General features: G+C 41.8%; 1 non-coding gene across 1 annotated transcript; it reads left to right on the top strand.

Moving 5' to 3' along the window:
* The first annotated feature begins 61,594 nt into the window (after window positions 1-61,594).
* Window positions 61,595-61,701, top strand: LOC139185288 (U6 spliceosomal RNA). Its single transcript, XR_011568905.1, has one exon. It is a non-coding gene; the product is annotated as a U6 spliceosomal RNA (small nuclear RNA).
* The last annotated feature ends 82,478 nt before the right edge of the window (window positions 61,702-144,179 follow it).

Below are 144,179 nucleotides of genomic sequence, written 5' to 3'. Positions count from 1 at the left end.
TAATCAAAAATACAGAGGTTAAATATGCAAATTTTAAAGTTAAAATTATAGTCATTAGTTAAACCAACTTTTGACTGAAAAAGCATATCAAGCATGTTATTCACAGTACAAGCTGACCCTTAAAGACTCTTTCCAAATCTGAAATTCTATGACTCTATATATCTATTAAACTCATTTCAGCAAATGTTTGAGAGACTACTACTCTAGATACTAGCTATTTCTAATGGAAGGGGGAAAAAATAAAGATTGAAGAAGAAAGCAAAGTAATTGCTCTCAAGAATCATAGTTACAATGTACAAAAATATAACCTAATTAACCTAATATTTAAAATAAAATATAGAGATGTATAGTATTATTAAAAATTCCATCCTAGAAATATATATACTCTATAAATGTTATTATAGGGCAAGTAAACCAAAAATAGAGTATCAAACAGTACACATATCTTGATATTAAATTTTTTTAAAACAGAAGTGTCATAAAAGCAACCAGAGAAGTCTAAAAGATAAGCCAAAATGTTAATACTACATTTTTATATATTTTAAATATTTTAATGTTGAATTCATTCTTTAATAAATTGTTAAAAGTTAATGTCTTAATTTTAATAAAATATGTTAGGTAGTTAGAATAGGAAAAAGGAGTCCAGAATGGCAGTGGCTAAATGACAAGGAAGGGAAAAGCCTGCAAAAATAGAACAAAGGAAGGTCTGATGACCAGAGTGAGGACCTCAGGTAGAACAAACAGCATTCCTGACTGGCCCAGTTTACATAGGGCAGGCCCAGGGGGAGGAAAAGACACATAAAAAGAGGAGCCAAAGGCCCAGGGTCTCTCTCTCCCATGTGCGTGTCTCACTCTTTCTCTCTCTTCACGTCTTTTGGGTCAGCATGCCCTCATGCCTCAAGGATGTATTTTCCTTTATTTTCTAAATAAAACTGATCTGTCTGAGAACTACAACACGGACTGTCCAAGAGCTGTGATGCACTGAGGGCTTTAATGTCCATCACTTCAAATCTTTGTTGTGACAAGACAGAATCGAGGAAATTACACTCCCCTGACAAATATATTTAAATGTATAAAAATAAATACATAAATATTAAAAGTAAAAAACTATGAATTCTAATACAATATATTTAAATATATCACATGTTCCACACGAGAACTTTCATTTGAACATTTATAGCAACATAATGCATGATAGTCAAAAAGTGCAAACAACTTAAATATCCATCAACTGATGAATGGTAAATGGATGTCTCAATGCCAAAGAATGTTATTCCATAATAAAAACAATGAAATACTAATACGCATTACAACATAATGAACAGATGCAGAGTGACTGCTATTGGGTACTGGGTTTCTTTGTGGGTGATAAAAATGTTCTGGAATTAGTGGTGGTCACACAACTTTACGCAAATACTAAAAACCATTTAAATGTACACTGAATTATATTCAGTGAATTATCTCTCTATTAATAATGAAAAGATATATATATATCATATTTCCTGTGAGGAGCAAATAATTCGTTCAATAAATGTGTAGCTTTAATAGAAAGTCAAAGTGTAAGTCTCAGTCTGGTCTGACTCTTTGCAACCCCATGAACTATACAATCCATGGAATTCTCCAGTCCAGAACACTGGACTGGGAAGCCTTTCCCTTCTCCAAGAGATCTTCCCAACCCAGGGACTGAACAGAGGTCTCCCACATTGCAGGCAGATTCTTTACCAGATGAGTCACAAGGGAAGCCCAAGAATACTGGAGTGGGAATCCTATCCCTTCTCCAACAGATCTTCCCAACCCAGGAATCGAACCGGGGTCTCCAGCATTGCGGGTGGATTCTTTACCAACTGAGCTATCAGGGAAGCTTTTATAGAGATCTCTGCAAGTGAGAAGCTGAGAGGAATCAGGAAAGTCTACAGAGAAAGTAGCATTTGTGAGGGGTCTTAGATATGAAAGCATGGCTGCTGCTGCTGCTAAGTCGCTTCAGTGGTGTCCGACTCTGTGCAACCCCATAGACGGAAGCCCACCAGGCTCCCCCGTCCCTGGGATTCTCTAGGCAAGAACACTGGAGTGGGTTGCCATTTCCTTCTCCAATGCATGAAAGCGAAAAGTGAAAGGGAAATTACTCAGTCGTGTCCGACTCTTAGCGACCCCATGGACTGCAGCCTACCAGGCTTCTCCATCCATGGGATTTTCCAGGCAAGAGTACTGGAGTGGGGTGCCATTGCAACATCTGCCAAAATTTTCTCAAGCATGGCAAATTATTGAAGTAAATGTCATCATAGCGATAAGGGCTTGGCTAATACAATTTGTAACATTTTTAACCTAACAAGTCTTCTTTATTTTTAAGCCAACAATTGGAGACTAAAAATTTCTGCTAAGTAGCAGGTATTGATAAGCCCCCCCCCCAAAAAAATGAGGAATTTTGTGGATTGTACATGTTTCTTAACCCAAATCTCTGATTCTCCTTCCAGATTTCCACTGCACAAAATATTGAAATGACATCCATGCATGCCAAAGCCTGCCAAGGGTAAACATTTTTATCTTTTAGAAATCACATTTTGTATTAGCAGAACGTGCAGAAAAGCCTGTCTTATTTATCATATAAAGCACTGAAAGTGCTCATCAGTCCAGCTGGTTTACATAATGGAACTTGCCTTGAGCATGGCAGCCACATGTTTGCAATCTCATCCATCTCGGATGCTCATGTATCAATCACTTTTCATACGCTGTCAGAAAGAATGAAGAAAAGCTTCCAATTTTGTATCTTTTAAATACTACTTGGCTCAATTAAAACTCAACATGGATTTTTCACTTCTTTATTTACCCAGTCAAAAGTGAACTGTTTTTTGAAATATTTTCAGGAAGTGTGCCCATTTAAAGATTGACTTAGGATCCTAGAGGTAGTAAATGGTGTAACAAAACATTAAATTGTTACCAAAATTACAACTATCCAGCTATTGTGATGCAGTTACAAATGCATTTCCAAAGGCATATTTTTGAGAAAATGAATCACTTTTGTAACCATCAGCCTGGTCAACAATTTCTTGAGCAATTTCATTCCTTAAGCACATTGGACCTTTCTACCAGGTATGCTCTGTGGTTCATTTTGTGTCCAAACTCCAAAGTTTTCTGTGACCTAATTTCAGGAATGTCTTAGGTCAACGTGCCGCCATATTGTTTAATTAGCATAGGCATCATCCTTGAATGCTCTAAGTAATACTATTAGAAAACAACAATGGAAAGTACAGGAGATTTTGTAACATGGCAGTAAAATTCATCCACATTACATGCTCTTCTTAAAATTCTCCAGAGCCTCCTTTCATCATTGCTGGTTAAAGTCTTAAATGTTAGCGTGGTCCAAACCAGCCAGCCTCTGGCCACTGTTTAGCTTTCCTGTCCTCTTGACACACAGAACGTAGCTGTACTTGAATTTCTCAAATATTTAATCTCGATTTTTTTTTCTTTAATATTCTCTCTGCTGGGACATCTATCTCTTCCCAGTTCTCTGAGTAATTCCTTCTTATTCAAGACTTAACATTGGGAAAATTCATTCATCTTTCTCTTCCTAACAAGTGAGTCTGAGTCAGATATGAAGGTCAACACCATGCCTTTTTATCTTATCTTTCCTTTTGCCAAGATACTGCCTGTGAGTAATATTTTTTCTAATTGAAAAAATAATATGATAACAAACATATATTTGGAAGCATATGCAGTTTAGAGATGGCACTCAGTTCAGTTGCTCAGTCATGTCCAACTCTTTGCGACCCCATGAACCGCAACACGCCAGGCCTCCCTGTCCATCACCAGCTCCTGCAGTTTACCCAAGCTTATGTCCATTGAGTCACTGATGCCATCTATCTCATGCTCTGTCGTCCCCTTCTCCTCCTGCCCTCAATCTTTCCCAACATCAGAGTCTTTTCAAATGAGTCAGCTCTTCACATAAGGTAGCCAAAACATTGGTGTTTCAGCTTCAACATCAGTCCTTCCAATGAACACCCAGGACTGATTTCCTTTAGGATGGACTAGTTGGATCTCCTTGCAGTCCAAGGGACTCTCAAGAGTCTTCTCCAACACCACAGTTCAAAAGCATCAATTCTTCAGTGCTCAGTTTTCTTCACAGTCCAACTCTCACATCCATACATGACTACTGGAAAAACCATAGCCTTGACTAGATGGACCTTTGTTGGCAAAGTAATGTCTCTGCTTTTCAATATGCTATCTAGGTTGGTCATTACTTTCCTTCCAAGGAGTAGTGTCTTTTAATTTCATGGCTGCAATCACCATCTACAGTGATTTTGGAGCCCAAAAAAATAAAGTCTGACACTGTTTCCACTGTTTCCCCATCTATTTGCCATGTAGTGATGGACCGGATGCCATGATCTTAGTTTTCTGAATGTTGAGCTTTGAGCCAACATTTTCACTCTCCTCTTTCACTTTCATTAAGAGGCTCTTTAGTTCTTCTTCACTTTCTGCCATAAGGGTGGTGTCATCTGCATATCTGAGGTGATTGGTATTTCTCCTAGCAATCTTGATTCCAGCTTGTGCTTCCTCCAGCCCAGCGTTTCTCATGATGTACTCTGCATATAAGTAAATAAGCAGGGTGACAATATACAGCCTTGACGTACTCCTTTTCCTATTTGGAACCAGTCTGTTGTTCCATGTCCAGTTCTAGCTGTTGCTTCCTGACCTGCATACAGGTTTCTCAAGAGGCAGGTCAGGTGGTCTGGTATTCCCATCTCTTTCAGAATTTTTCACAGTTTATTGTGATCCACACAGTCAAAGACTTTGGCATAGTCAATAAAGCAGAAATAGATGTTTTTCTGGAACTTTCTTGCTTTTACGATGATCCAGTGAATGTTGGCAATTTGATCTTTGGTTCCTCTGAGTGGTAAAGAACTTGCCTGCCAATGCAGGAGACTTAAGAGATGCAGCTTCCATCCCTGGATTGGGAAGGTCCCCTGGAGGAGGGCACAGCTACCCACTTCAGTATTCTTGCCTGTAGAATCCTGGACTGAGGAACCTGGCAAGCTGCAACCCATAGGGTCCTACAATGTCAGACATGACTGTGTGTGCTAACACACACACATGCAGTTTAGAGGCAGGAACCAACTGAACTTAATTACTTATTAGCTGTGCTGTTAGAACAGATTTCTTGGACTTTTCATGGACACTTTTCTTGGTACAGTGGATGAGAATCTGCCTGTCAGTGCCAGGGACACCAGTTAGATCCCTGGTCTCCAGGAAGATTTCACATGCTACAGAGCAGCTGAGGCCATGCACTACAGTTACTGAGCCCACTGCTGCAACCACTGAAGCCTGATGCCTAGAGCCTGTGTTCCACAAGAAGAGAAGCCACTGCAATGAGAAGCCCTCACACCATAAATAGGGAGTAGTTCCCACTCGCTGCAACTAGCGAAAGCCTGCGCATAGCAACAAAGACCGAGTGCAACCAAAAATAAAAATTAATTAAAGAAAACAGATTTCTTCAACTCAATTGAACTCTGTTTTCACATTTATAAACTGGAAATAGTTTAAACTGACTACCTCATAACTTTAAATAAGTTTGAGAAATTGGTTAAAATTATGCTGAGCACATTATAAGTAATTCATGTATGTTAGTGCTTATTTTGTATTATAATTATAATTACTAGTATTACAGAGTGCATGCCAGGAATATGAAGACTTGGTTTCATCTCCTCAAGGAACTTGAAATTCTTGTAGAAAAAGGAAAACAACAACAAAAACAAATGTGGAATGACTATAAAATGCTCTAATACAGGAAATGAACCAAAAGCTGTAAATAAGATCCAAAAAATGCAAGCTCACAAAAGTTAAAATTGAATTATTGCAAAGTTAATGAAAACCAATTTTTTTTCCACTCTATCTTCTAGTAACTATTGGAACAAAAATATTTTTTACTTTATTAGATGGCTCATAAATAAACCAATTATTTTTTAATGCACTGAATCTTACTTACCCCAACCAAACTCTACCAGCTTTGAGAGGTCCTAGTCAAAACTTATTATGAGAGGCCAGAAGGAGAGGCTCTAGCCAAAACTTATTATCTCATGGTTTTGCTGTATTCTTTATAAAATCAACCAAAATGTAAGTACCCAAGTGGTTTTTTTTTTTCCAATTGGGTTTTTTTTTTTGCCTGAAATGTTCACCTCCTAACATTAGGCATATATTTTAATCCAAACAACCATTGCTCAAAATATTATTAGAATTCACTTTTCAAAAATGGTTTGCAATATAACTTCATGAACAACAGAATAAAGTTTAAAATTTTGAACTATTTAATAAGATACCAAATGATAGATACATCCTATACTCTTGAAAAGTTAAAACTTGATAAATAATTAAAGCTTGACTAACAGACAAATACCAAATGTCACAAGGGCTGTTAAGAACTTTAAGGTAAATTACAGATTGACCAGAACTGAGTACTAGGCATTTCCAAACTTCAAACTCCTGCTCAAAGGATTGAGACTATACAACTAATGTTCACAGGACTTTGAACAATGTTGGAGAAATTTAAATACTTTGTTGAAGAGACATATTACTCAGAAATCAAAAATTGAGATAAGAATATTTTAAAGAAAATTGTGCTTATTACTCTATATCCACACTATTTGTATATGTTTATTTGTGTATATATGTAAAGAGATAGTAAAAAGATATTAACATTGAATTAATTTTGCTAAATATGTGCTTCTCCTTCATCCAGTTCCTTCCTACTTGGCTCCTCCCTTTTGGCCCCCTCTTTGGCAAGGACTACACCACTCATTCCAAGCTTAGCTGTGTGATTTGCAATGGCCAATGAAATATGAGAGGAAGTAACATGGTCAACTTCTGAACAAATCCTTTAAAAGCCATTGTGTGGTTCTGCTATTAGTCTATGCCTCCTGCTCCTTCAAAATAAAGAAGACATAAGACAGAGCTATAACAAAGCTACATCCAATATGTCAAACAAATGAGGAATACCTATTTGTTACTGTAAGCCTCTGAGATTTTAAGTTTGTTTGTTATTGCTGCATAACTTGGTCTAAACTGATTGATCAAAACGCTACTTTTTGAACTGGGAAAAAAAGAATTAAAATAAATGAAAAATTTTAAAGTGAAACCAATTCATTATAGTTTTAATATTTAGAATTCATGCCATTCCTCTCTCTCTGACCCCAGGGAACATTATTCTTATGATTTAAACAGGACATGTTATCTCTATATGGCAGAAGATGCATTAGTCTTCTCATTGAATAAGCAAGTAACTAAGAGCAGACGATATATCATCACTGTTGTAACCTGATATGATAGGGAGTGAAAGTAAAAACAAACACCCAACTCTATCAGGATTAGTGATGCAATTGTGCTATGAAGCATTTGTGATCTAAATGGAAGAGTGAATCAACAGATCTCAAATAAATCTAATTCAAGAAAGTATTCACAAGGAGTACGCCTACTCTAGAGCTGGAAATACTCTTAAAAATCATTTATCAAAGCTGAAAGAAACTTAGGACCTCAAAGTCAATGAGTGTTTATCTGAAACACAGTGAAACAAAAACAGATTATGATGGCTGTAAATCACCCTACAATTGTCTTTAGAAAAAAAAGAAAGAAATACATGAAATTTGCCTAAAGAAGATTCTGAAGGTAATCTGGCCGGAATTTACAGCTAAGTGGGTCAACCTGCTGAGTTTGAATTTTTTTAGGATTTATTTGTGCCAAACAAAAACAAGAAAAGTGAAGTGAAGTGAAGTTGCTCAGTCATGTCCGAGTCTTTGCGACCCCATGGACACTAGGCTCCTTCGTCCATGAGGTTGTCTAGGCAAGAGTACTGGAGTGGGTTGCATTTCCTTCTCCAGGGAACTTCCCGACCCAGGGATCAAACCCAGGTCTCCCACATTGTAGACAGACACTTTACCATCTGAGCCACCAGGGAAGTCCACAAGAAAAGGATGCGTGCTTAAGTTCCATTAACATTTTGAGGTTTGAGAAAGGTAAAAACAAAATTGCATACACTGAACTTTAGTCCTGTTTCAAGTCTTATCAAATTTCAGAGAAATTTGTCTGCCAAGAAGATATCATCCATAAAAGGATGGAGAAGCAAGGCCAGACATAGAAGTTTCTCATTAAATGTATTTAAGGAAAAGGTGTGCAAGCACAAACGTGTCTGTCCTCTTTTCAAGTCTGAGATTGCCCTGGCTGGGCAGGAACATAGAGGTCAGCTAAGGGTTGTCATGTCTGGTGAAACAGGAACTGTGAACACTCCGTTCATGTGCCAGGGGGCCTCATTCAAATCAATTTTCTAGGGTCTTCCTGTTACACCCCTAAAATACTAAACAAGCTCTCCATGTTATTTAGATGTACTTGGTGGCTCAGTGGCAAAGAATCCACCTGCCAATGCAAGAGATGTGGGCTCCATCCCTAAGTCGGGAAGATTCCCCTGGAGGAAGACGTGGCATCCCTCTCCATATTCTTGCCTGGGAAATCTCATGGACAGAGGAACGTGGTGGGCTACAATCCATGGGGTCGCAAAAGAGTCAGACATGACTTAGCAACTAAACAACAATGATAATAGGTTCATACCAATTTTCTTTCCCCCAAGGGAGCTAAATGCTAAAGAAACCAACCACTGATCCTGAAAATGAGAAAGAAAGAAGTGATACCACCAGCTGCCAGCCACTAAAGTGGAGGAGAAGGCTGTTTCTGTCAGCAGCCCTTTGCCATCTCCTCCCACCAGGAGACCAGTGTCACCTCAGGAGCCTAGCTTTCCCTGACCTAGCTTTCCCTTGCCCCTGACTTTGTTCTCTCAACTCTACCTCTGTTAAGACAACCATCCTCATTACAATCGATAGTGTTTGAAATGTTGATTATATTAGGTTTTCTCAAAAAAAAAAAAAAAAAACAGTGCAGGTGGGAGGAACTTCCTAAAGACTCTGGTTGAATAGAGGAAGGGCTTAAGGGAAGGTATAAAATAAGCATTATCACACTTGCTTCCTAGATTAAGGCTAAAGGGAGAGGAAAGTCCAGCTTATTAAGTACCAGTGTGTCAGGTACTACAGTGGACGTCTTGCTTCCTTTTTCTAATACAGACTTTATATTTTTCACTGTTTGTGTATTTGTGGCTGTGCTGGATCTTCGTGGTTGCATGAGGCTTTCTCTAGCTGCAGTGCTCAGGCTTCTCCCTGTGATGGCTAGTTTGTGCCCGCCCAGGGTGGAGTCTCTGCTTCCCCCATGCCTGTGGAAGTCCTGCAGTCCAATGCCACTGGCCTTCAAAGTCATATTCCCTGGGGATTCCCAGTCCCTTGGCCTGATCCCCAGGCTGGGGAGCCTGATGTGGGGCCTAGAACCTTCACAACAGTGGGAGATCCTCTTCGATATTATTGTTCCCCAGTTTGTGGGTGGCCCACCTGGTGAGTATAGGATTTGACTTTATCATGATTGTGCCCCTCCTACTGCTTGGTTGCATATTCTCCTTTGTCCTTGGATGCAGGGTATCTTTTTTTTGGTGGGTTTCAGTGTCTTCCTGTCAATGGTTGTTCAACAACTAGTTGTGATTTGCGGGGCTCTGGCAGAAGATGAGCGTACGTTCTTCTCCACCATCTTGAACAAATCCCTTCTTGTTATGGCTTCTTGTTTGTCTTTGGAAGTAAAATATCTTCTTTTAGCAGATTCCGGTCTTTTCTGTCAATGGTTCTTCAGCAGTCAGTTGTGATTTCCGTGTTTTCCTGAGATGAGGTGAGCTCAGATCCCTGTGGTGGCTTCTCTTACTGCAGAACATAGGTTCTAGGGCACGTGTTCAGGCTTAGCAGTTATGGCACTCGGGCTCAGTTGCCCTGCAGTGCATGAAATCCTCCAAGACTGGGCATCGAACCCATTTCCCCCGCATTGGCAGGCGGATTCTTAACCACTGGGCTACCTGGGAGGCCTCTCTAATATGGTCCTTACAGTAACATTAGGTTGACACCGTGTTACAGAAGAAGCAGCCCAGGGTGGAATTAAGTACCTTGCCCATCCTTCAGCTAGGAATGAAGACAGGCCAACATCCAAGCCTCCTGACTTCCATTTTCTTGCTCTGGCCAAGGATGGAAGCTACAGGCAGCACTTCCCTGTGGCAGTTGCCACTACATCCTACTATTTACGTTCCCCATCCCCAGCACTTTAATTAGCATCCTCCTGCACAGGAAGGATTATGGTTTTCAGAGAAGTACATTCACTCTGTGTGAGACTTATTGGAATCTCTGATTCAGAGTTAGTTGCGTAAAAAGTCACAGTGAAATAACATTCTATTTAATGAGGTCTTACATTTTTTCCATCCCTCCCTTTGTATTTCAGACATTATTCTCCTAGATCAGAACACCAGCATTTTACCCCGTGTTCATGGGTCAGCAGCTTATTTGGTCATCACTTCACTTCAGTTGCTCAGTCGTGTCCGACTCTTTGCAACCCCATGGACTGCAGCACACCAGGCCTCCCTGTCCATCGCCAGCTCCTGGAGTTTACTCAGATTCATGTCCATTGAGTCTGTGATGCCATCCAACCATCTCATCCTCGGTCATCCCCTTCTCCTCCTGCCTTCAATCTTTCCCAGCTTCAGGGTCTTTTGGTCATTACCATGATGCTAATGGTAATTAACATCATGAACCTATGAAACAGTGTATGCCAATGCCATCTTACAGCTAAAATACTGCCGAAGTATTATTTGGTACTTTAAGGAGCAGAAGAAAAAGAACCCTCTGGGTGCAAAAAGCAGCTGGAGGATTGAGTTCATGGAAGCTTCTCCTGCCTTGGAAATTAAGCTAATGGAATCTTCCTAGACAAGTAGAAGGAAGCCAGAATGGGGCTAAAATGATGACTTTCTATGAGCTAAACCTACTTGGGGAGTATAATTCAGATCCCATAGAAGTTCTTTCCCTTCCCATTCTGGTTCTTTGTCAGCCCTCCAAATTCGTCCCTCTTGCAACTAAACCTCCTTATACTCAAGAGGCAGTTTCTAAGTGCCCTGAGAATTCAAATACAATGTGTATCTTCTTAAAGGTTTGCTTTCCATGTCTCCTCATAGAAATTTACATTGCGTCTGGGACACCATGTGGTGACTTTTTTTAACTTTTTATTTTATATTGAAGTATAGTTGATTAGCAATGTTGTGATAGTTTTGGGTGTACTGCAAAGTGATTCAATGATAAAGTAGCTGTAAACTCCTTGCTCAGCAATTTTACCACACGTTATATATTCCTTTTACTATGATATTCAGCATGTTCTGGGAACTTTGGACAATTATTTCTTCTCACTAAGATTATGAAGTGCAGGTAGGTTTTAAATGGACACAGTGGAGAAAAGTGGTCCAAAAAATTGAATTCTTTCAGGTAAGCCTAATTCCCCCTTGATTTCTAGCTGTAATCTCCTACGAAAACTCTTGGTTCTAAGTTAATTACTTACCCTTAAGTAGTTTAATTCCATTCATTTAAAATAAATGATTTGTTGTTGTTCACTTATTCAGCCGTATCCAACTCTTTGCGACCCCAACTACTGCAGCACACCAGACTTGTTTGTCCTTCACTATCTCCCTGAGTTTGCTCAGATTCATGTCCATCGAGTCAGTGATGCCATCCAACCACTTCATCCTCTGTCGCCCCCTTCTCCTCCTGCCCTCAATCTTTCCCAGCATCAGGGTCTTTTCCAATGAGTCAGCTAAATGACTGACTAAATAAAAATCAATGACAAAGTGTACAAAGTTTCAAAATAAAAATGCTAAATGTAAACGTTGCCTCAATCCCCATACCAGGTGCAACATGTAAAGGCAGTAAGCAGTGATGTTTTCATATCTTGGCAAGCTTCTTGGTTGGCTTCAAACTGCACTGGGACTTCTAATTTTATATCCAGAGTCAATGTCATATTCCCTTTTCACTGCTGCTACCATTTATACATTCCGGTCTTCCCCTAGGCATATTTGGCCCTAAGTCAACAGAATTGTGTGAAGGTGAAGAAAAAGAAACAGTTCTTCTCTCTCCAAGCAGCTTTGGAAATTGCTGTTTCTGTTCTTTTTTCTTGTCCCACCTTGACTTTTTCTCCACCACCATCCTACTGTTGAGCCAAAGATTTAAAATTAATGAAAACTTTTTAGCACTTCTTTAGATCTATTCTCCTCTTTAAACTATTTTTTTACTAAAATATAGTTGATTATGCCAAAGCCTTTGACTGTGTGAATCACAATAAACTGTGGAAAATTCTGAAAGAGATGGGAATACCAGATCACCTGACCTGCCTCTTGAGAAACCTGTATGCAGGTCAGGAAGCAACAGCTAGAACTGGACATGGAACGATACACTGGTTCCAAGTAGGCAAAGGAGTACGTCAAGGTTGTATATTGTCACCCTGTTTATTTAACTTATATGCAGAGTACATCATGAGAAATGCTGGGCTGGAAGAAGCACAAGCTGGAATCAAGATTGCTGGGAGAAATATCAATCACCTCAGATATGCAGATGACACCACCCTTATGGCAGAAAGTGAAGAAGAACTAAAGAGCCTCTTGACAAACCCTTATAGCAGAAAGTGAAGAAGAACTAAAGAGCCTCTTGACAAAAGTGAAAGAAGAGAGTGAAAAAGTTGGCTTAAAGCTCAACATTCAGAAAAGTAAGATCATGGCATCTGGTCCCATCACTTCATGGGAAATAGATGGAGAAACAGTGGAAACAGTGGCTGACTTTATTTTGGGGGGCTCCATAATCACTGCAGATGGTGATTATACCCATGAAATTAAAAGACGCTTACTCCTTGGAAGGAAAGTTATGACCAACCTAGGCAGCATATTAAAAAGAAGACACATTACTTTGTCAACAAAGGTCCGTCTAGCCAAGGTTATGGTTTTTTCAGTAGTCATGTATGGATGTGAGAGTTGGACTATAAATAAAGCTGAGCACTGAAGAATTGATGGTTTTGAACTATGTATGGTGTTGGAGAAGACTCTTGAGAGTCCCTTGGACTGCAAGGAGATCCAACCAGTCCATCCTAAAGGAGATCAGTCCTGGGTGTTCATTGGAAGGACTGATGTTGAAGCTGAAACTCCAATACTTTAACCACCTGATGTGAAGAGCTGACTCATTTGAAAAGACCCTGATACTGGGGAAGATTGAGGACAGGAGGAGAAGGGGGCGACAGAGGATGAGACAGTTGGATGGCATCACTGACTCGATGGACGTGGGTTTGGGTGGACTCCGGGAGTTGGTGGTGGACAGGGAGGCCTGGCATGCTGCGGTTCATGGGGTCACAAAGAGTCGGACACAACTGAGCGACTGAACGGAACTGATACTGATAGTCGATTTACAATGTTGTGCAAATTTCAGGTATGCAGCAAAGTGATTCAGTTATATATGTACTATATTATTTTTCAGATTTTTTTCCACTGTAGGTTATTACTAGGTGTTGAATATAGTTCCTTGTGCTATACAGTAGATCCTTGTTGTTTATCTATTATATCTATATCTACATATGAGTGTGTATCTGTTAGTCCCAAACTCGTAATTTATGCCTCCCCTTTTTCCTTTGGTAACCATAATTTTGGTTTCTAAGTCTGTGAGTTTATTTCTGTTTTGTAAATAAGTTCATTTACATCCTTTTAGATTTCACATATAAGTGATGTCATATAATATTTTTCTTTGTCCGACTTACTTCACTTAGTGTGATAATCTCCAGGTCCATCCGTGTCACTGCAAATGGCATTATTTCATTCTTTTCATGGCTAAGTAACATTCCATTGTGTGTGTGTGTGTGTGTGTGTGTGTATACATATATATATTTACCACATCGTCTTAATCCATTCATCTGCTGATGGACATTTAAGTTGCTTCCATGTCTTAACCATTGTGAATAGCACTGCAAAGAACATGGGGTGCATGTATCTTTTCAAATTAGAGTTTTCATCTTTTCTTATTAAATACCTAAGAGTGGGATTGCTGGATCATATAGTAATTCTGTCTTTTATAATCTAAAGTTTATATATCTCACAATCTTAAATCACTACAATAAATTGTTTAGTGGACTTAAGTGATTTTTAAGACTCTTCTCTTCTCTTTCCCCACCAAAAGAAAAGGCAAGAATTTAGAATTATTTCCACATAAGACTGACTTTCCACATCACTCTCCCCAATATCAATACTTAGAAATGGGTTCTGAAAGGGTATTCATTAAAGAAATAGAAAAGCAACACGTGCCGCATTGACTTCCTATCTGATCTGAACGTGGATTTAGATGCAATATTATGCCCAGACCATAGTGCACTTGAAGAGAAAATAACGAGCTAAGGGGTTGGGTTATCCATTTCAACCTAGCTATGTTTATTTTCTACTGCAAAAACTACCATAAAGTTAGGTTTAAAGCAACACAAATCTAGCATTTCTTAGATTAGAGTTCCAATCAAGGTCTCATGAGGACAAAATCAAGATGTCTGCCAGCCTGCATTTCCTTCTGGAGACTGTAGGAGTAAATCCACTCCTTGCCTTTTCCTGCTCCTGGAGGCCACCCATATCCCACCACTCATGGTCCTTCCCTCCATCTTGAAAGCCAGTAATACCACTTCTCTAATCATTCTTCTGCACCCACATCTTCCTTGCTCTGACCAGAGTCCAGAAAGAGTGTCTACTTTTAGAAACCTGGGTGAGTCTAGCCACTGTGGAAAATAGTATTGAAGTCCCTTTAAAAAACCTAAAAATAAAGCTACCATATTATCCTGGAGAAGGAAATGGCAGCCCACTCCAGCATTCTTGCCTGGAAAATCCCACGGATGGAGGAGCCTAGTAGGCTACAGTCCATGGGGTCACATAGAGTCAGATATGACCGAGTGACTTCACTTTCACCTTTTTCTTTCACCATATTATCCAGCTCCTGGGTATATCTCTGAAGATAACAAAAGTGCTACTTTGAAAAGATACATGTATCACAATATTCAGAGGAACATTATTTACAATGTCCAAGATATGGAAGCAACGTAGCTAGTATCTATCAGCAGATGAATGGACAAAGAAGATGTGGTGTATATGTGTGTGTGTGTATAATTAAATTATATATATAATATATATACAATACATATATAATGAAATACTAGTCAGCCATAAAAAAGAATACAATTTTCCCATTTGCAAGAATATGGACAGATCAGGATATTATTCTTAGTAGGGTAAGTCAGATAGAGAACGACAAATACTGTACATTATCACTTACATGTGGAATCAAAAAGAATAAAACAATGAATGAATGCAAAAAACAAAAACAGACTTGCAGATATAGACAGCAAACTAATGGTTCCCACCATGGACGGGGAAAAGGGAAAAAGCCAGACAGAGGCGTGGTATCAAGAGTTACAAACTGCTATATATACAATAAATAATCTACAAAGCATATTGTATAGCACAGGGAATAGAGCCAATATTATATAATAACTTTATTTTTTATTTTATTTGTTTTTGGCAGCACTGGGTCTTTGTTGCTTCACAGAGGCTTTCTCTAAGTTGTGGCAAGTGGAGACTACTTTTGTTGTGGTCATGCAAAGAGTTGACTCATTGGAAAAGACTCTGATGCTGGGAGGGATTGGAGGCAAGAGGAGAAGGGGAGAAAGAGGATGAGATGGCTGGATGGCATCACTGAGTCGATGGACGTGAGTCTGAGTGAACTCCGGGAGTTGGTGATGGACAGGGAGGCCTGGCATGCTGCAATTCATGGGGTCGCAAAGAGTCGGACACGACTGAGCGACTGATCTGATCTGATGGGCTTCTTATTGCGGTGGCTTCTCTTGTTGCAGAGTATGGGCTCTGGATGCTCAGGCTGAGTAGTTGTGGTGCATGTTGTTCCATAGCGTGGGGAATCTTCCTGAACCAGGGATCAAGCCCATGTCCCCTGCATTAGCAAGAAGATGCTTAACCACTGGACTACAAGGGAAGTCTCTATAATAATTTTAAATGGAGTGTAATCCATGAAAATTTTGAATAACTATGTTGAAACTAATATTGTAGATATACTAATATATGTCATTAGCAAAAAAAATGGATAAAAACATTAATTAAATAATTTTGTAAAAACATTAACTTTGGCCCACTTGGATAGCCCAAGATATATTCCCCATGTCAAAATCCTTAATAATCGCATCTACAAAGCTTTTTTGTTTTTTGTTTCATTTATTTTTTGTCATGTAAGGTAACATATTCACAGGTACTGGAAACTAGAACAGAAACGTATTTGGGAGGCTATTATTCTGCTTACCACACTAGCTAACAATACTTCATTCCCTACAGGCAAAATCATAGGTTAATTATTTCACTTAGGGGTACATCTAACTTTTCACTATTGTTGTCGTTCAGTTGCTAAGTTATGTCTGACTCTTTGCAACCCCGTGGACTGTAGCATGCCAAGTTTCCCTGTCCTTTGCCACCTCCTGGAGTTTGCTCAAATTCACGTCCTTTGAGTCGGTGATGCCATCCAACCATCTCATCTTCTGTCGTCCCCTCCTCCTCCTCCTGCTTTCAATCTTTCCCAGCATAAGGATCTTTTCCAATGAGTTGGATCTTTGCATCAGGTGGCCAAAGTATTGGAGTCATGTAACTCTTCATAGGAAATCTCAAATCTGTCTCTAAATCCTATCTATTTTCACATAGAAGTGTTCCTTGTTGTATATCTTTGAGCAATCAAAAGCAGCCAATTGCTTACACAATAACATTTCATCTGTTCTGCAGTGTTTGGTTGCCACCTGAAAAACATCTAAAGACTCTACAGCATCTAGTTGTGTCTTCTGAGAAATTGTGGTCCTCACTAGGTGTCAATCACGCACTATTCATGTTTTATTGCACTCATCACTTGAAGAGGGGTGCATGTAATATGGATATTAGGTAGCTCCACTGGTGTCAACTTGACTCATCCTGCAAGCAGAAAAATCTTAGCTAGTCTCATCAAAGTTTATTTCTTACATTATTAAATTTTCTTAAAAATGTTGAGGTCTCTTATCCATCTTTGAAACTTCAGAATTTTATAAAACTTTTAAAAAGTTAGATGATTTTCCCAGACATCACCCTGTTTTGTTTTGGTTTTTTTTTCATGGCCTTTACCACCACAGAGAAAGAAAACCTTAAAATGTTAAGATAAGTAGCCTAGTTTAGAAAAGTATTATTTGAAGGCTAAATACTGGGGTTTTGATACTTACTGTGAACCACAAAAAGTAAAATTGACCTTAGTCTTTGTCTACACTATGTTCTTGCCGTTATATGTTCCCTATTCTACTTTGGACCTATCAGACCAGAAGAAATTAATCTATGCTCTAAAATAAATCTAAGTATCCTGGTGAATAAAGGGAATATGACAGGAGCCTCGGAAGAAGTGAGCAGCCATGTGCATCAGAGTGTGGGCATGACATCTGGATCCCACAAAGTCCAGTGTTTCTCAAACAGCTTTGGCTTCAGCATCCCTTTACACTCTCAAAAATTATTGAGAATCTCAAAGACTTTTCTTTACATGGGTTATAACAGCTGATATTTCTTATATTAGAAACTTAAGTTGAGAATTTTTAATACTTACTGATTTATTTAAAAATAATAATAAACCCATTAAATGCTGCTATATTCAATTTGCTGCAGTCTGTCATTTTGGTTAAAATATGCAAAGAAAACTCAGCCTCACAGAGATTGAATTCATCCCCTACAGAGATGTAATTGAAAAAGGGAGAACTATTTTAGTATCCTTTTCAGATAATTATGGATACTACACTTTGATACTACACCAAAACTCAACAAGTGTATTTTTCAAAGGTTAGTTGCAATGAACTTTGCAAACTTGGTACACTTTTGAGAGAATGCAAACCAAAAAAGGTAAATTATGTCTCAGTGTTATTATGAAAATATTTTTGACCTCCCAGACCCTCTGAATTTCTCTTTAGAACCCCTGGAGTTTCCATACCACCCTTTAAACCCCACTTCTATAGTCTATTAGCTGCACTGGCTTGATAAGCAAGCTCAACCTTGCATTATGTGACTCTTCCTTAAGTCAAAATAAGTCAGGACAGAGTGAAGGAAAACCACTCCTTGTAACTAAAATTTGCTTCTTATATTAAGTCTATTTTCTCTTTTCAATAAAAGGCTCTACCAAGTAATAAGAAACTACATGTGAAGTTAAAGATCACTTATGGAAAATCAAATTTTACTTTTTTTTGTTTGTTTGTTTAATTTTATTTTATTTAACTTTACAATATTGTATTGGTTTTGTGATATATCAAAATGAATCCGCCACAGGTATACATGTGTTCCCCATCCTGAACCCTCCTCCCTCCCCATGCCATCCCTCTGGGTCATCCCAGTGCACCAGCCCCCAGCATCCAGTATCATGCATCGAACCTGGACTGGCGACTCGTTTCATATATGATATTATACATGTTTCAATGCCATTCTCCCAAATCATCCCACCCTCTCCCTCTCCCACAGAGTCCAAAAGACTGTTCTATACTTTTATTGGTTCCTCCTACTATAAATGGGTTTCCCTAGAAGCTCAGACAGTAAAGAATCTACCTATAATGCAGGAGTCCCATCTTCAATCCCTGAGTCAGGAAGATCTGTTGGGAGCCGGCATGAGGCACTCCGCCCGTGGCAAAGGTCATGAGGAAGGAGGTTCGACATATGCAAAGGCAGGATCGAGCCTCGGGAGTCCCCCTGGAAATCCTCGAGCATCTACCCCCATAACCAGAGCCTGCCTACTTTACTACTTTGTGCTCTCACCTACACCTCTGACTTTATGGGGGGCTGTCCCCCACCACCTCTTTCAGAGAAGGAGTTAACTTAGAGCTCCAGTTAATAAAAACTCCTGGGCATGACAAGGGTGTTTTAACCTACAAACTCCTCTGAAGGTTCTCTAGCCTGCCTGACAGGCTTGTCCGGCCACATGTGATTGCTCACAGCCTCCCAACCATGAGAGGCACGAGATGCTTTAAACCTTCTAAAAACAGGTTCCTTAGAAAAGTTAGGAAACCATTAGTATAAGTATAATGGGCTGATTAGAAATTGTATTGGTGAAGGGTTTTTCATTTGTTGAGCCAATGTTTGTTGCTAAGTCTCCACATCCCCTGCCCTTACACACATTACATTAATGAATATATAGAAGAAATAAGTATTAACCTTTGATATAAATCACGTTAGACCTTAGGCTAAGTAAATTCTTTCCTTAACTAAAACCCACTATACCCTCACCCTATAGGAATGTAACTTTATTTGAGTGGAGTCTGTTTTAAGAATAATCACCCCTGGAGAAATAAGTGTCCTGGTTGACTGACCGCTGTCACAAGGAGAGGGTCATAAATTGTCAGCAGGCCCCCTGGCCAGAAGATGATGTAACACCCCTAAGACCTCTGTATACGTTTGTATGAAGCACCTGACTTTGATAAAAGTCAGGACTGCTGACCCCGCGTGACTTTTGCATAACATCTCAGTGTATAAAAGTAGACCAATGGAAAATAAAGAATTGGGATCAGTTCCTTGAAAGACTGGTCTCCCCATGTCTCTCTCTCTCTCAAACTCTGGCTAAGTCTCCATCTGGAGCATGGAACCCACCATGCTTACTAATTTTGCCTGGGCTTCTAAGATCCGACCGGGGAGGCCTCCTCTCCTTCAGGAGAATGGAAGGACGCTTGCGGCCTATGTAAGTGGTGCAAGCTTCTTGTCTTGAAGTTTTATTGGTCTCCCGCATAAACCAAGCTACTCAGCCTCTTTTCTCCACTGAATTTTCCTACTGAGCTATCCTCATTCTATTACTCTTTACATCTTTAATTAATATCTAATTGAAGCTATTGTATCCTGATCCTCACCCATGCCATCCCTGCTTCGAATACCCTGGATCAGCCAGGGCTGGACCCCGGCAAAGATCCCCTGAAGAAGGAAGTGGCAACCCACTCCAGTATTCTTGCCTGGGAAATCCCATGGACAGAGAAGCCTCCTGGGCCACAGTCCACGGGATCACAAAGAGTTGAATACAACTTAGCAACAGACTTTCACTGTTTTTTTTTTTTTTTTTTTTACCTACTATAAATGCTTTCATCTTCCTCTCAAAGAGTGCCTTCTTCCACCAATTATGTTATTCATGCTTATATAATCTATAATTATAATTAATCTTGGGGTTTCTATCATCATGTTTTGTTATAATCCCCAAATTTATTATCTCCAGAATCTGGAGAAAAGTAGCAAGTAATAGTTTATGGGAGTAAAGATTGATTGGAGCAGCAATTAATTTAAACTGTATTTCCAGGAAGATAGTTATGATAGTCTCAAAAGTGGTTATGACCAAGAAAAATTAAGTGTTTTTTGAAGATATTGGTCCTTTGAACAATTGCAGACACATAGGTCTGGGTTATGGGCTTTCAATTTTATTCTAAGTGCAGTGTGAAGCCACAGGGGATAGGATGTAATATGATCTGATTTTCATGGTGTGGTCTTACCCTCCCGCCCAGAAAGCAAAGGAACACAAGGAAACTTTTGGAGGTGATGAGTATGCTTATTTCCTTGATTTTGGTGATGGTCTCATGGGTATATGCATACATCCAACTCATCAAATTGTACACACTAAGTATGTGCAGTTCGTTTTATATTGATTATATCTCAATAAATCTGAAAAATAAAATTTACAAAACAGAGAAGAGTTACAGAATAAATTTGATATAACCCATAAAAATAAAGATATTAGTCCTTTGAGAAGTTTTGACAACAAAAGTAATTCTGGGATGATCAAAAAAAAATGGATGCTAAAAGTACATAAGGGCAAGTATGTATGTCATTTCTCATGCAAAACTGGCTCATACACCTGGAATACTGTGAGCAGTTTACTACCCTATAAAAAGGGATCTAGCTTTACCTAGTCTGTCTCCCTCTTTTCAGCCCTCCGAGGAGCTCTCACTTTTGCTAGACTTATTCTTTAGGGCTTTTTTAGGCAGAATCAAGTGAATGACAAGGGAGAAAATTATGGGAAATTGGAGGGCTGGGGCTAGGGCAGAAGTTTTACCAGGTGAAGGATATCTGAAAAATAAAAACTGATGCATCATAGATGGGAGAGGGATAGGAAGAGGAATTTTTAAAAGCATTGGTTTCGAGAGATGTAAGGGATTTAAGTTACTTTGAAGCAAATTTTGGTTTCAGTGCTGTGTTCTTTTGACCACAGTATGCTCCAGACATAACCAACCATATTTTACAAACATTCTCCATGTGAGCTCATCCAACAATGACATTTGGGGTTCCTTATTAAACATCGGAGAAGGCAATGGCACCCCTAGAATTCTTAGTTAATATTCCTGCTCTATCTACCACATGACACTTTTCGGTATAAGGTAGTTAAATTAAACTCTTTGGAGGGCCTCATAAGTTAGATAATGGGAGCACAAGGAAGGATCTATCATCAGACTCCTTTCACTAAGTTAATTATAGATAAAACCAACATGAAGTGGTTAGAAACAGAGGTTAAAATTTCACTCACTTGGACTTTGCATAATAATAAACTAAACTGCTGGACTGGATTGGCAATCTGCTGGTAATATGATCTGGAAACAGAAAAACTAGCCAATGAGTGATCTATTCTGTTTCTTGAAAGTAATTTCAAGTAACACAAGGCTTTAACCTCCCTTTGCTTTTAAAACGTTATTTGTGATAGGAAGCATGCAAACAAATAAGACATTCTACATACATTTTCTCCCTATGTGTATGGACAACAAATCACCTAAATACTTTATAACCCAGACACTGTGACTACAATTCTCGATTGATTCATTTCTTGAAAAAATTAATGCATTCTACAAATCCCAAAATCCCCTTAAAAAGCAGTCAGTACCAGGGAAGGGATGGGGTTTCCCAGGTGGCTCAGAGGTAAAGAATCTACCTATCAATGTAGGAGACATGCAGGATACGTGGGTTTGTTCCCTGAGTCAGGAAGATCCTCTGGAGGAGGAAATGGCAACCCATTCTAGTATTCTTGCCTGGGAAATCCCTTGGACAGAGGATCCTGGTGGGCTACAGTTCACAGGGTGACAAAGAATCAGACACAACTGAACACACAGACACGACTGGGCACAGACACACCACACACACACACACACACACACACACACACACACACCAGGGAAGAAGAATAAGAGTAGAAATAAAGAGATTACAATTAGAAAAGAATCAGAAGACAGTGAGTGCCATAAACATACGGGACGTGGAATGAGGAAAACCAGTTTTCGTTTTCCTACTGGGAAGAATCTAATCGGTTTGCTTCCCTGTATGCGTTCCACATAAAATACATTTGCTATTTTTTTTTAAAACTTCAGGTAACACACCCCTAAACTGAAGACTAAAGCCATATCCAATTTCCAAGTTCTTCATTAAACAGGTTTCATATTACCTTGTCTGTGACAAAATTCTCCTTTTTTAAGCCATGTGGTTAATGCTTCCCATATCTCATGATAAGGTTTTATAACCCCTTCCCTGGCCTGGTGACACTTAAACACTAAAAAGAGTCAGACTCCAGAGCCTTGTTACTTTCCACTTTCCTTCTACAGCCATTATAAACTCTAGACTCTAATTCTCAATATGTTCACCATTAAAATATATTAGCTAAAAATTCTAGGTACATTTAATTTAAAAAAAAAAAGGTCCCTAACACAACTCCCTTCTGGTAATACACTCTTTTACTCCTCAGATAAACTTCCTCTTAATTGTTTCAGAAAGGGGAGAAGCTTTCCCTGTTGCATGAGACCTAAAGTAAGAAAATATTCTATGAATATACAGACAGCATTGCAGGCATCAGTGCCTTCAGCACTTGCTTGTCCCTATTCACCAACTGCAAGTATCTGCAGCTTCTGCATGAGCTGCCCCCTGGCTGCTGGGTGTTTTTGTCCCAGAAGCAGAGCAGGCCAGAGCAGAAGCCCTGGGAGTCGAGGCCCATTTCAGCAGCTCTCAATCAGCCCTGATTAACTGACATTAGACAACAATCTCTCCAGCATCCTTGCCTTCAGGTGCACCAGCCCTAAGTCATGTTCTACACAGCTTGTAGGAGGCCCCATGGGGATGGAGCCCTGGGTGCCTGCAGGGTTACCTCTTCAGTAACTCACCTCCCACCAGTGTCCTTCCCTTCCCTGTCTCCATTCCCCACTCCCTGAAAGATACTTCCTGGGATCGCCCCCAAAAAAGAGGTGACTTGTACTCAGATCCTCATCTCAAGATCTGCATCTAAGGGAACCCAACTTAAGTCAGAGAGAATCATCAAAAAATTTTATAAACTATTGACTTAAAGGAGGAGACTGATGGGAACAACTTCACTTTAATGCAAGTCTGCCTGTGGGTCTTCCCTGGTGGCTCAGAGAGTTAAGAATCTGCCTGCAATGCAGGAGACCTGGGTTCGATCCCTGTGTCAGGAAGATCCCCAGAAGCAGGGAATGAAACCCACTCCCAGTGTTCTTCCCTGGAACATCTCTTGGACTGAGGCACCTAGCAGGCTATAGTCCATAGCGTCACAAAGAGTCGGACGTGACTAAGCGACTAACACTTTCAAAGATGCATACATTCTATGAGATAAACTCACACCAGAAAGAAGTAAATTAGAAACACTACAACATTCTGAAGGCTGTCTTTTCACCTTGCTTATAGTTTCCTTTGTTGTGCAGAAGCTTTTAAGTTTAATTAGGTCCCATTTGTTTATTTTTGCTTTTATTTCCAATATTCTGGGAGGTGGGTCATAGAGGACTGTGTGTATGTATCGCCTGCTGTGATGTATGTCGGAGAGTGTTTTGCCTATGTTCTCCTCTAGGAGTTCTATAGTTTCTGGTCTTACGTTTAGATCTTTAATCCATTTTGAGTTTATTTTTGTGTAAGGTGTTAGAAAGTGTTCTACTTTCATTCTTTTACAAGTGGTTGACCAGTTTTCCCAGCACCGCTTGTTAAAGAGATTGGCTTTAATCCATTATATATTCTTGCCTCCTTTGTCAAAGATAAGGTGTCCATAGGTGCGTGGATTTATCTCTGGGCTTTCTATTTTGTTCCATTAATCTATATTTCTGTCTTTGTGCCAGTACCATACTGTCTTGATGACTGTGGCTTTGTAGTAGAGCCTGAAGTCAGACAGGTTGATTCCTCCAGTTCCATTCTTCTTTCTCAAAATAGCTTTGGCTATTTGAGGTTTTTTGTATTTCCATACAAATTGTGAAATTATTTGTTCTAACTCTGTGAAGAATACCGTTGGTAGCTTGATAGGGATTGCATTGAATCTATAAATTGCTTTGGGTAATATACTCATTTTCACTATATTGATTCTTCCAATCCATGAACATGGTATATTTCTCCATCTATTAGTGTCCTCTTTGATTTCTTTCACCAGTGTTTTATAGTTTTCTATATATAGGTCTTTAGTTTCTTTAGATAGATATATTCCTAAGTATTTTATTCTTTTTGTTGCAATGGTGAATGGAATTGTTTCCTTAATTTCTCTTTCTGTTTTCTCATTATTAGTGTATAGGAATGCAAGGGATTTTTGTGTGTTGATTTTATATCCTGCAACTTTTCTATACCCACTGCTGGGCATACACACTGAGGAAACCAGAATTGAAAGAGACACGTGTACCCCAATGTTCATCGCAGCACTGTTTATAATAGCCAGGACATGGAAGCAACCTAGATGTCCATCAGCAGATGAATGGATAAGAAAGCTATGGTACATATACACAATGGAGTATTACTCAGCCATTAAAAAGAATACATTTGAATCAGTTCTAATGAGGTGGATGAAACTGGAGCCTATTATACAGAGTGAAGTAAGCCAGAAAGAAAAACACCAATACAGTATACTAACACATATATATGGAATTTAGAAAGATGGTAACAATAACCCTGTATATGAGACAGCAAAAGAGACACTGACGTATAGAACAATCTTTTGGACTCTGTAGGAGAGGGAGAGGGTGAGATGATTTGGAAGAATGGCATTGAAATATGTATAATATCATATATGAAATGAGTCGCCAGTCCAGATTTGATGCACGATACTGGATGCTGGGGGCTGGTGCACTGGAACGACCCAGAGGGATGGTATGGGGAGGGAGGAGGGAGGAGGGTTCAGGATGGGGAACACATGTATGCCTGTGGAGGATTCATTTCTATATATGGCAGAACCAATACAATATTGTAAAGTTTAAAAATAAAATTAAAAAAAAAAAACACTACAACAGGGATCCAGAAAAATTTCAGAAGGAAGGTAACAACTCAAAGAGGCCTTGAAGGATGAATACGAGTTCAGTTTTAAGTGCTTAAAGGACACTTGAGGCAGAAAGACCAACAGAATAAAGTCAAGCAAAAAAAAAAAAATTGTAATACATTCAGGATGAAAAGGGAAATGATGAAGATGAAGCAGGAAAGCAGTTCAGAGCCATGAACACGATGCTAAGTCCTCAGAACATCAATTTCCCTCTCTGAGGAGAAAATAAGTGATCAGGGAATTGATACATTACACTTGTTTAAAAACATGAGCAGGGACATCCCTGGAGGCACAGTGAATAAGAATCTGCCTACCAATGCTGGGGACACAAGTTCAGTTCCCGGTCAGAGAAGATTCTACATACTGCAGACAGACTAAACCTAAGAGATGAGACTACTGAGCCTGTGAACCGCAACTACTGAAGCCCATACGCCTAGAGCCCATGCTTCACAGCAAGAGAGACCACAGCAATGAGAAGCCTTCGCCCTGCAATGAAGAGTAGCCCCCGCTTGCCACAGCTAGAGAAAGTCCATGCAAAGCAACGAAGACCCAGTGCAGCCAAAAATAAAAACAAAAAAAGACACCTAACAGCAGTGCATAAGACAAATTGTCAGAAGTATAATAATATAGATAGTATAAAAAATTTTGAATTTCTTAAGTTTGTGTGTGTGTGTGTGTGTGTGCGTGTGCTCAGTTGTGTCCACCTCTTTGCAACTCCGTGGACTGCCAGGCTCCTCTGTCCGTGGGATTTCCCAGGCAGGAGTACTGGAGAGGGTAGCCATTTCCTCCTCCAGGGGACCTTCCCAATGCAGGGACTGAACCACTGTCTCCTGTGTCTCCTGCATGGCAGGCAGATTCGATACCACTGCTGCCACCTGCGCTAGTACAGACCTATCATAGCACACCTATTATTTTTGTGTATGTGTGTTTGCAGAGATATATGCATATGAATCTTAGTGCTCTTTCATGAATAAAAGTAAGTTGTTAGGCAAAATGTACACTGTGGTTTCAGATTTGTGAGCTATATCTGCGTGTAATGAGCGTAAGTTACTCTATAGAGCTGGTACTGCCTGGTGTTATGCGTTGCAATGAACGGCACCATCACCTGCGCAGTTTTCAACCGGGAAACCAGGACTTATCCTTAACAGGTTCCCCTTCTGCGGTGGCCACACCCAGTCCATCAAAGTTGCATCAGTGTTACCTCCCAGATAATTCCTGCTGCTGCTGCTAAGTCGCATCAGTCATGTCCGACTCTATGCGACCCCATAGACAGCAGCCCACCAGGCTCCCCCCTCCCTGGGATTCTCCAGGCAAGAACACTGGAGTGGGTTGCCATTTCCTTCTCCAATGCATGAAAGTGAAAAGGGAAAGTGAAGTTGCTCAGTCATGTCCGACTCTTAGTAGACCCCATGGACTACAGCCCACCAGGCTCCTCCGTCCATTGGATTTTCCAGGCAAGAGTACTGGAGTGGGGTGCCATTGCCTTCTCTGAGATAATTCCTGCATCTCTCCATTTTTCTTAGTTGTCTGTGTCACCATTCAGTTGAGCCACCATTAATCAGCTCTCACTGTGATGAGAGCAAGAGCAAGCATTCATCCTCTCCCACATTCAGTCTCTCCTCACAGCCCATCACGTCCCTCCCCAGTGTACAGTCCTGCATTGGCTCATCGCTGCCCTGAGGATACAGGCCCAGCTTGATGTGGCCTCTGCCCACCTATTCAGGCTCATCTCTCAAAATGCCATCAAGCCACACTGGCCACCATTTAATGCCCCCGAAAAGCCCGTGATCCCAAGTACATCAGGGGTTTACATGTATTGATGCATCAGGTTCCATTGAAGATGACACGTGTCATTGTCAAGTTATAACTATGGACCTAATGATGGCCCATATCAAGGTGGTGTATTCTTGTCGACCGTTCATCTTCTGCAGACTACCCCTTCGAACCACCAATGGCTGCATTTACAGTAAGAATGTATCATCCAAATATTAACAATAATGGCAGCATCTGTCTTGTTAGTCTAAGATCACAGTGATCCTCTGCTTTAACTATTTCTGAAGTTCTTATATTCATTCCTTCACTGTGCTGTAATCCAAACCCAATTTACCCCCTAGTGCCAGAGATCACACAGATCTACAAAACAGAGAGAAATGCAACAGAAATCACCAGAATGAACTCAGAAAATTGCCATGTGATGCTACCTTAAAATCAGATTAACCTGCATTAGATCTGGAACAAACTTTAAGTTATTGTTGATATATACATTTGACACACAGGTTCGATCCCTGGGTCAGGAAGATCCCCTGCAGAAGGAAATGGCAACCCACTCCAGTATTCTTGCCTGGAAAATCCATGGACAGAGGAGTGTGGTGGGCTACAGTACAGGGTGCCACAGAGTCGTACACAGCTTAGTGACTAAACAACAACAACATCGCACACAACCCTCCATTTTTACCTGTTTAATTCCCATTTCTCCTCTACCTCTCAGCCCAACACCGCTTTCTCAGGAAACCATCCCTGGCCTCCAGACAAAGCCAGATTTCTGTCTGTTGCTCTCCTAACCTTATGTCTCCTTCCTTCTCCATCTGCCATCACCTACGTCTGCGCCCACTTAATTATCTACCTTCCTCTCGTCTTGACCATAAGGTCTATGAAGATGGCACATAGCAAAGGCTTAAGAAATATGTGTTTAAAGAAATTATTCTAAGTTAACCTCACTCAGGTATCTCATTAATCATTTCAGATGTTATCTATTTATGACCATGTATAGCTAAGAAAACTAAAGTGCTGAGAGACTTAAAAAGACTTAAAAGCTTAAAGACTTAAAGAGACTTTAGTCCCAAAGTCATGTTCAACTCTTTGCAACCCGATGGACTGTAGCCCACCAGGCTCCTCTGTCCATGGGATTTTCCAGGCAAGAATGCTGGAGTGGGTTGTCATTTCCTTTTCCATGTATGCACACTACTGTATATAAAATGGATAACCAACAAGAATCTACTATATAGCATACAGAACCATATTCAACATTTTGCAATAATCTACAAGGGGAGAGAATCGAAAAAGAATATATATACATATATGTGAATACACATACACACGTATAAAAAGTGAAAAAAGTGCAAGTGTTAGTTCCGTCATATCCAACTCTTTGCAACCCCGTGGACTTTAGTTCACCAAACTCCTCTGTCCACAGAATTCTCCAGGCAAAAGTACTGGAGTGGGTAGCCATTCCCTTCTCCAGGAGATCTTTCCAACCTGGGATTAAACTTGGGTCTCTCATGTTACAGACAGATTCTTTACCATCTGAGCCACCAGGGAAGCCCATATATACGTATGGGCTACGTATATTTGTATAACTGAATCACTTAGCTGAACACTTGAAATTAATACAACATTGTAAATCAGCTACATTCAATTTGAAAAATAAAGATGAGTAATAGGCAACATTTACTAAGTTGTGTCTGTATTAATAGTTATAAGACCCTTTTCCTATTTCTCAGAATTTTTTGTTATATCATTGTCCTGATACTTCAACAAAAATTTCTTCTACATGATGTCTGAATTTTTCTAAATTTCATCGTATCCAAACTCTAGTTTGTTGATTCATTGCTTAACCTCATTTCCAGCTTGGCAATTTGGCCTCCCTTTGTACCACATTATATCATTCCACATGTATTTTTCCTGCTCTTTGCCTATGTGATGCCCTAATTTTTGCAAATCCACAATAATGTAGGAAAATACACCCACTAGGGTTTGTCAATTTTGTTCACAATGTATTTTCCTGGACAGGTAGGGGTGGAGAGTGTTTTGGAGTAAGGGCAGGAAGAGATGATGAGATGAGACTGAATTGTGTGTAGAATATAGAGTAGGAAAAATCAGTTCCAGTTTGGAAACAATGAAACCAGATAATATTCCTAGTTAAAAGAACACACGTAGTTAAAGAATGTCTAGTGTGACACAGAATTGAGTAATACACAGGAGGCTAAACACAATCTTTATCTTAAAAAAGAAAATAAAATATTAGAGAAGATTTAACCGAAGGAGACTTCATGTAACGATAAACGTGTATAATAACAGAGTTACCACATATTTTAATATGCTGCTATTTTCCTGATAAAAGCAGAGTCTCTTAGAATGTAGATATATATTTTGTTTGCTTCAAACGAAAGATGGTTTAAAGGAACAAAGGGTGAGGGCCCAGTGAACTATGAAAATCAGGTCATCTTGATTAAAGATGAGACAAAAAAGCACGTGGAAATGCCAACGATTCTTACATAATCTGTCACTGACTGTGTACAGTAAGCTTAGAAGTGAGCAAGGGACCTGTCCCCAGCCACAGCCCTGTGCCTTCCTCCCAGAGGAGCTGCTTCTGCCACACACAGCTGGTTCCCCCAAAAAAGGCAATTCTGAACACTGCATCCCTACTCACCCGAGACTCCTGGCCTTTTCATCTCACTTCCTCTATAGGCTCCTCCTCAGTTATTTTGCCTCCCAGCCCTGCCCCCACGTTGCCTTTGAGGATCACTAGGTTTGGAGTTTCTCTCCTTTCACCTTTCTCCAAGGTACAGCAACCCTGCTCATTCTCTGGCTCTCTTTGCTTGGAGTTGACTCTGCCCACCCAAGTCCCAGGGTGCCCGCCCCCTACTTAGCTGCTTCATTCCCCAGGAGGGGCAGTTCACCATGCCTGAGCCATCATCCATGTGAAGAGGTTTGAAGGAACCTTGTAGCTTCCCAACTGCCCACTGGTATCCACTAGAAGCATCTCTGAAAATGCAAATACTGTCCAAAAAGGAATACAGCCAATCCCCATTATTCCTAGGTTTGCCTATGTGCTGCATTATTAAAAGACGCTTGCTCCTTGGAAGGAAAGCTATGACAAACCAAGACACCGTATTAAAAAGCAGAGACACCACTTTGCTGACAAAGGTCCATATAGTCAAAGCTACGATTTTTCCAGTAATCATGTGTGGATGTGAGAGTTGGACCATAAAGAAGGCTGAGCACTGAAGAATTCATGCCTTCATGGTGCAGGAGAAGACTCTGGGAGTCCCTTGGACTGCAAGGAGATCAAGCCAGTCAATCCTGAAGGATATCAGCCCTGAATATTCATTGGAAGGACTGATGCTGAAGCTGAAACTCCAATACTTTGGCCACCTGATGCAAAGAGTTGACTCATTTGAAAAGACCCTGATGCTGGGAAAGATTGAAGGTGGGAGGAGAAGGGAGTGATGGAGGATGACATGGTTGGATGGCATCTTTGGCCTAATGGACATGAGTTTGAGCAAATTCCAGGAAATGGTGAAAGACAGGGAAGATTGGCGTGCTACAGTCCATGGGTTTGCTGAGTTGGACACAACTGAGCGACTGAACAACAAAGGTTTGTCATAGCTTTCCTTCCAAAGAGCAGGCGTCTTTTGATTTCATGGCCGCAGTCACCATCCACAGTGATCTTAGAGCCCAAGAAAATAAAAATCAGCTGTAGTTCAATATAAAATATATTTTTAAAAAAGAAGATGGAGATAATCATGCTCACCTCACAAGACAGATAAAACAATAGAATAAGGTATAACACTGTGCCTAGTAAGAGCCAAAAAGTGATTTTTTTTAAACAGTAGATGATACTAAACCTTCTTTCCAGCTCAGAAAGTCTATGGATATAAGCAGCCAGCACTGCCTTCCATGCTGTTTTTTTTTTTCCTGACCCATGTCTGTTCCTTATTAAAACACTGCAATGTTGCAGTGAAGGAAGAACTTATTCAGTAACCCTGTGCATCAAAAAAAGTAAACGAACTGACACCAATGCCTCAGAGATGATTCTAAGGGTCACTAGAGACCTCCATCTTTTCTGCTTGAGATCACAAAAAAAACCATGCAACAGAGTTTTGAAACCCTGGACCCCTCCAAGTCCTCTGGCTCTACCTGTTAATAACATAAATTTATTAACATGCTTATTATTTTCTCTAATTTTGGTTTTCTCCACTGGAGTTATAAGCATGTGTCCCTGCTCAAAGTTCATGGCCAAATGCAGAGTAAAACTATATATTCTCATGCCAGAAGGCTCTGTTTTAAAAACTCTAAAAAATAAAGCCTGTTTATAAGCTTTAGACCATGGCTGCAAAAAAAAAAGTAATATGCAAATTAGACATTTTATAACTTTACTGCTAAATAATAAAGGCAGCACTCCAAACCTCAGCCAGACATTTGCATAATTGCATTACCAGCATTCATATGAGCCACAATGGAAGTGAAGGGGGGAAATCTTGCTTATTTCCTGTCCACTCCATAATAGAACATGACTCTCATTTGCCCTTACAAATAAAGCTTAATTGTAGTTTTAAACCAGACACCATATTTGGGTTCTTTCATGGTTCCTGGTCACCATGAGGGAGCAGCAACAAATATCATAAGGAAGGAAAATATTTAATAAAAAACTGTGGTTATTCCAAAAGAAGTGCACTAAATATTCAATTTTTATTACACCTCTGCATTTGCTTTCTCTGCATTTCTCTGCATTTTGGCAGAGCAATTTCTTATTACACATATCGTCTCTTTTCAAGATTAATTTCTTCGGGGTCAGTTTTTCCCAAATCTCTTTATGTACACTCAGTACAGAGAACTGGCTGATACTCCTAACAACTCCCTTCTAATTAATTAATAATTCCTGGGTGTCCCCTAGAGACAACTTAGAATGCACCCAATCAATGCTTGATGATTGAGTTGAAGTTAAATTTATTCCATTTAAGAAAGTTACTTATGGCACATATCTTGGTATGGGCACCCACAAATGCAGATCCTGAAATAGAGCTTGGGTGCAAGCAGTTTAGGGGCTCCCCAAGTGGTTCAGTGGTAAAGAATTCGCCTGTCAATATAGGAGATGTGGGTTTGATCCCTGGGTCAGGAAGATCTCCTGCAGGAGGAAACAGCAACCTACTCCAGTATACTCGCCTGGAGAATCCCATGGACAGAAGAGCCTGGCAGGCCACAGTCCGTGGAGTTGCAAAGAGTCAGATAAGACTTAGGGACTGGGCACAGACCCACGCAGATAGTGTGTTTGGAAGGTGATCTCAGGAAGCACAAGTGAGGCAGTGGGGAAAGTGAGACAGGGAAGGGAGGTAAGCTAAACAGGTACGTCAATGAGACAGGTAAATGCTGGAGGGCAACTGGGTTCCAGACCCAGAAGGGACTCGAGGAAGAACCATATGAATGGAACTTCATAAACCCCACGTGTTCCCCCTACGCAGCCATCTCTGCTGCCGCTGCTGCCGCAAAGTCGCTTCAGTCATGTCCAACTCTGTGCTACCCCATAGACGGCAGCCCATCAGGTTCCCCTGTCCCTGGGATTCTCCAGGCAAGAACACTGGAGTGGGTTGCCATTTCCTTCTCCAATGCATGAAAGTGAAAAGGGAAAGTGAAGTCGCTCAGTCGTGTCCAACCCTCAGCGACGCCATGGACTGCAGCCTACCAGGCTCCTCCATCCATGGGATTCTCCAGGCAAGAGTACTGGAGTGGGGTGCCATTGCCTTCTCCGACGCAGCCATCTCTACTCTCCTATTACCCACTCATCCCTGGCTCCCCAGGGATGCAGTCTAGAGTAAGGACTTAGGTTCTGCCAGTTCTCAGGTTGGACACCATGCATTCCATCATCCTCTGACCCCACACCCACCTACTGTCAGAGGCAAATCCATGCACTGTCACTCTTCAAAGCAATGGTCTCTGTCACCCTAGACTTAAAGGTTATTAATCTCATTGGAAACCTTGTTTTTAAATCATTATGAATGATTCTTAGAATCTGGCCTTCAATCGTTTTGGCTCATCTTTTCCATGAAATGATTTTAAGACTTTATATTCACTGCAACATATTTTTAAGTTATCTACACGATTTTTATCAAATGTTTAAGTGGTGGCTAGATGTGAGGCTGCAGTCCATGGGATCGCTAAGAGTCGGACACGACTGAGAGACTTCACTTTCATTTTTCACTTTCCTGCACTGGAGAAGGAAATGGCAACCCACTCCAGGGTTCTTGCCTGGAGAATCCCAGGGACAGGGGAGCCTGGTGAGCTGCCGTCTATAGGGTCGCACAGAGTCAGACACGACTGAAGCAACTTAGCAGCAGCAGCAGCAGATGTGACTTTCAGTGAAATATAGACATTGAAAATCCAAAGTAAAATCGCTATTCTACTCTTTTCAATGTTCCCAATGGAAGGAATCTAAATTCCAAAAGAATTTGATTCTCACCATTGTCCATTTAAAAATATAAATGTATGTGTCTCTTGTTTTATGATGTTCCTTTAAGTCTTATTCCTGTTATATTTTCCCCACAGAATTAATTCTAATACAGCAACATATACTTGAAATAATTTTGGTAAATAAACTTATGATAATTCCTTTCAAAATGTAAATAAATTGACATTTTAAAAAATTTCCTGTGACCTTACAGTTCAATTTTTTTTAACTTTTCTTCTGAGGCGTTCACATACACTTCTCATTTAGTACATAATTAAACAGAATAATTCAAATATCTTTTAAACATTGATAAATATATAGCAATTCAAATGCTAGCAGAAATGCATCTTTTAATAAAATAAGACTGTTCTGTTTTTCTGAATTTGTTCATCTCTTCATGAAGGGATATTATTTTGTTACTAGAATAAGACAGAGGCCAGCATTAGTGTTATTTTAATAAATATCACTGAGAGGACTTGTCAAAAAAAAAGGTAGCTGGGAATAGAATAGATTTTGTTATAGCAAGGTCCTTCAATTCTTTAAACTTTTCCAGAGTTACATCCTGAATATAACATAACATAGTAGTCTATCATCAAAGATTATTATGAATAATCTTGGGTAAGTCTCAGGATAATTTCAGAGCAATTTAGTTTAAAGAATTAGAAACTGTCTGAGTTGAAAGGAAGTTTTTGTCAGTCATTAGAGCGCTTTGCTTTCTCAGTATCAGTATTTCACAGGGTGCCTTGGTTTGGCCCTCAGGAGTTTTTCCATCACAGCAAGAATAGGGGTGAATAAGGAGGGAGATGGGGAAAAGGGGGGTGTGAAAAGTAAGCATGAACCCCTCCAGATGGTAAGAATGTCTGCAGACAGATCAGCTTGACTAGAGCCTGCAGGGAGTTCAGAATCTGGAAGCTGATTGGTTGAAGCCACACATGTACTTGCATATTACCTTGGGAAGTCTGCGAACCCCAAGGGTACACACATGTACACACACACACCGGTTTACAGTTCACTGGCTTAGGAACCAACTTTCTGACCCCCGAGTCCTTTTGATCCTTGCCTTGTGAAATTCAAAGACCAAGTTTTTGAAACCCCCAAACTGAAAACAAACTCTTTTGGTTTGGCTGTTTCACCCTCTGGGAAAGTTAATAAAACTTTAATGCCCTGGCAGCTGCCTCAAAAGAAGGGAAGGGACAGGGGGGCAAACAGTTACCAGAAAAAAAAAAATACATTAGTTAGCAATTCATAGTTGTGCCTTGCCACAAATAAAAAGAGCTTGCTTAAGATTACAAGTAAGCAGGGTACATCCTGGGTGCTACAGGTGTCAGCAAGTCAAAATAATTTGATTTGTTGGTAGATTTGTTGGTAGATTTAAGGTTAGTGGATAAGAAAAGAGGAGCGTCTCCTAGCAGAGGGCAGTAAGATAATAAAAGATAGGGATGCCGGAAATCACCAAGGATGTTAAGGGAAAAGTGGAAAGAAGGGTTTTGGTGATGTTCATATGAAAGATCAGAGGGAGACAATATAGGAAAAGTTAAAGGAGGCAGCGAGGAATCAGTGGAGATTTCTGGGTCAGGGGACAACATGAAATGGCCATCTTTAATGATATATAACTTCAGCATTTTATTCCACTTGCCATGTGTCATGAAATGAAATAAACAAATGAAATAAAATCCACAGGTAGAAAAAAAAATTTTTTTAACATGTCAGGTCATGCCTTTGTATAAACTTTTCAGCGATTGGTTTAGATTTGTGTGAATGTTAAATGTGACTTTGTTTTATATGTAATGTGTATGTATATATACATATACCATCATACAACCATCTGATGGTTCATATAACCATCTGAAATATTCTGCAACTATTTAATGATAACAGTACATGTAGAGTTTCAGGCAGTCTGGGCCAATTGGGTCCTAAACTAATGACTTCTTTACTGAATGTTTTATTTATTGAATTCAGGGTGATTCCTCCCAATGTAGGGCGAAAGGTCTCAGTTAGTGCTGAATTACCAAAGTTTTGCCTGGGAATTCAAAAAAAGAATAGCACTAAAATTTGTATATTTTTTAAACAATTGCAATAATAATGATAAAGACTGGGCTTCCCTGGTGGTCCAGTGGTTAAAAATCTGCCTTCAAATGCAGGGGACACAGGTTCGATCTCTGGAAGATTCTGCATGCCCTGGAGCGACTAAGCCTGTGGGCCACAACTGATAAGCCTGCACTCTAGAGCCCATTCTCCCCAACAAAAGAAGCCACCACAATGAGAAACCCGGGCACCACAACTAGAGAATCCTCCCCCTCACTGCAACTAGAGAAAGCCCAAATGCAGCAATGAAGACCCAGCACAGCCAAAAATAAGTAAGTTAAAATTTTTCAAAAATAATACTGATAATAAAGACTGTACTTTTGTCTCATCCTGGCCTTGATACCAAGAGACAGGGACAGTCTGGGATCCTCTTCTATCATGGCATGGGAGTAAGTATTCTCCTGAAAGTTCCTGCTGCTAAGCTGATAAGTCTCTGCAGTCGTGTCCGACTCTGTGCGACCCATAGACGGCAGCCCACCAGGCTCCCCCATCCCTGGGACTCTCCAGGCAAGAACACTGGAGTGGGTTGCCATTTCCTTCTCCAATGCAAGAAAGTGAAAAGTGAGAGGGAAGTCGGTCAGTAGTGTCCAACTCTTAGTGACCCCATGGACTGCAGCCTACCAGGCTCCTCCATCCATGGAGTTCTCCAGGCAAGAGTATGGAGTGGGGTGCCATTGCCTTCAGAAAATATTGACCCCTTTTCATTGAAAGGGGTTCAGTGAAAAAGTTACTTTATAGGGCAAGAGAGACTTCCCAATTGTAACCAAGTCCAGGACCTTGAGATTGGGACATTTTCTTGGATTATCTGAATGAACCCAATGTAATCACAAAAGGTCCTTAAAAGTGAAAGAAGGAGGTTTAAGGGTCAGAGGCAAGGGAGATGTGATGACAGAAACAGTTCGGAGTGATGCAAGGCTGTCATCCGGGGGATACACACAGCCTGGGAAGCTGGGGAAGGCGAGAAAACAGATTCCCCCTAGAGAGTTCAGAAGAAAGCCAGCCCCACTGACCCCTTCAGCCCAGTGAGACCCATTCCAGACTTCTAAGCTTCAGAATTGTATGATTAAATATGTGTGTTGTTTTAAACACTAAGTTTGTGGTCATTTGTTTCAGTAGAAATAGGAAACTAATATAGTGCCCTAGTGAAATGACAGGAATCTTTAAAAATTAACTATGTAGGCATATCTCATATTAACTACACATTAGAATTACATAATGTCTTCTAAAAATATCCTTTGGGGGAACCCATGTACATTGTTGGGCATCCCCTGTGGCTCAGCTGGTAAAAAAAAAAAAAAAAAAACCGCCTGCAATGTGGAAGACCTGGATTCAATCCCTGGGTTGGGAAGGTTCCCTGGAGAAGGGGAAGGCTATGCACCCAGTATTCTGGCCTAGAGAATTTCATTGACTGTATAGTCCATGGGGTCGCAAAGAGTCAGACATGACTGAGCAACATTTTCACTTTCACATGTACATTGTTTGTGGGAATGTGATTGCTGCAGCCCTCTGGAAATTGCAAATCTCAGCCTTACAAATAGCTGAGAAAAGAGAAGTGAAAGGCAAAGGAGAAAAGGAAAGATATACCCATTTGAATGCAGAGTTCCAAAGAATAGCAGAGAGATTAAAAAGGCTTCCTCAGTGATCAATGCAAATAAAGAGAGGAAAAAAATAGAATGAGAATGACTAGAGATCTCTTCAAGAAAATTAGAAATACCAAGGGAACATTTCATGCAAAGAAATTGGCACAATAAAAGACAGAAATGGTATGGATCTAACAGAAGCAGAAGATATTAAGAAGAGGTGGCAAGAATACACAGAAAAACTAAACAAAAAACATCTTCATGACCCAGATAACTATGATGGTTTGATCACTCACCTAAAGCCAGACATCCTGGAATGTGAAGTCAAGTGGGCTTTAGGAAGCACCACTACAAACAAAGCTAGTGGAGGTGATGGAATTCCAGTTGAGCTATTTCAAATCCTAAAGGATGATGCTGTGAAAGTGCTGCACTCAATATGACAGTAAATTTGGAAAAGTCAGCAGTGGCAACAGGACTGGAAAAGATCAGTTTTCATTCCAATCCCAAAGAAGGGCAATGCCAAAGAATGCTCAAACTACCACACCATTGCACTCATCTCACACGCTAGTAAAGTGATGCTCAAAATTCTCCAAACCAGCCTTCAGCAGTACATGAACCATGAACTTCCAGATGCTCAAACTGGATTTAGAAAAGGCAAAGGAACCAGAGATCAAATTGCCAACATCCACTAGATCATAGAAAAAGTGCAAGAGAGTTCCAGAAAAATATCTGCTTATGTTTTAATGATTATGTCAAAGTCTTTGACTGTGTAAATCACAACAAACTGTGAAAAATTCTTCAAGAGATGGGAATACCAGACCACCTTACCTGCCTCCTGAGAAATCTGTACACAGGTCAAGAAGCAACAGTTGGAACCAGACACCAGATGTGGAACAACAGACTGGTTCTAAATTGGGAAAGGAGTACATTAAGGCTGTATATTGTCACCCTGCTTATTTAAAGTATATTCAGAGTACATCATGCGAAATGCCAGGCTGTATGAAGCACAAGCTGGAATCAAGATTGCCGGGAGAAACATCAGTAACCTCAAATATGCAAATGACACCACCCTTATGGCAGAAAGCAAAGAACTAAAGAGTCTCTTGATGAAAGTGAAAGAGGAGAGTGAAAAAGGTGGCTGAAAACTCAACATTCAGAAAACTAAGATCACAGCATCTGGTCCCATTACTTCATGGCAAATAGATGGGGAAACAATAGAAACAGTGACACACTTTATTTTCTTGGGCTCCAAAATCACTGCAGATGGTGACTGTAGCTATGGAATTAAAAGATACTTGCTCCTTGGAAGAAAAGTTATGACCAACCTAGGCAGCATATTAAAAAGCAGAGACATTACTTTGCCAACAAAAGTCCGCCTAGTCAAAGCTATGGTTTTTCCAGTAGTCATGTATGGATGTGAGAGTTGGACTATAAAGAAAGCTGAGCTCCAAAGAATTGATGCTTTTGAACTATGGTGTTAGAGAAGACTCTTGAGAGTCCCTTGGACTGCAAGGAGATCCAACCAGTCCATCCTAAAGGAGATCAGTCCTGAATGTTCATTGGAGGGACTGATGTTGAAGCTGAAGCTCCAGTACTTTGGCCACCTGATGTGAAGAACTGACTCATTTGAAAAGACCCTGATTCTGGGAAAGATTTAAGGCAGGAGGACAAGGGGACAACAGAGGATGAGATGGCTGGATGGCATCACCGACTTGATGAGCATGAGTTTGAGTAGGCTCCGGGAGTTGGTGATGGACAGGGAAGCCTGGCGTGCAGCAGTCCACGAGGTCACAAAGAGTTGGATGCAACTGAGCTACTGAACTGACTAACTGATATCTGTCTCTACTGCTTCACAAATAGGTTCATCTGTACCATTTCTCACTCTTGCTATCATTCTGTCACAGGACGCCTACTAGCACACTTTGAGCAAGCTTCTAGAGTTGGTGATAGACAGGGAAGCCTGGCGTGATGCAGGCCATGGGGTCACAAAGAGTCAGACATGACTGAGTGACTGAACTGAACTCTGGAAAAGAGCACAGAGCTTCTCGGGAAAAAAAAAAATAGAACTACCACTGCCTGCGTGTTTAGTCACTCAGGCGTGTCTGAATCTTGGTGACCCCATGGACTGTATCCTGCCAGGCTCATATGTTCATGGGATTTCTCAGGCAAGAATACTGGAGTGGGTTGCCATTTCCTTCTCCAGGGGATCTTGCCCACCCAGGGGTTGAACCCACGTCTCCTGCATTGTAGGCAGATTCTTTACCATCTGAGCCACCACGGATTACCAAAGAACTATCATATTACCTAACAATTCTACTCCTCAATGTATATCTGAAAAAACACTAATTCAAAAAGATACATGCACCCCAATGTTCATAGCAGCATTATTCACTGCCAAGGTATGGAAGCAACCTAAGTATCCATCAATAGATGGATGGATAAAGAATCTGTGAGACATTGTATTTAAGTGCATTGAGCAGCTTCAGCTGCATGCAACAAATTCTGGTAAATTCTCTTTTCATTTTTATTCTATTACAAATATTTTCTAATTTTCCTTGTTATGGCTTCTTAGATACACCCATCGTTTATATGTGGACATTTAATTTCCAAATACATAGTATTTTCCTTAAAGTATCTTTAATATTATTTAATCTCTCATTTTACACTAATTTCTCATTTAAATGCTTTCTCCTCTGCAATCACCCTCTGTGTTTTTTTCAGTCTAACTGTATTGAGGCTTCCGATGGTTAAGTCGAAGATCTCTCTTGGTAAGTGTCAAATTGCACTTGAAAATACGTGGGTTTATTTTCAAATATCTTTTGATGTTGATTTCTAACATAATTCTGCAGTGATAAGAGAACAGACTCTGTTTGATTTCAGTACCTTTATACCATGAAATTTTTGCACTTTGTTTTATGTCCCTGGATATGTTCCATTGTCTCCTGGTTTAGTCTACAGGAATTTGAATAGAATTTGTATCCTACAGTTGTGTGAAAATTATATAAATCTTAATTATGTTCAATTGGTGCAGTGCTTTTCAGGTCTACTATATCCTTTTCAGTTCAGTTCAGTTCAGTTGCTCAGTCGTGTCTGACTCTCTACAACCCCATGAATCACAGCACACCAGGCCTCCCTGTCCATCACCAACTCCCACAGTTCACTCAAACTCATGTCCATCAAGTCAGTGATGCCATCCAGCCATCTCATCCTCTGTCGTCCCCTTCTCCTCCTGCCCCCAATCCCCCCCAGCATCAGAGTCTTTTCCGATGAGTCAACTCTTCACGTGAGGTAGCCAAAGTATTGGAGTTTCAGCTTTAGCATCAGTCCTTCCAATGAACACCCAGGACTGATCTCCTCTAGGATGGACTGGTTGGATCTCCTTGCAGTCCCAGGAACTCCCAAGAGTCTTCTCCAACACCACAGTTCAAAAGCATCAATTGTTCAGTGCTCAGCTTTCTTCATAGTCCAACTCTCACATCCATACATGACCACTGAAAAACCATAGCCTTGACTAGATGGACCTTTGTTGGCAAAATAATGTCTCTGCTTTTGAATATGCTATCTAAGCTGGTCATAATTTTCCTTCTATATCCTTTTACTTCTCTGTATATTCATTCCATTAATTTTTGAGAGTTGGATATTGAAACTCCAACTAAAAATTTTGATTTATCTACTTAAAAGAATTATACAGTGGAACTATATGTAACCTTGTTCTGTTTCCCAAGTCTCCTGTAAATGTGTTATCATGCTTTCATAATTTAAAAAAATTAAAATTATGAAAAGAAGCAGTGAGGTATATACATATATGTATATGAAGATTCCCCTGGAGGAGAGCATGGCAACCCACTCCTGTATCGTTGCCTTAGAGAATCCCATAGGCAGATGAGCCTGGCTGGCTACAGTCTGTAAGGTTGCAAAGAGTCAGACATGACTGAGACAACTTAGCGTGCATGCACACACACACACACACACACACACACGTGTGTGTGTGTGTGTGTGTGTGTGTGTGTGTAAAATGTAATACTACTCCACCGCAAAAAAAGAATAACATTTTCCCATTTGCAGCAACATGGATGAACTTACAGGACATTGTGCTAAGTGAAATAAGTCAGACAGAGACAAATACTGAATGGAATCACTTATATGTGAAATCTGAAAAATACAACCACTTAGTGAATATAACAAAAAGAAGCAGACTCATGTATAAAGAACAAATGAGTGGTTGTCAGTGGGGAGAGGGGAGGGGTCATATGGGGTGGAACAGTGGGAGGTAGAAACTACTAAGTGTAAGGCAGGCTTAAAGATGCATTATGCAACCCTGGGAATATAGCCAACATTTTATAATAATTGTAAATGGAAAATAACACTTTAAATTACATTAATTTTTTTAATAAATAAAACAAAATTCTTTTTTTTTTTTTTTTTGGGCTATACAGTGTGTGGGTTTTTAATTCCAAAACCAGGTCCAAACCCACAACCCCTGCAGTGGAAGTGCAGAGTCTTAACCACTGGATCACCAGTGTGCATGCATGCTCAGTCACATCTGACTCTTTGTGACCCCATGGATTGTAGTCCCCGCCAGGTTCCTCTGTCCATGGGATTTTCCAGGCAAGAATACTAGAGTGGGTTGCCATTTCCTCCTCCAGGGGATCTGCCCAACCCAGGAATCAAACCCAAGTCTCCTGTGTCTCCTACATTAGCTGGCAGATTCTTTACCACTGTACTACCTGGGAAGCCCCTAAAATTCTTAAATGATTATCATCTATAACATTTGATTGTTCTTGGTAATCTAATGCAGATATAAAAGAGTATGTTTATCACCACGGTAGGCACAAAGGAAATTGAAGTGGGGAACAGAAATTGAGGGTTATTAAATATCATAGGGCCTTCCTAAAAGGGCAGGAAATTTATCAGCTGTGCTTCTCTTCTCTACTCAAGCAGTCCTGTTTGCCCAGAAACCAATGAACATGAAACAACTCATGTATCTTCAGTGGACAAACACATGTGTGTTTTCCTAATTCATGATGTAGAGAGCAGGATGAAAGGCCAGAGACCACTGGGGGTGGAAGCGTATTAGATTTACAAAATGGATTGCACCCAAATGTCATGGGCATGAATTCTGGGGAGCCTAATGATTTTTGAAAAATATCTGTTAGGACTGCTGCTCATGCCACGCTCCAGGGTAAAACCACAAGTAGGAATTGATCTGTTGTATTTTATAAAATCCAAATGCTGCTTTCCTGTTTTTAAATAGTTTTTTAAAAAAAAATAACAGAATCTGAAATAGAACACAAGGGAAGAAATCGAGACAGCACATTTGAACCTTCTCAAGCTGCCAGGTCACGTATCTCTCCCTCTTCCCCTCCAGAGAGGCCCAGGCGTGCCCACTCTCTGTCTGCCAGGGATCTGGGACTCAGTAAGAGGTTATTCACACCGTGTCCAGTCCTAGACCATGCTTTTAAAATATCCAGGAGTGGCCAAAGCTTTGGCATTATGTGTGAATGTGAAGTCACTCAGTGGTGTCCAACTCTTTGCAACCCCATGGACTGTAGCCCACCAGGCTCCTCCATCCATAGGATTTTCCAGGAAAAAGTATTGGAGTGGGTTGCCATTTCCTTCTCCAGGGCATCTTCCTGACCCATGGATCGAACTCGGGTCTCCCACCTTGCAAGCAGACTCTACCTTCTGAGCCACAAGGGATTATGCATACAAGTCTTTGCTGCTGCTAAGTCGCTTCAGTCGTGTCCAACTCTGTGCGACCCCATAGACGGCAGCCCACCAGGCTCCCCCGTCCCTGGGATTCTCCAGGCAAGAACACTGGAGTGGGTTGCCATTTCCTCCTCCAATGCATGAAAGTGAAAAGTGAAAGTGAAGTCGCTCAGTCGTGTCCGACTCTAGCGACCCCATGGACTGCAGCCTACCAGGCTCCTCCATCCATGGGATTTTCTAGGCAAAAGTACTGGAGTGGGGTGCCATTGCCTTCTCCGTGGCAAGTCTTTATTTGATGATAATTTCAGTCTCTCCCTCTGCTTCTCCCCCATGTAACATGAGCCACAAAGATCAGGAGGAAGAAGCCTGTCCTTCCCCCCTGAAGCGATCTCAAAGCTGAGCAGCTGCTTAAACCTCCAGATGCCTCCTAGACTGGCTTAACCATGAACTTGAGATTTCTGCTCTTTAAGATTTAGGCTTCAGTGGGAATGTTCTTGATGACCCTAAATGACAAGGCCAAGACAGAGGCCATGCAAAAGAATGGGGTTTGGAAATGAAGGGACTTCAAATTACAAAAGCCTCTGTCAAGTCCAGGAGCAGTTCCTAGAAAGAACACCTGCATTTTTATTGATAAAGTGCTATTGATGGGCTTCCCAGGTGGCACAGTGGTCAAGAACCCGCCTGCCAATGTGGAAGATGCAGGAGACGCAAGTTTGATCCCTAAGTTGGGAAGATCCCCTGGAGGAGGAAATGGCAACCCACTCCAGTATTCTTGCCTGGGAAATCCCATGGAGAGAGGAGACTGACAGGCTACAGTCCATGGGGTTGCAAAGAGTCACGCACGCAAGTTTTTATTGATATCGTTAGGAATGTGTTATCTCAGGCAAAGCTGAATACCTTACACTTCACTTGCTTTGGCTGAATACCTCACACGTCACTTGCAGCAAACTCTATGTCAATTCTCTCTCTTTTAAAATATTCTTTTATTTATTTACTTATTCATTTATTTATCTGTGGCTGCACTGGGTCTTCATTACTATATGAGGGCTTTCTCTAGTTGTGGTGATCAGGGGCTATTCTCCAGTTACAATGCTCAGGCTTCTCATTGTGGTGGCTTCAGCACAGCTTCAGGCGTGTGGGCTTCAGTGGTTGCAGTTCCTGAGCTCTAGACGGCAGGCTCAGTGGTTGTGGCACACAGGTTTAGTTACCCAATGCACGTGGAACCTTCCTGGACCAGAGATCGAACCTGTGTCTCCTGCATTGCAAGGCAGATTCTTTTTTTTTTTTTTTTTTTGGCTTCTTCCCCACCCTTTCCCCACTAAACCACCTCCTTCAATTCCTAGGAAGTGGTTCTGCAAGGCAGATTCTTAACCACTGGACCACTAGAGAAGCTCTACAGCAGTTCTTGAAGGCAAGTGACATCTACGGAGAGCCTTCATGTTCAGGTTTTTAGAGGTGGATTTGACAAGTGATAAATAGCACACTTCTCCTTGGTCCAGGTTTCTAACTAGCAACTGAGAAACAAGACAAAAAGGAAAATGTAGATGGGGACCAAACCATCATCTCTATGACCAGTACAGGCTAAGCTAGAGAATATGCTTACCTCTGAGGGACAAAGGGCGCCCTAAAACTGAACACAAGAATTAACCAGACCTGTCCGGCTGTGTTGGTTACCTATTGTTGTGTAACAAGCAACACCCAAACTTTGTAGCTGTAAATAGCAGACATTTATTATCTTGAGCTTCCCCAGTGGCTCAGTGGTAAAGAATCCACCCGTAATGCAGGAGACACAAGAGATATGGGTTCAGTCCCTGGGTCAAGAAGATCCCCTGGAGTAGAAAATGGCAACTCACTCAAGTATTCTTGCCTGGAGAATTCCATGGACAGAGGAGGAGCCTGGGGGTCTATAGTCCATGGGGTCACAAAGAGTCAGACACAGCTGAAGTGACTGAACACACATACACATTTATAATCTCACAGTTTATGTGGATCAGGAATCTGGGTGCAGCACAGCTGGGTTGTCGGACTCAGTATCTCTCGCAAGGCTATAATCACGGTGTCAGGTAGGGCTATGGTCCTGAAAAGGCTCAACTGGGAAAGGGTTGGCTTCCAGATTCCTTGGCTGCTGGCAAGAGTTAGTTCCTCACAGGCTACTGGACTGAGAGCCTCAGTTCCTTGCTGGCTGCTGACCAGAGATATTAGTCCCTTGCTCTGTGGTCCTCTCCATACGGCTATGTATAACATGAGTGAGTGAGTGAAAGTCGCTCAATCATGTCTGACTCTTTGCAACCTCATGTACTGTAGCCTGCCAGGCTCCTCTGTCCATAGGATTCTCCAGGCAAGAATCCTGGAGTGAGTTGCCATCTCCCTTTCCAGGGGATCTTCCCCACCCAGGGACTTAACCCACATCTGCTGCATTGCAGGTGCAGTGTTAACTGTCTGAGCCACCAGGTAAGCCCAAGATAATAGATGTTTGCTATTTAAAGCTACTGAGTTTGCAGAATTGTTTGTTACACAGAAATTGGTAATTAACACATCTAGACAGATCTGGCTAATTCTTGTGTTCAGTTTTAGGAAACCCTTTGTCCCTTATAACCTAAGGAATAACTTTTAACTTATAGCAGCCTACTTCTCTCCAGAGCAAGGACTCCACCAGAGAGAAAGAGAAGGCCAGCAAGACAGAGGTCATGATCTTTGTGTAACCTCATCTCAGAAATGCTATCCCATAATTTTTCCATATTTTGTTTCTTAGAAGCACATCACTAGGTTCAACCCACCCTCAAGGGGGAGAGGTTCCAGTAGGGCATAAGTACAATGAGACAGAGATGGTAGGGGACTTTTCAGAAGCAGTCCACCTTGACAGACATGTCAGATAGCACTGAGGGTGGGCAGGAGGGCTCCCTCCACTTCCCCAGAAGGAAAAACACCTGCTCCCTATAAGCAGCTTGCCTCCAGGAGAAATGATAGAGGATGGGGTGAATGTGATGAATACTATTCATTATCTTTTATACCCAGCCATCTATCATATCAATAAACTCTGAACAAGGGAGTAGTGGAAAGAGGCTTTAAGACTTGGGCTAGGAACTTCCCTAGTGGCCCAGTGTTTAAGAATCACCCTTGCAAAATGTAAAGTATGCAGGTTGGATCCTTGGTTGGGGCACTAAGATCCCACAGGCTGCAGGACAACTAAGCCTGCACATCACAACTACTGAGTCTGTGAACCACAGAGACCCACAGCAGCCAATAAATAAACACTTAAAAGCGGGGGGAGAGTGATCACAATCCTTTTTCAACATTCTTCCTGCCACCTAATGCCCTCCACTTTAACACACACATACACAAAAAAAGACTTGGGCTAATCATAGGACTCAAACTACCACACAATTGCACTCATCTCACACACTAGTAAAGTAATGCTCAAAATTCTCCAAGGCAGCCTTCAGCAATATGTGAACCATGAACTTCCAGATGTTCAAGCTGGTTTTAGAAAAGGTAGAGGAACCAGAGATCAAATTGCCAACATCCACTGGATCATCGAAAAAGCAAGAGAGTTCCAGAAAAATATCTATTTCTGCTTCATTGACTACGCCAAAGCCTTTGACTGTGTGGATCACAATAAACTGGAAAATTCTAAAAGAGATGGGAATACTAGACCACCTGACCTGCCTCTTGAGAAATCTGTATGTGGGTCAGGAAGCAACAGTTAGAACTGGACATAGAACAACAGACTGGTTCCAAATAGGAAAAGGAGTACGTCAAGGCTGTAAATTGTCACCCTGTTTATTTAACTTATATGCAGAGTATATCATGAGAAACATGGGCTGGAGGAAGCATAAACTGGAATCAAGATTGCTAGGAGAAATATCAATAAGCTCAGATATGCAAATGACACCACCCTTATGGCAGAAAGTGAAGAAGAACTAAAGAGCCTCTTGATGAAAGTGAAAGAGGAGAGTGAAAAAGTTGGCTTAAAGCTCAACATTCAGAAAACTAAGATCATGGCATCTGGTCCCATCACTTCATGGCAAATAGATGGGGAAACAGTGGAAACAGTGACTGACTTTATTTTGGGGGGGGCTCCAAAATCACTGCAGGTGGTGATTGCAGCCATGAAATTAAAAGACGCTTACTCCTTGGAAGGAAAGTTATGACCAACCTAGACAGCATATTAAAAAGCAGAGACATTACTTTGTCAACAAAGGTCTGTCTAGTCAAGGCTATGGTTTTTCCAGTAGTCATGTATGGATGTGAGAGTTGGACTGTGAAGAAAGCTGAGCACCGAAGAATTGATGCTTTTGAACTGTGGTATTGGAGAAGACTCTTGAAAATCCTTTGGACTGCAAGGAGATCCAACAAGTCCATCCTAAAGGAAATCAGTCCTGAATATTCATTGCAAGGACTGATGCTGAAGCTAAAACTCCAATCCTTTGGCCACCTGATGTGAAGAGCTGACTCATTGGAAAAGACCCTGATGCTGGGAGGGATTGGAGGCAGGAGGAGAAGGGGACAACAGAGGATGAGCTGGTTGGATGGCATCACCGACTCAATGGACATGGGTTTGGGTGGACTCTGGGAGTTGGTGATGGACAGGGAGGCCTGGCATGCTGCGGTTCATGGGGTCACAAAGAGTCGGACATGACTGAGCAACTGAACTGAACTGAATCATAGGGCAGGCTTCCCAGGGGGTGCTAGTGGTAAAGAACCAGTCTACCAATGCAGGAGATGCATGAGACTCGGGTCCAATCTTTGGGTCGGGAAGATCCCCTGGAGGAGGGCACTGCAACCTGCTCCAGTGTTCTTGCTTGGGAAATCCTATGGACAGAGGAGCCTGGAGGGTGACAGTCCATGGGGTCACAAGGAGTCAGACAGGACTGAAGCAACTTAGCACGCATGCAATCATAGAGACAGGAGAATGGGGACATGGCCTGGGGAGGGTCCTTCCAAATAGCAAGAAACTTCAGAAGGAAGGAAGAAGCAGCTCCAAACACTCACAATACCCTGTTTACATTATGATGTCCATTTTACATACAAAGAAACTGAATCTTAAAAAGACTGAGTAACCCAAGGTCACATAGATACCGACATGATGGAGCCAGAATCTATAAATACCCAATCCCTGAAAAAAAGTGCCTAACTCCGTGTTATAATTATATGTCCCCATATTCAGAATCTTCTTGGAAGTAACTATTTGATGAAACTATTTATATTTGCCAGTGAAAATATCTCACTTCAGGAATGAAACGCAATTTTTCTTTCCGTGTCCTGAAATGTCCCCTGAATCTGAAGTTTTATGACAGTGATGAAACAATAACTCTGCCAGAAAATAAAATACACACCTGGCTTAGGAGCCAGCAGTTCCTGGCATCAGCCACTGGCTGCCCAGGAAGGCAAAACACCTCAGGACCGTGCAGCTGGCGCATCCAGCCCAAGACTCGCCAAGAGTTTGCAGCCCAGACAAAGGTGGTGACATCCAAAAGGTTTGTCCAGAGTGCACATGGGGGATATGTCACTCCTGATAGCATAACAGGTCGCAAGAGCTCTGCTTGAACTTGAAACAAGATATTGCTTTCATCAGCTACCCAGTCTCCCCTGCTCTTTTGTTCTTTGATACAGGCTATACATCAAAGGTGGTGAGACTTAGCTTCCTGCTGCCTTTGAAGTAGCGGGTCTGACAATACCTATTTCTAACCTAACAGGAGGCACAGAAATATAATCTATGCAGACCTTTTTCTCTGCAAGATTTCACATCCTAAGGTAATGGACCCCAAAAAAATGTGTTTTGTTTTTCATTTTTATTGGAGTATACTTGTTTTACACTATTGTGTTAGTTTCCACTGTACAGCAAAGTGAATCAGCCACACGCATACATACTTTCCCTCTTTTTGTGGATTTCCTTCCCATTTAGGTCACCACAGAGTATGGAGTAGAGTTCCCAGAGCTAGAGAGTAGGTTCTCATTCAGTTCAGTTCAGTTCAGTCTCTCAGTCATGTCCCACTCTTTGCGACCCCATGAACCACAGCATGCCAGGCCTCCCTGTCCATCACCAACTCCCAGAGTTCACTCAGACTCACATCCATCGAGTCAGTGATACCATCCAGCCATCTCATCCTCTGTCATCTCCTTCTCCTCCTGCCTCCCAGCATCAGAGACTTTTCCAATGAGTCAACTCTTCACATGAGGTGGCCAAAGTACTGGAGTTTCAGCTTTAGCATCATTCCTTCCAAAGAAATCCCAGGGCTGATCTCCTTCAGAATGGACTGGTTGGATCTCCTTGCAGTCCAAGGGACTCTCAAGAGTCTTCTCCAACACCACAGTTTAAAAACATCAATTCTTCGGCGCTCAGCCTTCTTCACAATCCAACTCTCACATCCATACATGACCACAGGAAAAACCATAGCCTTGACTAGACGGACCTTTGTTGGCAAAGTAATGTCTCTGCTTTTGAATATGCTATCTAGGTTGGTCATAACTTTCCTTCCAAGGAGTAAGCGTCTTTTAATTTCATGGCTGAAGTCACCATCTGCAGTGATTTTGGAGCCCAGAAAAATAAAGTCTGACACTGTTTCCACTGTTTCCCCATCTATTTCCCATGAAGTGATGGGACTGGATGCCATGATCTTCGTTTTCTGAATGTTGAGCTTTAAGCCAACTTTTTCACTCTCCTCTTTCACTTTCATCAAGAGGCTTTTTAGTTCCTCTTCACTTTCTGCCATAAAGGTTCTCATTAGTTACCTATTTTATACATAGCCTCAAGAGTGTATATATGTCAATCCCAATCTCTCCATTCATTCCCTCCCACCACCCTTTTCCCTCTTGGTGTCCACATGTTTGTTCTCTATGTCTGTGTCTCTGTTTCTGCTTTGTAAGTAAGATCATTATATTGGCCAAAAAAAAAAAAAAATCAAAGTATGGTCACATGTGTAATCCCATATTTCATCTCATTTATTCAATGGATATTTGAGTACTCATTGTATGCCAGGCACCATGATGTGTGCTGAGAGTAGGACATAAATAAAACACAGCCCAATGTTAGGGGAAACTGATGGGTTCCCCAAAACAATGCAAAGAGTGCTATTGTGAAGGGATGTCTCAGATTCCTATGGGGTCTCCCAGGAGGGGCTGTACATGTGAAGGGGACTCACAGAGGGAGAAGACTCAGAGACACACACATATCTGTGCATCTGTCTCTGGGACCCAGCTCACTAAGCTGCACTTCCCTTGCCCAGAGCAAAAGAAGATTGCAAACATGAGGGCTGGGATGTGGGAATGGACCAGATAAAGGAGTTCATGTGAATAATGTTTCCCAGAGATGTGGGAATGGACCAGATAAAGGAGTTCATGTGAATAATGTTTCCCAGAGAGACCAGTGGAATGGATAACCATCAACGTGCCTATACATGCAAGTCCTCTGAGATTCTCCATACTCCAAAGTATACAGTACCTAGACGTCCTAATCATTATCCCCCTCTTCCAAATGTCCTATGGAAACATATCTCTCCCTCGAGATTAAAGGTTGCTTCTTGGCAATACTCAGATTTTTCTAGAATAGGGTCTATGCAAGATGGAGGCTTTGCTGGGGGTCAGTGTGCCCCCTGCTCGTTATTTCCTCCTTGACTAACACAAACAGTTCAAGTGGGCAGCGAAGCGCTGGTACATATCCATGTCTTCATTTACCTGGATGTAGCAGAATTCCTCTTGGGTAACAGTGACTCTTTCTCAACAAAGCCTCCACAACAGTCTCTATTTGAACATGCTATCGCACACGAGGCACCCAGCAGATAGCTTTCCCTGGGGCACACCTGCGGGTCCCAGTACCAGTGAAACCAGTGATGCAGTCAGCCTCTCTGCCACGGAACTTGAACTTAAACACATATGCTCTATCTCATCTTACATTTTGCTCTCCGCTATGAGTCACTGATATTTTGCAGAAGTTCCCTGCCCACTCCCCCACCCCCAGTTTTCTCACACAGAGATATTTTTCCCTGTCCAACCTTTTAATAACCTGCTTACTGTAGTTCCCAAGCCACTATTTACCCTTCCTCGTCCCCACACACTCTCCACCCAACTCCCCAGCAGAGGCAGGCCTATTACTGATCCGCGTCCTCTTTTGCATTTGTCTGACAGCAGCCTCCATCCACACATGGCTGTCCTCTCATTTCTTCGTTCATTTGGGGGTTTAAGTGAGCCATCATTATACTTCCTTGATGGAGACTGTAGCATTAGGCGCTGTAGAAGTCTTCCTGTTGCTGAACTACTACAGAAATGGTCATTTCTAAACCCAAGATTCCTCATATCTATGTCAGGAATTCAAAATGAAATTGAACAACCCACATCCTTGTTTCACAGGCTTCCTTATTCACCTAGGGAACACAAAACAGGCTGTGTCCTGCTGAAGGAGACTCCTGAATGCGCAAAAACAGCCTGCTTGAGTTTACTGAGGATAATTCTGACTCACGCACAGAGACACTGCAATTATTTATAAATATCTGCACAACTCTAATCTTCAACAACATGAGTGCACCATGAAAATCTTTTCATCTCACCTTTTACCTTTTTTTACATTTTTGCATTGTTGGCACAGCCTGTCTGCTTTTGACCATAGTCAGAAATTTATTAATAGCAAGGTGATTTTGTTTTATTTTTATATATTTACAATTTGCAATCATATTTACAGTTGTAGAAAATTCAGTTGTTAGAATCATGTACCCTGCGTCCCTGATCATAACAAATGCTTATAAATTGATCATATATCTACCGTAAATTAGACAGGCAATGAGAAATTTTGACACAGGCTGTGAAATAATCTTGGTCAAAATCACACCACTGTTTTCATCTGCTCTAAGATGTTGCTTGAAGAGCTCACTGAAATGAGGTCTCATCACCACATAGAAAAAAGCTTCATATCTTCAGCGCAACAGCACTCCATCCTTTCTAAGTGTAATAATATCCATGTTAGTGTTGCTGCTGCTGCTGCTGCTAAGTCACTTCAGTCGTGTCCAACTCTGTGTGACCCCATAGAGGGCAGCCTACCAGGCTCCCCCGTCCCTGGGATTCTCCAGGCAAGAACACTGGAGTGGGTTGCCATTTCCTTCTCCAATGCATGAAAGTGAAAAGTGAAAGGGAAGTCTCTCAGTCGTGTCTGACTCTTCGCGACCCCATGGACTGCAGCCCGCCAGGCTCCTCCACCCATGGGATTTTCCAGGCAAGAGTACTGGAGTGGGGTGCCATTGCCTTCTCCACATGTTAGTGTTAAGTACAGACATTAGTACCTGTTGAGACTTCCATGGAGGTCCAGTGGTTAAGACTCCATGATTCCACTGCAGGGGGTATGGATTAGATCCCTGGTCAGGAAAATAAGATCTCACATGCCAGGCAGTGCACCCTAAAAAAAAAAAAAGTATACTCCCTATTCATGAGAGTAGCCAATGTATCAATTAGACATCACTGTGTACACACCATATCCCAAAATACAACGACCCAAACAATAATCATTCATACAGTTCATTGTCTTAGTCCATTCGGGCTGCTCTAACATAATTCCACAGACTAGGCAGCTTATAAACAATCAGCATTTATTTTTCACAGTTTAGGATTTTGGAAAATCCAAGATTTCAGCTGGCTGATTTGCTATTTGCTAAGGACCTGGTTCATAGATGGCCATCTTTTCATTGTAACCTCATATGGTAGGAGGGCTAAGGGATCTCTCTGAAGCCTCCTTAATAAGAGCACTAATTCCATTCTTGAGGGTTTCTCCCCCATGCTCTATTCACATCCCAAAGACCCCACTTCCTGGGGTTAGGACTTAAACACGTGACTCTGGGGTGGTCATTGACATCAGACCACAGCACTCATGAGTCTCCAGGACAGAGACCTAAACTAGGATAAGCTGAAGGTTTTCACTCTGGCTGAGCGTCCTCAGGTACCTGGGATCAACTATGAGTTGGTTATATGGCTCTGCTTCTAGAAGTTGGCCAGCTGTCAGCAGGGGCTCCTCAGCTCTGCTCCAGGTAGCCGCCCATTCTCCAGCAAGCTAGTCCAGGCATGGTCTCATGAACTTGGCAAGCTTCCAGCAGAGACTAGAACTGAGCCTGTTGAGACTCAGTTTTCTATTGCTTCATAATAATTACCACAAACTGAGCACCTTAACACAATCATTTGTTGCCTCGTGGTTCTGTAAATCAGAAGTTCAGCACAACATAACTGTTAGCTCTGGGCGTCACAAGGCTGAAAACTAACCAGGAGACTCTGGGGGGGAAAAAGGATGCTTCCAAACTCATCCTTTTTTTTTTTTTTTTTTTTTTTTATTTTCAAACTCATCCTTGATGTTAGTAGAACTCAGATCCTTATGGTTGTCAGACTGCGGTCTCTGTGTCCTCGATGGCCATCAGGCAGAGTTTGCTCTCAACAAGTAGAAGCTACTCACACTCCTTACTACAAGGTTCACTCTACCCAGCAAGGGCATTCAAATCCTTCTCGTGCCTCAGATCTCTTACTTCCTCTATCTCTGACCTCTAGACCCCGATTTTGGGTGCTACTGTGATTATTAGATCAGGACTAGCTGGATAATATCCCTCTTGAGGACAACTGTTTTTGGAAAGTCAATTGTATCTGCAAAATCTCTCTGCTATAACATAATCACACTCACTGGTACCCAAAGCAGTCAAAGCAAAAGGATCACACAAGAGGAGTGATCTGCAGATCACCTGGCAATCCTGCCCCTAGGCAGAGGCTTAGACTCCACTGGCTCATCCTCACATCGACCATATACTAAAGATCAAGGCAGGTCAACCCAAATGTGGACAGTGGGGAAATAGATGCTACTTTTCAATGGGAAGCACTGCAACATCACATTGCAAGGAGGCAAAGACACAAGGAGAGGTGAAAGGTTGAGATCATCTCTTGCAAGCTATGCCAGACAGCATACATGAAACTTGCTTAAAGAGTCCAGCAGCAACACCTCCATCTGTCTTGCTGTAATGAGGGGGCCCAGGAAGCAGGTCCATATCCAATTCTGAGGATGAGAATATGGACAGGCAGGAAGTAAATGTGAGGCCTGCCCTGCCCGTAGAAGGAGATCAGCCATATTTATTTTCCGGCTACTCCACTCCACATAGACCAATCTATCTTTGCCTCTTGTTCTCTCATCGGTGCAATAAAACACCAGGAGGCTTTCACACCTCACTTCAGGGGGGACCTGGGGGGAAACTGCTGTTCCCAAACCGGAAACCTGAGTATGCTAATATCCTTTCTAGAAACACTGCTGACTGTGTTTGCTCCCAAAGAAAAGGATGAGAGAGGCAGGTGCAGAGGAAATAAAAGCCACAACCAGTCCAGATGGGAAAGTCAAACCTGGCAGATAGATTTCCTTTCACTTACTGATGTTTCAAGATTCACGAAGCTTTAAATCATATCTTTATAAAAAAAAATCTTCTAAATGTTAATCTCCCTTCCATACGCAAAATTGAGGAGTTGAGAATGTTTCGAAGAAGCTACCCATAATCTCAGAAGTAGAGAGAGACAAGAGTCCCAACTAACACAAAACTAAGACAAAACAAAGTGTTTAGGAGGGAAAAAAGATTTTCTGTCCTCAGTGGAGTTATATCTATTTATTATTAAATGTTTCTGGGCTTTAGGGGCAGGGCCAGAGAAAACAAGATTTCAAATATCAACCTCTTTTTAATTTCTTTTTTTTTTTTTTCATTTTTTGAGAGTTTGAAACCATGGCCTACTTGCATTTAAATGGTTTTTCAGAATTTAATTAGTTCAGAGAATGTTAAGGAAAAAATAGACGAGCTACTGTGTGATTCCCAGGCCACCTTGGAAATCTGCACCAACTTTAGAATAAAAGCTTATAGGGAACATATTTTTATTTTAAGAACTTTCACCAGCTATTGAGAATTCTGTCTTTCTGTACATACATCACTTTACGACTCTCACAACTCAGCTCAGTGGCGAAATGTCCCACGTTCTGCATCACTTCTTAAACCAGGTCTGCCAAAACACTCTGAAATCTCCATTGTGGACTGGAGTCTAGCCAGTAATATACACCCAGCAACCAAGAAGAGTCAGAGGGAAGTTCAAAGTAAAGAATCATTCTCAGGGAGAAATAGTTAAGAGCAGGCTGGAGAAGCATGGATGGACCTGGAGATTGTCATACTGAGTGAAGCAAGTCAGACAGAGAAGCAGAGACACAGTATGACATCCCTTAAGTGCCGAATCTAAAAAGTCATGACACAAGTTAACTTATTAACAAAACAGTAACAGTCACAGACTTAGATAACAACATGTTTGCTGGGGGAGGGGCTCAGGGGGAGGATAGGGGGATGGGATAGTTAGGGAGTTTGGGAAGAACAGGTACACACTGCTATATTTAAAATGGATAGCCAACAAGAACCCACTGAATACCAGAAGGAACTCTGCTCAATGTTATGTGGCAGCCTTGATGAAAGGGGAGTTTGGGGGAGAATGGATACATGTGTATGTATGGCTGAGTCCCTTCACGGTCCACCTGAAACCATCGCAGCATTGTTAATCAGCTGGGTTGGGAAGAGCCTCTGAAGAAGGAAATGGCAACCCACTCCAGTATACTCGCCTGGAGAATCCCACGGACAGAGGAGTCCATGGGCTACAGTAGCCCCATGGGCTACAGTCCATGGGGTTGCAAAGAGTCAGACATGACTTAGCAACTGAACCACCACTACTCCAATAAAAAATAAAATTTTTCAGTTTTAAAAAAAAGAGAAAGAGCAGGCTGGAGAAAGACACAGAAAAGTGAACTGCACTGTGCTTTCATTTATTTGGAGATAGGAGAAGGCAATGGCACCCCACTCCAGTACTCTTGCCTGGAAAATCCCATGGACGGAGAGGGTCACTAGGAGTCGGACACGACTGAGCGACTTCACTTTCACTTTTCACTGTCATGCATTGGAGAAGGAAATGGAAACACACTCCAGTGTTCTTGCCTGGAGAATCCCAGGGACAGGGGAGCCTGGTGGGCTGCCGTCTGTGGGGTTGCACAGAGTCGGACACGACTGAAGTGACTTAGCAGCAGCAGCAGCATTATTACAGGGTTTGCAGATTGCTTTGTAGCTTCTTCAGATCATTGTTATTTATGAGTGGAGAGCTCCGAGTAGCAATGATTTGCCAGCAAATCGGGGTCCCTTTTTACGCATGAATCCATTTTGTCACCTTTCATTTATGTGCGTGTTCAACTTTCTCAAAAAACTATTAGCTTAGCTGGTGGTCTGTATTATTTCCATATTTAAGCAATAAAGCAGTGTTTCTTTTTAAAAATTTGACTTCTTTTTTAGTTAGATTTGTTGCCAGGGCTCCCAAAATAGACAGTTGAAGTCTATGAAGTATGTTGATCACTATTATTTGGGAAAGGTGTTGGCAATCTTTTAGTGGGGAGATTCCCCGGTAGCTCAGCTAGTAAAGTGTCTGCCTACAATGCAGGAGACCCGGGTTCAGTCCCTAGGTCGGGAAGATCCCCTGGAGAAGGAAATGGCAACCCACTCCAGGGTTCGTGCCTAGAGAATCCCATGGACAGAGGAACCTGGCGGGCTACAGTCCGTGGGGTCACAAAGCATCAGACACGACTGATCGAAGTCAGCAAGCGAAGCAAATGTTTCTGACATATTTTTCTGACAGTGCAAGGATGACACAAAATAGGGAAAGAAGGGGAAATTGGTGGTTGATATAAAGCTAGGGAAGACTCCCCTCTCACTCTCATCCTATTTCACATCCATCAGAAAGATGAGCACTCTTCCATGTCATATATGAAAGTCATTAAGACAGTAAATCCTAAGAGTTTTCACCACACAGAATAAATTGTTCTCTTTCTTTAATTTTGTATCTGTATAAGATGATGGATGTTCACTAAACTTGTGGTGATCATCGCTTTATGATGTATCTGATTCAAATCGTTTTGCTGGACATCTTAAACTGATACAGCACTGTATGTGAATCATAGCTCAATAAATCTGAAATGAAAACAAAATTGAGTATAAAATGTAAGTGCCAGTTGGTGCAGTTAAGTCTGTCTGTCTCTGACATTGGGTCTGCCTTCAAGAAACCCTTCTCTGACAGAGGAAGCAGTTACATGGAGACACCAGGAGTCTGGGCTACTCACCCCAAGTTGCTGCCTTGTCCCCAAAACAGGAGGGCTTAGGACCTAGACAAATCACTCAGCAATAACCCTGATCCCCAACATTCAGCAGTTCTTACCCTGCTGTTGACGTTTGGTCATTAAGTCGTGTCCAGCTCTTTGTGACCCCATGGACTACAGTCCCCGCCAGGCTCCTCTGTCCATGAGATTTCCCAGGCAAGCATACTGGAGTGGGCACCCATTTCCCCCTCCAGGGGATCTTCCCGACTCAGGGATGGACCCCGTGTCTCCAGCATTGGCAGGCAGATTCTTTACCACTGAGCTACCTGGGAAACACTTCTTACCCAATAACAGTACACAAGCTGACTCTCACATTTAAGGGGCATAGAAGCCCCCAACAGCACAAGCACAGGGAGGCGGGGGGGCGGGGGGCGCACCTGGGTTTACCCTGGGGACAAAACATACAAGATTGGTGCCCTCAAGGATCTTGGATCTTAGTAATTTTAATGTATCTTGATTTCCATTCATTTTTGTTGATAACAATATCAGAAAATGACCATTTTGCTGGTATATGACCTTTTTGAGAACATCAGCTACATTCTGAAATATGACACATTAGGTTGTAAACCATGAGTAAAAAATAAAATCTCTTTTTCCTGAGGCTAATGTGTACTTAAAGTGAGACACCAACCCCCCCCCCAAAAAAAAAGCCTAAATTAGGTATTCACAGATACTCTTTGGAGAAATTAGGAAGAGGAGCAAGGTAAGTTGACATACATGTTTTGTTACTCCATTTTAAAGACCTAAGAAGCTTCCTCCCACTTAATCATCCACTGCTAAACCACAGCGTTTTCCTGTTTGGCGTGAATGAAGAAAACAGGTCTTTCTCTTTTTCATTTTTCCCACTGGGAATAGGGAATGGTTCTCTCAGTTATTACAGGAAGGATCCATGAGGACATTTCAAGTACAACTAATTAAAGAAGTGTTTCCTGAAATTGGTATATTTGTATTTAGCTACATTAGAAAGAACTAAATATAAAATGCTACATACAGGAATAAACAGAATTACTCAGAATGGGAGAGCGGGAGGAAGAGGTTTGAGCAAATGTTAAGAAGGTTTTAACAAAACCTTAAGAGTTAAGTTGTCTTCTCCATAGCATTCTTTTTTAAACTTTGCCAGTTGGTAGAAAACAAAGTCTTCAATATGAAAAACAATTTCATGCACAAAAAAATTGACCTGTCACACTCTAGAACTGTGCACGGTCTAAGGAGAATGTTCTGCAATGATGGAAATGTTCTTTATCTGTGATGTCGTAATAAGATGACCAACAGCCACACGTTGAAATTCAGTAGAAGTAACTAGAGTTCAATAGAATTAACAATTGAGTTCCTTAGTCTCAGTGGCCCTATTTCAAGTGCTTAATAGAAACCTGGGCTAGTGGCTACCATATTGAACAGCACAGTCCAAGAATCTAAGAGGTTTAGGTATGCACTGAATACACATATTCAAAGCTTGCCAAATCAGGGTGGAGGTGGAAAATATTTCGAAGAAAATTCTGTGGAGCATGAAGGAAAAAGGTCTACTTTGTATCACCTGCAGGATTTTTTTCTCTTTCCATCAAGTTTCAGCCAATAATTAAAACAAGTTTAGCAGAACTTTTGATCCCAATGCCTTGAACAAATTCTCATGTCTTCCCCTAAAGACTTTCCTTGACACGGTTTTATACAGGCTGTCTATAGAAAGCACAGTCTCCAAGCACCCAATGTATGTTTTTCATGTGGATTCACTTCTCTGGTCCTTTGAGTATATTTATCGTGGAAATTCCCCCCACCTAAATGCCTATCTGTATCCCAGTAACCACACTTCCCAAGGCTGTTCCATGAAGCAGGTTGCTCTATGTAGTTTGGTCTATTTCTGCAGCTCAGCCCATGTAATAAGTTTTCCAAACTGGCAAGAAAGACAAAAATAAACAAAGTCCTTTATTGTACAGGTAAGCCTCTGGAATGTCTTTACTTTCCTATGAGAGCTGACACAAAGCAGGAATTCAAGTGACTCCAGGTCAAGATGTGAAGGCCAACCACAGATTCCCGCCCACTCTTCAGCCCACAAGTACCATAGTCCACATGTGAATGATGGAGTTTACTCTTAAATTAATCCATACAAAGTGTATCAAGGGTGGTGTGAGTGGACTTTATGTGACAGAATAGATATCTTTGGCCAGTTTCAGCTTCACGTTCAAGGTCATCACTTCTGTAATGCTCTTATAAGCTTAGAATTAAAATGAGGCCAGAAGCTATCAAAAACATCCTTCATATGTACCTGCCCCAGAAAAAGTTCCTGGAAATGACTTGCTTTACTCTGCTGGGGTCTGCTGCAGCCTGGACATATGGGAAACAGCCTAGCAGACCAATCCCCTTTAAGAGAATCCTTTCAAGAAGGAGAACAGTCTGGGGCCAATCAGGGGTCAGGTCTGCCTTAAGGTAGCCTTTAGGAGATCATGTTTGCTGATTCCCACAGACTCATCACCATTATCGGCATTTGGACCATCTTCCACCAGAGTTTAGACTTTGAGTGAATGACGTGTGGATTCAGCATCTGTGGAAACTGACTGTTGATAAAATGGAAGTAAAAGTCACTAGTCATGTCTGACTCTTTGCCACCCCATGGACTATACAATCCTTGGAATTCTCCAGGCCAGAATTCTGGAGTGGGTGGCCTTTCCCTTCTCCAGGGGATCTTCCCAACCCAAGGATTGAACCCAGGTCTCCCACATTGCAGGTGGATTCTTTATCAGCTAAGCTACCAGTGAAGCCCAAGAATACTGGAGTGGGTAGCCTATCCCTTCTCCAGTGAATCTTACCCACCCAGGAATAGAACTGGGGTCCCCTGCCTTGCAGGCAGATTCTTTACCAACTGAGCTATAAAGGACTGTTAATAAGCATATTAATAAACACATCACCTTTTTGAAAATTGCTTAATGCATTTTGTTATGTCCAGGGCGCTCTTCATAAGCATGTTTATTTACATTGGTAAATAACATGGTCACATGGCTACCGAAGCTGATTGTCTACCTACTGGGCACACGCATTACCTCAGGGGACATGAATAGCATTTGCCCCATTACCTTCATCCTTACTGGGCCAGTTTCAAAACAAGCACGGTCCCAAATCCAAACCCTTATTCCTAAGATGGAACTCAGGCCACATGGACCTCATGGGAAGAAATGAGAAAGAACGAAACATAGTCAGGCTAACACTGTGATTGAACATGTCTCCAATGTCAAGCTCAACATTTTACCTCCAAAAAAAAAAAAGATACAGGTCATTCTTGAAATACATGTGAATCATAGCAGCCTTTAAGTGAGAAGACAAAAAAACAAAAAACAGGAGGGAGGGTAAAATGTCCACAAGAGTTCAAACAACACAGGGAGGCCTCCTCAGCGGATCCGCAAGCCCAGGTTTAGAGCAGACGTTGGCAAGCTACCTAGAGCCAAATCTGCCTGCCTGCTTTTATAAATAAAGTTTTATAGGAACAGGGCCACAGCAGATGGTAGACACACTGCCTGTGGCTGCCCTTGGGTACAAGGCAGAGTTGTGATGGAGGCCATGTGGCCCAAAGAGCTGGAAATATTTACTGCCTGAACCTGAAGAGAATACATTTGCTGACCTGGTGTTTAGAGTTTTAGAGATTTTGCTGAAAACAGACATCCCTGGAGTTCCCAAAGCACTCATTTTTTCTGGTTAAAAATGAATGGGGGGAAACTGAAGCATGTCTGCATGTCTGTTACAGAGCAGCATGTGTGGGTCAGTCTAAGAGGCGGCTCTCACATAGCGTTGGTGCCCTAGGTTCTGAGAATAATTATTTCTTTGTTAACATTGGGTAAACATCTTTAGGAACTTGAGAGAAGGTTGGGTACATCTCTGAAGTTTAATTTCAAAATAGGTTGAAATCTAACCTTGGGATTCTCCGAGTGGGGAGCTAGATAAAGCCTGGAGGCTTTTCAAGGGGATGTTGCTGACTGGTACGTTGCCGTTGCAGGCCATGGAAGTGAACTTGAAAAACAGGCATAATTGCCTGTCCAAGTTTTCACCATAAATAATCATATTTTAAAAGGTTCCAGTAACTTACCCACTAGGAAAAAAAAAAGGAAAGTGGGACAATGACGCTGCGACTTTGCTCCAGAATCATCATGTGTAATGCCATGCTGCCATCTGCAGTACTTTACTTCAATATTTTCACCCAAACACGGAATTTTAACGAGCTCTGTAGACACATGGCCGTTCTCTTGACGGAGAAACGTTTTGCCTGCAACAGCAGTGAAAGAAAGGTTTCGACCAACTTTCTCTCTTTAGTCAGTCCCCAGTTCCTCCCCACCCACATGCCACCATTTCTAAGAGTGTTTCAATTTTCGATGATGCTTTTGGACTCATGGTGATGTTAAATATGAAAGTGAATGAACGTGCTGTACCACGTGGGGGCAGGGCCCTGAAACTGCTCAGAAATGCTGTGATGCGGGGTCTCCTCACACTCATCAAATGCCAAGCGGGCAGCAACGTTGGGATGTGGCAACAGAAGGCATAAGACCCGAACTCCAGGAAAGCTCAGGTTTTAAAGCTTTGGTAAATTAGGGGGTTAAGAAATCCATGCTGAGGGCTAGCCTTGGTAGCACGTCTGCTAAAATTAGATTGATACAGAGAGGATTAGCATGGTTCCTGAGCAAGAATGAGGCACAAATTCCAGAACTATTCTGTTATTTACACATATTCTAAGGGGATGAATTCCTGCCAGGGCTGCTGTAACAAAATACCACAGACTAGAGCCTCGTATACCACAGAAAATCATTGTCCTACAGTTCTGGAGGCTGGAACCCCAAGATCAAAATGCCAGCAAGTTTGGTTTTCTCTGAGGCCTCTCTCCTTAGCTTGTGGACGGCCACCTCCATTTCTCCACGTGATCTCTGCCCTGTGTGTCTGCATCTTAATGTCTCCTGATAAGGACACCAAGCATTAGATTAGGGCCACCTTGATGATCTCATTTAACCTTAGTTAATCCCCTGGAGAAAGAAAGGGCAATCCACTCCGGTATTCTTGCCTCGAAAATCCTATGGACAGAGCAGCCTGGCGGGTGATAGTCCATGGGGTTGCAAAGAGTCGGACACCACTGAGCAACGAACATAACATAAATAATCTGTTGAAAGAACTCACTCCAGTATTCTTGCCTGGAGAATCCCATGGGCAGAGGACCCTGGCGGACTATAGTCCATGGGGTCGCAAAGAGTCAGACACGACTGAAGCGACTGAGCCCTCACTCACCTCTTGAGAGACCTATCTCCAAATACAGTTACATTCTGAGTTACTGCAGGCAAGGACTTCAACATCTATGTCAAATTCAGTCTGTAACAGGAAATATGTTAAATAAAACACTTGCTTCTAATGTCTGGATCGAAAATGAAGAGACTACAATAAGTAACAAGGCATTAGGATGCTTGGAAGGAAGACAGGGAGGGAAGGAGCAAGATGAGGAAGCACGTAGGGAAGGGAGGAAGGAAGAGAAAAGCTTGAAAATGGCCAGAGTCTAAACTGGTCCAAACAAGAGACCTTACTTAAGGAATTGGCCCCACGTACACCTATTGGGGGAAGAAGTCTAAAACAAGAGGAGATGAGGAAAATTGAATGACCCCAGGCATTAAGGCCACTCATCTTTGCCTGTTACATATGCCCTGTAGGGCCCAATAGTGTCTCGAAGCTGTAATGTCACTATGGTTTAGTCACTAAGTCATGTCCGACTCTTGCAACACCACGGACTGCAGCCCTCCAGGCTCCTCTGTCCATGGGGTTTTCCAGGCAAGAATACTGGAGTGGGTTGCCATTTCCTTCTCCAGGGGATCTTCCCAAGCCACAAAAAGAACCCAGGTCTCCTGCATTGAAAGCGGAGCATTGCAGGCAGATTCTTTACCAACTGAGCCACAAGGGAAGCCCCCAATGTCACTATGTCTACCAAATGTTCTATCACTCTGAAGCTGTCCAAGAAACCAGACACTCAGCAGATCCCAGCAAAAACTGCCCCAGAAGTATGCTTTTAACTTTGCCCGGGAGATTTAAATCCAAATCCAGCAACGAGAAAAATATGGATCTGCTATTCTCGAAAGGTGTTAATGGTTCCTTGCTAAACACTGTGGTCTGCAGTGTCTCTTGAAGATAGGAAGTTTTGCTCTTTTTCCTGCACTGATATAGTGATCTGGGGATGCCTAGCAGACAGCTCACCCTGTCATGCATCTCCGAAAGCATCAGCAGGGTGTGTCACTGTTTGGCTGCTTCTGTACCACCCTAGCCAAGGCCTGTTGTAGCTGTCCCCTAATCGCTCATATCTCTTCATTAACGGAGCAGCAGCCTCTGTGTCTTTACGATCTCTGCTGTGTGTAAGGCTTGGACCAGGTTGTCTCCATGTACTATCTTGTTTGATAATTGCCTTTGCAAACTCTCAACCACCAAATGCATTAATACAAAAATGGCTTTGAATGTGTAAACCATATGAACTATATGTTGCAACCATTTTGCTTTATCCTACTAGGAAAAAGCCATAGATGCAAATCAGGAAGAGTAAATTACCAACTGAACAAGTTCTATGTTGTTTTGTCTTGCAATCAACAGCAGTTGGTATATTCTGGCTAGGAGGGTTTCATACGTCAATTCACATGCTGCTTAGTTTTTTTTTTTTAACTGACAGTTTTGAATCAAAATGCCTGGAGTCACAGACAATACCACCTTTAGGTGCTCATCTAATAATCTCAGATAATAACTGAAGTATATCTAAAGCAGTCAGTATTAGCAACAACAGCAACAACAACAAAAAAAGTATTTGTTATTTATGGGAAAAACACAAATAAAGAATAAATTGCTCCTTATAGTAGTAGTAGTTTAGCTGCTCAGTCGTGTCTGACTCTTGCAACTCCTCAGACTGTAGCTTGACAGGCTCCTCTGTCCATGGAATTCTCCAGGCAAGAATACTGGAGTGGGTTGCCATTTCCTTCTCCAGGGGATCTTCCCGACCCAGGAATCGAACCCGGGTCTCCTGCATTGCAGGCAGAATTGCTGCTTATAAGCAAATTTCAATTACTGATACAAATGGGAAACACGTGTTTGTTGTAGACGGTCCGCTTAGCTTGCAAGAGGGAACCTTGGGGTGTAAACATTTGGTGGGGTAATACTGCCCTCTGGTGGTAGATACGAAATACTTCACATTTAATTTCAGAGAGTCACTCTGAACCCTTGACAGTATTCCTGGCCTCTTTTTATCCATTTTATTGCTAACCTGATCCCTAGAAGATACTGAGAATCTATTCTGTACATATAGACATTTTTGAATCTACATTTATTTAAACTTGATGGATGATGATGTTCCAAGGGCTCAAACCTTAGACCCAGACAGGAGAGGACTGCTCTGGCCCCACCATTTAAATGGTTTAGCTCGGGATTTCCCTGGCTGTGCTCCTCCCTGCAGATCAAGGTGTCCTGGGGCGCGCCCAAACCCACGCCCTTTTCTTCCTGCCCCAATCTCACCTCCACCGCCAGGTCCACTTCATTCCGTCCTGTTGATACACAGGTGCTCTCATTTTTGCCTGAGGTTTTGATGAATAATAGCAAGCTCCCTGTTCCAGGATATCATTTGCATTTAGAGAAGCTTCCTGCAATACCACGACACATCCCTTCCCAGCAGTGATAATGAAAGGGAATTTTAAGATACAAGAAGAGACCCATGGGATAACCTTTCTCACCCCTTCAAATCACATAGGGCGTCTGCAAGGACGCTGTCTGACTTTGTAACCCCATGGACTGCAGCCCACCAGGCTCCTCTGTCCATGGAATTCTCCAGGCAAGAATATGGAGGGGGGTTACCATTCCCTTCTCCAGGGGATCTTCCCGACCCAGGAATCGAATCCCCGTCTCCTGCGTTACAGGCAGAGATTCTTTACAGATTTTTTTTTTTTTTTTTTTTCAAACCTTTTTCCAAACTTCAGTCCTCTGCTGCCACCTTCAGGACATTTGTCGTAGCTGCATTCTGCAGCTGCTGTTTACTTCATCAAAACTTAGTCCATAAAAATAACTCATCTGTCATACAAGATGAGTAAGTTCTAGATGTTCACTGTACAACGAGGTGCCTGTAGTTAACCCTGCTGTGTTGTGCACTTCAATAAACGTTAAGTGGGTAGATCTCATGTTGGGGGTTCTTACTATAAATAAATAAAAGCTACTGGAAACAGAGAGAGGCACGGAGAGAGGGAAGGGAGAAGGGAGGGAAATAGGGAGCGCGCGAGGGCGCCAGGAGTGATCCATCTGAATGTTGTATGAGAGCCGGCTGAGAAAAGAGAGGCTGGCATCTGCATTTATGGTATGTCACACATCATGTAACACTTTCTATTCGCTACTTTATCAAACAATAGAATAATTTTTTTAAAATAGCTAACACTACATCTATAATGTAGATGTATATACTAAGCAATAAAAGCATATAAATGTAATGGTTTTTTATATATAACAAAACTATTCGACCTAAATAATGTATATACTCATCCTACAGTAAGAATAGCTGGCACCGATAGGGTGCTTACAATGTGGCAGGCCGGGTACTCTGTATTTTATCATTGTTACCGTGTTTCCATGTTTAATTGTCTCAGTTTCATTGTCTCCACCATGAGGCGGACACAACTATTAGCTTTATGTTACAGAGGCGGACACTGAGGAACTCCCTCGTCTGAAACTCCCCAGCTAGTGAGTAACCGAGCCTGGCGCTGAGCTGTGTTTATCTCTCGCCCTTCAGAGTCTGCATTCCTCACCGTGGGGTGAACGCCTGTCGTTTCAGCAAGCGGGACGATAACGAGAAAGCACGATGTTACGAAATAGGAAAAAAACGAGACCTAACATCACCCCTGCGTTCATTCACGAGCGTTGCTGGGTACTGAGAATGCAGAAAAGGGCAAGATAAGCAAGGCTTGCTCACTACCATACGTGCTAATATGAAGAAGCTAGGGTTTTTGTTTTTTTGTTTAAGTATTTTTATATACGTTATACAATACTTTATAAAAAGTATACTTTATACGAGTATTTTTATATTAAATAAGGATGGCTTATAAAATAGATAGGCTGTGTTTATTAGGAATGCGAATAGGATACTGTGATAGAAAGTGTCTGAAAACCTGGTTTATTTGGGGCAGTCTGAAAAGAGGTGATCTTTTAGATTGGCTAGTGTGTTAGTCACTCGGTCGTGTCCAACTCTTTGTGACCCCATAGACTGTAGCCCACCAGGCTCCTCTGCCCGTCGAATTTTCCAGGCAAGACTGCTGGAGTGAGTAGCCATTCCCTTTCCCAGGGGATCTTCTCGACCAGGGATCGAACCCAGGTCTCCCATATTGTGGGCAGATTCTTTACCATCTGAGCCACCAGGGAAGCTTCCTTGCAGGGAAGATTGGCTAGAGCTAATCTCAAGATTTAATCTAGCTCTTGGAAAAGACCCTGATGCTGGGAGGGATTGGGGGCAGGAGGAGAAGGGGACGACAGAGGATGAGATGGCTGGATGGCATCACTGACTCATGGACGTGAATCTCAGTGAACTCCGGGAGTTGGTGATGGACAGGGAGGCCTGGCGTGCTGCGATTCATGGGGTCGCAAAGAGTCGGACACGACTGAGCGACTGATCTGATCTGATCTGATGAAGTTCTATGGAGTTAGAGAATTCCAGAAGGATGAAAGAGCAGGTACAAAAACCCCTGAGGGAGGGCAGCTTCTCAACAACCCTGAGGAGCAGGAATGAGTCCCATTGTCAGGAGTTAAGAAGGGCAGGGAGGACAGAGGTCTGAGCGCCAGGCACGGCTGCAGTAGTCCACACCTGGGGGTATTAGAGTCAGTGGGAAGAGAAGCCACTGGAAGGCTTCAAGCCCATTAAAATGATCGCCGTGGCTGCTCCATGCAGAAAAGGTTCAAAAGGAGTACAGAATAGAAGGCGGCAGGGTATAGTCAAAAATCACTTGTAGCAGTGCTTCCAGATGAGGCGAATTCCCTGGCCCTCCAGTGGTTAAGATTCTGCCCTTCCAATGCAGGGGGCATGGGTTCAATCCCTGATCAGGGAACAAGGATCCCACATGCTCCCCTAGGTGCAGCCCCCATGCCTTTAACCTGTAGTAAGGGGGTTGGACAGACACTTCTAGAAGGATCTGTCTGGTGTGTTGTGGCCGTGGAGCCTACAGGTGTGGCGGAGGCTTTCAGAACGGAAGAGGAGGCGGAGGAGATGAATTGGAAGTAATGCTCAGATACAGGGAGTTGCTGCAGCCTGGGGAGGAAAGCCTTCTGGGGAAGCGGAGTCCAGTCCTAAGCTGCGAGACCCAGACAGGGAAGCCCAGTCAGTCTTTCTGACCCTGTGACTGTGGTCGCCTTACTGAGCCTCGCTGAGCCCCACTGTCCACACGGGTAACCATGCTGGCGCAGACCCCGCTGCAAGGCTTCTCCGAGTCTATGTGGGAGTTGCTGCAGTTTGCACAGATCAGCTTTCAAATCTCCCAGACCATGAGTAATGGTGAAGATACACATTAGCTTACTTTGGGTGACCCTGGGTAAATGCGAGGCTTCACGGATGGCACATTGGTAAAGAATTATTGCCTGCCAACGTAAGTGACACAGGAGATGCAGGTTCCTTCCCTGGGTCGGGAAGATCCCCTGGAGAAGGAAATGGCAACCCACTCCAGTATTCTTGCCTGGAGAGTCCCACGGACAGAGGAGCCTGGTGGGCTACAGTCCACGGGGTTGCAAAGAGTCAGACTCAACTGAGCGACTGAGCACACACACGCATGTAAACACACACACATGATTGTATTTAACCGTCAAAGGAAATGTCCAAAAATAACAAAATTTCTTTCCGCAGTCACGGTACTGCTACAATACTGGTTTAAAATGAATTTTCATGTTCTGTAATTCTGAAAACTTTGGAGAGAAAATTCCTCTAGACAAGGAAAGCAGAAGGATACTCTGCTTCTGGAAGAAAGCGTGTGTGTGTTCAGTTGCTTCAGTCGTGTCTGACTCTTTCCAACCCCATGGACTGTAGTCTGTCAGCCTCCTCTGTCCATGGGATTCTCCGGGCAAGAATACTGGAGTGGGCTGCCATTTCCTTCTCCAGGGGATCTTCCCGACCCAGGGATCAAATCCACATCTCCTGTGTGGCAGGTGAATTCTTTACCTCTGAGCCACCAGGGAAGCCCCACTTATAAGCAGAATCTTTAAAAATGATACAAATGAACTTACAAAACAGAAACAGACTCCAGTTACCAAAGGAAAGGATAGGTGAAGGGGTAAACTAGGAGCTTGGGAGTAACATGTACACACTACCATGTAGAAAATAAACAATGAAGCCCTACTGCATAATACCAGGAACTATATTCAATACTTTGTGATAACCCAGAATGGAAAAGAATCTGAAGAAGAATATGCATACACTGAATCACTTTGCAGTATACCAGAAACTATCACATTGTAAATCGACTGTACTTCAATTTAAATAAACAAAATTTGGTCCCTTTTCCCGCTGTCAGGGGAGGGTAAGAATATTCCTGCCCTGTTCCTTAGAACTTTATTTTTTAATTGGAGTATAATTGCTTTACAATAGTGTATTAATTTCTGCTGTACAACAAAGTAGTCAGCTATAAGTGTGTGTGTGTATATATATGTATATATATACATCCTTCCCAGGTGGCTCAGTGGATAAAGAATCTGCCTGCAGTGTAGAGGCAGGAGACAAGGGTTCGATTCCTGGGTCAGGAAGATCCCCTGGAGGAGGGCATGACAACCCATTGTAGCGCTGCAATGAGTTGGACATGACTGAAGCAGCTGAGCACATATTGTGTTTTATACATGCCAAGCACTGTTCCACACACATACTCTCACAAGAGCTTATAAAGAAGATACAGTTATTGTCCCATTTTCCAAAAGAGGAAGAATTGAGGCGAAGGAAGTTGAACTAACTTTCTCAAGGTCAGAGGTGCCTGCCTCCAGAGTCTTTTTCAAGAAACTTGAGAGCACAAACCTGTTTCTTGGCATGAAGGACACTCAGCCGAAATTGTTCTTGGAAATTTCTGACAGCCACGTCACCTTTTGAAAAGTCTAATAGTCTAGGATAGCCACACTCTGAAACACTGATAACTCCAAGTGCTGCCAAGGACATGAAACAGGAGGAACTCTCATACATTGCTCGTGGGAATGCAAAATTTGGAAGACAGTTTGGTGGGTTCTCACAAAGCTAAACATACTCTTACTGTTGCTGTTGTTCATTCACTAGGTTGTATATGACTCATTGAGACCCCATGGACTGCAGCACACCAAGCTTCCTTTACCATCTCCCGGAACTTGCTCAAACTCATGTCCATCAAGTCAGTGATGCCATCCAACCATCTCATCCTCTGTCATCCCCTTCTCCTTCTCCCATCAGTCTTTCCCAGTATCAGGGTCTCTTCCAGTAAGTCAGTTCTTTGCATCAGGTGGCCAAAGTATTGGAGCTTCAGCTTCCGCATCAGTCTTTCCAATGAATATTCAGGGTTGATCTCCTTTAGGATTGACCGTTTTGATCTCCTCGCTGTCCAAAGGACTCTCAGGAGTCTTCTCCAGTAATCATGCTTCTTGATGTTTATGCAAAGGAGACGAAGATTTATGTCCACACAAAAACATGTTCATGAATATTTATAACAACTTTATTCATATTTGCCAAAGTTTGGAAGCAACCAAGATGTCCTTTGAAGGTTGACTAATAAACTGTGATACAGCCAGATAATGTAGTATTATTCAGCACTAAAAAGAAATGGGCCATTAAGCCATGAAAAGGTACAGAAGAAGCTTAGACGCATATTACCATGGGAAAGAAGCCAATCTGAAAAGGCTATATACAGTGTGATCCCAACTGTAGGACTTTCTGGAAAAGGCATAACTACGAAGACACTAAAAAAGTTCAGTGATCACCAGGGGTTGGAGGCTTGGATTAGGGGATGAAGAAGTGGAACACAGATGATTTCTAGGGCAGTGATAATCCTCTGGATTGGACTTCCCTGTGGTCCAGTGTGATTGGGAATCTGCTTGCCAACACTGGGGACACTGGTTCGATCCCTGGTCCAGGAGGATTCCACATGCCACAAGGGAGCTAAGCTCACATGTCACAACTACGGAAGCCCATGCTCCTAGATCCTGAGCTCCACAAGAGAAGCCACCACGGTGAGAAGCCCGTGCGTCAAATTTATTGCCACTTGCCACAACTAGGGAAATCCAGCTCGCAGCAACAAAGACCCAGCACAGCAAAAAATAAATATATACTCTGGCTAAAATTCTAATGATGGATACACATCATTATACATTTGTCCAAACCCACAGGCTATACCACACAAAGAGTTGAACCCTATGGATAATTGCATTCATGAGTGCTCAGTCGTGTCCGACTCTTTGCAACCCCATGGGCTGCAGCCTGCCAGGCTCCTCTGTCCATGGGATTTCCCAGGCAAGAATACTGGAGTGGGTTGCCATTTCCTCCTCCTGGGGGATCTCTCTGATCCAGGGATCCAACTCACATCTCCTACATTGCAGGCGGATTCTTTACCAACTATGCCACCTGAGAAGCCCCTTCGATAATTATGATTGCTCCATATAGGATTATCAATTGTAACAAACATATGACTCTGGTGGAGAAACCTGGTCACAGATGTATGGATGTGTGGGATGCAAATATACAGGAAGTCTCTTTTTTCTCTATCAGTTTTGCTATGAACCTAAAACCACTCTAAAAAAATTTTTTTTTAAGTTTAAGATTCCAGTCAAGAGGTGTGAAGCACTTGGTAACCTTGAACTTGATGTTCAGAGTGTTACTCTTTAAGACACAACCTTGCTTTGACAACATGGTCTCTGCTCAAAGTACAAAGAAGATGGTATTTTTAGAAGCAAGATGAGTAACATGGGGCATGGCTAAAAGCATGGGCTCTCAGCCAATTTCACTGATCAGTCTATCAAGAAATCAGAAAGGGTGCAACCAGACAGAGATTATGCAACCTTTATAAGAACATCATAGGTGTTTTTATGGCTTCGTAACACTGGCATTTTCTGCCAAAAATGGGCATAATCTCTAACAAAAGAGCAAGCTGTGTGTTTACACATCAAAACAACTAGTTGAGAAATAAAAATAATTGGTAAGTCAGTCATTTTATCATTGCTATTTTAACTAACCTGGTTGAATGGGCCATTGTTTTGCCAAGAAGTGGAGAAAGCAATGGCACCCCACTCCAGTACTCTTGCCTGGAAAATCCCATGGACAGAGGAGCCTGGTGGGCTGCAGTCCATGGGGTCGTTAAGAGTCAGACACGACTGAGCGACTTCACTTTCACTTTTCACTTTCATGCATTGGAGAAGGAAATGGCAACCCACTCCAGTGTTCTTGCCTGGAGAATCCCAGGGAGGGGAAGCCTGGTGGGCTGCCATTTTTGGGGTCGCACAGAGTTGGACACAACTGAAGCGACTTAGCAGCAGTAGCAGCAGCAGATAATCTATGCTCACATTGAAGGTAGATAGGATCAATGGCCAAGTAAATATTTCTGAAATAGGCAGTGTATGAACTTACAGTATTCATAACCCAGTAAAGAAAAACAATAATGTATGAAGGTATTCAGGAATATAGCTAGATTAATTTAAGAAAAAGAAAAGCACATGAAAACCTTATTATAGGATGAGCTTTAGGGGGAAAAAATGTTTTTTTCTAAGTAAGTATGAAATTAGGTTGATTTTTAATCTCTAACTGTAAGGTTCTCACTTTGTGTTGCCCTGCTGTGTAGAATATCACAGTACAGGATGTGAAAGTATAACACATTTTCTTAATAACTGTGGAAATAACCGTTGGTATCTACTAGGCCAAACCCATTCTACAGATTGGAAAATAAAGTCCTAGAGAAGTTAATTAACTTTCTGGGTCATTACCACTCACTGGTACCAGGGCTCAGACTAGAACCTGGTTCTGTCTCTCTCATAAAAAATTAAAGACTTTTGGACAACTTAAATATAGCCAACCTTTAGCTGTTAGTTACACCACTTTCAGCCAGCTCTTCCAAACTTGCCATGTTTGGAAACTTCATAGAGTTAAGATGCATTAATTCACTAACTTGACACAGGGAAATCCTGAGACATTCCTCACCTAGTACTTTTATGGGCTGTTGGCCTCTTAGCAGATGTATGAATTCTTAAATGATATTGAAAAGAACCAGCCCTTATTTCGGATGATGCCTGTAAACATATCTGCTGTTCAAAGGGACTTCGTTGACCTTAGCATGACTGAAAGAGGAGGGTTATTATAGCTACCAAGTGCCAGTTAAAAACTCCACCGTGGATTATTCTAGAAGGAGTAGACTAAAAATATCTTTCTTTTCCTTTACCTTTTGAAATCATGTGACTAAAACCAGCCATCAGTTAAGGGCAGAGAGATGTTACAACGAAGTTTCTTTTAAAGACTTTTTTTTTTTTTTTTAATGTGGACCATGTTTTAAAGCTTTTATTGAATTTGTTGGGCTTCCCTAGTGGCTCAGAGGGTAAAGAGCCTGCCTGTAATGCAGGAGGCCTGGGTTCATTCCCTGGGTCAGGACGATCCCCTGAAGAAGGAAATGGCAGCCCACTCTAGTACTCTTGCCTGGAGAATTCCATGGACAAAGGAGCCTGATAGGAATACAGTCCATGGGATTGCAAAGAGTCCCACGTGACTGAGCAACTTCACTTCATTGAGTTTGTTACAATATTGTTTCTGTTTTAAGTCTTGGTTTTTTGGCCATGAGACACATGGGATCTTAGCTCACGACCCAGGGATCGAACCCACACCTCCTGCATGGAATGCAAAGTCCTAACCACGAGACCCCAAGGGAGTCCCACAATTAAGATTTAAACAGAAAAATTAAAAAAAAACAATTTTCAACACCTATGTTCTGTTTATAACCACTGGGAGCAAAAGTTTTGTTAAAAAAAAAAAAAAACCTTTAGTACACAGACATGATATGGGAAAATAATAAATAGAACAGAACATACATTTTTTAAAGTCTAAAAACAGTTGGATAAGTCTGATTTTTTTTGTAAAATGACTGTATCCCACTTAATTTTTCTAATCACTAACATTAAGTTGTTGTATTTAAGTCCTGAAACCAATTTCTAAATCTCCATTTTCTCAGCTCCTCTTTGCCAGTAAATAGGCTGCTGCTACAGCTAAGTCGATTCAGTCATGTCCAACTCTGTGCAACCCCATAGACAGCAACCCACTAGGCTCCCCCATCCCTGGGATTCTCCAGGCAAGAACACTGGAGTGGGTTGCCATTTCATTCTCCAAGTAAATAGGCTAAGCAAAAATAATTCGTTCTTACAGAGCTGAAACAAATAGAATTCGAAATAACTGAAAATAGCTTCACTGGTCTGGTTACCTAACAACCAGGAATGAATCCTCTGATCCTCATGACAACTAAAAGTACCAAAAACACTGCAGCTTTTTCAGTAAATAACCCCTCCCCAGGCTGTGCATGACCTCTGACACCACCAAGTCTTTAGAAGAGGGTTTCAAACTTGTGCGACTGAGTTCCAATTATAACTTGGACATAGTAATAATCTTGAAGCTTCTAAAAAGGAGAGAAAACATATACATAAAGGACATAATAGGCAATGTAGACTAAGATTGACATGTAAAGATGCTCTTAATAGCATTATGATCATAATAGTTAAAAAACAGAAGTAATCTAAGTGGTCAATAAAAATCATCTCCGTCATCATCACCATCACCATCACCATCACACCATCATCAACGTCTTGAAGCTTCTTCCCAAAGTATGCCTGGACAATTATTATTCTTGGCAATGTAGAGACAGGTTTTCTTCTTCTGTCATAAAAAAAGCAAGTGTTCCAGTTAGACACGCATATGCTCCATGACCTTGCATGCATCTACTCCTTCTAAAGACAGAGCCCCCCTGGCTGTGACACCACACAATGGTAGCAAAGTCCTGGAGTAGCCGTTGGGTCAATGAGATGCCACGCAACTGGGTCCTCCTCCAGACTAGTGTCCATGGGCAGGTCTCTGCACCAAGTCCTCCTTCAACGGGGTGAAAAAGGGAGATGAAAGTTATAAAGCCAGTTCCAAGTTGTTTTTTATGGTTATAAAGTAACTTTTTAAAATTAATTTTTGGGGGGAGTATAATTGCTTTACAATGTTTCATTAGTTTCAACTGTACAGCAAAGTGAATGAGTTATAGGTATAACTGTATAACTGTAGCCCCTCTTTTTTAGATTTCCTTCCCATTTAGGTCACCACAGAGCTCCCTATGCTATATAGTAGGTTCTCATTAGTTATCTATCTTATATATAGTATCAGTAGTATATGGGGCTTCCCTGGTGGCTCAATGGTAAAGAACCTGCCTGCCAATCCAGGAGACATGGGTTCAATCCTTGGGTCAGGAAGATCCCCTGGATAAGGAAATGGCAACCCACTCCACAGTTCTTGCCTGGGACATCCCATGGACAGAGGAGTCTTGTGAGCTACAGTCCATGGGGTCACAAGAATCGGATACAACTTAACAACTAAACAACAGCATTTTTTCAGAAGGGAGAGAGTAGGCCTCTTGGACTTTTATCTGGAAGCTTCAAAGATCATCCAAGATGTGTTTGGAGTGGAGCACCATTCACTTTCATTTCTATGAATCCTGCACCAGAGGTTGTACAACAGCTCAAGCCCTAAGTGTACCTTCTGTCAGCACCTATGCTAGAGCAGCCCGGGGCCCCATCACACAACTGGACCGGTAACCTTGTGAATCCCAAACTCACAGCACACCTGACCCTTGTACGCAAATGGTATTTCCTGGAGTGAAGAAATGAATGGAAATTCACTTGGTACCCAGAAGCCTGTCCATCCTTCCAGTAGCAAAGACTAAATGCATCTGAGGAAGTTCTGGTGAACCAATCACAGGGTCAGGGGAGTGAGAAGGGGATTTTGTTTCTGAACTTGGCTGAGCCCATCTCATGCCTTGTAAATGTCAGTGTGTATACGTGTGAATGTCTGACATTACTCAGTAGCACATACCAAAGGCCAAGAATTTGGCAGAGCCTGGCTGATTAGCATGCCTAAAAATATTCCGTTTTATCAAAATCCATCCTGATTGCCTTTTTGCATGTGGGCAGAATGCTAGAGCAGCAGGATCTTCAGGAAGCATAAATTCTGAGAGGCTTTCCAAACATCCAAAAGGACACAGCCTCGTTGTGTAAGACGCAACCCTCCCACTTAACTTCTTGTTTGGCTATTTTTATCCCAACAGATTTTTTTGTAAGCCATGTAAGGCAATGCTCTCTCATTCACAAACATTCATAAAATGCAATCTAATTTAAGTCAACAAATAGCTTTTGAGAACCTATTAAACCCAAGATACTCGGTTGGGCTCCAGGGGGAATATAAGGTCAAACAGGTAATTGTCCTCACTGTGACTTGGCCTGCAATGCAGCAAGAATTGAGACCTTTCCTGGGAATGAGCTTTTCTTGAGCCAGGCAAGTCATGATCCACACTTTAGAAGAGGCACAAAGCAAGAGCTAGAAGAGGCAAGGAAGAGATCGGTTTTGCTGGCGAGGGTTGACAAAGGCTTCTTGAGGACCATGGTGTTTGGATCTGTGCCTTTAAGAGTAGGGAAAGTTAGCCAGATGGAGCTGGGGAAGTGTTCTGGGCAGAAGGTGCAACTTGAATATAGAAAGCATATATCATCAGAGAAATTAGTGTGAAGTCTTCCAGCTTCTTCCTTATCACAGGGGATAAGGTTTTCCGGAATGAGAAGGCTAGAGACACCAGGATCACAGCTTCCACGTCACTACAATCCAGGAAATGAACTACAATGGAACAGTCTCTAATCAAGAGGGAAAATGCCACTTCTGCAAAATGGCCAGAACCACAAGGGTGATGATTTACACTGGAGGTAAACAAGCCTTAATCCTAGTATGGAGACGTGCTAAAGAGCTGTCTTTGGTGTCATTGACAGGTACATACAAATATATAAGAATTTACATCTCTTTCAGCGCAGTGGTAAAGAATCCACCTGCCAGTGCAGGAGACACAAGAGACACGGGTTCAATCCCTGGGTTGGGAAGATCCCCTGGAGGAGGAAACAGCAACCTGCTCTAGTATTCTTGCCTGGAAATTTTCACCGACAGAGGAGCCTGGTGGACTACAATCCATGGGGATCTAAAAGAGTCCGACACGGTTGAGCACACACACACATCTCACTCTAGGCATTTTGCTTCACAGTCTTTCTTTCTTTCTTTCTTTCTTTTTTGTCTTTATTGACTTTGTTACAATATTGCTTCTGTTTTATGTTTTGGTTTTTTGGCCAAGAGGCATGTAGTATCTTAGTTCTTCTTCAACCATGGATCGAACCTTCACCCTCCGCATTTAAAGGTGAAGTCTTAACCACTGGACCACCAGGGAAGTCCCATCATTCTTTCTTTTTCAGCAACGCAAATCCTCTTGGTGCTGGATTTTAGTTTAGGTATCTCACTCCCAGAAGAGACTTACCAAAAACCTGCAACTCACAGTTTCAACCATGTTTCCACTGAAGAGATCAGGGGAATAAACCTAAGAAGTGTAATATCTTGAGTGGTCAGAGATTTGAGAAACTTGCTCAGGAGTTACCTTTCTTCTTACCTGTAAAATGTTAAAGAACTACCCAGCACTTATGAAGAGAATACTTAGCCTAGTTCTGATACTACCAAATAGATGTTGCTATGAAGGACTATTATGTAGTCAATTCACAAGCAATGACTCGGTATCCAATGTCTGTCCACACGGGAGATGTTGGGAAATCATGGCTGGAAGATATCTAATGTTGCTGCCAGATAGCAACATGTATCTGGTCATATCAAAACTAGGCAATCCACTCTTCATAAGGACTGGGTAGTTCTTAATCATTTTACAGGTAAGAAGAAAGGTAATTCCTGAGCAAGTTTCTCAAATCTCTGAGCAGTCAACATATTACACCTCTTGGATCTACTCCCCTGACTGAACTAAGAACAATGCCCTTTCTAAAATAATGACCTTTCTTTGTGAAGATGTGGCATTGCTTATATTTCTTTATGAAGATAGGATCAGTCCATCTATTAATGGATTAGATGACTAAGAAAGAAGACGATAGAAAACAAAGGATATTCCAGCAAAAAAGGGAACATGGAACCAAATATTAAAATAAACGTATAAGGGACTTCCCTGGTTGTCCAGTGGTTGAGAATCCGCCTTCCAATGCATGGGGCACAGGTTCGATTCCTGGCCTAGGAACTGAGATCCCACATGCTGCAGGGCTAACAAGCCCGAGAGCTGCAACTAGAGAAGCTAGTGGGTTACAGCTGCGGAGCCTGCCTGCTCTAGACCCCATGCTCTACAACAAGTCTTTCACCACATCTAGAAAAAGCCCGCATGACACAGTGACGATCCCATGCAGCCAAAAAAAATTTTTTTAATGTGTAAACCTAATTCCCACATTTCTAAGGCCTGAATCACAGCAACTGAAATCAGGTAACTCCAATCATTGGAACAGTTTACATACATGTTTTCCATAATTCCGGAAGACACAGGGAAATTCAGGCATTTGGTTCATTACCCGTGCCTACAGACATACACCTGGTTATTGTGAGCAACAGCTGGAGTATCCAGCCATGCATTCCCTATGAGCTGGGCACCAGCCCCTCCCATCAAAACCAAGCTGACCTCTGCCAACAGCGCCACCTGGTGGTTAAGTCACTGGATAATTTAACTTCTTATGTCTTCCTCAGTGGGCTCTCCAATGCAGGCAAATTGTACCTATTTCATGTGCTTTTCTTTGTAAATTTAAGGCATAAGACTCAAGGGGATGCTTGTCCTCTCAGCAGTAAGTACAACCAAGACCAAAGATGTATGAACTAAGAAGTTTAGACTGACTGGTCACTTATTTTCTGACATTTTAGCCATCCAACGAAGAAGGGAAGTTGAAGAAACATTCTAGAGAATGTAGGAAATGGCAGGGACAGGGAAGACAGGAGCCGTGATTAAATATGAGTTGGACTGTGGTATCAGTTCAGGTGGACAAAGGGAGAAAGCCAGTCCTTACACTCAGGGTCTGAAATTTTGAAGGAGAATCTGTGCAGAGCAAAGAAGAAAAGAGTTTGGAAAAGACTGAAAGGAAGTGGACAGCTACAGGAACTCATTCATGGTGGAGAACCAGAGGGGTTGGCAGTGGGTAAGGAAAGGAAATTCATGTGGCAAGAGGCTCAGTTCTGGCATAGAGAGGACTGTGAAGGTGGAGAAAAGCGAGTTAGGAAGGAGCGGGGAGAAGAGAAAAAGACTAAGAATAGAAATTCTTAACAGCAAGTCAACAAGAACAAAACCAACACAAGCCTGTTCATATGTGTGTGTCGCATTATATTAAATTCTTTGAAACATTTCCTGTGAAACCCAGACCTCAGGCATGAAAATTGCAAGTCAAACCTCTCTACCACAGGTCACCTAAAAATAGCTCCCAGGTACTGGGGAGAGCTGGGAGGAGGCCCAATTCGAGTGGCTTGTGGATCGAGGCAGGCTCTTTAGATCCAGGACATGCACAGTCCATGACTTGGCACAAGTCATGCCAAGTGGGAGATGCGTGCCCTCCCTGTGGAGTCCTCCTCCAGGGAGGCCAAAGTTGGCCGCACACTCCCGCCAGGTAGGCAGCTGAGAAGTGCTGCAACGCAGTTTCCAAAATGCAACTGTCATCATCTATGAATAGGTGAATATGAATATGATCCCTTGAAGTCCCGGGATCAGGGCCAGCCTCCTGGACACAACCTGTGCGTTTGCACAGGGCCCTGTCCTCAGGGGGGCCCTGCACTTGGTTTACTGCTCTGTGGCTGCCATCTTGAAATTCATAATAAGTTGGCTTTTGGTTTTGTTTTGTTTTAACAAGGGCCCAGCTTGCACTGGACATCATCTGGTGCTGGGCTTCACAAATTATGAAGCTGATCCTGCCTGGGACCTGTGTCCTTCACTTAAGCTGGACAAGGACTGACCTGTTGAGATAGGCTGGGACCTGAGATGACTTGCTACAGGGCTTGCACCTGGACAAATGCCTCCTTGAGTGAGAAAATGCAAAGAAACTACAGGAGCTAAAAGTAACTGTTGGGGAAAGTTACAGACAACAAGACACAAAACAACAAAAAAATAAATACAACCCAACTGCCACTTCTGCAGAGCCAGGAGCAAAAGCAGGGTACCACACATGCTCCCTACACACACACGGCTAAAAGGGTGGGCAAAATACCTAAGTCAGCCCTCCAGCCTGAGCCCTGGACCCTCCCTCTACTCTCACACCAAATCAAGAGCCAACTCATCCCCTCTCAGCAAGCAGACAAACAAGGGACCCTGTTGTCTGTCCTCAAATATCCCTGCTACAGCAAGGGTCCCAATAAAGCCTTGTCTGAATTTCTTGTCTGGCCTCTGGTCAAATGTCTAGTGATTTAGTAGGCCAAGAAACCTGGTCAGTAGCAATGTCATCACTTCTAGGGTCACCAATGATAGCTTCCCTCCAAGACTCCTTTCCTTGGAGCACAAACTACCCCACAGAATCTGGGAGAGCTCACAGTGTAGTAATGGTCCAAGATGTCGAACAGATCCTATGTGGACTGAGTAGAAGGGGCTACAGTAAAGTTTGTATAGTCAAAGCTACGATTTTTCCAGTAGTCATGTGCAGATGTGAGAGTTGGACCATAAAGAAGGCTGAGCAATGAAGAATTGGTGCTTATGAACTATGGTATGGAGAAAACTCTTGGGGGTCCCTTGGGCAGCAAAGAAATCAAACCAGTCAATCCTAAAGGAAATCAACCCTGAATATCCTCATTATTGTTAATTTGAAATTATATTGTAAGATTTTTTAAAACTATATTTTAGTTCTTTGGAGAAGCAGTTCAAGATATATTTTGGCAGAATATATTGTTATTGTATGAATAGAGAGATCTTTGGCCAAACAGGTTTGGGAAATGCTGCATTAGACAAAGTTAAGTTACTATAGGGTTCTCAGAACCTTTGATACGCTGTTGGTGGTTTCAAACACCAATAAGGGCCTGTATTTTACACACCATTTCCTGAATTTATCTTTATGTGGATTTTTTTTTAGAGTAAGTGTCATGTGAGATTTGTGTTCTGAGAAATACTAAATACTAAATTTCTCTAAATACTTAGAGAAATGCTGGCCTGTGAGTGTTCCTGCTTGTTTGTACTCATTGCAAAGGCTTTCAGTTCTTGGGCTTCCCTGGTGGCTCAGACAGTAAAGTCTGAGTAAAGTCAAGCCTCCTGCCTACAAGGAGGGAGACCTGAGTTCAATCCTTTGGTTGGGAAAATCCCCTGGAGAAGGACATGACAACCCACTCCAGTATTCTTGCCTGGAGGATCCCCATGGACAATCCACTCCAGTATTCTTGCCTGGAGGATCCCCGTGGACAGACAGTCCGTAGGGATCCTATACAGTCCATGGTTGGTCCATGGGGTTGCAAAGAGTCGGACATGACTGAGCAACTATGCACATTCATTGGAAGAACTGATGGTGAAGCTGAAGCTCCAACATTTTGGCCACCTGGTGTGAAGAGCCAACTCAATAGAGAAGACCCTGATACTGGGAAAGATTGAAGACAGGAAGAGAAGGGGGCAACAGAGAATGAGATGGTTGGATGGTACCGTCGACTCAATGGACATGAAATTGGGCAAACTCTGGAAATGGTGAAGGACAGGGAAGCCTGGCCTGCTGTCATCCATGGGGTCGCAAAGAGTCAGACATGACTGAGCAACTGAACAATGACTCCCCACTCCAAGGGTGAGAAGAGTGACCGAAGGTTCAATTATGTCTCAACTTGACTGGGCTCCATGGTGCCCGGGTATTTGGTTAAGCATTATTTCTTAATGTGTCTGTAAGGGTATTTGAACCAGAGGACTAAATAAAGCAGACTGCCCTCCCCAATAGGGATGGATATTTCAGGCCTCATCCAATCCCTTGAAAGCCTGAATAGAATAAAAGTTTAAATAAGAAAGAATTCTCTCCCTCTGCCTGACTGTCTTTGACCTGTGTTCTCTTGCCTCCAGACTAGAATTTGAACTTACATCATTGGTTATCCTAGGTCTGGACTTGACAGCCCCCATAATCATGTGAGCCAATTCTTTATAATAAATATATATATACATATGCTGCTGCTGCTGCTAAGTCGCTTCAGTCGTGTCCGACTCTGTGCGACCCCATAGATGGCACCCCACCAGGCTCCCCTGGCCCTGGGATTTCCAGGCAAGAACACTGGAGTGGGTTGCCATTTCCTTCTCCAATATATACATATATATGTATACAATTATATACTAGATAATAATCTGATGTGTATGCATATATATGGGCCTCCCTGGGGGCTCTGCAGTGAAGAATCTGCCTGCCAGTCCTGGAGATGCAGGTTCGATCCCTGGATGGGGAAGATCCCCTGGAGAAGGCAATGGCAACCCACTGCAGTATTCTTGGAGAATCCCATGGACAGAGGAGCTTGGGATTGCAAAGAATCGCACATGACTGAGCCATTAACACTTTCACTTTCATGTTCTAGGCCTCTCTCAGAAAATAACCAGTGGGAATTCCATGGGAACCCAAAGCAGGTGCTCTGTGAGGGAGACAACCTGGAGGAGTCAGGTGGTTAGGGAGCTCGGAGAGAGTTCAGGAGACAGAGGACAAATGTGTGCCTGTGGTCAGTCCCTGTTGATGTACGGCGAGAACCATAAACAACAACATGCATGTATGTATACACACACACACACATATATATATATATATATATATATATCTTTTGTTGGTTCTGAATTCTTTATAACAAATAAATAAATATATAAATATACACAATTATAATGTGTGTGTGTGTTAGTCGCTCAGTCACGTCCAACTCTTTGCGACCCTATGGTCTGTAGCCCACCAGGCTCCTCTGTCCATGGGATTCTCCAGGCAAGAATACTGGAGTGGATAGCCATTCCCTTCTCCAGTGGATCCTCCCCACCCAGGGATAGAACCCAGTTCTCCCTAATTGCAGGCAGATTCTTTACCATCTGAGCCACTGAAAAGTTGTTGCTGAGCCACAAAAGATGCCAGGATTCCTTGCCTTCAGAGGATAAGAATTCAATCCAGGGCCAGAGACGAGGCTTGATCGCTCAGAGCTTTTGTGAAATAAAGTTTTATTAAAGTGTAAAAGAGATACAGAAAGTTTTTGATGTAGACATCAGAAGGCAGCAGAAAGAATGCCCCCCTGCTAGTCTTTAGCCAGACATTATATAGCTACTAGCAGTCTGCTAATTAGAGAAAGGAGATGTCTCAAAACTCAGAGAATGACACCAGGTCCCTCACCCACAACATGCATTTTGAGATAACATTGGCACCAGGTGAGTTGTCCTGGGCCTTAAAACGATTGACATGAATCTTGAAGAAAGGCAGGTTGCCAAGCAAATACAGTCTAATTAACATAGCTTAAGAGAACATTTGCATGAGTAAAACATGCTGGTTTGTCAAGTCGGTTCTAAATCTTAGCTGGAACCAACTTGAAGACTGAGTCTAGGTTAAAAACATAATTCATTAACATAGCTTAAGACAAATATTTCCATAAGAAAACCACATTGGTTAGCTCAAGGTTTGAGAAAAGTTAAGTTTGGGTGGAGCCAGGTGTTGTCATGGCAACACAGAATTTTAAGAGAATCCTCCTTTTAAATTTGTATAGAGAAGGGGGAAAAAATCTAACACTAGTTTGTTTCTTCCTGCCGCTTTAAAGAGAGATAAAAAATGTCTGACACTTGCAGCCTATTTCCTCTGTTTGGAGACCCCTGGTCTTCATGTCTGTTACCCTCTCACCACCAAGGAAGCCCAATTATTATATTATAGATAATAGTACAATGTGTATGCATATATTTTGTGTGTGTATATGTTCTATTAATTCTCTTCCTCTGGAGAACCCTGACTGATGCAATGATGATAAAGAAAACTGCTGTAGGCTTGAAGGCAGACAATTTTCTTTCAGGCCTCTGAAGCTTTTTTTTTTTTTTTTTTTTCATTAAAACCGATCTTTTTATTTGGATACAATTTCAAACTTACAGAAAACTTTCAAGAATTAAGGTAGTATAAAGAACATCATGAAGTCTCTGGCCATATTTACTTTCTGTTGACATTTTGCCCCCATTTGCTGTATTGTTTGAGGCCTCAGGAGCTTTAATTAGGCTTTACACTGTATTTCTAGAGTCAGTTATGAGAAATATCCTCCCCATGATATGCAAGGTTTTATAACCTTCCAGAGTCAGCAAACCTCTTCTATAAAGTACCAGAGAGTACCTGTCTTAAGTTTCACAGCTCATAGGATCTCTGCTGCAACAGCTGAGGTTGCCATGATAGCGTAATAACACATGAAAGCAGGCATAGGTAACATGTAAACTGGAGGGCATGTTTGTGTACGGATAAAACTTAATTGCAGAAGCGAGTGGTGAGCAGGATTTAGCTTAGAGGTTGACATTTGTGTCAACCACAAATTGGCACTTACCAAGAACATGGCCAATGACTGAACAACAAAGATATTTGCCATCTGCCTCTTCGGAGATTGAACCCCATGCTGCCATAGCTGTTGACCTTCAACTACCCCTAAGGGAGTTCAGGGTGGAGTCAGGCACCCTGTGCTCCAGGGAATATAGTGGGACAGGTCTTTAGATAGTTGGATGTTTTTCAGTTCAGTTCAGTCACCAGACTTGTCCAACTTTTTGCAACCCCATGGACTGCAGCATGCCAGGGTTCCCTGTCCATCACCAACTCCTGGAGTTTACTTAACCTCATGCCCATTGAGTCAGTGATACCATCAAACCATCTCATCTTCTGTCATCCCCGTCTCCTTCCACCTTCAATTTTTCCCAGCATCAGGGTCTTTTCAAATGAGTCAGTTCTTCCCATCAGGTGGCCAAAGGATTGGAGTTTCAACTTCAGCATCAGTCCTTCCAATGAATATTCAGAACTGATTTCCTTTAGGATGGACTGGTTGTATCTCCTTGCAGTCCAAGGGACTCTCAACAGTCTTCTCCAACACCACAGTTCAAAAGCATCAATTCTCTGGCGCTCAGCTTTCTTTATAGTCCAACTCTCACATCCATACATGACCACTGGAAAAACCATAGCCTTGAATAGACGGACATTTGTTGGCAAAGTAATGTCTCTGCTTTTTAATATGCTGTCTAGGTTGGCCATAACTTTCCTTCCAAGGAGTAAGCGTCTTTTAATTTCATGGCTGCAGTCACCATCTGCAGTGATTATGGAGCCCCAAAAAATAGTCTGACATTGTTTCCACTGTTTCCCCATCTATTTGCTATGAAGTGATGGGACCGGATGCCATGATCTTAGTTTTCTGAATGTTGAGCTTTAAGCCAACTTTTTCACTCTCCTCTTTCACTTTCATCAAGAGACTCTTTAGTTCTTCTTCACTTTCTGCCATAAGGGTGGTGTCATCTGCATCTGAGGTTATTGATATTTCTTCCAGCAATCTTGATTCCAGCTTGTGCTTCATCCACATTTCTCATGATGTACTCTGCATATAAGTAAATAAGCAGGGTGACAATATACAGCCTTGACGTACTCCTTTTCCTATTTGGAACCAGTCTGTTGTTCCATGTCCAGTTCTAACTGTTGCTTCCTGACCTGCATACAGGTTTCTCAAGAGGCAGATCAGGTGGTCTGGTATTCCCTTCTCTTTCAGAATTTTCTACAGTTTATTGTGATCCTCACAGTCAAAGGCTTTGGCATAGTCAATAAAGCAGAAATAGATGTTTTTCTGGAACTCTCTTGCTTTTTCAATGATCCAGCAGATGTTGGCAATTTTATCCCTGGATCCTCTGCCTTTTCTAAAACCAGCTTGAACATCTGGAAGTTCACGGTTCACGTATTGTTGAAGCCTGGCTTGGAGAATTTTGAGCATTACTTTACTAGCGTGTGAGATGAGTGCAGTTGTGCAGTAGTTTAAGCATTCTTTGGCATTCTTTGGATGTTTTTAGGAACAGATTTTATGAATCCAGCCCTTGCATCTCCTCATATCTAGAGAAGCACTAAATCCCTTCATGGTGACCTCAGATCCTCATGACCAACAAAAACTGCTGGGCACACACACTGAGGAAACCAGAATTGAAAGAGACACGTGTACCCCAATGTTCATCACAGCACTGTTTATAATAGCCAGGACATGGAAGCAACCTAAATGTCCATCAGCAGATGAATGGATAAGAAAGCTATGATACATATACACAATGGAGTATTACTCAGCCATTAAAAAGAACACATTTGAATCAGTTCTAATGAGGTGGATGAAACTGGAGCCTATTATACAGAGTGAAGTAAGCCAGAAAGAAAAACACCAATACAGTATACTAACGCATATATATGGAATTTAGAAAGATGGTAACAATAACCCTGTATACGAGACAGCAAAAGAGACACTGATGTATAGAACAGTCTTTTGGACTCTGTGGGAGAGGGAGAGGGTGGGATGATTTGGGGGAATGGCATTGAAATACGTATAATATCATATATAGAACGGGTCGCCAGTCCAGGTTCAATGCACAATATTGGATGCTTGGGGCTGGTGCACTGGGACGACCCAGAGGGATGGTATGAGGAGGGACGAGGGTTCAGGATGGGGAACACATGTATACCTGTGGCGGATTCATTTCAATGTTTGGCAAAACCAATACAATATTGTAAAGTTTAAAAATAAAATAAAATTAAAAAAAAAAAAAAAACCCTTTTGTAAAATAGTGCTTCATGATATTGAACTCACCCCTCACCAAAACCTTATATATTGACTTTCCCCCACTGCCACTTTGGAGCAGTCTCTCAGAGCTCTATGAGATGCTGCCTCCCTGGCTGTAGTCCTCATTTTGCCCCAAAAAAAACTTAAGTTGTACACAACTTACAACTCTTTGCGAGTTGTATACAACTCACAACTCTTAAGTTGTACATCTTTTTTTTTTTTTTTGCCAATATTTGCAATCCCTCCTCTAGAGGGAAAAGTCATCTCATTGGACCAAAGATTATAGCAAAAATTAGGCAACCTGAAGTTTGCCCTTTGGTTGCTATGCCATATAACTCCAAGTCCTTTACTTCCTTGGTGACTCTTTCTCACCACCTACTCTGCAAAGATTTTCTTCAATTTAGTAGGAGCACAGACAGCCTTGAAAGAAAACCATACAGCCTGACTTAGAGAGGCTTGCCAGCCTCCCTCCATCGTGTCCTCCTCAGCTGCTACATTCATATGTCTCATAAAACCTAACGGAGGTGGGAAATCCCCTGGGGGTTCAGTAGTTAGGCATACTTTCCCTGCTGAAGGCACAGTTTAGTTTGAGAACTAAAATCCCAAAACAAACAAACAGAACACACTAAGTGGAGGTAAGGCCAGTTGGGAAGGGAGGGGTTGCAGCAGATTGAATGAAAGAACCAAACTACTATATATAAAATAAATAAAAAACAAGGACTTACTGAATAGCACAGGAAACAATAGTCAATATCTCGTAATAACAATCTTCAATACCTTATATAATGAAAAAGAATATATATAAAACTCAAATCCCTTTGCTGGGCACCTAAAACAACATTATAAATTAACTATCCTTCAATTAAAAAAAAAAATGAGGACTCAAGAAGATAAAAAGCGAGCAAGAACTTGGAAGGAGAGATATAGACCATAAAATGGGGCAGCGAATGGGAAAGATGAAGATGGAAATGAAAAGAATTAGAAGCCAAACCACAGAGAATTCAAGCCAATGAGATCATTAGACTGAGGTAGGAAAAGAAACATCATGATAGACTTCCAAATGTGTTTCCAGTCTCTGCTCATTAGAAATAAAATCTCCACCACTGTGTACTTCTTACACTGCCAGATCATTTGATACTCGCCCTGGGGTAACATTGAATCTCTAACTTGTCCTAAGAAAAGATGTTGCCTTCAGCTTGCTGACAACCTTCGAGAAATCACGAAAGGAGACAGGAATGCAGCTTCTCTCCATGAGATGCCATCTCTGGTACATAACATGTCACGAGCCTTTACTGCTACGGCCCCTGTTAGATCAGCAGCTATTCCTGTCACACTTCAAAGTCTTTGCACAGGAAGACAAAGAACATGCCCGTGAATTTTTGGAAAAAGTCTACAATATATTCTGCTTGACCTATGAAGGTTGTCCAAACCACAGAAAAATAAATGAGGCTGAGTTTTTACTTTTTATGCTGCCTGGGTGGCACAGTGAAAAAGAAGCCTCCTGCCAATGCAGGAGATGCAAGAGACGTGGGTTTGATCCTTGGGTTAGGAAGATCCCCTGGAGTAGGAAGTGGTAACCCATTCCAGTATTCTTGCCTGGAAAATTCCATGGACAGAGGAGCCTGATGGGCTACAGTCCCTGGGGTTACATGGAGTCGGTCGCAAAGAGGTGGACACTATTGACCATGCATGCAACCCAATCTACAACATCAACCCTCACCTGAAATTTATTTCCCATTCCCTGTCTTTGTTTGTGTTCAGATTCTATCTAGTTCACTATACAAAGCAAGTCCTCTGTCACCTGCCTTTCACTGTTGGAGTTCAAAGCATCCCCAAAACTCACTGAGTGAGAAAAATAAGCTCTCACAAAGATATGCACTTGTTCTAAGTTTCCAGGACTAATTAGAATGAGTGGCACGGCAAAGATTCAGGAGAACGATTAAACCATCTGTGCAATTAGAGAGAGAGCTGGGGGACCAGTATCAGCTTAGGGGAGACAGGAAGTCCAGAAACAGGAAGCCCAGAGAGAAATGCCATAGAGGATGTGACCCCTGTTTTCTTAGGTCACTGACTTTCTCAGAGTCAGAGCTTCTGCAAGCAAAGCTGTTTCAGCCCCTTTATAGAGCCTCTGTTTTGTAGAATAGTGGAAGGATCTGTCACCAAGCAGTGACCTTAGGCAAGTCACATGAACGTTCTGAGCCTTAGCTTCCTCGAGGAAATGTGAAGATAATCCAGTCAACTCAAGCTTCAGTGACCGAGGCATAATGATACTTGACAGACAGAGGCATTCAAGGGGGGAGCTATATTGGGACTTCCCAGGAGGTCCAGTGGTTAAGACTCAGCACTCCCAAAGCAAAGGACCCAGGTTGGATCCCTGCTCAGGGAACTAGATTCCATATACCGCAACTTAAGAGTTTTCATTTCATCCCTCTGTATACCTGTGGTGGATTCATGTTGATATATGGCAAAACCAATACACTATTGTAAAGTTAAAAAATAAAATAAAAAAAAAAAGTTCTCATTTCATATCAAAGATGGGAGATCCCACATGCTGGAACTAAGACCCAGCACAGCCAAAGAAATAAATATAAATATGTTTTTTTAAACAAAGAGGAGGAGCTATGTTGACATAGAAAGAAAAGAGGTAATGAGAACCACCACGTTCTTTTCAGGGCATAAACTGAGAAACAGACAAGCTTCCAAACCAATGACTTTCAACTACAAGCTCCAGCCTCCCTCTTCCTGAGCTAATCACTGATCATTGTAGCCCCTTTACTTAGACTACATGGAACATGCCAAAAATGAGAGGGAGTTAACACGCCTCAAAGGCAGTCCTCAACCAATGATGAAGAATCCCATCTCTCTCGCCCCGGGAGTGAGAGCAAGGGCAACAACTCTGGAAGCAAGTTCTAGAGCGTCACCCAGCAGGACTGCACTGCTGCCGCACACAAAATAACCTGCTTGACATCACACCCTTTGATATTGACAGCTTCCCTTTCTTTTCTGTCTCACCTCCCCCACTCGCTGCTGCTGTTTCCTTGAATTGTCTCCCAAATAAACTGCTTACACTCAAATCCCTGTCTTAGAGTCTGCTACCGAAAGGCGCCAGCCCAAGACAGCCATTCAGAAACACCCAGCGTGTACTGCCAGATGCAAGCCTGGGAGATGTGTCAGAAGCACAGGCCGTATCGGCAAGTTGTCTTGTACGCGTGTGTGCCATGTGGAAAAGAGAGCTTAGAGTGAGCTCTAATTTATTTTTTGTCTTTCAAATATATTCTATTAATTAATTTTAGTGCAGTATAGTTGTTCTACGATATTGGGTTAGCTTCTACTGTACAGCAAAATGAGTCAGCCACACATATACATTCATCCTCTCCCTTTTGGGTTTCTCTCCCATTAGGTCATGACTTAATGCTTAGTACATTCAGCAGACTGCCCTGCCCTGTACACTGCTGCTAAGTCGCTTCAGTCGTGTCCGACTCTGTGTGACCCCACAGATGGCAGCCCACCCGGCTCCCCCATCCCTGGGATTCTCCAGGCAAGAGTACTGGAGTGGGTTGCCATTGCCTTCTCCATTGCACTGTACACTATGTCCCACTCAATAGATGCTGTGTATCTACTTTATACACAGTATCGATAGTGTATATATGTCCATCCCAATCTGCCAATTCTTCAAATCCTATTTGTTTCCTCTTTGGTATTTACACATTTGGTTTCTATGTATGTTTTTCAAATGAGTTCACCTAAACCATTTTTTCTAAATTTCACATATATGCGTTAATATAAGATAATTGTTTTTCTCTTTCTGACTTACTGCGCTCTGTACTACCATCTTCAGGTCCATTCATGTCTCTATAAGTTACTCAGTTCTGTTTCTTTCTATGGCTGGAATTAATATTCCATTGTAAATATGTGCCACATCATATTATCCATTCATCTGTTGATGGACATCTTAGAGTGAGTTAACTTTAAATAAGTTGGCTTAAAACTCAATAGTCAGAAAACTAAGATCATGGCATCTGGTCCCATCACTTCATGAAAAATATATGGGGAAACAGTGGAAACAGTGACAGACTTTATTTTGGGGAGCTCCAAAATCACTGCAGATGGTGACTGCAGCCATGAAATTAAAAAACGCTTGCTCCTTGGAAGAAAAGCTATGACCAACCTAGACAGCTTATTAAAAAGCAGAGACATTACTTTGCCAACAAATGTCCATCTTGTCAGAGCTATGGTTTTTCCAGTAGTCATGTATGGATGTGAGAGTTGGACTATAAAGAAAGCTGAGTGCCAAAGAATTGATGCTTTTGAACTGTGGTACTGGAAAAGACTCTTGAAAATCCCTTGGACTGCAAGGAGATCCAACCAGTCCATCCTAAAGGAAATCAGTCCTGAATATTCATTGGAAGGACTGATGCTGAAGCTGAAACTCCAATACTTTGGCCACCTGATGCGAAGAGCTGACTCATTTGAAAAGATCCTGATGCTGGGAAAGATTGAAGGCAGGAGGAGAAGGGAATGACAGAGGGTAGGATGGTTGGATGGCATCACCGACTTGATAGACATGAGTTTGGGTAAACTCCAGGAGTTAGTGTTGGACAGGGAGGCCTGGCATGCTGCAGTCCATGGGGTCACAAAGAGTCGGACACAACTGAGCGACTGAACTGACTGAACTTTAAATAGAAAAGTTTTAAAATGAGGCTGAAGCTGCTAAGAGATAATCTGAACAGGACATATTTCTGCAGAGACCTAATAGGCAGCAAAAGAAGATCGTAATGGAAAGCTTCTTGTAGTAAATAAGGAATGTAGGGGACAGAAGGAAAAGTTACAGTGAAACCTATTTTAGCCTTTAACACTCCTTTTGTCTATGAGGACATGCACAAATAACACACAAGACCTTGAAAAGATAAAGAAATGTGCCCCATTGGCAGTGTGCCAGTTGGGCTCTGTATTAACCTGCTTGACTTCCCATGTAGGGCAGTGGTGAAGAACCTACCTGCCAATACAGGAGACACAAGAGATGTGGGCTCACTCTCTGGGTCAGGAAGATCCCCTAGAGTAGGAAATGGCAACACACTCCGGTATTCTTGCCTCGAAAATTCCATGGACAGAGGAGCCTGGTGGGCGATAGTCCCTGGGGTTGCACAGAGTCGGACAGGACTGAGCAACTGAGCACACGCATGCGCGCATGCACACACAACACATTTACCTGCTAGGAAATAGTAGTTCCCCTACTCCATATAGCCCTCCCTAGAAGTACTTGCAGATGCAAATGTATAGAGGCCATCTCTTGTAGGCGGTGGCCATCAGAGAATAGAAGAGACAGGCCCACCATTCCAAGTGGGCCATTGCTGAGTAGCTGGGGTTCAGGTGACATGATCATTCCACTTGTCTCCACCATGTGCTTCAGCAAAGCGTGAGTGTGCAACAAGCACTAAATTTCCTTTTCCTTCTGGCCACGAGTGTTAGTCATGCTCACTGGCAGAGAGCCTCTAAGTTGGTCTCCACGGTCCACCTGACAATCACAGCATCCTTCTGGGATTCAATGCATAGTGAGTCTCCTGCCTTTGAGTGTGGGTGGGACCCGGACCTTGTCTGTCTAACATGACAAAGATGGTGGGATGTATCTGATTACATTACATAAGATTATCACACCTGTCTTGCAGGGAAACTCTTTCCCTGGCTGCTTTTGAGGAAGTAACTGTTTATGTTGAGGAGATCCACAGAGCAAAGAACTGGAGGGAGCCTCCAGCCAACAGCCAGCAAGAAACTGAGGCCCTCAGTACAACACGTCACACAAAGAACTGAGCTCTATCAACAACCACCTGAGTTTGGAAGTGAAACTTTGCCCAAACAAGCCTCAGATGAGACTGCAGCCCCAGCTAACATTTATGGCAGCCTTGTAAGCAGAGGACTAGTGTGTGCGTTCATGCTAAGTCGCTTCAGGCATGTCCAACTCTGTGCGACCCTATGGACCGTAGCCTGCCAGGCTCCTCTGTCCGTGGCATTCTCCAGGCAAGAATACTGGAGTGGGTTGCCATGCCCTCCTCCAGGGGATCTTCCCGACTCAAGGACTGAGCCTGTGTCTCTGTATCTCCTGCACTGGCAGGCAGGTTCTTTACCGCTAGGTCCACCTGGGAAGCCCACAAAGGCCTAGAGGACCCAGCTAAGCCATGCCAGTCCCCTGATCCATAGAAACTGTAAAACAATAAGTCTGTTGTTTTAAGCTGTTAAGTTTGTGGTAATATTACAACCCCATAGTAGATATTGTGCTAACTATAATCTTGTGTTGACTTATTATTGGGTCTTAGTCTTAAGAATTGTGCTGTTTATCTTTAATAAGTTCTAACCAATAAACCTTGAGCTTTGGAAATTGTTGAATTTGTCGTTGCCATTCAAAAACCTGTTACAGTGAATAAGGGGGCTACCAAACTGGGCAAAAAGATTTTCACCATAATTGCTTGTGTGAGTGATAAAGGAACCATGACAATGGTCAGATGTGAAGAGCTAGAGAAGTCTCACTGTGCCTGATGAGGGTCTGAATCAAACTCCAGATAGAAGAACTATCAGTGCTTTGGGTTCTATTTTTCTCACACTTGAGTTTCAGGAAAAATTAGAGAAAGTCAGAAATGTGAATGATGATGAGCTAAAGAGCCATGATTTGAAACAAATTCTGTGTGTGTGTGCTCAGTCATGTCTGACTCTTTGTGACCCCTTGCTCTGCAGCCTGACAAGTTCCTCTGTCCATGGAGTTTTCTAGCAAGAATACAGGAGTGAGTTGCCATCTCCTCCTCTAGGGGATCTTCCCAACCCAGGGATCAAACCTGTGTCTCTTGCGTCTCCTGCATAGGCAGGTGGATTCTTCACCACTAGTGCCACTTGGGTAGCCCTGAAACAAAGGCCTTAGATTAAAAAGAACCAGGTGGGACTTCCCTGATGGTCCAGTGGTTAAGACTTCACATTCCAATGCAGGAAGTCAGGGTTCAATCCCTGGTGAGGAAGCTAAAATCCCACATGCATTTTGGCCAAAAAGACAACACATAAAACAGAGGCACTACTGTAACAAATTCAATAAAGGCATTAAAAATGTCCCTTATCAAAAAAAAAATTAAAACATTATGCTCTTGAAAAGTTGGTAAGATTGGCATGCAGTGACTATAACTCAGGAGAATGCAGGACTTCAGCCCACAGGTAAATCTATCTGATCAAGGGCAGTTGTTGAAGAACAGGGGCTTTCCTGGTGGTTCAGATGGTAAAGAATCTGCCTGCAATATTTGAGACTTCAGTTCGATCCTTGAGTTGGGAAGATCCCCTGAGAAGAGAATGGCAACCCACTCCCATATTCTTGACAAACGTGACAGTATATAGTGCTAATTGTTGTCATGCTGTCAATAATGAAAGAGTTGTAAAACTCATCATAAAATGACTTCACTGTAATATGTATAACCACACAGAGAGCCTAGAAGAGCATATAAAATAGGCACTGCTGTGTATTCAAGTTGTATCTTCAGTTGCACAAATGCCAGTATATATGTGGATGGGCAATAATTTGGGGGCTCCTTCTCTTTCTTGAATTTATCCTTCCCAGCTCCTTGACATACACGGGTCTTATCATTAGTTCATGAGTGTCCCCCTCATGGCCACCCGTCTCAGAGCTGGTAGAGATGCTCTCGCTCAGGATTCCTCAGTCCCTTCAGCTCCTCTATGCGTCCTGCCGAGTTCTCCCTCTGATCCACCCCAGCCTCCAACACACTTGTCCAGTATCTGCTCCATATGCTTCCTCTGTGCATAAGGAGTAAGCAATCAGGGCATCCATAAAGCATGGAAAGGGGCAAGAAGAAAATCTCTCTTTCATCGTATCTCCAAGGGACAGAGTCCTTTCACAGCTAGAGGTGACCTCCCCTTAGATGATAGTTCCCATGTGGCTTTCCCCTGCTGAGATAGCAGGCACTTTTCTTGTCTTGCATTTCATTCTGTTACCCACGCAGCGAGCTTTGATGGGTTTGTGGGGAGCTTTGGAGATTGATGGAAGGAAAAGGCCATCCAACCTCACCTACTTCCTAGCTCAAAGGTACTTGGGTTTGCTCTCCCTTGTTCCATTCAAGAAGCACCCCTCTCATATGACATCCCTTATATGTGGCATTACAGACTCAATGGACATGAATTTGAGCAAACTCTGGGATATAGTGAAGGACAGGGAAGCCTGGTGTGCTGAAGTCCATGGGGTCACAAAGAGTTGGACAAGACTTAGCAATGGAGCATAACATATAAGTGGAATCTACAAAGAAATGATACAAATCAACTTAGTTACAAAAAAGAGAGTCACAGACTTCAAGAACAAACTTATGATTGCCAGGGGAAAGGATGGGGAGAAGGGATAGTTAGGGAGTTTGGGATGGAAATGTGCCCACTGCTATACTTAAAATGGGTAACCAACAACTGTGTAACACAGGGAACTCTGCTCAATGTTATGTTGCAGCCTGGATGGGAGGGGAGTTTGGAGGAGAATGAATACATGTATATGTATGACTGAGTCCCTTTGATGTTCGCCTGAGACTATCACAATGTTGCTTGTTAATTGACTATGTCCTTGTTGGGTCACCAAGTCATATCCAACCCTTTGCAACTCCATGGACTGCAGCACACCAGGTTTCCCTGTCCCTCACCACCTCCTGGAGTTTGCTCAAGTTCAGGTCCATTGAATCAGTGAAGCCATCCAACCATCTCATGCACTGCCCGCCTCTTCTCCTTTTGCCTGATTGACTGTGCATGTGTGCATGCTAAGTTGGGTCAGTCGTGTCTGACTCTGTGCAATCCTAGATCTGTAGCCGGCTAGGCTCTTCTATCCATGGGATTCTCCAGACAAGAATCCTGGAGTGGATTGCCATGCCCTCCTCCAGGGGATCTTCCCAACCCAGGGCTAACTGACTATATACTCCAATACAAACTTAAAAATTTATATTTTAAAAAAGGACCCTTCTCATGTTCAGTCTACCATCCACTCCTAGACGGGAGTCAGGGGGAAGGGAAGATGCAAGCCCTCTTCAGGCTCATCTAGAGCACAACTGACATTGCTACATCTCACAGGTACCAAGGCTGCTGGACGCTTCCTTCCCCTTCTAATTTCTTGATGGCATGAGTACCATTGCTGTAGGATCCAGTTGCATTTTACTCACTGGCAAGGATCCTGACTGGTTGGTTCACTAGCAGATAAGAGATGCCTCCTGAGGTCAATTATCTAAAGCCCATCTGGGATTCCCAAGTTCCAAAACAAGATCCAATCCCTGCACTGAAGCTTCTGGCATTGCCCCCTGGGTGATGGGAAAGTATTTAGGGAAAATCTGAAGAGTTGCAAATATTTTATTCTGGGCTGTGAGTTAGCTAATATGATATTTGGATTTATATTTTATCTCAGTAACATATCAAAGTTCTCCTGGTTGTCTTCCACAAAATGAAGTTAGGATCTACTAGAATGTTTAACAAAGCAGAATGAAGAGAGATTTGGCTCCAAATAGCACCATAGGTGACCACTAGGACTCCCATATTTGGGCTCCATTGTTTTCTATTCCAGATGGAAATTTCCTAGCATATCATTAAAGTGAGGTTGTGAATTCCCTTGGAGATGATACAAAATAAGTGTAGATATTTTTAATCCCTTCCTAATTGAAATATTTCCCATTGGAACAAATTTTCATTCTCTCCTATTTGGTCCTAAAGATTCAAACAAGCGATCAAGTGAACTGAAGTTTTCTCCACAAAACCCATGAAGTAAAGGCCCCCTTGTCCTACATGGAAAAATTCTGCAAGTTCTAAAATTATCCTGCTCAAGTTTTAGCTGCCCAGTACCAAGGACAAAAATCCAGAGCTTTATAGCTGTAAAGGTTTCTGATTCTGAATCATTTCTAAATAGACTTCCTGTGTGAGCAATGGTTGTCACTGAATGAATTGCAAACAAGGGTCACATTTGGACTAAACATCCTCCGCCTTTGAGCTAATGGGGTTGAATCATAATTAAATCGGATGAAGTGAAGTCATCAGCCAGCCCACTGGGCTCCATGGGGCAGTACTTCTAAGGCAAGAGTCATATTGTCTGAGCACTGAATTTGTCTTTAGAGTATACTCTAAATGAGTTTTGTTTTGTTTGTTTGTTTGTTTGTTTGCCAGGCCTGCAACAAGGCTTTCTGTTATTGAAGATGGTTTGTCTGGAGACTTCCCTGGTTATCCAGTGGTTAAGACTCCAAGCTCCCAATGCAGGGGGCCTGGGTTCAATCCCTGGTCCGGGAGCTATAAACCACATGCCCCACTAAGAGTCTGCATGTGGCAACTAAAGATCCCGCATGCTGTAACAAAGACTGAAGATCTTGTGTGCTGTAGCTAAGATTGTGCTGTGCTGTGCTTAGTCGCTCAGTCATGTCTGACTCTGCAACCCCATGAACTGTAGCCCACCGGCTCTTCTGTCCATGGGGGTTCTCCAGACAGGAATACTGGAGTGGGTTGCCATGCCCTCCTCTAGGGGGTCTTCCCAACCCAGGGATCGAACCCAGGTCTCCGAGTTGCAGGCAGATTCTTTACCGTCTGAGCCATCAGGGAAGCCTGCAAGTAATTAGCCTCCAATTAAAATAAGTTAACAAAAAAAAAAGAAAAGAAAAGAAAATTTTAAGACAGAAGACAAAAAAAAAAAGACTAGGTGCAGCCAAATAAATAAATATTTTAAAAATAAAAAGAAGGCTTGCACATCTCACAAAAGATTCTATGAGAAGCAGAGTCTGGGGATGGTTCTTCCCCCTTTGTGCGTTCCACAAACCTCTTCCATATCCTACTCCTCAGCAGGCCACTGGGCTCACAGTTAATAGGAAGAAAAGCCTTTGGGACTTTCCCTTTCCCTACACCCTGTGGTCACTCAGGCCCTTTAAGTGCTGTCTGCACTCCCTTCAGCTCTTCTTCTTCAGTTTTCCTTACCTGCTCCATTTTCCTGTTCCTAGGTGATGGGCGGAGGATAGGGGATGAAGCGTCCCAAGAATGAGACCCTGAGGTATGCAGGACACTGAGACCTTCCCACACCCTTTTCCTGGAATATCTCCTGAGTATCATTATGCTTTATTTGTCTCTCCCTGCACTTGGAGTCAGTGCCAAATGTCCTGTCTCTTTTATAAGCCTAGCCATGATACAAAGAGAATGATGGTTTAAAAAAAAAAAAAAAAAAGACCCACACCCTAATCTAAAAAATGATACAAAAGAACATATTTACAAAGTAGAAACAGACTCATAGAGAACAAATTCATGGTTACCAAAGGGGAAGGTGAGGAGGGATAGATTAGAAGTTTGGAATTAATAGATACACACTACTTCATACAAAATAGATAATCAAGGTCCCACTGAATAGCACAGGGAGCTGTATTCAGTATCTTGTAATAACCTATCATGGAAAAGAATCTGAGAAATTCTTTTCAGATTTGTGCGTGTGTATAAAACTGAATCACTTTGCCGTACCTGAATCTAACACAACATTGCAAACCAATGATGCTTCACTTTAAAAAGACCCACACTCCACTCACTAGAATCTGTAGAGGACGTACCACATGCCAGACCCTGTGGTAAGCACTTTAGAAATGGTTCATTTCATCCTTACAACTTAACCTGTTTCCCCCTGTGTAGGTAGGATTCTGAGGCACAGCGAGTACACAACTAGTAAGTGGTGAGCCAAGTTTCAGACCTCAGCCTGTGGTCACCCCTCTGCCCCGTGAACAAGTATCCCAACAGTCAAGTGTTATCTTATAATACTGGACGTATGTTAACTGGAGCTACGATTCGGAGATAGCTGAATCGCAAGCGTAAAGTCAGATGTTGTCTTGCTAGTCTTGGCTAGATGTTCTCAATCAGAGATTATTTGCACCCTGGGGGACATTTGGCAATGTCTGGAGTTACTTCTGGTTATCACTGCTGGGGGCTACTGCTGGCATCTAGCAGGCAGAGGCCAGTGTGGTTGCTGCTGTTGTTTAGTCACTGAGCTATGTCTGACTTTTTGTGACCCCTTGGACTGTAGCTTCCCAGGGTCTTTTGTCCATGGAATTGTCCAGGCAAGAATACTAGAGTGAATAAATTTATATTAAAAAAAAAAAAAAGAATACTAGAGTGGATTGCCATTTCCTATACCATGGGATCTTCCTGACTCAGGGATCAAACCCGTGTCTCCTGCACTGCAGGCAGATTCTTTACCACTGAGCCACCCAGGAAGCCCCAGGTAGAGGCCAGAGTTGCTACCGAACATTGTACAAGGCCCAGGACAGCCTCCCCACAATGATGACCCAGCCCAGGATGTCAGCAGGGAAGAGATGCAGACACCAGCCCCAGGGGTGTGGTCTAGCTGTCTCCTGTCCCATGCCCCACTCCATTCTTGGCTGTGGATGTTTATTCTCTGTCCATTTTAATAGTGTTCTATTGATCTTTTACTGTGAGGCACCCCCAAGTCCTTTAGGAAGCAGGAAGAGTGTGAATAAAGACAAACAAACTGACTTTGAAAGAAATCTCCAAGCAAGGAGATTTGCTTGGAACAAAACACTCTGAGGGCACTATTTTGGGAAAGGTGATCCAGTGGGCCAGTTCTCTATCTCCCATCACTTCCCAGTACTGCTGCTTCCGGGCATGTAGTCCCAGGAAAGTGTTTGAGGGCAGGGAGAGTGGTTGCCCTAGAACATGCTGTTGCAATGAGAAATGTTGAAAGAGGGAAAAACCTGTAACCTGATGCCAGTCTTAAATAGTCTCTGCTAAAACCGAAAATCAAGAGGAAAAGAATTTCCATTACATTCAGACATGTTCTCTGGGATTTGCAAGAACAGAAAAGACAATATGGAGAAAATGCATTGCTCTGTGTGGTTCTGAAATCAAAGTCCAGTTAGTCAGGCAAATTCAAGAGAGTTCAGTAATAAAATATACATCCCAACCATGCTTATTTTAAGCAAGCCCCAAACATCAAAAAACTTCCCTGGTGGCTCAAAGGTAAAGAATCCACTTGCCAATGCAGGAAATACAGGTTTGATCAGTGGGTCAGGAAAATCCCCTGGAGAAGGAAGTGGCAACTAGTTTCAGCATTCTTGTCTGGAAAATTCCCATCAGCAGGGGAGCCTGGCAGCTACAGTCTATGGGATCACAAAGAGTCAGACAAGACTGAGCAATTGAGCACCCAAACATCAAAAATGGATAGACCCTAAGGCAACTTTGGGCTTCCCTGGTGGCTCAGTGGCAAAGAATCTGCCTGCCAAGCAGGAGACATGAGTTCAAACCCTGGGTCAGGAAGAACCCCTGAAGGAGGAAATGGCAATCTATTCTTCTATTCTTGCCTTGAAAATCCCATGGACAGAGGAGCCTGATGTGCTACAGTCTACGGGGTCACAAAGAATCAGATATGACTGAGCCACTGAACAATAACAACATAAGGCTGTTTAGTCAAGAACATCTTTGTTTATGATACAGGATTTACAGGTAAACTTTGAAGGATTCTATTGACTGTACAAAATACTTTAATTGGTCTTTAAAATATTCTTATGGGTTAAATTCAACTTGATTAAAATGTTTCCTGACTGGTCTCTGCTTATGACAGCTCGTTACTCTGTCTTAATGCCATAAGACTATTAATCATAATGTCAGTTTTTTAAAAATCCAGATTTTATCCAATTCTGGATAGAGGTTATTTATACCTTAGAATGTTCTTAAGAGCTTCATGTCAAAGGAAAAAATCTGGAATGAGTTATAATTATGACCTAATTCAATATCTTTTTAAATTATAATGTCTTGGGAAGTTTTGCTCATAGAATTCTTTGAGACTCGGGATATCCTTTTATTCTTTTCCCAAAATTCTCCATATCATTCAAGACCTAATTCAGATACCACTTTCCTCCATAAAACTGTTCCTAATTCCTCATCAGCATTAACCAAACGTTCCTCTTTGCTTCCAAGACACTGCAACTTTTTTCACTGAGCATTTGTAATGATCACTTTGCTTTATATGTTAGTTACTCGCCTGTATCTGTCTTCCTGAGTTAAAATGCCTTCGGTGGAACAGACAGGATCTTATACATTTTGCAAACCAGGGAACTGATCAGGTACGTGGAATCAGTAAGCATCCAACAGAATTAAGTTACATGAAATTGTACAGGTTTGATCTGATAGACATTGCTTTTCAGCTTGTACTCTTGGTTTGTTTGCAGTGGTTTGCTCATTTCAATAATTATGAAACACAAACTTCAATCATTTAGGACAAATAGTTCTAGAGCCTTCTCTTCCATAGTCTTAATTTCGAGTTCCAGTAAATGCCAAGAGATAAGCAAAGCATTTTCTGATGCACACTGTCTCAGACTGGGCTCACACCCGATACAAGAGTCCAAGTGGGTGAATAATGCCCTGGATATTTGGCCTGACTTGAGGTGCTTCCAGACAAGCTAGCTAATAATTAATTAAGGAAGACGGTTCTATAAACGCTTTGTTCCAAACTCCCCCACTTGTTCCCTCACTCACTAACTCCCTCTTTATTATCAACAAATGACGTTTGAACCCATAGTACATACTAGGCATCTCTAGCAACTCGAAATACAAAGCTCAATAAGGACATAGAATGGAACTCCTGTCAAGAAATGTAGGAGCATATCAACAGAAGAGTCTAACTTTTAATATTCAAAAATCTAAAAGATTGTTTTAACAGAAAATATTCACCCAGAACAAGCCCTGGGTGAGAAAGAAGTGTTTGTTTTTCAACAAAGATGGAGACTATTTTAGTTCCTGCATTTCAAATGTTTACAACATGCCTTTGAGATCCTGTGAACAGTTCAGACTAAGGTGTCCAGCCATGCAGGACAAGAGTAATTGCAGAGGCAGGGACCATCTCTGGTGAAACCCAGCTGCGATGCTCTACTGCGTCCCACACCAGCTTCTCCACTGACTCCCCAAGAGCCAAGGCCTCACCAATCTGGTTGGATGTTGTGTTGCTGTGACCTGAAACACAATTTTCTAGAGCAAGAACAAGACTCCCAGGCTGCAATTTGTGGCCGAGATTCTGCTCACAAATATCAAGAGTGCCACAAACCTTTCAGATGCTATGAGATTACTTTGACAGAAAAAGAAATCAGAGTAAATTTATAAATGTTCCTTGTTGTTCTTTAGCCGCCAAGTCGTGTCCAACTCTCTGCTGCCCCATGAACTGCAGCTCACCAGGATTCCGTGACCTTCACCATCTCCCTGAGTTTGCTCAAACTCATGTCCATTGAGTCAGCAATGCCATCTAACCTTCTCATCCTCTGTCACCCCTTCTCTTGCCCTCAGTCTTTCCCATCATCAGGGTCTTTTCCAATAAGTTGACTTTATGCATCAGGTGGCCAAGTATTGGTACTTCAACTTCAGCATCAGTCCTTCCAGTGAATATTCAGGGTTGATTTCCTCTAGGATTGAGTAGTTTGATTCCTTGCTGTCCAAGGGACTCTCCAGAGTCTTCTCCAGCATTTTCATTTTTAATTTTACTGAATTTCACTTATATGTTTTTTATTGAAGCACAGTTGATGTGGGCTTCCCAGGTGGATCAGTGGGTAAAGAATCCGCCTACAGTGCAGGAGACACGGGAGACCTGGGTTCAGTCCCTGGGTTGGGAAGATCCCCTGGAGCAGGGCATGGCCACCCACTCCAGTATTCTTTCCAGGAGTATCTATGGACAGAGGAGCCTGGTGGGCTACAGTCCATACGGTCGCCAACAGTCAGACGTGACTGAAGCGACTGAGCACACACAGTTGATGTACAATATTAGCATAATGCCCTCCAAGTCCAAACGTTGCTGCAAATGGCAAAATTTCATGCTTTTTACGGCCTCAGAGTATTCCCTTGTACATATATACAACATCTTTATTCATTTGCATTCTCAGCCCTGCACCTCTGGCTAGAGCCAGGGGCTTACCTGACACGACCATGTTCAGCTGTATCAGCCGACATCACAGTAGGGACAGAATGAGATGCAATTCAAAGAATAATTGCCCCATTATACACAAGGCTGCTCTGTATAATCCTATTCCAGGAGAAACTCACAGAAGTGTGGGAAGAATATGAGATACCTAGAATAGTCAAACTCATAGAGTAGGAAAGTACATTGGCAGAGGCCAGGAGCCTGGGGTAGGAGCTGGGAAGGGGCATTTGGTGTTTAATGAGGACAGAGTTTCAATTTAGGAAAGTGAAACGTTTGGGATGTGGATGATGGTGAGAGTTGCATGGCAATGTGAATGTACTTATGCCGCTGAGATGTACAGTTAAATATGGTTAAAATAGTATGTTTTTCATTAAGTGACTTTTACCACACTAAAAAGGTTCAAAAAGGATAGTGGAAAAAAAAGTGTAGGAAGAGTAGGTGAAGGACTCTGGACTGTGGTTATTCTATTTACTATTGAACATGTGTTTCACTAAAATGTATTTCTTTGGTTTTCTGTAAGCATTAGGTGTGTCTGTTAGAATGTTTAGACTGCTGCTGCTGCTGCTGCTGCTAAGTCGCTTCAGCTGTGTCTGACTCTGTGCAACCCCATAGACGGCAGCCCACCAGGCTCCCCTCTCCTTGGGATCCTCCAGGCAAGAACATTGGAGTGGATTTCCATTTCTTCTCCAATGCATGAAAGTGAAAAGTCAAAGTGAAGTTGCTCAGTCGTGTCCTACTCTTAGTGACCCCATGGACTGCAGCCTACCAGGCTCCTCCATCCATGGGATTTTCCAGGCAAGAGTACTGGAGTGGGGTGCCATTGCCTTCTCCTAGTCAATGTGAAATAGCTCAAACAATAAGAAGCCTTGATATAGGGCAATGCGGGGTTCTTTAATTCAGTGGATAAACAATATTACAACACCTAATACTTTCTATATATCAGTTTTGTCTCTTCAGTATGTCCATGACTGCCTTTATAGTCAAAACACGGCTGCAACAGCATCAGATGGTAGCTCTAAACAGAGCAATATCTATTAAGAGGACAGGGACTTCCCCCTGGCTTCCCTGGCGGCTCAGCTGGTAAAGAATCCGGCTGCAATGCAGGAGACCTGGATTTGATTCCTGGATTGGGAAGATCTCCTGAAGAAGGGAAAGGCTACCCACTCCAGTATTCTGGCCTGGAGAACTCCATGGACTGTATAGTCCATGGGGTCACAGAGAGTCAGACACGACTGAGCAACATTCACTTTCACTTAATTATTTTAACAAGGAGATTTCCAGAAGGTCCCCAGTTGACTTCTCATCAGTTTCTATTGGCTAGATTTAGTCACACACCCATCCCTAAATCAACACCTGTAAAAGGAATGAATCGATTATGATTGTTTTAAACTAATCACAGTTCAGTCCTTGGGATCCATAGAGAGGTCACCTATCCTGCACTCTTGGGAAGAGGACACCAGGAGAAAATCAGGCCTCTAGGGAAAGGGGATGGGATGGCTTACAGTAGGCAAACAACTGTCACAGCTGAATTAAAGACCATGTTTGGCAGGGGAGGGAGATTGGACACAAATGAAGGACTTTTACTATTATAGTATAAACCAGTCTTGACCGCCCAATGATGAAAGATAAGGTCACCAAACAGTCTTTGATTTCAAAGAGGTTTTCCAAAGCCTTGCTAGTCAGTTCATTTACTCAGTTACCAAAGATAATGAGGATTTTTTATTTTAAAAAAACACCAATTAAAATTCCAAAGCAAATTTTCAAATTCTATTATACAGAGTGAAGTAAGCCAGAAGGAAAAACACCAATACAGTATACTAATGCATATATATGGAATTTAGAAAGATGCTAACAATAACCCTGTGTACGACACAGCAAAAGAGACACTGATGTATAGAACAGTCTTATGGACTCTGTGGGAGAGGGAGAGGGTGGGAAGATTTGGGAGAATGGCATTGAAACATGTATAATATCATGTATGAAACGAGATGCCAGTCCAGGTTCGATGCACGATACTAGATGCTTGGGGCTAGTGCACTGGGACGACCCAGAGGGATGGTATGGGGAGGGAGGAAGGAGGAGGGTTCAGGATGGGGAACACATGTATACCTGTGGCGGATTCATTTTGATATTTGGCAAAACTAATACAATTATGTAAAGTTTAAAAATAAAATAAAATTTTAAAAAATAAATAAATAAATAGCATCTTTACTTGTAGGCAAGAGAAGCAGAAAAAGGGCACAAAGGATGAGACAGATTGCTGGAAATATTTGATGAAATAATCTCCCTCAGATAATGACATGATAAGTGAATCTTCAAAATTTCTATGTATAGATAAGCCATCTTTCAGAAACAGCAAGTTCAAAATCATCATGTTGTCTAGACATAAAATCGATTAGTAGAATAAAATAGAATACCTAGGAACAGACACACATGCATAGGAAAACTAATACATTAAAAAATTGGAATCTCAAATTAGTGGGAATAAAGAACTTTTTTAATCAAAAATTTTATTGAGATAATTGTAAAAGTACATGGTTATAAAAATAATACAGAGAGATACTTTGTACACTTTGCCCATTTTTCCTCAATGATAACATTTTGCAAAATTACAATAAAATATCACAACCAGGTATTGACCAAGCAAGAGTACCTCGTTTTACACACATCGCTTCGTTTCACTTCCCTGATACTGTATTTTTTACAAAATTAAAGTTTGTGACAACTCTTTGCCAAGTACATCTATCAGAACCATTTTTCCAACATTTCTCACTTTATGTCTCTGTGTCACATTTTAGTAATTCCCACAACATTCAAACCTTTTCATTATTGTTGTTCAGCCGCTCAGTCGTGTCCAACTCTTTGCAACCCCGTGGACTGCAGCACGCCAGGCCTCTCTGTCCCACATTATCTCCCAGACCTTGCTCAAACTTGTGTCCATTGAGTTGGTGATACCATCCAACCATCTGGTCCTCTGCCATCCCCTTCTCCTGAATTCAATCTTTTCCAGCATCAGGGTCTTTTCCAATGAGTCAGTTTTTTGCATCAGGTGGACAAAGTATTGGAGCTTCAGCTTCAGCATCAGCCCTTCCAATATATATTCAGGGTTGATTTCCTTTAGGATTGACTGGTTTGATCCCCTTGCAGTCCAAGGGACTCTCAAGAGTCCTCCACACCATAGTTCAAAAGCATCAATTCTTATATTTATTATCTTTGATGTTATTACCATGAACTGAGAGTTTAGATGATTATTAGCATTTTTTTAGTAATAAAGTATTCCCTGGTGGCTCCGTGGTAAAGAATCCGCCTGCCAATGCAGGAGACTCCAGTTCATTGTTCTGGAAGATCTTTTGGAGAAGGAAATGGCAACCCACTCCGGTATTCTTGCCTGGGAAATTCCATGGATGGAGGAGCCTGGCGGGCTCCAGCCTGTGGCATCTCAAAGAATCAGACATGACTTGGGAACTGAACAACAACAAATATAACTTTTTGAAACTTCATGTGACTCATTTTATTGAGATAGTCACTTTATTGCTGTGGTTCAGAACCAAAGCCACAATATCTCTGAGATCTGCCTGAGTAAGTGGAATCATTCAGTATGTAAGTTTTGGGGACTGGCTTTATTTATTTAACTCAGTGCAATTCCCTGAGGATTTGTCCAACTTGTTATGTGTATTGATAGTCTGTTCCTTTTTGTTACTGAATAGTATCCTTCAGTATGAATGGACCACAGTTTGTTTTAATCATTTGCCTGTTAAGATTTACTGAATAAATAGGTCTATTTCAGTTTTAGGTTATTACAAACAAAATTTCTATAAACACTTGTGTATAGGCTTTCATATGAATATAAGGTTTCATTTCTCTGCAGAAAATGCCCAAAAATGTAACTGCTAAGTCATATGGTAATTACAGGTTTTCTTTTATAAGAAACTACCAAACTTCTCCGAAGTGGTTGTACAGTTCAGCATTCCCACCAACAACATATGTATGGTTCATTTTCTCTGCATCCTCTCCAGGATCGTCGTTCTGCTGAGCATGTAGTGGTGTTTCACTGTGGTTTTACTTTGCACTTCTGGCTAGCAAATGATGTCGAATATCTTTTAATGTGCTTACTTGCCATCGGATGTCTTCTTCACTCATGTTTGTTCATGTCTTTTGCCATTTTCTAACTGGATCTTTTTTTACTTGAATTTAATTTAGTTTTGAGAACTTTTTTCAAAAATAAATTTTTTGGAGTTTAGGTGATTGCGTTGACAGATTAATTCTTTACCACTGAGCCACCAGGGAATGCTATATTACTAAAAAAAAAAAATGCTAATAATCATCTAAACTTTGAAACTTCCCTGATAGCTCAGTTGGTAAAGAATCTGCCTACAATGCCCTTAAAAATTAAGCAGTTAACATACCCATCAACCCTCTTCTTCTTGGGCTGGAAGAAAGTGAAAGTTGCTCAGTTGTGTCAGACTCTCTGCAACACCAGGGACTATACAGTCCATGGAATTCTCCAGGCCAGAATACTGGAATGGGTAGCCTTTCCCTTCTCCAGGGGATCTTCTCAACTCAGGTATCTCCCAGATCTCCTGCATTGCAGGCAGATGCTTTACCAGCTGAGCCACAAGAGAAACCCAAGAAAGTGGGAGTAGGTTTTCCTGCTAGCTCAGTTGGTAAAAGCAGCTTCCCTGATAGCTCAGTTGGTAAAAAAAAAAAAAAAAAAAAAATCCACTTGCAATGCAGGAGACCCTGGTTCAATTCCTGGGAAGATCTGCTGGAGGAGGGATAGGCTACCCACTCCAGTATTCTTGGACTTCCCTGGTAGCTCAGCTGGTAAATAAACCACCCGCAATGCGAGAGAACTGGGTTCCATCCCTGGGTTGGGAAGATCCCCTGGAGAAGGGAAAGGCTACCCCTCCCAGTATTCTGGCCTGGAGAATTCCACAGACCGTCTATAATCCATGGGGTCACAAAGAGTGGGACACAACTGAGAGACTTTCACTTTCACTTGCCTTACAATGCTGTGTCAGTTTCTACTGTACACAAAAATGAATATGCTGTACGTATACATAATCCCCCTCTCTTTTGAGTTTCTTTCAAAAAATCTACAAACAAGAAATGCTGGAGATGGTGTGGAGAAAAGGGAACACTTCTATACTGTTGGTGGGAGCATAAATTGACCAGATAACTTGTAAAGCCCCTTTCCAACCTTGAAGCTCAAATAAGTAACAGTAATACTTACTGAACTAAGATTTTACTCACTAAAGTAGTAAGTACTGAGTCAAGTACTCTATGTCTATGCAACAAAGAAGTTAGTTGCTCAGATTCCTAGAAGTCCCAGGGAGTTCCTCTAAGCTGCCATTACTGTTCTGTGGCTGTTTGACAGCACCCTCCCCTCTTGGTGGTCTTTTATCCGCCCCTGTTGCTCTGGCTCTTAATTCACCCTGGATACAGTCCTGAGCTGTGACTGTGACATCACTGCTTAATGAGGTCACTCATCCATCACCAGGGACTCCAAATAAGCTATCTTTTATCCGCCTCTGTTGCTCTGGCTCTTAATTCACCCTGGATACTGTCCTGAGCTGTGACTGTGACATCACTGCTTAATGAGGTCACTCATCCATCACCAGGGACTCCAAATAAGCTAACTTTTATCCGCCCCTGTTGCTCTGGCTCTTAATTCACCCTGGATACTGTCCTGAGCTGTGACTGTGACATCACTGCTTAATGAGGTCACTCATCCATCACCAGGGACTCCAAATAAGCTACACTTATCTGCAGTCCAGGCTTTTCACTGAGACTGCAGGAACTTTCTCATCATATTTATGGATCTTCAGACTTTCCCCAAAGTGTGATCCTTTCGTGCCCTGGTTCCTAAATAATTTCTACCAATGTGCTGTGTGTGCTAATTCACTTCAGTCATGTCCAACTCTTTGCACCCCCATGAACTGTACCCCACTAGGCGCCTTTGTCCATGGGATTCTCCAGGCAAGAATGCTGGAGTGGGTTGCCATGCCTTTCTCCAGAGGATCTTCCCAATCCAGGGATCGAACCCACATCTCTTATGTCTCCTGGATTGGCAGACAGGTTCTTTACCATGAGCACCATCTGGGAAGACCCCTTCTACTAATACAGATTTATTATTCTCACTCTTTTTTTTTTATTTTATTTTATTTTTAAAGTTTACAAATTGTGTTAGTTTTGCCAAATATCAAAATGAATCCACTACAGGTATACATGTGTTCCCCATCCTGAACCCTCCTCCCTCCTCCCTCCCCATACCATCCCTCTGGGTCGTCCCAGTGCACTAGCCCCAAGCATCCAATATCCTGCATCGAACCTGGACTGGCAACTCGTTTCATACATGATATTATACATGTTTCAATGCCATTCTCCCAAATCTTCCCACCCTCTCCCTCTCCCACAGAGTCCATAAGACTGTTTTATACATCAGTGTCTCTTTTGCTGTCTCGTACACAGGGTTATTGTTACCATCTTTCTAAATTCCATATATATACATTAGTATACTGTATTGGTGTTTTTCTTTCTGGCTTACTTCACTCTGTATAATAGGCTCCAGTTTCATCCATCTCATTAGAACTGATTCAAATGTATTCTTTTTGATGGCTGAGTAATACTCCATTGTGTATATGTACCACTGTTTTCTTATCCATTCATCTGCTGATGGTCATCTAAGTTGCTTCCATGTCCTGGCTATTATAAACAGTGCTGCGATGAACACTGGGGTACACGTGTCTCTTTCCCTTCTGGTTTCCTCAGTGTGTATGCCCAGCAGTGGGATTGCTGGATCATAAGGCAGTTCTATTGCCAGTTTTTTAAGGAATCTCCACACTGTTCTCCATAGTGGCTGTACTAGTTTGCATTCCCACCAACAGTGTAAGAGGGTTCCCTTTTCTCCGCACCCTCTCCAGCATTTATTGCTTGTAGACTTTTGGATCGCAGCCATTCTGACTGGCGTGAAATGGTACCTCATAGTGGTTTTGATTTGCATTTCTCTGACAATGAGTGATGTTGAGCATCTTTTCATGTGTTTGTTAGCCCTCTGTATGTCTTCTTTGGAGAAATGTCTATTTAGTTCTTTGGCCCATTTTTTGATTGGGTCATTTATTTTTCTGGAGTTGAGCTGTAGGAGTTGCTTGTATATTTTTGAGATTAGTTGTTTGTCAGTTGCTTCACTTGCTATTATTTTCTCCCATTCTGAAGGCTGTCTTTTCACCTTGCTAATAGTTTCCTTTGATGTGCAGAAGCTTTTAAGGTTAATTAGGTCCCATTTGTTTATTTTTGCTTTTATTTCCAATATTCTGGGAGGTGGGTCATAGAGGATCCTGCTGTGATGTATGTCAGAGAGTGTTTTGCCTATGTTCTCCTCTAGGAGTTTTAGTTTCTGGTTACGTTTAGATCTTTAATCCATTTTGAGTTTATTTTTGTGTATGGTGTTAGAAAGTGTTCTACTTTCATTCTTTTACAAGTGGTTGACCAGATTTCCCAGCACCACTTGTTAAAGAGATTGGCTTTAATCCATTGTATATTCTTGCCTCCTTTGTCAAAGATAAGATGTCCATATGTGCGTGGATTTATCTCTGGGCTTTCTATTTTGTTCCATTGATCTATATTTCTGTCTTTGTGCCAGTACCATACTGTCTTGATAACTGTGGCTTTGTAATAGAGCCTGAAGTCAGGTAGGTTGATTCCTCCAGTTCCATTCTTCTTTCTCAAGATAGCTTTGGCTATTTGAGGTTTTTTGTATTTCCATACAAATTGTGAAATTATTTGTTCTAGCTCTGTGAAGAATACCGTTGGTAGCTTGATAGGGATTGCATTGAATCTATAAATTGCTTTGGGTAGTATACTCATTTTCACTATATTGATTCTTCCAATCCATGAACATGGTATATTTCTCCATCTATTAGTGTCCTCTTTGATTTCTTTCACCAGTGTTTTATAGTTTTCTATGTATAGGTCTTTAGTTTCTCTAGGTAGATATATTCCTAAGTATTTTATTCTTTCCATTGCAATGGTGAATGGAATTGTTTCCTTAATTTCTCTTTCTGTTTTCTCATTATTATATTATTCTCACTCTTTAGGGTTTTTTCCCTCAAGGAACATGGTCTATACTCACTTAGGGCCAGTCCAGTGGATATTAAAGAAGCATGTCATGATGTCTAATTTAAAGCCCCCTTGCATTGCCGGACCTCTTTCTAAAGGTGAATTCCCTATCAATTCCGGAAACTTCTTGAAGATTAGGATGCAGTTTTGTATGCCTCTTGTTCTAATTTTTTTAACTTTAACTCGCAACTTATTTATCCATCTCTAAGATTAACGTCATCATTTAAATGGGACATGTAGCCACTTGTGAAGCCGACCTAGAGTTTTCAAGTTATGTTCTTCTGTTCAGAGGTCCTCAACGACTCACTAGAAAGACTCAACTCAGAAAAACTGTTATTCTCACAATTATGGTTTATTATATATCAATAGAATTCAGATTAAAGTCAGGAATAAATGAAGGGAGACTGCAGAAGAAACGAGGTATAGCATCCCGTGGTCCTCAGGTTCATGTGGACAGTTTAATTCTCCCAGAAGCAAAGTATAACAGCAAGCACAGAGTATTACCAACCAGAGGAGTTCACCTGACCCTTGGTGTCCAGTCTGCCCGTTGGGCTGAACTTCAGTCTCCAGTCCCTCTAGAGGTTGAGCTGACACTGCTTCCAGGGGAGTAAAGATGCTCTTATGAAGCAAGATACTCCAAGGACTTAGAGATCACCTCTGAGAAGCAAAAAGGTCAACCTTTCTTGGGAATGTTCAGAGTGTGGACAACCTACTAAGTTCATCCTTTACTGTACATTTCCATTAGGGCCACTGAAGACTCCCAGTACAAAAGCTACTTCACTCAAAATGCAAAGAGTGCTCAGACATCAATATCAGTGCTGGTTGTTATTGTTTAGTCAATAAGTCGTGTCCATCTCTGTATGACCCATGGGCTGCAGCATGCCAGGCTCCCCTGCCCTTGACTATCTCCAAGAGTTTGCTCAAACTCCTGTCCATTGAATCGATGTTGCCATCCAGTCATTTCATCCTCTGCCACCCCCTTCATCCTAATCATTCTTCTTTCTCATTTTTCCAAAGTTGAATAGTCCTAATCTTTGCAATGTATTCTCAACTAAGAGTGACTTTATTCCTTTGGTGATTTTTCTTCTTTATTTCAAATTCTTTTACCTGACACATAGAGAACTGAACTGTATCTAATAATCAAGGTGTATGCATATAATAACTTATCATATAAACATTAGGAAAATATCTGTTTTCAAAATATTTTCCAAATATCTTGCTCCAAAATACTTGTGCTTGATGTTCAACGTTTATATGCATTTTAGAAAGAAATGAATCTTGTGATGGTTAATTTTGTGTATCAACTTGACTAGAGCCAGAAATACCTAGATAATTCATTAAACACTTTTTCTAGATGTGTCTATGAAGGTGTTAACCAGAAGCGGTTACATTCAAGTTAGCAAGTTGAGCAAAGCAAGTGGCTCTTCTAGCCCAATATGGATGGGCATCTCCCCTGCGAGGAGAGCCTGCTCTGGCTTCTGCAGGAGACCCAGAGTCCACGCAGAATTTACCCCAGCCCCCTGCAGGGAGAGCCTGTACCTGCTCTTACAGGAGACCAGAGCTCTTTCAGGAATCACTGTTCCTGCAGGAAGAGCCAACTCTGCAACCACCCTGCTGTCAGCTCCAAGCCATGCTTCCCAGGCTGTGCTAGTAGTAAAGAATCCGCCTTCCAATGCAGAAGCCATAGGAGACATAGGTTTGATCCCTTGGTGGGGAAGATCCCCTGGAGGATGGACAGAGGAGCCTGGCAGGCTACAGTCCATGGGATCAAAAAGAGTCAGACATGACTGAGCGACTAAGCACAGCACATACTATTCTTCTAGATTTCACATATGTGCATTATATTCTTATTGAATCACTATGCTGTACACCTGAAACTAATATAATATTATAATTATACATCAATAAAGAAATAATTAATAAAATAAAGCAAAAAAGATAAAATTGATCTAATACCCCATTGTGCTGTGCATAGTCACTCAGTAATGTCAGATTATTTGCCACCCCATGGACTGTAGCCCACCAGGCTCCTCTGTCCACAGGGATTCTCCAGAATACTGGAGTGGGTTGCCATGCCCTCATCCAGGGGACCTTCCCAAGCCAGGGATCAAACCCAGGTCTCCCACACTGTAAGTGGATTTTTTACTGTCTGAATCACCAGAGAAGCCCAATAACCCCATTATATAACTATAATTTTCCAGAAATACTGATATTCTTTTTGCCAGTTACATTTTACTTCGATATAAGAAAAACTGATGATATTAAAATCAATTTTCAAAATGTTTCTATGAAGATAATGGTTATTTTCCAAAAAATAGAAAAGCAGCATTTTTCACAAAAGCTATGGTATAGAAGCAACCTAAGTCTGTCAATGAATGAATAAAGAAAGAAAATGTGGTATAGGTACATCATACAAATATATGTATATATTATCAGCCTTAAAAAAGAAAGAAATCTTGTCGTTTGTGACAGCATTATTAGAATTTGAGGGCATTATGCTAAGTGAAATATGCTAGATAGAGAAAGAAAAATATTTCATGGTATCGCTTACGTATGGAATCTTTAAAAAAAAAATAGAAATGAGCAGGGGCAAACTCATAGACACAAAGAGCAGAAAAGCAGCTGCTAAAGCAAAACATAAAGCAGAAAAGAGGCTGAGGGGCTAGGGAGATAGATTGGTAAAAAGGTACAAACTTTCAATTGTAAGATGGTAAGTCCTGAGGATCTAATAAGTAACACGGTGACTATAGTCGATACCAGTGCATTGTATGTTTGAAATTTGCTAAGAGAATAGAACTGAAATATTATCAGTTCAGTTCAGTTCAGTCACTCAGTCAAGTCTGACTCTTTCCGACCCCAGGAATCACAGCACGCCAGGCCTCCCTGTCCATCATCAACTCCCAGAGTTCATTCAAACACATGTCCATCCAGTCGGTGATGTCATCTAGCCATCTCATTCTCTGCCATCCCCTTCTCCTCCTGCCCCCAATCCCCCCCAGCATCAGGGTCTTTTCCAATGAGTCAACTCTTCGCATGAGGTGGCCAAAGTTTCAGCTTCAGCATCTATCCTTCCATTGAATACCCAGGACAGATCTCCTTTAGGATGGACTGGTTGGATCTGCTTGCAGTCCAAGGGACTCTCAAGAGTCTTCTCCAACACCACAGTCCAAAAGCATCAATTCTTCGGCGCTCAGCTTTCTTCACAGTCCAACTCTCACATCCATACATGACCACTGAAAAAACCATAGCCTTGACTAGATGGACCTTTGTTGGCAAGGTAATATATCTGCTTTTCAATATGCTATCTAGGTTGGTCATAACTTTCCTTCTGAGGAGTAAGCGTCTTTTAATTTCATGGCTGCAATCACCATCACTCCCCTCCAAAAAAGAAATTTGTAAGGTAATAAATATGTTAATTAACTCAATGGAGGGAATCTTTTCATAACATATACATGCTTAATTATCACATTGTACACTTTAGCTCTCTTGCAATAATATTTGTCAATTATAACTCAAAAAACTGAAAAAAGGACATCTCCTAAGACTTTCAATTGTTGACAGAAGCTTTAATTACGTAAAGAAAAACATATAAAATGAAAATGTAGATACTTGTTTTGTTTAGATTTCTTTTGATGCTGCATCCATTGATTTTAAGATGGGGAAAAACATCATGTTAGAAAGAAAATCTTTCCCAGATGGAATTTGAAAAAGTCAATGACCTAATCTTTTAAAAATTATTGTCATGAGGCGCTTGAGAAGAACAGAACTTGACAGGAGAGCAGGGATGTCTACAGATTTACAAAAGCAAAGAAGAGGAAAACCACTCAGAGAGCTGTCAACTGCAATCTTGTTGTAAGAAGACAAGATTTCTTTCTCTTTGCAGCAGGAAGCTGCTGAGTGAAGGGAGCACAGTGTCAGAATCAAAGAATGAATCCATATGGGACCACAGTCAATCTTAGTGGGATTCCTGGAGGCCAGAGTCATGACCCTAAACGTCTTTAGAGAGAGGAATGAACACAGCAACAAATGTGGGAGAAGGGAAGGAATGACTATAGCTTTCTTTACTTGGTTTTTCAAATTTTTTGCTTGGCTGCATTGTGCAGCATACAGGATCTCAGATCTTAATTTCCAGATCAGGGACACAGCTGTGCTCCCTGCAGTGGAAGCATGGAGTCCTAACCATGAAGGCACCAGGGAATTCCTTATAGCTTCTTTTAGAAAATAAAAACTCAAATCCTATAAAAAATGAAAGCAAATTCTCTCTTGAAAAATACAGTATAAACTGGCAATGGCTTTTGGTAATGAAACCTATTGACAGAAACTGATCAAGAGAAAGAACATTCAATCAAAATGAATATACCTAAATACATTTAAAAAAAAACTTGCAAGTAACATCTTTGCTGCCACATAAATATAAATAATATCTGTGCTAGTCCTATATAGAAAGATCCATGAAAATAAAAGAAGGTTTATAGTAGAAAAGTTCTTCACTTTTCAGACACAACTGAGCAACTGAACTGAACTGAACTGAATAAAGGGGTTGACCTGGAATTTCTCTAGGGGGCTCAGAATTCAGATTTATTCTACTTCAAAGAGAGTCAAATTAACAACCGAATGGATGGCCAGTGTCATTTTTTTATTAAAGCAATCAAAGAAATTTCCAAATGTAACATGTTGAAAAATTGAGATGTACCCACCTAACTAGATGATGGAAGAGACAGGCAAGAATCAGATAGCCATCATTGTCTTTGGGATTGCAAAGATCTAAGTAACATAGATGAGACTCACAAATAAAACATTTCAGAACCGCTCAAGACCAAAGTTACTACAGGGAATATCCAAGAGTGGAAAGGATGAAGAAATGGGGTAAAATCATAGGGTATGGGTTACAGGCTGGTCCTTAAAACATCAGTGCAATAATGATCACTTACCAGTTTTGATGGAAGGAAAAGAAGTAATTTTAAAAAGAAGAAAATGTGTTGTGTTCTTGGAACTATCTAATCAAGAAGGAGGCCCATTCTAGTTTCCAGGAAAATGTATCATTGTCTGAGGTGGAAGTGGTCTGAGAAGGGAAGAAAACTTACTTTTATTGGAAGGTATGTGGGCAGACGTGAAGCTTAGCATCTACACGAGCTTTTTATCTGATCCCCACAGCAACCCCAGTAGAAGGCATCGCTGATTCCATTTTACGGATACGGGCAACATTTAATGAGCGCTTCCCACTGTTAAGGAGCTGTGCTAAGACTCTGCATAGATTACTTATCTCATCTACGTCTCACAACCGCTGTTAAGTCAGTGTTGGCATTATCCCATTTTACAGAAGTGGAAACTGAGGCTCAGATGTTGAGGTCACTTGTCTGCGGAACACTAATAGTGGAGCTGGCATTTCAAGAATCCTGGACTCCTTCACAGTGCATGCTTTTCCCTCTATACTAAGTGAAAATTTGTAAATGAGAATGAACTGTGGAAAGCACGTCAAAGAGGAAACTGGCCCAGACAAAACAAAGCCATCAGGAACAGAACCTGTCTGGTTTCAAATCCCAGTCCAAAGCTCCTTCCAGCTCCCAATGAGGCCAGAATAAAGTCTGTGAGATCAGCTTTGTCATATTCCATGCTCACCAAAACAAACCTTCTGACATTAACCTGATTAAAAAAAAAAAAAAATCTCATCCTATAAAAAAGAGTCACTATAAGAAAATTATTTTTAAATGAAGGCATTAAAGGAAAGTCTTTGAAAAAAATCCCCTAAGAATTATTTTTCCTAATTACATGGCCAGCATCATTCATCATCATGGACTGTAGCCCGCCATGACCCCAAGGACGGTAACCCACCAGGCTCCTCTGTCCATGGGATTCTCCAGGCAAGAATACTAGAATGGGTTGCCATTCCCTTCTCCAGGGGATCTTCCTGACTGAGGGATCGAACCCAGATCTTCTGCATTGCAAGCAGATTCTTTACCATCTGAGCCAACAAAAGAACTCCCGGTCATCAGGAAAATGCAAATCAAAACCACAATGAGATATCACTTCACATCTGTCAGAATGTCCATCATCAAAAATGTCTAAAAATTACAAATTGTTGTCAAGGATATGGAGCAAAGAGAGCCCTTGCACACTGCTGGTGGGGATGTAAATTGGTACAGCCACTGTGGAAAACCGTACCAAGGTTCCTCAAAAAGCTAAAAATAGAACTACCACATTATCCAGCAACTTCACTCCTGGGTATATATCTAAAAAAACAAACAAACAAACCAAAATGCTAATTTGAAAAGATTTTTGCACCCCAATGTTCATAGCAGCAGTATTTATAATTGTCAAGATATGGAAGCAGACCAAGTGTCCATCAGCAGGTGAATAAATTAAGAAGATGTGGTACATACAATGGAATATTACTCAGCCGTAAAAAAGAATGGGATTTTTGCCATTTGCCAACAATGTGGATGGACTTGGAGGGCATTCTGCCTAGTGAAATAAGTCAGATAGAGAAAGACAAATACTGTATGACATCGCTTATATGTGGAATGTAAAAAATACAACAAAGTACTGAATACAGCAGAAAAAGAAGCAGCAGACTCACAGATACAGAGAACAAACTACTGGTTACCAGTGGGGAGAGAAGACAGAGGAGGGTCAATGTAAGAGTAGGGAAGTAAGGGGTACAAACTATTAGATATAAAATAAGCTACAAGGATATATTGCACAACACTAGGAATACAGCAAATATTTTGTAGTAAATGTAAATAGAGTGTAACCTTTCAGTCAGTTCAGTTCAGTCTCTCAGTCATGTCCGACTCTGCAACCCCATGAATCACAGCACGCCAGGCCTCCCTGTCCATCACCAACTCCCAGAGTTCACACAGACTCACGTCCATCAAGTCAGTGATGCCATCCAGCCATCTCATCCTCTGTCATCCCCTTCTCCTCCTGTCCCCAGTCCCTCCCAGCATCAGAGTCTTTTCCAATGAGTCAACTCTTCACGTGAGGTGGCCAAAGTACTGGAGTTTCAGCTTTAGCATCATTCCTTCCAAAGAAATTCCAGGGCTGATCTCCTTCAGAATGGACTGGTTGGATCTCTTTGCAGTCCAAGGGACTCTCAAGGGTCTCTTGTATTAAAAAATAACATTTTAATTTTTTAAATGAAAAATTTTTTTAAATTAAATGGCTAGTTGGTTTATGGTGTAACAATGCCCAGTCACACTAGCTGGCACATATCATGCTGCTCAGACTGGAGCCAGCCCAAGACAGGCATTTACCCCCAGAATCTATAACTGGGGGTGATAATCACGAACCTATTCACGATGCTATTTCCTCTCTCTGCTTGGACACTGGCAGAAATCTCTGAATGAGCACATTTGAATGACAAGAACCAAATTGGATCTTTCTTGAGACTCACTGAAAGAGGTGCCCACTGATGGCCGGCATAATCATTTGACAGAAGCAAGATCTGAGCTCCCAAACCCACCGAGGGGCATAGAAGGCATTGCAAGGAATTCCATAGTCACCATGCCTTCATCAGTGTTAGATCCCGTCTGCCCACATGGACGTTGCAACCTAGCAGGGGAGGCAGACACTGAATGAACAATTGTAAGGAGGAGAAACGCCATATATGAGACGGTCATGGAGCTTGAGGACCAGAAGGGTGTGTGTGTGTGTGTGTGTGTGTGTGTAAGAGAGTCAGATAGAGACGGGGGTGTTTATGGCAGAGATCAACATCCTTGGAAAAGGAAACCACGTACAAAGAAACTGATAGGAAATAAAGAGCACAGAAATAAAGAGCACAGGAAAACTCCAGTCCCTGGAGCAAGAGGAAGAATGTGGGAGAGAACTGGAGATGCAGCTGGAGAGGTAGGCAGAGACATTCTGATTTTATCCCTCTGTCTCATGAGCTTATTTATTAATAACAAGCCTGCTCATGAGAGATGGATCTGCTCCCCCTGTTCTGCCAAAATCCAGTTTAAGAGTATCCAAGACAGAAGGCCAGACCAAACATGACACCACAATGATGCCATTCCACAGCCTTTTGTGAAACAGCCCACCAGCCCTTTACCCAGAGACCAAGTGAAGTTTCTGCCATGTGGCTGTGAAAAGCACGTTTTGATTTTCTTTTATGATGAATCACAGCTTGCGTGCATGTGCTCAGTCACTCAGTTGCCTCCGACTCTCTGGGGTCTCATGGACTGTAGCCCACCAGGCTCCTCTGCCCATGAAACTTCCCAGGCAAGAACACCGGAGTGGATTGCCATTTCCTTCTCCAGGGCATCTTCCCCCGCAGGGATCAAACTCATGTCTCCTGCATTGGCAGGTGGATTCTTTACCACTAGCACCACATTGGAAGCCCCAAAATATCTACTGGTTGCTCAGCCAAATAGCCACCATCTTTAATTAAAATTCACTTTCTAATTGATCAGCTTAAAATTTTTGCTTCCAAAACCCCATCCTTGAAGAAATTCAGAGCATGCATAGATTGCAATTTCTATGCCTCTTATATCCATACCTTAAAAATAATAACTGAAGAACTTCCCTAGGGGTCCAGTGATTACAAATCCACCTTTTAATAAATGCAGGGGACTCAGATAATAGTAACTGATAACATAACTTAACTTAGTAATTCTGAATAAGTTTCTGTCAAACCCTCGTAAGAATTTTACAGAGCATCAATTAATGAGATCTGAACCAAAAGCTCTCTTTTACAAGACAGTTTTATGAAAACTTACACTCAAGATTTTTCCTGCTGCCCTGCCAAATTTCTGAAAAATAAGTTGTCATGTCCAATGATTACAATTTCTAATTCCACAGACAATTCCGGAAGCAGATGCCACTCCACATCACGTTTAAAAATTTTTTCTACATTTGACCAAATATCCAATTCTAAACACACACACACAAAAAAAAAAATGAGTTCAAAATTGATATCTAATATCCAGCTCCTGAGTGTCTAGTGATTAAACACTCAGAGTTATCTAACTAAATTCGACAATTTACAGTTTGTTAGCACTGAAAGTATGTGAAAGTGTTAGTCACTTAGTCGTATCTGACTCTTTGTGACTCCATGGACTGTAGCCTAACTAGGCTCCTCTGACCGTGGAATTCTCCAGCAAGAATACTGGAGAGGGTTGCCATTTCCTTCTCCAGGGGATTTCCCAACCCAGGGATCAAACCTAGATCTCCTGCACTGCAGGCAGATTCTTTACCATATGAGCCACCAGGGAAGTCCTCGGATGTGTTAAAACCCATGCAGAAAATCGGAAAGATGTGGTCAAGCAGAGCAGGAAGTTGGGTCCAAATGACAAGAGCAGCTTAGCAGAGACAGGCCTCAGTACGCATCAGTTCAGTTCAGTTCAGTCACTCAGTCGTGTCTGACTCTTTTCGAACCCATGGACTTCAGCACACCAGTCCTCCCTGTCCATCACCAACTCCCGGAGCTTACTCAAACCCATGTCCATTGAGTTCGTGATGCCATCCAACCATCTCACCCTCTGTCATTCCCTTCTCCTCCTGCCTTCAATCTTTCCCAGGATCAGGGTCTTTTCAAATGAGACAGTTCTTCCTATCAGGTGGCCAAATTTATTGGAGTTTCAGCTTCAGCATCAGTCCTTCCAATGAATATTCAGGACTGATTTCCTTTAGGATGGACTGATTGGATGTCCTTGCAGTCCAAGGGACTCTCAAGAGTCTTCTCCAACACCACAGTTCAAAAGCATCAATTCTTTGGTGCTCAGCTTTCTTTACAGTCCAACTCTCACATCCATACATGACTACTGGAAAAACCATAGCCTTGACTAGACAGACCTTTGTTGGCAAAATAATGTCTCTGCTTTTTAATACGCTGTCTAGGTTGATCATAACTTTCCTTCCAAGGAGTAAGCATCTTTTAATTTCATGGCTACAATACGAATACAGGGGAATATTCTTTGCTGCAAGTTCTCATTTCTAAAAGCAACCAGGTCAGGGACATTCCTGGTTGCCCAGTGGTTAAGAATCTGCCTTGGAACGCAGGGGACATGGGTTCAATCCCTCCCTGGTCAAGAAACTAAGATCCCATGTGCCGTGGGGCAACTAAGCCACACACTGCAACTGCTGAGCCCACACACCACAACTAGAGAGTGTGTGCCCTGCAAGGGAAAATCCCCCATGATGCAATGAAGATCATGCATGCAGCAGCTAAGACCCAATGCAGCCAAATAAATGAAAAGTGAAAGTATTATCGCTCAGTTGTGTCCAATTTTTTTGTGACCCCATGGACTGTAGTCCACCAGGCTCCTCTGTTCACAGAAGTCTCCAGGCAAACCTACTGGAATGGACTGCCATTTCCTACTTGAGGGGATCTTCCCAACCCAGGGATCGAACCTAGGCCTCCCACATTGCAGTCAGACTCTTTACAGTCTAAGCCCCAGGGAAGCTAAATAAATAATTAAATTTTAAAAAAAGAAGCAGAAGATGAATCAGGTCAGGATGGACACCGATGATTTTCACCAGAGTTTGACAAGGGGCAAGAAAGGTATAAAGCTATAACTCTTTTGTACTAAACTTGAAATTATCAAAAGAGAAAAACTGTAGTTCTGGGCAAATTTTTATGACAATCATTGGCTTTTTTAAATTTTATTGGAGTAGAGTTGATTTACAATGCTGTATTAGTTTCAGATGTACAGCATACTGATCCAGTGATACATATGCACCTATTCATTCTTTTTCAGGCCCTTTTCCCATATAGGTTATTACAGAAGACTGAACAGCGTTCTCTGTGCTATATCAGGTCCTTGTTGGTTATCTATCTTATATACAGTAGTGTGTATGTTAATCCCAATCTTCCAATTTCATCAGCTTTCAACTCCAGAAGAATATTCAGTGGTGAAAGATCAGAAAGGCTTCTGAAGGTGACAGAAAGTTCAGGTAAAACGAAACATCCAGTTAAATTTTGTTTTCAGACAAATATCAAATAAGTTTTTTAGTGTATGTGCCATGCACCATTGACAGTGTTTTTCATTTGCTAAATCTGGCAACTCTGGTGACTGTTGCTGACTCTGGAGTCAGTCACTAAGTCGTGTCTGACTCCTTGCAACTCTGTGGACTGCAGCACGCCAGGCCTCCCTGTCCTTGCCTATCTCCTGGAGTTTGCTAAAACTCATGTCCATCAAGTCAGTGATGCCATCCAACCATCTCATCCTCAGTCGCCCCCTTCTTCTCCTGCCCTCAATCCTTCTCAGCATAAGGTCCTTTCTAATGAGATGGCTCTTTGCATTGGGTGGCCAAAGTTTTGGAGCTTCATCTTTAGTTCAGTCCTTCCAATAAATATTCAGAGTTCATTTCCTTTAGGATTGATTGGTTTGATCTCCTTGTAGTCCAAGAGACTCTCAAGAGTCTTCTCCAACACCACAGTTCAAAAGCATCAATTCTTCGGCGCTCAGCCTTCTTCACAGTCCAATTCTCACATCCATACATGACCATAGGAAAAACCAAAGGAGTCTACGGACCTTGGTCAGCAAAATAATGTCTCCGTTTTTCAATAAGCTGTCTAGGTTGGTCATAACTTTTCTTTCAAGGAGCAAGCGTCTTTTATTTTCATGGCTGTAGTCACCATCTGCAGTGATTTTGGAGCCCAAGAAAGTAAAGTGTGTCACTGTTTCCATTGTTTCCCCATCTATTTGCCATGGAGTGATGGGACCGGATGCCATGATGCTAGAAAGGATAAACACCAACGTAGCACAGCTAATGCAATGCCTTGTGAGTGCCCTTTAACTTAGTTAACCAAGTTTTTAACTTGGTGTTTCCTTTTCCAATGAGTTAATGAGCTTGGACATTTTACAAACACTTTGTGGCTTATCACTTTATCACATAATATGTTTACAGAAATGAGATGAATTTTGGTAACATGAAGCAATGAACAACACCAGAAAACATCTCTGAAATCTTTCTGAATACCAGCTTTCAAAACAAAAACTTGGAAATGGGACTCCATTTTGATGATAAACACCTGCAATAAACTTAGGACATTTTTCCTAACCACTCTCCCAGCTCCATGGAGCAGCAAAGTGCTATTTTGGTTAGGTTTGGGGGTGTTTATTGTTGTTTAAAATGTGTTGTGTTTCTCAGAGAGAACTTAACTCAGTGAATCCACACTTGTCGAGCAGCTGCAGACCCCCACAGGTGATACTTTGTTTTGGACTTGCTGTGACTGTTCTGAGTGCAGCAGCTTCCATCTGTCATTAACCATGGAAAACAGAGCATGAGATCCTGCCGTGGGTGGTATGAAAAAACATAGCATGAGGAGCTGATAGAACAGAGCTGGGCACAGAGTGGGTGATAGACAAATACTCATTAAACCAATAAATATTTCTCCATCTTCCCTCTAACTTTAGGAATAAATATTAATGAAGGAAAAAATAAACTCTAAATGTATTTTAGAATAACCTAGGGGATATTGTATATACATATATTCTAAGTGAATCTTTGTCTTTTCTAAAGATATTTTGCAAACAAGGTAAAAGAAATATTTCTATCTAAATAGTGTTCCTATCTGTGAACATTAGTTGGACACAGAAAATGATGGCTGTACTATTACAACAGCCAATTTGTGGAAGCAACTTAAGTGTCCATTGAGAGAGGAATGTGCAAAGATGTGATATATGTATACAATGGAATATTACTCGGCCATAAAAAAGAATGGAATAATGTCATTTACAGCAACATGGATGGACCTGGAAAAAGAAAGCTGAGCGCCAAAGAATTGATGCTTTTGAACTGTGGTGTTGGAGTAGAGTCTTGAGAGTCCCTTGGACTGCAAAGAGGTCCAATCAATCCTAAAGGAAATCAGTCCTGAATATTATTGGAAGGAGTGATGCTGAAGCTGTAGCTCCAATACTTCGGCCACTTGATGCGAAGAACTGACTCATTGGAAAAGACCCTGATCCTGGGAAAGATTGAAGGCAGGAGGAGAAGGGGATGACAGAGGATAAGATGGTTGGATGTCATCACCGACTCAATGGACATGAGTTTGAGTAAACTCTGGGAGTTGGTGATGGACAGGGAGGCCTGGCATGCTGCAGTCCATGGGGTCGCAAAGAGTCGGACACGACTGAGTGACTGAACTAAACTGGATGGATCTGGAGATAATCACACTAAGTGAAGTAAATCAGATAGAGAAAGACAAATATTATATAATATCATTTATATGTGGAATCTAAAATATGATACAAATGAATGTATTCACAAAGTAGTAACAGTCTCAAAGACATTAAAAATAAACTTACAGTTATCAAAGGAGAAAGGCGGCAGGGAGGAATAAATTAGGAATTTGGGATTAGCAGATGCGAACTATTATATATAAAATAGACAAGCAACAAGGTCCTACTGTATAGCACAGGGAACCATATTCAATGTTTTTGTTGTTCAGTCACCCAGCCAAGTCCTATTCTTTGTGACTCCATGGACGGCAGCACACCAGGCCTCCCTGCCCCTCGCCATTTCCCGAAGTTTGCCCAAGTTCATGTCCATTGCGTTGGTTACTATATTCAATACCTAGTAACCATAATGGAAAAGAATATGAGAAAGAATATATATATTAATATATGTGTGTAACTGAATCACTTTGCTGTATACCAGAAACCAACACAGCATTTTAATTCAACTATACTTCAATTAAAATTTTTTTTAAAGAAAAGAAAATGACAGCTGTAATTGTGTGGATTACAAAGAATGTGTATGCCAAATGTTCTCAGTCTTAGCTGCACATTAGCATAACCTCAGATGCTCTTTTGAAAAATTCCCAGGCCACATGCCACACCCATTAAGTCAAAATTTGTGTCACTAGAATCAAGCATCAGTATGTTTAAAATGGGATCTCATGGGGTACTTAAGGTTGAGAATGACTGGTATAAACTCTGATTCTTCTCTTTGCATATATTACCTTGTTCTAGATGAAGAATTGCTAAAATCCCAGACTCCATTTCTGGGACATGGGAGTATTGTCCCGTCTTGGCTGAAAACCATTCATCTCCTTCTGCATGGTATTTCCAAGTGGTGGTCACAAAAATAATTCTCCAAAAAGGGTGGGGGCAGTAAGGGAAGTTGAGTGATCCATGTTTTTTCTTCCCATTAGATTCCTCTTATGACACACTATTTGATATGTTTATAAAAGTTAATGTTTAAAAGAAATATACAGGGACTTTCAGGAAACCTCATTTTGGGGTTGGTCAGGGTCAGAGTTGGGAGCCACTGGCCTAGTGGTTCTGGGTCTACTGATGCCTGAGTTCACCACGAATGGGTCACCTTGTAGCTTTAAGCAACAGGAAGAAGATGAGTTGAATCCACTGTGCTCAAGTCCCCTGAGCCCTCAGGTCCAAGGGATGGGATAAAACGGAAAAGCTCAAGGTGTTCACATCCTATCCAGCAGAAGGTGCTCTGTGCTGCTTTTGTGGTCACAAGAAACAGAGGCTCACAGGCTGTCTCAAATCATGCAGACTCACTAGATGGGCACCTGGGACAATAAGAGAAAAATGAATTCCAAATCATGAAATGGTCCCACTCAACAACAGCTGTTCTCTGAACCTCTGTCACTAGGGTGACCTGGTTACTCCTCCTGTGTCAGCTTCTGCCTTCTCAGCCCTCTTCCCCTCATCGCTGCATCTTTTCTGTACCTCACTATGTCTATTCCAGAGCAGTTTCCTATGCCTTCCTCAGAACCTTGCTGCTTTTCATCTCTCTCTAGCCCCAAAGCCCTGGCCAATCAGAATCTCTCATGCAGCAGCCAGGCGTGCGTGACTTTTCAAACTCCCCAGAGGATTCCAGTGTGCAGCCAAGGTGGAGAATCATGGCACCAAAGAAAAGAGGATATAGATAAGGCAAAATAGATTTTTTTTTAAATTACAGCTTAAGCCCAAAATAAAGAAAACGTGAAGATTTCTCAAAATGCCTGAGACTCTCAAAATGCTTTTCTCAAAAATGCCTTGCATTTTTGTTTTAATTCAGCGTCTCACTTCTCTTCCTATGGAGTAGAAATTTATTCACATGTATGTTAGTATTTTAACCGTGCCGCATCTAAAGGGAAGCAAAAGGAAGTGTGGTCTAAGTGTAATCACTTCCTGGAGAAACTGCATTAGACAAGATTGATGCTCTCTAATGAGCCAATCCTGCCATCTAGTGGTGACTTCCGCTGAATTGCAGATAAAAGGTTTCTCAACTTTTAACAAAGCTCTTGGAAAAGGGACTGGTCTATTTCAGCAACTCTTCTGCCTAAAACAAACGCACCTATTGGAAAAAAAGTAGCTTGGCCATTTTCAAGATGTGTGTGCAAGTATCTCCAAGATAAATTATTGATATTGAACTGAACCAGCTTCTTGATTCTGTGGAGTAAGAGTTTTTTTCAGTGAATTGAGAGGTTCTTGACTGATAGGATAGATACTCTAGTGGCTCAGATGGTAAAGAACCCTCCTGCAATGCAGGAGACCCAGCTTTGATCCCTGGGCTAAGAAGATCCCCTGGAGAAAGGAATGGCTACCTGCTCTAATATTCTTGCCTGGAGAATTCCACGAACAGAGGAGCCTGGTGGGCTACAGCCCATGGGGTTGCCAAGAGTCAGACACAACTGAGTGACCAACATCAACAGGACGAATGAAATGGGTTATATACATCCAAAGTGAAATGACGAGCAATAAAACCTTGGCTTAGAGTGTGGGTTAAACGGTGGACCCTGGAAAGACATGCTTACATCGTAACCCCCAGAACCTGTGGATGTGATCTTATCTTGAAAAAAGGTCTCTGTAGATATAATTAAGTCAGGATCCTCAGATGAGATCTGAATTATCCAGGTGGGTCCAAAATACAATGACCTTATAAGATGCATACAGAAAAGAGACGATACAAGAAGAAGGAGGCAACGAGTCATGTGACGACAGAGGCAGAGACCGGAGATAACACAGCAACAACCCTAGGAACACTTGAAGCCACCAGAAGCTGGAAGAGACAAGGCAGGATTCTCCACCAGAGCCTTTTTTTTTTTTTTTTTTTGGTTGGATTTGTCTTGGTATGATTTGGTTTGGTTTTTTCGCCACACTGTACAGCATGCAGGATCTTAGTTCTCTGACCAGGGATCGAACCTGTGCCCCTTGAAGTAAAAGCATGGAGCCTCTGGACTGCCAGCGATGTCCCCACTAGAGCCTTTAGAGGCAGTACAGCTGACACTGTGACTTCAGACTTCTAGCCTCCAGAACTGTGAGAGAAAAAATTTTTCTACTGTTTTAAGACCCCCAGTTTGCAGTTATTTGTTCCAGCAACTGGAAATGAATGCAGCTTCTCTTCTTCCCACTTCCGCATACTTTTTCAGGAAAGAAAACTAGCACGTCTGTAAATGGCCCAGGTACCTAAAGCTCTTTTTGTGTTTTGTTTGCTTGTTGTTTACAAAGGGAGAGTGTGAGTATGACCTGGAGATACCACTCCAAGTAAAGTACTTACTTTTTGCTGCTGTTGTTATTTAGCTGCTAAGTCATGTCCGACTCTTTGTGACTCCATGGACCATAACTTGCCAGGCTCCTCTGTCCGAGAGATTCTCCTGGCAAGAACACTGGAGTGGGTTGCCATTTCCTCCTATAGGGGATCTTCTTGACCCAGGGATCAAACCCATGTCTTCTGCATTGACAGGCGGATTCTTTACCACTGAGCCACGTGAAATCGCTGGTCAGGGAACTAAATCTCGCTTACTTTCTGGTCAATGACAAATGGAATTAGGAGAGTCTTAATGATACACCCCAGTGGAAGTCAAAAGGCAGCAGAAGGTAGAAAAAGTAAAGCAGAGAATAACCTTTTTGTGAACGTTTGCCCAATTGGATTGGGGAGCACTCACCCAAACCTGAGGCTGGCTGCCAGAAAGGGCATTCTAAAGCTTTTTATTTTTTAATACATGTAAATTCATTAGCCTACCATATTATAGGATGCTATCCAATCAATAGCAGAAATACTTCACTGCTTAGCTATTATTTCCAAAAGTGTTTTGGATATCAAAATTTCCATTTCAGAAGCTTTCCGCTAAAAATACCGATGCTGAAAGATTCGTCAACTAAAATTCTCTTTTCTAAGACAGAAAGTAAAGCAACAAGACTTTTGCCTAAATATGGAGATGTGTAATCAGAATAACTCACGTGTCAGATCCAGTTGGGACAATGTTGTAAATTCAACAAGAATGTTCATGAGCTGCCCATCCTGTGAGGTATTTGGAAGATAAGTGAACACAGAAAACAACAATGTCAACACAATTGGAAGGGGACATTAATAAAACTGTCATTCAGATCAGCGGATAATCTTGTAACGGGATATTTGAGAATCTGGGGGAAGGAAATGTACCAGTAATCAAAGGCAGCGAATTCCCCTCAGGAAATGTGGTATCCACACATTGTATTCCAGGTTTGCTTTTACTGAATAATGCATGAAGATGTCTGTTTTAAATTATGCACTGACTACAGAGTTGACAAGTAACCACTGAAGAACCGTAGGATTAGCCACTAAGCGCCTCTGTTTGATGCCTGACTCCATGGAGGCTGCTTTTACTCTTGGGCAATGAGAGGTTCTATGTAACATAAGACTCAAACACGAAGTGCAGAGTCTGTGATCTGCTCACAGGACGGTTCTGTTAAATGTGCTGATAGAATTCTGGAGCCCAAGAGTCTACAATAGCTGCCGCAGAGCACCACACCTGGTTCTGGAGCACTTTGATGTGTGACAGTTCTGCCATTTTTCTTAATAAGTATATCCAAACCTGCTGCTGCTAAGTCGCTTCAGTCGTGTCCGACTCTGTGCGACCCCACAGACGGCAGCCCACCAGGCTCCCCCATCCCTGGGATTCTCCAGGCAAGAACACTGGAGTGGGGTGCCATTTCCTTCTCCAATGCATGAAAGTGAAAAGTGAAAGTGAAGTCGCTCAGTTGTGTCCGACTCTTCACGACCCCATACTACATAAAATATTAAATCATCCTATAGGGTCCTTTGAGCATTTTGGCAAAGAATAAACACTGCCCCTAGCAGACAAGAGTCTTTGTTGAATTCATTCCATTATTCTTCGACCATTTTGTTTTTAAAAATTTTAGTCACACTAAGGTAGACTGAAGAGAGCAAGAGGGTTATTGAGATAACAATGGCGCTCATTTATAAATCCATAATAATTTTTGATGTAATCGATGAAAAATCTAAAACTCAGAGTGGCTGAGGAACACCCCCGCCCCATGTCATATAATAAGCAATAGTAAGTAAGGTCTTTCTCTCCCAGAGTCTGGTTGATGGTGAAACACTGCCTAATATAAACCTCAAATAAAAGTTTTTCTTGTCAACTGACCTTTGGCCTTAAGCCAGTTCCAAGTGAGTCTTGGATGTTTGTAACAGACAGGGAACATGTCTCTTCATCCTTATATCTGCAACACCTAGCACATGGATCACCCCCGATAAGGCACTCAGTAAGTGTCCAGTGGTCATGTATGGACGTGAGAGTGGGACTATAAAAAAGGCTGAGCACTGAAGAACTGATGCTTTTGAACTGTGGTTTGGAGAAGACTCTTGAGAGTCCTTTGGACTGCAAGGAGATCCAACCAATCAATCCTAAAGGAAATCAGTCCTGAATATTCATTGGAAGAACTGATGTTGAAGCTGAAGCTCCAATACTTTGGCCACCTTATACGAAGAACTGACTCATTTGAAAAGACCCTGATGCTGGGAAAGATTGAAGGTGGGAGGAGAAGGGGAAGACAGAGGATGAGATGGTTGGATGGCATCACCAACCCGATGGGCGTGAGTTTGAGTAAGCTCTGGGAGTTGGTGATGGACAGGGAGTCCTGGTGTGCTGCGGTCCATGGGGTTGCAAAGAGTTGGACACGACTAACCAACTGAATGGAACTGAACTGACTTGTTCACTGAATAAACAGGCAAAAGGTACAGAAAAAAGAGAAGGATTTGGGGGGAAACAATATAGAACATTTCAGGTGTATTTGCCATTTCTTATGGAACTGAAAGTCATTTATAAATATCCTTTGATTCGTAAAATATATTAAAAATAGCCCAATGTTCAGTAAATACAAATTGAATTTTGAACTTACTTTTGGGAACTTAGAGGCTGATCAAGAAGGAAATTTGATTCAGGATTTTTTAATGTTCAGGTATGAGACCAAAATAAATTACCTTCAAATGATGCTGAAAGTTTGATTGAAATGTGATTTTAAAAAATATAACATACAGAGATAAAAATTAAAAAAAAAAATAACAAACTTGAATTAGGACGTGATCAGTGGTTTGTTTAAAGATTGTCAGTGGCTCCCTTTATGTGAAAGCTAATATTAACGGCTCTTCCACAAACTGTTAACAAAGTTTTGGGGTTTTTTTCAACCATTTTTTCTTTTATTAAAGTCTAGTTAATTTACAATGTTGTATTAGTTTCAAGTGTATACCAAAGTGATTCAGCTATACATACACACATACACACACACACACCACAAATATTTTTCAAATTCTTTTCCATTATGGATTATTTGACAAAGCTTGGACTTCTCTAGTAGCTCAGCTGATAAAGAATCTGCCTGCAAGGAAGGAGACCCTGGTTTGATTCCTGGGCCAGGAAGAACCCCTGGAGAAAGGGTAGGCTACCCACTCCAGAATTCTTGGGCTTCCCTGGTGTCTCAGATGGTAAAGAATCCGTCTGCAATGAAGACGACCTGGGTTAGATCCCTGGGTTGGGAAGGTCCCCTGGAGGAGTGCATGGCAAGCCACTCCAGTATTCTTGCCTGGAGAATCCCCATGGAGAGAGGAGCCTGGTGGGCTACAGTCCATGGGGTCGCAGAGAGTCAGACACGCCTGAGTGAGTAAACACAGCACAGCAGACAAAGCTTTCTTTTAAATGATTTAAGTTTATTCTTCAGTTCAGTTCAGTTGTTCAGTTGTGTCCGACTCTCTGCAACCCCTTGGACTGCAACACACCAGGCTTCCCTGTCCATCACCAACTCCCAGAGCTTACTCAAACTCACGCCCATCTAGTCGGTGCTGCCATCCAACCATCTCATCCTCTGTCATCCCCTTCTCTCCTGCCTTCAATCTTTCTCAGCATCAGGGTCTTTTCCAATGAGTCCATTCTTCACATCAGGTGGCCAAAGTATTGGAGTTTCAGCTTCAGCATTCATCCTTCCAATGAATATTCAGAACTGATTTCCTTTAGAATTGACTAGTTGGATCGCCTTGCAGTCCAAAGGACTCTCAAGAGTCTTTTCCAACACTACAGTTCAAAAGCATCAATTCTTCGGCGCTCAGCTTTCTTTATAGTCCAACTGTCACATCCATAAATGAGTACTGGAAAAACCATAGTTTTGAGTAGACAAAACTTTGTTGACAAAGTAATGTCTCTGCTTTTTAGTATGCTGTCTAGGTTGGTCTTCCTACTTTTGCATTCCAGTCCCCTATAATGAAAAGGACATTTTTTGGGGGGTGTTAGTTCTAGAAGGTCTTGTAGGTCTTCATGCTGCTACCACTGCTGCTAAGTCGCATCAGTCGTGTCCAACTCTGTGTGACCCCATAGACTGCAGCCCACCAGGCTCCTCCGTTCCTGGGATTCTCCAGGCAAGAACAATGGAGTGGGTTGCCATTTCCTTCTCCAATGCATGATAGTGAAAAGTGAAAGTGAAGTCACTCAGTCGTGTCTGACTCTTAGCGACCCCATGGACTGCAGCCTACCAGGTTCCTCCGTCTATGGGATTTTCCGGGCAAGAGTACTAGAGTGGGTCGCCAGTTCAACTTCAGCTTCTTCAGTATTACTGGTTAGGGCATAGACTTGGATTACTGTGATACTGAATAGTTTGCCTTGGAAATGAACAAAGGCCATTCAGTCATTTTTAAGATTGCATCCAAGTACTACATTTCAGACTCTTTTGTTGACTATAGTGGCTACTCCATTTCTTCTAAGGGACTCTTGCCCACAGTAGTAGATATAATGGTCATCTGAGTTACATTCACCTATTCCAGTTCATTTTAGTTCACTGATTCCTAGAATGTCGATGTTCACTCTTGCCATATCCTGTTTGACCAATTCCAATTTGCCTTGATTCATGGACCTAACATTCCAGGTTCCTATACAATACTGCTCTTTACAGCATCAGGCTTTACTTCCATCACCAGTCACATCTACAACTGGGCATTGTTTTTGCTTTGGCTCCATCTCTTCATTCTTTCTGGAGTTATTTCTCCACTCTTCTCCAGTAGCATATTGGGCACATACCGACCTGGAGAGTTCATTTTTCAGTATCCTATCTTTTTGTCTTTTCATACTGTACATGGGGTTTTCAAGGCAGAAATGCTGGAGTGGTTTGCCATTCCCTTCTCCAGTGGACCATGCTTTGTCAGAATTCTCCACCATGACCTGCCCACCTTGGGTGGCCCTACACAGCATAGCTCATAGTTTCATTGAGTTAGACAAGGCTGTGACCCATGTGATCAGTTTGATTAGTTTTCTGTGATTGTGGTTTTCTTTCTGTCTGCCCTCTGATGGAAAAGGATAAGAGGCTTATGGAAGCTTCTTATTCTGATGAGCGGGGCCATGCTCAGTAAATCTTTAATCCAATTTTCTGTAGATGGGCAGGGCTGTGTTCCCTCCCTGTTGTTTGACCTGAGACCAAACTATGGTGAAGGTAATGAAGATAATGAAAGCCTCCTTCAAACGTCCCATCCAGGCACGGCTGCACTCAGTGCCCCTGACCCTGCAGCAGGCCACCAATGATCCATGCCTCCACCAGAGACTCCTGGACACTCACAGGCAAGTCTAGGGCAGTCTCTTGTGGGGTCCTTGCTCCTTTCTCCTGGGTCCTGGTGTGCACAAGAATTAACACTTTTGAACTATCATGTTGGAAAAGACTCTTGAGAGTCCCTTGGACTGCAAAGAGATCCAACCAGTCAAGCCTAATATTCAAGAGTCCTGAATATTCATTTGAAGGATGGATGCTGAAGCTGAAGCTCCAATACTTTGGCCACCTGATGCGAAGAATTTAGTCATTTGAAAAGACCCTGATCCTGGGAAAGATTGAAGGAGGGAGGAGAAGGGGATGTCAGAGGATGAGATGGTTGGATGGCATCACCGACGCGATGGACTTGAGTTTGAGTAAGCTCCAGGAGTTGGTGACAGACAGGGAAGCCTGGCATGCTACAGTCTATGGGGTCACAAAGAGTCATACATGGCTTAGTGGCTGAACTGAACTGAACTGAACTAGTTTGGTCATAGTTTTTCTGCCAAGGAGCAAGTGTCCTCTAATTTCATGGCTGCAGTCTCACCATTTGCAGTGATTTTGGAGCTTCTGCCACCCCCGAAAAATTCTCTCACTGTTTCCATTGTTTCCCCATCTATTTGCCATGAAGTGATGGCACCGGATGCCATGATCATAGCTTTCTGAATGTTGAGTTTTAGCCACCTTTTTCACTCTCCTCTTTCACTTTCATCAAGAGGCTCTTTAGTTCCTCTTCACTTTCTGCCATAAGGGTGGTGTCATCTGCATATCTGAGTTTACTGATATTTCTCCCAGCAATCTTGATTCCAGTTTGTGCTTCATTCAGCCCAGCATTTCACATGATGTATTCTGCATATAGTTAAATAAGCAGGATGACAATATACAGCCTTGACATACTCCTTTTCCTATTTGGAACCAGTCTGTTGTTCCATGTCCAGTTATAACTGTTGCTTCTTGACCAGCATGCAGATTTCTCAGGAGGCAGGTAAGGTGGTCTGCTATTCCCATCTCTTGAAGAATTTTCCACAGTTTATTGTGATCCACACAGTCAAAGGCTTTGGCATAGTCAATAAAGCAGAAGTAGAACTGGATAGATGCAACCATCCTTATTCATTGACTTTTATTACTCCATCAGCAATAAATTTTGGAAATTTGAAGTGTAAATGGAAGTTGAAATAAGGGGAATGTCCTCATTTTTCCTTTCGATCACCATGCTTTGCTTTTGGGGGGTCTGGGCAGGAAAACAATGGCAGTGGCAATGCTCGCATGCTAAGTCACTTCAATCATGTCCAACTCTTTGCCACCCAATGGACTGTAGGCCGCCAGGCTCCTCTGTCCATGGGATTCTCCAGGCAAGAATACTGGAGTGGGTTACCATTTCCTGCTCCAGAGGATCTTCGCAACCAAGGGATCAAACCCTTGTCTCTTATGTTTCCTTAACTGGCATTGGCAGGCAGGTTCTTTACCACTAGCGCCACCTGGACAGTAGCGGAGCAACAATCAAGAGAGACTAGCAGCAGTAGCAGTGGCGGTTACAGTGGGGATCATGCCCAGAGTAGCAAGAGCTGTAGTCATAGTAATAACTGTGAGTGGCTTTTTGCCAGGGACTATGCTAAGGACAAAAATCTCCATTATAGCTCTCATTTCCCCTACTCAAAGCTAGACGTGCAGTTGGCCCTGGATCTATCATATCTTTTCCAGCAAAAAAGCTACCTTGTCTCTCACCCAGTGAGTTGAGATGCCTGTGCTTTTCCTGAGAGCATCTTTTAAGATGCTCTTCCTAACTGCTGGACCCCTGACTTGAGTGCTGTCTTAAAGATTGTAAACAAACACTGAACTGGTGCTTTGCTGACTGCATTATGCACGGCACTCAGGATTCCAAATTTCATGGTACCTCCTGAGAAATGGAAGAGCAGGTGGCATGTCAAGAACCTGGGTTCCAAGACCCAGATCCCTTCATTCAGAGTAATTCTGTTTTGATCTGATTTCTACGTTGACCTCCCTCACCACTGACCTCATTCATAAAACTTAGATAAAAGGCTCACAGTTTTCAGAAAAACTGTGAAAACCATGGCACTAAATTTGGTCTCCTTATGTAAAAGAAAGAAAGTGAAAGAAGTGAAGTTGCTCAGTCATGTCCAACTCTTTGCGACCCCATGGACTGTAGCCTACCAGGCTCCTCCATCCATGGAATTTTCCAGGCAAGAGTACTGGAGTGGGTTGCCATTTCCTTCTCCAGGGGATCTTCCTGACCCAGGGATCAAACCCGGGTCTCCTGCATTGCAGGCAGACCCGCATTGAGCCATTCGCAGGATTTTGATAACCAATGCAGTGTTGAATTCTTGAAAATTTGAAGAGCCATATGAGGTTTCCAAAGATGTTTTTAATATGAGTAGAAATCATGACTTTTTAAATTTATCTCCTCATTTCTAGGTCAGTAACTTTATTTATACAGCTTGATTTCAATCAGGTATAAAGTTGAGCCTGAAATAGTCTTTTCAAATATTCTATTTTGCCTCTCCTTTTTTCATGGTTCAGTGATGATAAGACCCAGTTTCAATCAAATAACCAGGCACTCGTTTTTCATTTTTCCAAGTTTTAGTATTTTCCAAGAACACTTGAGTTTAGCAGAATACACTAAGATTCACGCCATAGTTTTGTCCATACTGTTTAATTATAGGATCCTGTGGTTATGTACACTAGTATGATTTTCCAGGACAGGGAAGCCCTTCATAGTTATATTCATTGGTCTAGACCTAGAAGTGGTTGGGAAATCAAAACACTGTCACTGTGTATGAGTTTTCTGCCTCTTGCTTTCAAGGAGACCCCTTTGTTTTAAAGCAGTGGCACTTACATATACACCAAACTTACTCATCTGAAGTTTCCATACATGTGAAATTCTCAAACCACTATCCTGGATTGCTCAGCGTTGTGACAGACAACCCAGTCCAACTATTAGAACGTCTAGTTGAAACAAAGCCATAGTGGGATGAATTGAGACAGTAGCATTGACATACATACCCTCCCATGTGTAGAATAGATAGCTAGTGAGGAGCTGCTGTACAGCACAGGGAGCTCGGCTCAGTGCTCTGTGATGACCTGGAGGGGTGGGGTGAGGGGAGTTGGGGGAGACTCGAGAGGGAGGGGATATGTGTTTACTTATAGCTGATTCACACTGTTGTACAGCAGAAACCAACACAACATTGTAAAGCGATTATCCTCCAATTAAAAATAAATTTGTTCGCTGTCACCTCAGTGTGGTGTCCAACTCTTTGCAACCCCATGGACTGTAGCCCTCCAGCCTCCTCTGCCCGTGGGATTCTCCAGGCAAGAATACTGGAGTGGGTTGCCTTGCTCTCCTCCAGGGGATCTTCCCGACCCAAGGATTGAAGCCAAGTCTCTTAAGTCCCCTGCAATGGCAGCAGGTTCTTTACTGCTGCTGCCACCTGGGAAGCCCAAAAATAAATAAAATAATAATAATAATAATAACAAAACCATAATAGAATCTTTTTCTTTGAAATTTGGTAGAGGCTGAGAGAAGATATGGAAGCTCTGGGTTCGGGACCCAAACAGACTTCACCTTATGTGTCTCTTCATTTGGCTGTACCTTTCATAGGAAAACTATAATTATGTAGTAAAACTGCCAACAGTGTTCTGAGTACATGGGGTACCTTCTAAACATACATTAATCAACTACACAGATGGGGCATGGTACTAGTAGAAAATATTAGGTTTCTTTAAAGAAATCTGATCACAGTTTTCACTTACTACCCTCAGTGTAGCAAAGGGTAGTCAGAAACTTCCAGAGAAGCCGAATAAATAAGATACAGTGAGAGACAGATTTGTTTTCAGAAATTGACTCGTACAATTATGGGAGCTGGAAAGTCTGAAATATATAAGGCAAGCCAGCAGCCTTGAAATTCAGGTAAGAGCTGACATTGTAGTCTTGAGTCCAAAATAGGGCAGGCTAGACAGGCTGGAAATGTAGATAGAATTTCTATGTTGCAATCTTGGGTTAGTTTCTTCTTCTCAGGTATTCCCTGGCAGTCCAGTGTTTAGGATTCCAAGCTTTCACTGCAGGAGGCATGGGTTCGATCCCTGGGGAATCCATGGTTGGGGAACTAAGATCCTGCATGCCACATGGTGCAGCCAAAATAAATAAAATTCCTTCTTCTTCAGCAAACTTCTTTGTTCTTAGGGCCTTCAACTGATTGAAGATCCATCCACATTATGGAGAGTAATTTCTTTACTCAAAGTCTACTGACTATATATGCTAATCATATCTCAAAACTACTTTCACAGCAATATCTAGACTGGTGTTTGACCAGACAACTGGGGACCATAGCCCAGCCAAGTTGAAACTTAGGATAAACAGTCACACTCATTTTTCTCTGTTCTACTTGCTACTGCTATGAGTCAGCTTCTAGCAGAAAAAAACTTTTTACACAAAACTGCTCACACAGTACTTTTATGTCCTTAACTGAAGCTATGAGAACACCAACCAAAAAGAACTTGTCCTTATTGGTATGGATTTTTCTTTCTTGCTAGATGTTGCTTTGGGTCATGGGACTGATCTTAATAATTGAAGTAGTAAGGTATGAGAACAAGGAGAAGAACCAATAGAAGAGGCTAGCAAGTCTCAAACTTCAATTAACCTCCAAAAATATTTTAATTTTAGTCTGTGCTGAGGGCTTCCCTGGTGGCTCAGTGGTAAAGAACCTGCCCGCCAGTGAAGGAGACGAGAGTTCGGTCTCTGGGTCAGGAGATTCCCCTAGAGAAGGCAATGGCAATCCACTGCAGTATCCTTGCCTGGGAAATCCCATGGACAGAGGAGCCACGTAGGCCACAGTGCATCAGGTGGTAAAGAGTCTGGCACAACTTAGCAACTGAGAACTCATGCACTCTGTGCTAAAGAGGTCATAGCCCTTGATTGTCTGGTAGATGATAAATCAATAATCCTATCCAAACATTTTATCACTCAGAGCACTTGATAATCAAGAGTTAGAGAGATGCTGAAAGAATGATTCCATTAATCTTGCTCAACTGTGACCACATTTCTTTCTCTAGGGGTTCTTCCTGACCCAGGGATCAAACCTGTGTTTCCTGTGGCTCCTGCATTGGCAAGTGGATTCTTTAGCACTGAACCACCTGGGAAGCCCATTTCCTTCATCTTTACATACTTAATAAGGGAAGAGGTGAAAAAATAACCAAAATTCAATGAATGCCTGTTAGTCACATGCCCTATTCTAAGGACTTTACATACTGTATGTAATTCATACTTCTCAAGGTACTCTTTGTATTTAATGACAACCAGGGCTGGGGCCGAGTAATCTGTTTTTAGTTAAATTTATTCTTGGTTCCAGTGCTGTAAAATGTTTGTCATTGTTCTCATCCTGCAAAAACAAGGACATTGAAGCACCAAGAAATTAAGCAATTTGGCAGGACACCCAACTGACACAAGGTAGAGTTATGTGTTCAGTCTCCAGGAATGTAGCTTCTATGCCAAGTTCATCACTAGGGGATGCCATGGGCCACTGACTCTCCATTTGCACTCTGTGCCTCAATGGCAGTTTCATTGGCATGCCCATATCAACGCTAACTCCCCAATGCCCTTTTTCTTTCCATCTCCTGTCTCTAGGACCCAGCATCACAGAGCCTCTTGAATTATAATATTCGTTATACGATAAAATTTTGCTCAGTAGCTTGAGCAAAAAAGAAACAAACAAATGAGATCTACATCATATTTCCTAATTATGTCTGCCCATACTTCTATAACGGAGAAGGCAATGGCACCCCACTCCAGTACTCTTGCCTGGAAAATCCCATGGACAGAGGAGCCTGGTAGGCTGCAGTCCATGGGGTTGCTAAGAGTTGGACACGACTGAGCAGTTTCACTTTCACTTTTCACTTTAGTGCATTGGAGAAGGAAATGGCAACCCACTCCAGTGTTCTTGCCTGGAGAATCCCAGGGACGGGGGAGCCTGGTGGGCTGCCATCTATGGGCTCACACAGAGTTGGACACGACTGAAGCGACTTAGCAGCAGCAGCAGCAGCATACTTCTATAAAGGAAAAAAAAAAAATGAAAAATTGCAACTAGCCATTTCTAATCAACAAAACTTCTCAGGAATCTGGAGGTTTCCATCAGCTGAGTTTCTCAAATAAAGCCTGGTTTCAAGTCCCTGAATCTTTCTGCTGGTTAATGTTTCCATGGACACTTCTACATGACTTTACATTGTTTTATTTAAAAGTTCTGCATCCTTACCTCTAAATAGCAGAGGTGTGACATTCTTTAAAAGTGTACAGCTGTGAAAAATGACATGAGACTGAAGCAAGCCAAACTTTTGACAGAAAGTTGAACTTGAGGTTATCCAAGAATTCAGCCAGTACATAGTGTTTCTGGCTACTCTAAATCTTCAGCAGTTTTATAAGCTCTTTTTCCTCTTTTTTTTTTTTTTTTTTTTTTTGAGTACACACATCAGTATGTACTGTGGCATTGTGTTTGTTTTCCAAAAATCCAGAAACATGAGTCAGCTGTTTGACTATTATCTACAAATTTGGTCAAGTACTGCATTCATGGAGTTTGAGAGTGTTTTCAAGGAATGGCATCTCTGTGCCTCCATGCTGATCAGTGTGTGATGTTCTGAAATGTTCTGCACTTACTTTCTAAGGGCAATGTTGTCAGGATAGATTATTATTCAGAACTATGTATAGCACAATGGTTTAATACATTTAATATTCTGGTTAATGTAAAAGGTCACATATCATCAGATATAATATGGTCGCAACTTAAGTATATCCTTTTAATTCTGCAAGGTCGGTAGATTTCCTCATAGAAGCCTGTTATAAGTTGAATTGAGTACTCTCAAGAAAAACAGGTTGATGTCCTAACTCCCAGCAATTCAGAATAAACATGACTTTATTTAGAAATAAAGTCAGGGAATTCCCTGGTGGTCCAGTGGTTAGGATTCTGCTCTCCCACTGCAGGAGGCACAGGTTTGATCACTGGTCAGGAAGCTAAGATCCTGCATGCCATGTGACACGGCCAAAAAAATATATATATGGTCACTAAAGAACTGAAGAAGTAATTAGTTAAGATCACACAGGAGAATGGTAAAACTCTACTCCAATATGACTGGTGTGCTTACAAAAAGGAGAAACTGCACACAGATGCAGACATACACAGAGATTATATGAAGAGACACACGGAGAGAAAACAGCCATGTGAAAGGGGAAGCAAAAATTCAAATTACACTGCCACCAGCCAAAGAATGCCTGAGGGCATGGGAAGTAGGAAGAGACAAGGAGGGATCTTTCCCCAGATGCTTCAGAAGGGACACAGCCCTGTCGTCACCTGGATTTGGGGTCTCTAAACTCCAGAACCGTGACACAATAAATTTCTGTTGTTCTAAGCCACCAAGTTTGTGGTACTTCGTTACGGAAGCCCTAGGAAGCTAATACAAAGCCCTTATTGGTATTTGCAGTTGTCACTGCTAGAAAATGTGAGAGGAAGCCAGAACTAAAGATCCTGCTTAACTAAACTTATCCAGCTCAGGGTTGTAGGTGTCATTTGTATCAGAAGACTTCCAAAGGATATAGCTATATCCGTGACCTCTCCCTGAGCTCCAGAATCAAATCTCCAGCTGCTCCCTGGAGAGATGTCTCATGGCATCTCAAAACTAGCATGACCAAAGCAGGACATTGAATTCAATGCCTACCCAACCTTCCCCTAGTCTGCTCTACGTGAATGACATCACCATCTACTAAGTTAGAGCTTAGTAGAGCATCTTCAAGCTCAAACCAACCAAGAGTCTTCTTTCTTCTTCCCTACCACCATACACAATCTATCTGGAAGTCCTCTAAGTTCTACCTCCAAAATAAGGTCCAGATCAGCACCCCAAGAGAGTTCCGTTAAGATATAAACTTAGAATTAAAGAATAAAAATATTTTCTAAAAAAATAGTGTCATTGGGAATTTGATAGGGATTGCATTGAAACTGTAGGCTGCTTTGGGAATTATGGACATCTTAACAATATTAGATCTTCCAATCAATGAACACAGGACATCTTTTCATTATTTTTGGCTTCTTTAATTTCTTTCAGCAATGTTTTGCAGTTTTCAGTGTGCAAGTTTTTACCTCTTTAGTTATGTTTATTTCTTTGTATTTTATTATTGCAATGCTGTTATAAATGGTATTATTTTGCTAATTTCCTTTTGGGATTGTTTACTGTTAGTGTATAAAAACACAACTGATTTTTGTATGTTGGTTTTGTATCCAATTACTTTACTGAATTCTTTTATTAGTTATGACAATTTGGGGGAAGACTTTTTAGGATTTTCTATACATAAGGTCATATCATCTGCAAACAGATCATTTTTTTTCTTCTTTCTGATTTACTTGGCTTTTATTTATTTTTCTGGCCTAATTGCTCTGCCTAGAACTTCCAATACCAAGTTGAATTGAAATGGTAAATGTAGTCATTCTTGATTTCGTCCTGAACTTGAAGGACAAGCTTTCAGTCTTTCACCGTTGAGTATGGTGTTTACTGTGGGTTTTTCATATACGGCCTTTAACATATTGAGGTAGTTTTCCTGTTTCCTATTTTGTTAAATGTTTTCCTCTTGAATGGGTGTTGAATGCTGTCAAATGCTTTTTCTACTTTAGTTAAGACAGTAATATATTTTTTTCCTTCAGTTCAGTTCAGTCGCTCAGTCATGTCCGACTCTTTGCGACCCCATGAATTGCAGCTCGCCAGGCCTCCCTGTTCATCACCAACTCCCGGAGTTCACTCAGACTCATGGCCATTGAGTCAGTGATGCCATCCAGCCATCTAATTCTCTGTCGTCCCCTTCTCCTCCTGCCCCCAATCCCTCCCAGCATCAGAGTCTTTTCCAATGAGTCAACTCTTCACATGAGGTGGCCAAAGTACTGGAGTTTCAGCTTTAGCATCAGTCCTTCCAAAGAAATCCCAGGGCTGATCTCCTTCAGAATGGACTGATTGGATCTCCTTGCAGTCCAAGGGACTCTCAAGAGTCCTCTCCAACACCACAGTTCAAAAGCATCAGTTCTTCAGCACTCAGCTTTCTTCACAGCCCAACTCTCACATCCATACATGACCACTGGAAAAACCATAGCCTTGACTAGACAGACTAGACCAAAGTAATGTCTCTGCTGTTCAATATGCTATCTAGGTTGATCATAACTTTTCTTCCAAGGAGTAAGCGTCTTTTAATTTCATGGCTGCAGTCACCATCTGCAGTGATTTTGGAGCCCAAAAAATAAAGTCTGACACTGTTTCCACTGTTTCCCCATCCATTTCCCATGAAGTGATGGGACCGGATGCCATGATCTTCGTTTTCTGAATGTTGAGTTTTAAGCCAACTTTTTCACTCTCCTCTTTCACCTTCATCAAGAGGCTTTTGAGTTCCTCTTCACTTTCTGCCATAAGGGTGGTGTTATCTGCATATCTGAGGTTATTGATATTTCTCCCAACAATCTTGATTCCAGCTTGTGCTTCTTCCAGTCCAGTGTTTCTCATGATGTACTCTGCATATAAGTTAAATAAACAGGGTGACAATATACAGCCTTGATGTACTCCTTTTCCTATTTGGAACCAGTCTGTTGTTCCATTTCCAGTTCTAACTGTTGCTTCCTGACTTGCATACAAATTTCTCAAGAGGCAGGTCAGGTGGTCTGGTATTCCCATCTCTTGAAGAATTTTCCACAGTTTATTGTGATCCACATGGTAATTTTGTCAATGTAGTATAAGATATTGATTTTCAAATGTTAAACCATATTTGCATTCGAGGAATAAATCCCACTTGATCACAGTGTGTGATCTTTCTAATGTGGTGCTAAATTTGGTTTACTAGTATTTTACTGAGGATTTTCACATCAATATTCAAAAGAGATACCACTCTCTAGTTTTCTTGAAGTGTTTTTTTCTGGCTTTTGTATCAGTAATGCTTGCCTCAGAGAATATGCTAAGAAATGCTCCCTCCTCTTCAATTTTCTGGAAGAGTTTCAGGAAAATTGATGATAATTCTTTTATAAATATTGGGTAAAATCCACCTATGAAGACATAGATCCAAAGTTTTTCTTTGTTGGGAAACTTTTTTATTGTTCTTTCAATCTCCTTACTGGTTATAGATCAATTCAGGTTTTCTATTTCCTCATGAATCATTCCTGGTAGGTTCTGTGTTTCTAGAGCTTTGTCCATTTCATCTAGGTTATCTGATTTGTTGGCATATGGTTATTTTTTCAATATGTTATGCCTTTTGGTGTTATTGTAAATTGTTTTTATTTCACTTTTCAATTATTTACTGCTATTATTTGAAATACAACTAATTTGCTAATATTAATCTCATGTCCTATGAACTTGGTAAACTTACTTATATATTCTAATGGCTAGTTTATACTTTCTTTTAAGATCATCTATATAACAATCCTGTTGTATGAAAATAGAGATACTTCTACTTCTTCCTTCTGATCTTGGTTTTTTATCTAAATGCATTTTTACTGATTTTATTTGACAGTGTTAATTATGAAAATGGTATTATTTTTTGCCAAGACGTTATTTTTAAAGAACAGATTAAAACATCATTTAATTCAGCAAATGTTTGTGTACTCTCTTCCTAGTACCATAATAAAGCAGAATAAGATTCTGTTCTAGATGAATTTTCCTAATATAACTGACAGGGCTTCCTAGGTAGCATTAAGTGGTAAAAAAAAAAAAAAAAAAAATTCACCTGCCAATTCAGGAGACACAGGAGATGTGAGTTCGATTCCCTGGGTCAGGAAGAGCCCTGGAGAAGGAAATGGCAACCCACTCCAGTATTCTTGCCTGGAGAATCCTATGGACAGAGGAGCCTGGCGGGCTACTGTCCATACAGTCGCAAAGAGTCAGACAGGACTGAGCACAAATGCAAAAAAACCTCTCAGTTGGTGAATATTTCAAGAAACTGAGAATTCTTGAAGCTGTGGTAGTTGCTCAAGAAAATAGGGTATAGAAAGGCCTCAAGTATAACTATATGAGTATTACTGGGTATGCATGACATAAGGATACACAAAGTCTTCTGTGTTTCGGGGTCAAAATGTGCTGTCGGAACTAAATAACAACCACGTAATTTATTAGCTTTAAAAAAACCTGGTCATGTAAATCTACACAGTTCATGTGTTTGTAGGTATTTTTATACAGTTTATATGTGAAGAGTTTTAGCTTCTTTAATGTTTTATTATGCAAAATAAAATAAGCAAAGGGTTTCTTTGATGCTCTCAAACAGTTTTAGCTTTTTTGATTTAAGCATAGGTAAATATCAAGAACTGAAAAATATACATGAGAATATTTGGTCAGTTTTATGGCTTTTTGAGTTTCTAGTTAGTGAGGATTTACCCAATAGTCCTTTAGTTTTCCATCTTTAATTTTTAAGATTTATTTTTAAAAATCATCCCAGGTCCCTAATTCAATAGGTACATAGTGCTTAAGGAACAGGACTTTTTTTTTTTACCAAGGATTTCTTATTTTAAAATGTCTCAGAGGGACTTCCCTGATAGTCCAGTGGTTAAGAATCCACCTTACTACCATTTCATGCCAGTCAGAATGGCTGCGATCCAAAAGTCTACAAGCAATAAATGCTGGAGAGGGTGTGGAGAAAAGGGAACCCTCTTACACTGTTGGTGGGAATGCAAACTAGTACAGCCACTATGGAGAACAGTGTGGAGATTCATTAAAAAACTGGAAATAGAACTGCCTTATGATCCAGCAATCCCACTGCTGGGCATACACACCGAGGAAACCAGAATTGAAAGAGACACGTGTACCCCAATGTTCATCGCAGCACTATTTATAATAGCCAGGACATGGAAGCAACCTAGATGCCCATCAGCAGATGAATGGATAAGAAAGCAGTGGTACATATACACAATGGAGTATTACTCAGCCATTAAAAAGAATACATTTGAATCAGTTCTAATGAGGTGGGTGAAACTGGAGCCTATTATACAGAGTGAAGTAAGCCAGAAAGAAAAACACCAATACAGTATACTAATGCATATATATGAAATTTAGAAAGATGATAACAATAACCCTGTATACAAGACAGCAAAAGAGACACTGATGTATAGAACAGTTTTTTGGACTCTGTGGGAGAGGGAGAGGGTGGGATGATTTGGGAGAATGGCATTGAAACATGTATAATATCATATATGAAACGAGTCGCCAGTTCAGGTTCAATGCACGATACTGGATGCTTGGGGCTAGTGCACTGGGACGACCCAGAGGGATGGTATGGGGAGGGAGGAGGGAGGAGGGTTCAGGATGGGGAACACGGGTATAACTGTGGCGGATTCATGTTGATATATGGCAAAACCAATACAATATTGTAAAGTTAAAAAATAAAATAAAAATTAAAAAAAAAAAAAGAATACACCTTGCAATGGCAGGGGACATGGGTCCAATCCCTGGTCAGAGAACTAAGATCCCATGTCCTGGGGCAACTTAGCCTGCACGCTGAAATACAGAGCCCATGTGCCACAAGTTGAGAGAATCCAGTGCACCACAACGAAAGATAGCACATGCTGCAACTAAGACCCAATGAAGCCAA

Source organism: Bos indicus, chromosome 1, assembly GCF_029378745.1.
Source record: "Bos indicus isolate NIAB-ARS_2022 breed Sahiwal x Tharparkar chromosome 1, NIAB-ARS_B.indTharparkar_mat_pri_1.0, whole genome shotgun sequence".
Taxonomy (NCBI): Eukaryota; Metazoa; Chordata; class Mammalia; order Artiodactyla; family Bovidae; genus Bos; species Bos indicus.
Note: the sequence above shows the minus strand (reverse complement) of the source record. Positions and strands in the feature narration are given on the sequence as shown.